The 105,142-nt window shown below is 36.7% G+C and overlaps 7 protein-coding genes and 1 non-coding gene across 12 annotated transcripts; 6 read left to right on the forward strand and 2 right to left on the reverse strand.

Annotated features, from left to right (window-relative positions):
* Positions 1 to 804: 804 nt before the first annotated feature.
* LOC148959257 (uncharacterized) lies at positions 805 to 2,798 on the reverse strand. The gene is made up of 4 exons (XM_089110858.1): positions 2,759 to 2,798; positions 2,382 to 2,459; positions 2,128 to 2,183; positions 805 to 1,737 (listed from the first exon to the last, which is right to left on the reverse strand). Exons 1-4 carry the CDS (start codon positions 2,796 to 2,798, stop codon positions 805 to 807), a joined length of 1,107 nt encoding a protein of 368 aa, XP_088966984.1.
* A 4,153-nt stretch (positions 2,799 to 6,951) lies between these two features.
* Positions 6,952 to 12,731, reverse strand: LOC148959258 (uncharacterized). Its single transcript, XM_089110772.1, has 3 exons — positions 12,420 to 12,731; positions 11,789 to 11,844; positions 6,952 to 8,180 (listed from the first exon to the last, which is right to left on the reverse strand). The coding sequence occupies exons 1-3, from the start codon at positions 12,457 to 12,459 to the stop codon at positions 7,248 to 7,250; spliced, it is 1,029 nt and encodes a 342-aa protein (XP_088966898.1). The 5' UTR covers positions 12,460 to 12,731; the 3' UTR covers positions 6,952 to 7,247.
* A 5,230-nt stretch (positions 12,732 to 17,961) lies between these two features.
* On the forward strand, positions 17,962 to 63,983 carry LOC135686624 (uncharacterized). 3 transcript variants are annotated; one of them, XM_065202896.2, is made up of 27 exons: positions 17,962 to 18,118; positions 18,476 to 18,862; positions 20,757 to 20,884; positions 21,095 to 21,161; positions 22,004 to 22,076; positions 22,670 to 22,880; positions 23,657 to 23,866; positions 25,455 to 25,935; positions 26,712 to 26,823; positions 44,422 to 44,509; positions 46,643 to 46,729; positions 47,826 to 47,883; positions 50,831 to 51,026; positions 51,480 to 51,555; positions 52,284 to 52,499; positions 53,433 to 53,856; positions 54,742 to 54,857; positions 55,231 to 55,296; positions 55,580 to 55,854; positions 56,343 to 56,485; positions 57,096 to 57,250; positions 57,630 to 57,828; positions 58,478 to 58,691; positions 59,446 to 59,762; positions 60,398 to 60,501; positions 60,894 to 61,116; positions 62,292 to 63,983. In XM_065202896.2, the coding sequence occupies exons 2-27, from the start codon at positions 18,481 to 18,483 to the stop codon at positions 62,948 to 62,950; spliced, it is 5,280 nt and encodes a 1,759-aa protein (XP_065058968.2). In that variant the 5' UTR covers positions 17,962 to 18,118; positions 18,476 to 18,480; the 3' UTR covers positions 62,951 to 63,983. The 3 variants fall into 3 exon arrangements, with proteins under 3 accessions (XP_065058968.2, XP_065058976.2, XP_065058983.2); XM_065202904.2 differs by having other exon boundaries at positions 57,099 to 57,250; XM_065202911.2 differs by having other exon boundaries at positions 52,287 to 52,499.
* LOC135686646 (interferon regulatory factor 2-binding protein-like A) lies at positions 32,807 to 38,499 on the forward strand. Its single transcript, XM_065202923.2, has one exon. It carries the CDS (start codon positions 33,919 to 33,921, stop codon positions 35,869 to 35,871), a length of 1,953 nt encoding a protein of 650 aa, XP_065058995.1. The 5' UTR covers positions 32,807 to 33,918; the 3' UTR covers positions 35,872 to 38,499.
* On the forward strand, positions 46,480 to 46,552 carry Trnat-ugu (transfer RNA threonine (anticodon UGU)). The gene has a single exon. It is a non-coding gene; the product is annotated as a tRNA-Thr (tRNA).
* A 134-nt stretch (positions 63,984 to 64,117) lies between the features above and the next one.
* On the forward strand, positions 64,118 to 73,751 carry LOC135686656 (uncharacterized protein C19orf47). The gene is made up of 8 exons (XM_065202935.2): positions 64,118 to 64,211; positions 66,027 to 66,087; positions 66,365 to 66,425; positions 66,792 to 66,872; positions 68,476 to 68,596; positions 69,513 to 69,797; positions 71,063 to 71,178; positions 72,508 to 73,751. Exons 1-8 carry the CDS (start codon positions 64,208 to 64,210, stop codon positions 72,847 to 72,849), a joined length of 1,071 nt encoding a protein of 356 aa, XP_065059007.2. The 5' UTR covers positions 64,118 to 64,207; the 3' UTR covers positions 72,850 to 73,751.
* Positions 73,752 to 75,537: 1,786 nt separating this feature from the next.
* On the forward strand, positions 75,538 to 85,655 carry LOC148959259 (uncharacterized). Its single transcript, XM_089110957.1, has 3 exons — positions 75,538 to 78,717; positions 80,755 to 80,941; positions 83,240 to 85,655. Exons 2-3 carry the CDS (start codon positions 80,761 to 80,763, stop codon positions 84,067 to 84,069), a joined length of 1,011 nt encoding a protein of 336 aa, XP_088967083.1. The 5' UTR covers positions 75,538 to 78,717; positions 80,755 to 80,760; the 3' UTR covers positions 84,070 to 85,655.
* A 1,126-nt stretch (positions 85,656 to 86,781) lies between these two features.
* Positions 86,782 to 95,986, forward strand: LOC135686586 (microfibril-associated glycoprotein 4-like). Of its 3 annotated transcripts, XR_010516082.2 has the most exons (6): positions 86,782 to 86,903; positions 87,325 to 87,665; positions 89,291 to 89,482; positions 90,363 to 90,930; positions 91,792 to 94,733; positions 95,795 to 95,986. XR_010516082.2 is itself a non-coding variant. In XM_065202858.2 (4 exons), the coding sequence occupies exons 1-4, from the start codon at positions 86,884 to 86,886 to the stop codon at positions 90,824 to 90,826; spliced, it is 1,017 nt and encodes a 338-aa protein (XP_065058930.2). In that variant the 5' UTR covers positions 86,782 to 86,883; the 3' UTR covers positions 90,827 to 91,016. The 3 variants fall into 3 exon arrangements, 2 of the variants coding, with proteins under 2 accessions (XP_065058930.2, XP_088967082.1); XM_065202858.2 differs by lacking the exons at positions 91,792 to 94,733; positions 95,795 to 95,986 and having other exon boundaries at positions 90,363 to 91,016; XM_089110956.1 differs by lacking the exons at positions 91,792 to 94,733; positions 95,795 to 95,986 and having other exon boundaries at positions 86,819 to 86,903; positions 87,330 to 87,665; positions 90,363 to 91,016.
* Positions 95,987 to 105,142: the final 9,156 nt, after the last annotated feature.

Raw genomic sequence — 105,142 nt, forward strand, 5'->3', positions numbered from 1 at the left:
AGAATTAATCACTTCTTCGATGCCATATTTATTGACGTATCGTGGTTTAAGCGCTTTACAGTGTTTCTCAGGACAAAATGTGAATTTAATTCTTATGTATAGCATCGAAATTCCTTCCTTATAGCTATCTAGAACAGCATTTGACTAATCAATCATATGAAAAAGCATTCGTTGCACACGAGAGTGTTGTTTAGCAGTACAAAAAGTACCAATGACTTTTTTCATGCAATCTTTAGTATGCCTTCTATACTTTCAACCATTTTTTTGTGAGGACCAGTTTTGGGTAATTCTCGTCCCGATAACCGGCCTCATTTGCAAAGACACCATTGTAAAGACACCTTTGTATCATCTTCGATCTGTTTATGATATTTCTACTCGGTGAAAAATTACCTTTGCAGATCAAATTAAAAAGTCATTTGAGATATCATTATTTTTATTCCTGAAACACATTGCTGATAGAATTGCAACAAAACTCGTGCAAGTTAAAACCTTTTTTGCGTGCAAAAAGATTACTTCGATACTCACAGACGACAGTAGGTTTGGTTTTGTATATATTCAACTTCTGTTTAAAACTTGTGTTTAAAAAAAAGCAATGAGAGGAAAATACGAAAAACGACAAAGATTTAAAGTTTTTCACACTTTTGATTCAGATCAACCTTATTGTACATCGCAGATGAATATTCTGTAACCAAGTAAACATTATGTTGTTTTGTATCACAGTGACAGATGTCCTGTATTAATAGAAGGTTGGAAGACGTAGCCAACCAAACCTGTAGTTAACTTGGATGCTAAAATCTAACTTAGTTAAGCAGTTTTGAAGCATTTAAATGCCGATATTTCCCTATATGCCCTCACATTGTCATCCTTCTCACTCAAAGGAATATTGACAACAATTCCATGCACAAAAACAGGAAACAAAAACTTGGCACCCAACCTAGCTCTTATAGTACAAATTCTTTTGGCAATGTGTGCCTTCTTGTCTGCATAATACTCAACCAAGTGGTATGCCACTGCCAATTCAGAGTTGCGTTCAACTTTAAGAGGGAAGATTTGCCCGTTAACGACCATTGGAATTTTGACTGTAGGATTGGGATCAAGTGGCCCAACGTCTACTGGTGTAAGATCTCCATCATCAAATAAGCTAGATTTGGCATAATCTGGGCCGTTGTTTTGTGGAAATCTAGGAAATTCCATTGACACTTTGAGATGTAATGGAAGATCATTTAATGTTGTGTTCTTAGCATAACTGTCCTTGCTTGGCAGTTCTTGTTGATCTTCTTCGTCTTCGTACATGCTTGTGCTTTCATCTTCTTCGGAACACGTGGACACCTCTCCGTGACACGTATCGTCTTGAGCTAAACATGACGACTCTGCGCTATACACTGAATCTTCATATCCTGAATCTTGTTGGTAGTAGGAGTCGAGCGGATCGTCATCCATGGCTGCAAATTTCTCAATCTTCTGGCGAAAATGTTCGATGACATTGAGCACGCTGTCAGGTGTGCTCTTTGGATACGACTGTGGATCTACGACGTTGCCACTGCAAGGGACAAGATAGGGTAAAGGGTGCCTCTTTGCACCATATGCGTGACTGGTTTGATTTTTTGCTGCCAATGAATTGATCCGGCTATATGCATGATGCATTTGCTGATTGGCTTTGAAATGGAAATTTCCACTTGAGTTTGTGGATTGTGGCAATTTTTCTCTTTTATTGTTGTCTTTAGCTCTGAAAATGACCTGCAGAATTAAGATATATCTTTTACTATTCGATATTTTCGTAAGATGCATGCTAAATGTGTGAAAAAAAAGTTTGATACTATTTCATCTTCACTTTTCAGCAAGTAACCAATTTATTGTATTGACGGAACCATCGAGAACTGCAGGCAAATGATTGCCCATTCCTTACATTGGCCACTAAATTCTACGTTTTTGTGAAAAATCATTTACCCCACAGTTCATTAAAAGTCTTGTTCTCGGACTATAAGGAAAACTGTCTTAGCTTGTTTCGGCCATTTTACAACAATATCTCATCTTCAATCAATATGGTCGATTTTGTAAAATTAATTGGAACCGAGTTGAGAACAGCAAACAAACGCAGATTACTTTATGCAGAACAGAATGACTCACCCTAGATGTGTTTCCTTTTAGAAGAGTTATCTGCTCGTCGATCGATGGAGACCGTTCTGAAATGAAAAGGGTAAATTTAGCAGTGTTGAATTGGTCTATCGAAGAACTGACTATGTATCAAAGATGTACATTAAAAAAAGATAGTCTCCATTTTAGTCATATTCGTACAATACGAATGGAACTTTGGTAGAATCACCCGCTTTAGCCGAGGAAAAAACCAGTTAAGTGACAAATGATATACTCATCCATCTCACCTTTTCGAATGGCTTTGATTCTTCGAAATATTTTGGATATTCTGTTAAGCGTCGACGACATTCGTTTGGTTGGTGAGGCTAAAAATGAGGACATAACTCTACTAACACCAGCATAAAGACGTAAATTTTTGATCAAATGTGATTGAAAGTTCTAATTTAAAAATTTCTATGTACATTGCATATAACACAAAAATAATTTTGTAAATAAAATGCATGTTTTTAGCAGCTCTATCCTTTGATTAGTGTAATATTTAACAGGAAGCACTTGATGTTTCACGCTTGTAAAGTAGTTTATGTTTGTCTGAGACAAGAATCATTCATTAAAGATATCTTGCATTGAGCCAGCATAAACTTAAATCACAATAAACGATACAAACCTTCATTAGGCCTCTGGAACTTCGAAAGACAGCAACCCATGCTGTGTTTGTTTCTTCTCTCGGAAAATATATCTCACTCTGAACGACGACTAAAAGTTTGAGATTTTCAACTCAACTTTAAAAAGAGTCAATGCAGTTACCGTAGCCACTGAACTGACGAATGCTCAGTTGATTGTTGCTCCTTTTATAGGCGTTAATCAATGTGACGTCACAATCAACATGATACTCTACGGCGAGATGAAACTGAGGCTCTTCATAACAATCAATTGACGTCATAAACAACAAGATGGTAGTCTGGATATAAAGCCTCAAAACGAGGCTCACCTTCTTGAAATGTTTATGATCCAGCACTATATTTTCCTTATTATGAGATAATCAGATAGTTCTATTGGTTATGTAGTGCTCGATAATTTGTTGCTTTGGTTTGTGTTTTCAAGCTGTGCTTCTTTCACTCATTTGTGTCAATGGTCTAGAAAAATCACTTCTTCGATGCCATATTTGATGACGTATCGTGGTTTAAGCGCTTTACAGTGTTTCTCAGGACAAAATGTGAATTTAATTCTTATGTATAGCATCGAAATTCCTTCCTTATAGCTATCTAGAACAGCATTTGACTAGTCAATCATATGAAAAAGCATTCGTTGCACACGAGTGTGTTGTTTAGCAGTACAAATAGTACCAATGACTTTTTTCATGCAATCTTTAGGATGCCTTCTATGCTTACATCAACTTTCTTGTGTGGAGTTTAGGGTAATGCTCGTCCCGATAACCGGCCTCATTTGCAAAGACACCATTGTAAAGACAGCTTTGTATCATCTTCGATCTGTTTATGATATTCCTACTCGGTGAAAAATTACCTTTGCAGATCAAATTAAAAAGCCATTTGAGATATCGTGATTTTTATTCCTGAAACACATTGCTGATAGAATTGCAACGAAGCTCGTGCAAGTTAAAACCTTTTTGCGTGCAAAAAGATTACTTCGATACTCACAGACGACAGTAGGTTTGGTTTTGTATATATTCAACTTCTGTTTAAAACTTGTGTTTAAAAAAAAGAAATGAGAGGTAAATACGAAAAACGACAATGATTTAAAGTTTTTCACACTTTTGATTCAGATCAACCTTATTGTACATCGCAGATGAATATTCTGTAACCAAGTAAACATTATGTTGTTTTGTATCACAGTGACAGATGTCCTGTATTGATAGAAGGTTGGAAGACGTAGCGAACCAAACCTGTAGTTAACTTGGATGCTAAAATCTAACTTAGTTAAGCAGTTTTGAAGCATTTAAATGCCGATATTTCCCTATATGCCCTCACATTGTCATCCTTCTCACTCAAAGGAATATTGACAACATTTCCATGCACAAAAACAGGAAACAAAAACTTGGCACCCAACCTAGCTCTGATAGTACAAATTCTTTTGGCAATGTGTGCCTTCTTGTCTGCATAATACTCAATCAAGTGGTATGCCACTGCCAATTCAGAGTTGCGTTCAACTTCAAGAGGGAAGATTTGCCCGTTAACGACCATTGGAATTTTGACTGTAGGATTGGGATCAAGTGGCCCAACGTCTACTGGTGTAAGATCTCCATCATCAAATAAGCTAGATTTGGCATAATCTGGGCCGTTGTTTTGTGGAAATCTAGGAAATTCCATTGACACTTTGAGATGTAATGGAAGATCATTTATTGTTGTGTTCTTAGCATAACTGTCCTTGCTTGGCAGTTCTTGTTGATCTTCTTCGTCTTCGTACATGCTTGTGCTTTCATCTTCTTCGGAACACGTGGACACCTCTCCATGACACGTATCGTCTTGAGCTAAACATGACGACTCTGCGCTATACACTGAATCTTCATATCCTGAATCTTGTTGGTAGTAGGAGTCGAGCAGATCGTCATCCATGGCTGCAAATTTCTCAATCTTCTGGCGAAAATGTTCGATGACATTGAGCAAGCTGTCAGGTGTGCTCTTTGGATACGACTGTGGATCAACGACGTTGCCACTGCAAGAGACAAGACAGGGTAAAGGGTGCCTCTTTGCACCATATGCGTGACTGGTTTGATCTCTTGCTGCCAATGAATTGATCCGGCTATATGCATGATGCATTTGCTGATTGGCTTTGAAATGGAAATTTCCACTTGAGTTTGTGGATTGTGGCAATTTTTCTCTTTTATTGTTGTCTTTAGCTCTGAAAATGACCTGCAGAATTAAGATATATCTTTTACTATTCGATGTGTGATGTCTAGCTAAATGTGTGAAAAGTAAGTTTGATACTATTTCATCTTCACTTTTCAGCAAGTGACCAATTTATTGTTACCACGAAACCAACGAGACCTGCAGGCAAATAATTGCCCATTCCTTACATTGGTCATTGAATTCTACGTTTTTGTGATAAATCATTTACCCCACAAATCATTAAAAGTCTTGTTCTCTGACTATAAGGAGAACTGACTTAGCTTTTTTCGGCCATTTCACAACAATATCTCATGTTCAATCAATATGGTCGATTTTGTAAAATTGTTTTGAACCGAGTTGAGAACAGCAAACAAACGCAGATTACTTTATGCAGAACAGAATGACTCACCCTAGATGTGTTTTCTTTTGGAAAAGTTATCTCATCGTCGATCGATGGAGACCCTTCTAAAATGAAAAGGGTAAATTTAGCAGTGTTCAATTGGTCTATCGAAGAACTGACTATATATCAAAGATGTACATTATAAAAGATAATTCCATTCTAGTCATGTTCGTACAATAAGAATGGAACTTTACCGAGAATCACCCGCTTTACGGAGAAAAAAACCAAATATGTGACAAATGATTTATTCATCCATCTGACCTTTTCGAATGGCTTTGATTCTTCGAAATATTTTGGATATTCTGTTAAGCGTGGACGACATTCGTTTGGTTGGTGAGGCTAAAAATGAGGACATAACTCTACTAACACCAGCATAAAGACGTAAATTTTTGATCAAATGTGATTGAAAGTTCTAATTTAAAAATTTCTATGTACATTGCATATAATACGAAAATAATTGTGTAAATAAGATGCATGTTTTTAGCAGCTCTATCCCTTGATTAGTGTAATATTAAACAGGAACCACTTGATGTTTCACGCTTGTAATGTAGTTTATGTTTGTCTGAGACAAGAATCATTAATAAAAGATATCTTGCTTTGAGCCAGGAATAAACTTAAATCACAATAAACGATACAAACCTTCATTAGGCCTCTGGAACTTCGAAAGACAGCAACCCATGCTGTGTTTGTTTCTTCTCTCGGAAAATATATCTCACTCTGAACGACGACTAAAAGTTTGAGATTTTCAACTCAACTTTAAAAAGAGTCAATGCAGTTACCGTAGCCACTGAACTGACGAATGCTCAGTTGATTGTTGCTCCTTTTATTGGCGTTAATCAATGTGACGTCACAATCAACTTGATACTCTACGGCGAGATGAAACTGAGGCTCTTCATAACAATCAATTGACGTCATAAACAACAAGATGGTAGTCTGGATATAAAGCCTCAAAACGAGGCTCACCTTCTTGAAATGTTTATGATCCAGCACTATATTTTCCTTATTATGAGATAATCAGATAGTTCTATTGGTTATGTAGTGCTCGATAATTTGTTGCTTTGGTTTGTGTTTTCAAGCTGTGTTTCTTCCACTCATTTGTATCAATGGTCTAGAATTAATCACTTCTTCGATGCCATATTTATTGACGTATCGTGGTTTAAGCGCTTTACAGTGTTTCTCAGGACAAAATGTGAATTTAATTCTTATGTATAGCATCGAAATTCCTTCCTTATAGCTATCTAGAACAGCATTTGACTAGTCAATCATATGAAAAAGCATTCGTTGCACACGAGAGTGTTGTTTAGCAGTACAAATAGTACCAATGACTTTTTTGATGCAATCTTTGGCATGCCTTCTATACTTACATCAATTTTTTTGTGAGGAGTTTAGGGTAATTCTCGTCCTGATAACCGGACTCATTTGCAAAGACACCATCGTAAAGATACCTTTGTATCATCTTCGATCTGTTTATGATATTCCTAATCGGTGAAAAATTACCTTTGCAGATCAAATTAAAAAGCCATTTGAGATATCATTATTTTTATTCCTGAAACACATTGCTGATAGAATTGCAACAAAACTCGTGCAAGTTAAAACCTTTTTGCGTGCAAAAAGATTACTTCGATACTCACAGACGACAGTAGGTTTGGTTTTGTATATATTCAACTTCTGTTTAAAACTTGTGTTTAAAAAAAAGCAATGAGAGGAAAATACGAAAAACGACAATGATTTAAAGTTTTTCACACTTTTGATTCAGATCAACCTTATTGTACATCGCAGATGAATATTCTGTAACCAAGTAAACATTATGTTGTTTTGTATCACAGTGACAGATGTCCTGTATTGATAGAAGGTTGGAAGACGTAGCCAACCAAACCTGTAGTTAACTTGGATGCTAAAATCTAACTTAGTTAAGCAGTTTTGAAGCATTTAAATGCCGATATTTCCCTATATGCCCTCACATTGTCATCCTTCTCACTCAAAGGAATATTGACAACAATTCCATGCACAAAAACAGGAAACAAAAACTTGGCACCCAACCTAGCTCTGATAGTACAAATTCTTTTGGCAATGTGTGCCTTCTTGTCTGCATAATACTCAATCAAGTGGTATGCCACTGCCAATTCAGAGTTGCGTTCAACTTTAAGAGGGAAGATTTGCCCGTTAACGACCATTGGAATTTTGACTGTAGGATTGGGATCAAGTGGCCCAACGTCTACTGGTGTAAGATCTCCATCATCAAATAAGCTAGATTTGGCATAATCTGGGCCGTTGTTTTGTGGAAATCTAGGAAATTCCATTGACACTTTGAGATGTAATGGAAGATCATTTATTGTTGTGTTCTTAGCATAACTGTCCTTGCTTGGCAGTTCTTGTTGATCTTCTTCGTCTTCGTACATGCTTGTGCTTTCATCTTCTTCGGAACACGTGGACACCTCTCCATGACACGTATCGTCTTGAGCTAAACATGACGACTCTGCGCTATACACTGAATCTTCATATCCTGAATCTTGTTGGTAGTAGGAGTCGAGCGGATCGTCATCCATGGCTGCAAATTTCTCAATCTTCTGGCGAAAATGTTCGATGACATTGAGCACGCTGTCAGGTGTGCTCTTTGGATACGACTGTGGATCTACGACGTTGCCACTGCAAGGGACAAGATAGGGTAAAGGGTGCCTCTTTGCACCATATGCGTGACTGGTTTGATCTCTTGCTGCCAATGAATTGATCCGGCTATATGCATGATGCATTTGCTGATTGGCTTTGAAATGGAAATTTCCACTTGAGTTTGTGGATTGTGGCAATTTTTCTCTTTTATTGTTGTCTTTAGCTCTGAAAATGACCTGCAGAATTAAGATATATCTTTTACTATTCGATGTGTGATGTTTAGCTAAATGTGTGAAAAGTAAGTTTGATACTATTTCATCTTCACTTTTCAGCAAGTGACCAATTTATTGTTACCACGAAACCAACGAGACCTGCAGGCAAATAATTGCCCATTCCTTACATTGGTCATTGAATTCTACGTTTTTGTGATAAATCATTTACCCCACAAATCATTAAAAGTCTTGTTCTCTGACTATAAGGAGAACTGACTTAGCTTGTTTCGGCCAATTCACAACAATATCTCATGTTCAATCAATATGGTCGATTTTGTAAAATTGTTTTGAACCGAGTTGAGAACAGCAAACAAACGCAGATTACTTTATGCAGAACAGAATGACTCACCCTAGATGTATTTTCTTTTGCAAGAGTTATCTGCTCGTCGATCGATGGAGACCCTTCTAAAATGAAAAGGGTAAATTTAGCAGTGTTCAATTGGTCTATCGAAGAACTGACTATATATCAAAGATGTACATTATAAAAGATAATTCCATTCTAGTCATGTTCGTACAATAAGAATGGAACTTTACCGAGAATCACCCGCTTTACGGAGAAAAAAACCAAATATGTGACAAATGATATACTCATCCATCTCACCTTTTCGAATGGCTTTGATTCTTCGAAATATTTTGGACATTCTGTTAAGCGTGGACGACATTCGTTTGGTTGGTGAGGCTAAAAATGAGGACATAACTCTACTAACACCAGCATAAAGACGTAAATTTTTGATCAAATGTGATTGAAAGTTCTAATTTAAAAATTTCTATGTACATTGCATATAATACGAAAATAATTGTGTAAATAAGATGCATGTTTTTAGCAGCTCTATCCCTTGATTAGGGTAATATTAAACAGGAACCACTTGATGTTTCACGCTTGTAATGTAGTTTATGTTTGTCTGAGACAAGAATCATTAATAAAATATATCTTGCTTTGAGCCAGGAATAAACTTAAATCACAATAAACGATACAAACCTTCATTAGGCCTCTGGAACTTCGAAAGACAGCAACCCATGCTGTGTTTGTTTCTTCTCTCGAAAAATATATCTCACTCTGAACGACGACTAAAAGTTTGAGATTTTCAACTCAACTTTAAAAAGAGTCAATGCAGTTACCGTAGCCACTGAACTGACGAATGCTCAGTTGATTGTTGCTCCTTTTATTGGCGTTAATCAATGTGACGTCACAATCAACTTGATACTCTACGGCGAGATGAAACTGAGGCTCTTCATAACAATCAATTGACGTCATAAACAACAAGATGGTAGTCTGGATATAAAGCCTCAAAACGAGGCTCACCTTCTTGAAATGTTTATGATCCAGCACTATATTTTCCTTATTATGAGATAATCAGATAGTTCTATTGGTTATGTAGTGCTCGATAATTTGTTGCTTTGGTTTGTGTTTTCAAGCTGTGCTTCTTTCACTCATTTGTGTCAATGGTCTAGAAAAATCACTTCTTCGATGCCATATTTGATGACGTATCGTGGTTTAAGCGCTTTACAGTGTTTCTCAGGACAAAATGTGAATTTAATTCTTATGTATAGCATCGAAATTCCTTCCTTATAGCTATCTAGAACAGCATTTGACTAGTCAATCATATGAAAAAGCATTCGTTGCACACGAGTGTGTTGTTTAGCAGTACAAATAGTACCAATGACTTTTTTCATGCAATCTTTAGGATGCCTTCTATGCTTACATCAACTTTCTTGTGTGGAGTTTAGGGTAATGCTCGTCCCGATAACCGGCCTCATTTGCAAAGACACCATTGTAAAGACAGCTTTGTATCATCTTCGATCTGTTTATGATATTCCTACTCGGTGAAAAATTACCTTTGCAGATCAAATTAAAATGCCATTTGAGATATCGTGATTTTTATTCCTGAAACACATTGCTGATAGAATTGCAACGAAGCTCGTGCAAGTTAAAACCTTTTTGCGTGCAAAAAGATTACTTCGATACTCACAGACGACAGTAGGTTTGGTTTTGTATATATTCAACTTCTGTTTAAAACTTGTGTTTAAAAAAAAGAAATGAGAGGTAAATACGAAAAACGACAATGATTTAAAGTTTTTCACACTTTTGATTCAGATCAATCTTATTGTACATCGCAGATGAATATTCTGTAACCAAGTAAACATTATGTTGTTTTGTATCACAGTGACAGATGTCCTGTATTGATAGAAGGTTGGAAGACGTAGCCAACCAAACCTGTAGTTAACTTGGATGCTAAGATCTAACTTAGTTAAGCAGTTTTGAAGCATTTAAATGCCGATATTTCCCTATATGCCCTCACATTGTCATCCTTCTCACTCAAAGGAATATTGACAACATTTCCATGCACAAAAACAGGAAACAAAAACTTGGCACCCAACCTAGCTCTGATAGTACAAATTATTTTGGCAATGTGTGCCTTCTTGTCTGCATAATACTCAATCAAGTGGTATGCCACTGCCAATTCAGAGTTGCGTTCAACTTCAAGAGGGAAGATTTGCCCGTTAACGACCATTGGAATTTTGACTGTAGGATTGGGATCAAGTGGCCCAACGTCTACTGGTGTAAGATCTCCATCATCAAATAAGCTAGATTTGGCATAATCTGGGCCGTTGTTTTGTGGAAATCTAGGAAATTCCATTGACACTTTGAGATGTAATGGAAGATAATTTAATGTTGTGTTCTTAGCATAACTGTCCTTGCTTGGCAGTTCTTGTTGATCTTCTTCGTCTTCGTACATGCTTGTGCTTTCATCTTCTTCGGAACACGTGGACACCTCTCCGTGACACGTATCGTCTTTAGCTAAACATGACGACTCTGCGCTATACACTGAATCTTCATATCCTGAATCTTGTTGGTAGTAGGAGTCGAGCGGATCGTCATCCATGGCTGTAAATTTCTCAATCTTCTGGCGAAAATATTCGATGACATTGAGCACGCTGTCAGGTGTGCTCTTTGGATACGACTGTGGATCTACGACGTTGCCACTGCAAGGGACAAGATAGGGTAAAGGGTGCCTCTTTGCACCATACGCGTGACTGGTTTGATCTTTTGCTGCCAATGAATTGATTCGGCTATGTGCATGATGCATTTGCTGATTGGCTTTAAAATGGAAATTTCCACTTAAATTTGTGGATTGTGGCAATTTTTCTCTTTTATTGTTGTCTTTAGCTCTGAAAATGAGCTGCAGAAACCAGATATATCTTTTATTATTCGAAATTTACGTAAGGTGCATGCTAAATGTGTGAAAAAAAAGTTTGATACTATTTCATCTTCACTTTTCAGCAAGTAACCAAGTTATTGTTACCAAGGAACCATCGAGAACTACAGGCAGATAATTGCCCATTCCTTACATTGGTCATTGAATTCTACGTTGTTGTGATAAATCATTTACCCCACAAATCATTAAAAGTCTTGTTCTCTGACTATAAGGAGAACTGACTTAGCTTGTTTCGGCCATTTCACAACAATATCTCATGTTCAATCAATATGGTCGATTTTGTAAAATTGTTTTGAACCGAGTTGAGAACAGCAAACAAACGCAGATTACTTTATGCAGAACAGAATGACTCACCCTAGATGTGTTTTCTTTTGGAAGAGTTATCTGATCGTCGATCGATGGAGACCCTTCTAAAATGAAAAGGGTAAATTTAGCAGTGTTCAATTGGTCTATCGAAGAACTGACTATATATCAAAGATGTACATTATAAAAGATAATTCCATTCTAGTCATGTTCGTACAATAAGAATGGAACTTTACCGAGAATCACCCGCTTTACGGAGAAAAAAACCAAATATGTGACAAATGATATATTCATCCATCTCACTTTTTTGAATGGCTTTGCTTCTTCGAAATTTTTTGGACATTCTGTTAAGCGTGGACGACATTCGTTTGGTTGGTGAGGCTAAAAATGAGGACATAACTCTACTAACACCAGCATAAAGACGTAAATTTTTGATCAAATCTGATTGAAAGTTCTAATTTAAAAATTTCTATGTACATTGCATATAATACGAAAATAATTGTGTAAATAAGATGCATGTTTTTAGCAGCTCTATTCCCTTGATTAGTGTAATATTAAACAGGAACCACTTGATGTTTCACGCTTGTAATGTAGTTTATGTTTGTCTGAGACAAGAATCATTAATAAAAGATATCTTGCTTTGAGCCAGGAATAAACTTAAATCACAATAAACGATACAAACCTTCATTAGGCCTCTGGAACTTCGAAAGACAGCAACCCATGCTGTGTTTGTTTCTTCTCTCGAAAAATATATCTCACTCTGAACGACGACTAAAAGTTTGAGATTTTCAACTCAACTTTAAAAAGAGTCAATGCAGTTACCGTAGCCACTGAACTGACGAATGCTCAGTTGATTGTTGCTCCTTTTATTGGCGTTAATCAATGTGACGTCACAATCAACTTGATACTCTACGGCGAGATGAAACTGAGGCTCTTCATAACAATCAATTGACGTCATAAACAACAAGATGGTAGTCTGGATATAAAGCCTCAAAACGAGGCTAACCTTCTTGAATTGTTTATGATCCAGCACTATATTTTCCTTATTATGAGATAATCAGATAGTTCTATTGGTTATGTAGTGCTCGATAATTTGTTGCTTTGGTTTGTGTTCTCAAGCTGTGCTTCTTTCACTCATTTGTATCAATGGTCTAGAAAAATCACTTCTTCGATGCCATATTTGATGACGTATCGTGGTTTAAGCGCTTTACAGTGTTTCTCAGGACAAAATGTGAATTTAATTCTTATGTATAGCATCGAAATTCCTTCCTTATAGCTATCTAGAACAGCATTTGACTAGTCAATCATATGAAAAAGCATTCGTTGCACACGAGAGTGTTGTTTAGCAGTACAAATAGTAGCAATGACTTTTTTCATGCAATCTTTAGTATGCCTTCTATACTTACATATACTTTCTCGTGTGGAGTTTAGAGTAATGCTCGTCCCGATAACCGGCCTCATTTGCAAAGACACCATTGTAAAGACAGCTTTGTATCATCTTCGATCTGTTTATGATATTCCTACTCGGTGAAAAATTACCTTTGCAGATCAAATTAAAATGCCATTTGAGATATCGTGATTTTTATTCCTGAAACACATTGCTGATAGAATTGCAACGAAGCTCGTGCAAGTTAAAACCTTTTTGCGTGCAAAAAGATTACTTCGATACTCACAGACGACAGTAGGTTTGGTTTTGTATATATTCAACTTCTGTTTAAAACTTGTGTTTAAAAAAAAGAAATGAGAGGTAAATACGAAAAACGACAATGATTTAAAGTTTTTCACACTTTTGATTCAGATCAATCTTATTGTACATCGCAGATGAATATTCTGTAACCAAGTAAACATTATGTTGTTTTGTATCACAGTGACAGATGTCCTGTATTGATAGAAGGTTGGAAGACGTAGCCAACCAAACCTGTAGTTAACTTGGATGCTAAGATCTAACTTAGTTAAGCAGTTTTGAAGCATTTAAATGCCGATATTTCCCTATATGCCCTCACATTGTCATCCTTCTCACTCAAAGGAATATTGACAACATTTCCATGCACAAAAACAGGAAACAAAAACTTGGCACCCAACCTAGCTCTGATAGTACAAATTATTTTGGCAATGTGTGCCTTCTTGTCTGCATAATACTCAATCAAGTGGTATGCCACTGCCAATTCAGAGTTGCGTTCAACTTCAAGAGGGAAGATTTGCCCGTTAACGACCATTGGAATTTTGACTGTAGGATTGGGATCAAGTGGCCCAACGTCTACTGGTGTAAGATCTCCATCATCAAATAAGCTAGATTTGGCATAATCTGGGCCGTTGTTTTGTGGAAATCTAGGAAATTCCATTGACACTTTGAGATGTAATGGAAGATAATTTAATGTTGTGTTCTTAGCATAACTGTCCTTGCTTGGCAGTTCTTGTTGATCTTCTTCGTCTTCGTACATGCTTGTGCTTTCATCTTCTTCGGAACACGTGGACACCTCTCCGTGACACGTATCGTCTTTAGCTAAACATGACGACTCTGCGCTATACACTGAATCTTCATATCCTGAATCTTGTTGGTAGTAGGAGTCGAGCGGATCGTCATCCATGGCTGTAAATTTCTCAATCTTCTGGCGAAAATATTCGATGACATTGAGCACGCTGTCAGGTGTGCTCTTTGGATACGACTGTGGATCTACGACGTTGCCACTGCAAGGGACAAGATAGGGTAAAGGGTGCCTCTTTGCACCATACGCGTGACTGGTTTGATCTTTTGCTGCCAATGAATTGATTCGGCTATGTGCATGATGCATTTGCTGATTGGCTTTAAAATGGAAATTTCCACTTAAATTTGTGGATTGTGGCAATTTTTCTCTTTTATTGTTGTCTTTAGCTCTGAAAATGACCTGCAGAATTAAGATATATCTTTTACTATTCGATGTGTGATGTTTAGCTAAATGTGTGAAAAGTAAGTTTGATACTATTTCATCTTCACTTTTCAGCAAGTGACCAATTTATTGTTACCACGAAACCAACGAGACCTGCAGGCAAATAATTGCCCATTCCTTACATTGGTCATTGAATTCTACGTTTTTGTGATAAATCATTTACCCCACAGTTCATTAAAAGTCTTGTTCTCTGACTATAAGGAGAACTGTCTTAGCTTGTTTCGGCCATTTCACAACAATATCTCATGTTCAATCAATATGGTCGATTTTGTAAAATTGTTTTGAACCGAGTTGAGAACAGCAAACAAACGCAGATTACTTTATGCAGAACAGAATGACTCACCCTAGATGTGTTTTCTTTTGGAAGAGTTATCTGATCGTCGATCGATGGAGACCCTTCTAAAATGAAAAGGGTAAATTTAGCAGTGTTCAATTGGTCTATCGAAGAACTGACTATATATCAAAGATGTACATTATAAAAGATAATTCCATTCTAGTCATGTTCGTACAATAAGAATGGAACTTTACCGAGAATCACCCGCTTTACGGAGAAAAAAACCAAATATGTGACAAATGATATATTCATCCATCTCACTTTTTTGAATGGCTTTGCTTCTTCGAAATTTTTTGGACATTCTGTTAAGCGTGGACGACATTCGTTTGGTTGGTGAGGCTAAAAATGAGGACATAACTCTACTAACACCAGCATAAAGACGTAAATTTTTGATCAAATCTGATTGAAAGTTCTAATTTAAAAATTTCTATGTACATTGCATATAATACGAAAATAATTGTGTAAATAAGATGCATGTTTTTAGCAGCTCTATTCCCTTGATTAGTGTAATATTAAACAGGAACCACTTGATGTTTCACGCTTGTAATGTAGTTTATGTTTGTCTGAGACAAGAATCATTAATAAAAGATATCTTGCTTTGAGCCAGGAATAAACTTAAATCACAATAAACGATACAAACCTTCATTAGGCCTCTGGAACTTCGAAAGACAGCAACCCATGCTGTGTTTGTTTCTTCTCTCGAAAAATATATCTCACTCTGAACGACGACTAAAAGTTTGAGATTTTCAACTCAACTTTAAAAAGAGTCAATGCAGTTACCGTAGCCACTGAACTGACGAATGCTCAGTTGATTGTTGCTCCTTTTATTGGCGTTAATCAATGTGACGTCACAATCAACTTGATACTCTACGGGGAGATGAAACTGAGGCTCTTGATAACAATCAATTGACGTCATAAACAACAAGATGGTAGTCTGGATATAAAGCCTCAAAACGAGGCTAACCTTCTTGAATTGTTTATGATCCAGCACTATATTTTCCTTATTATGAGATAATCAGATAGTTCTATTGGTTATGTAGTGCTCGATAATTTGTTGCTTTGGTTTGTGTTCTCAAGCTGTGCTTCTTTCACTCATTTGTATCAATGGTCTAGAAAAATCACTTCTTCGATGCCATATTTGATGACGTATCGTGGTTTAAGCGCTTTACAGTGTTTCTCAGGACAAAATGTGAATTTAATTCTTATGTATAGCATCGAAATTCCTTCCTTATAGCTATCTAGAACAGCATTTGACTAGTCAATCATATGAAAAAGCATTCGTTGCACACGAGAGTGTTGTTTAGCAGTACAAATACTACCAATAACTTTTTTCATGCAATCTTTAGTATGCCTTCTATACTTACATATACTTTCTCGTGTGGAGTTTAGAGTAATGCTCGTCCCGATAACCGGCCTCATTTGCAAAGACACCATTGTAAAGACAGCTTTGTATCATCTTCGATCTGTTTATGATATTCCTACTCGGTGAAAAATTACCTTTGCAGATCAAATTAAAAAGCCATTTGAGATATCATGATTTTTATTCTTGAAACACATTGCTGATAGAATTGCAACGAAGCTCGTGCAAGTTAAAACCTTTTTTGCGTGCAAAAAGATTACTTCGATACTCACAGACGACAGTAGGTTTGGTTTTGTATATATTCAACTTCTGTTTACAACTTGTGTTTAAAAAAAGAAATGAGAGGAAAATACGAAAAACGACAATGATTTAAAGCTTTTCACACTTTTGATTCAGATCAACCTTATTGTACATCGCAGATGAATATTCTGTAACCAAGTAAACATTATGTTGTTTTGTATCACAGTGACAGATGTCCTGTATTGATAGAAGGTTGGAAGACGTAGCCAACCAAACCTTGGATGCTAAGATCTAGCTTAATTAAACAGTTTTGAAGCATTTGAATACCGATATTTCCTTATATGCACTTACATTGTCATTCTTGTCTTTCAAAGGAATATCGATAACATTTCCATGCACAAAAACAGGAAACAGAAACTTGTCACCCAACCTAGCTCTTATAGTACAAATTTTTTTGGCGAACGACAACTAAAAGTTTGAGATTTTCAACTCAACTTTAAAAAGAGTCAATGCAGTTACCGTAGCCACTGAACTGACGAATGCTCAGTTAATTGTTGCTTTTTTTATAGGCGTTAATCAATATGACGTCACAATCAACTTGCTACTCTTCGGCAAGATGAATCTGAGGCTCTTCATAACAATCAATTGACGTCATAAACAGGAAGATTGTTTCCTGGTAATAACATTTTTTATAACAGTACAGACTTTGACCGAGTTTTCTCTTACCTTCAATCTTTGTTATGCTCTATACTTTCCTTTAATTTCCATAAAGTGAAGCAAATGAAAAATTTAGTCCCAATAGCCCAACACTCTTTCTAAGACACCTTGGTGGAAATTTATAGATTTCTTTATGATGCTTCCTCATCAGTTGTATCTAATTTTTGCTGATAGAGATTCGTGATCTATTGTTCCTGAAGCACATTGCTCATAGAATAGATACAATGCTTGTGCAAAATATTACCTTGAATTAGCATTACATTACCTTGATACTTATAGACTACTATGGTGTAAGTTTGAGATCGCTTGAACTTTCTTTTAAAAAATGAAATGAGAAGAAAATACGAAAAATGACATATGAACCTTAATTTTAAAAAAAACCTATAGATCCATTCACACCTAATCATGAAGTACCCTTAATATCTTCTACATTAGGAAAAAAGTATCCGCTCTCAACATAGATGCAGGAAAAACGATAAGAATTGCTTTACGGAGATAAAAAAGGCGCTTACGGAAAAAACGGTTGAATCCTTTTCACCTTTTTATATATGCCATCCAAAGAATGGATTGCCTGTGACATTTTGTAGCACTATTTTACATTGTCAAATGTATATTTTTTGTTTTAAAAAATTCTTTAGTGTTTTCTATCGCTGAAATTAAGGTTATCGTGCATTGAAAGTTGTTCGGAACAGGATCACTGTCTCTTGTTTACGTTCCAGCAAGCTGTTCTGCGAAATATACTGGACATTCCCGCTCTCCTGTGGCCCTTTTTCAAAATAGTGAAATGGAAACGTGAAGATGAGGCAAGTTTGAAAACTTTTTAATTTTGATTATTTTTGTCAACTGGATTAAGGATTGATTCAGTTAATTAACATTAAGCTTACCTGAATACAATTTCTCTCTTTATGGTGAACTCTATCGATTATTATGAGAAATTAAGCTGTATAGTTTAGGCTTAGGCCCAGTGCTTAGCCTTTCTTTCGTTATAGGAAACTAAAAGTTTAAATACCTTCAAACCGTTTTGTTTTGTTTTGAAAACATTCCGTGTTTTAGTTCTGTGTTCTTCATTTGTTAATTGTATAATAAAATAATGTATCATATCTAATGATAGACCCCATTAGTAGCTACAGTGTATGAATAGCTCTTAATCATTCTTGCAGTCATTATGGCATCCGGACAGAGGCTTCTATCAGATCTCCTTGGAATTACGAATGTAGCAACACAGTCTCTGTCAGTCACAAGAGTAGAGAACCAGATTGGCAGTAATGGTTATGGTTCAATTATGAATGACAAAGAAAGGAAAGAAGATTATAGGGTAAACTCAGAAGCCCCCAAAAGTGTAGAGGAAGAAAACCTAGTTACTATTGATCCATTTAATGATGGTAACAAATCCATGTCTGTAAGTGATGCATTTGATGAAAGCCGTTCTACTGATGTCAAAGTGCCAGTAAAGTTATTGAGGGAAATCAATCAAAATGCTTCTGTTTCATCAAGAGATGTGTCATCTAATGATTCTTCTGAAAGACTTCCAACTCCTGAAGCAAAAGGTGTCAACTTTTACTTTCTAAAAATACTCAATTTTTGGACTAAGTTGCTTTGTATAAACCAAATAACCATGCACCAATAAACCAATAAACCATATTTACAATGCATGGAAAGTAACTTTTTTTACTCAAAAAGGTATTCTTCTAGATGTGGCCTTTTAAGGAACAAGATATAAAATCTATTCATCAAAAGATTAGTGGTATAAACTCTTGTAAAAATCTTATAAACCAAAATATTTTGGTCATTTTAGAAAATTGTTTCAGCTTTATTAACATTATTTTCAAACAATATTTTGCTTCGGTGCAGTATCTTAGTTATCGTTACACATTTTCAGGTAGGGGTGTACCAGATCAGGATTTTCAGAATCCGGCCGGAACCGGATTTACCGGATTTCTTTGTGGAATATCCGGCCGGATTTTACCGGATAATCTGGCCATTTATGGATTTTTCAGTGATAAAAAGTTTTGAACCACTTTGCGAAAAATGTATAGCGAGAAGATCAAAGAGACCAATTCAAGGTTGCCAGATTGAATTTACAAACGAAGGCTAGACTGGTGAGCAATTTAAGCTAAAATGCTCACAAAGAGGCCAAATCAAAAATTTGTCAAGAATCCATTGTGCAGGCACTGGTTATATTTCTACGCTTGTGACGGTTAGATAATTTTTCAACTTAGATAAGAATCTTACTTTTTTCCAAAACCCTTTGCTAATATCAAGATAATATTTAGGTTAGGTGATGAAATTTGAAATTTGGTTACCACTTTGTAGTTAACTACTAATTATTCCATGAATGTAGTAATTACTCATTAATTTTAGACGTTCTGCTGAAAAGGCCAACAAGGTCAAATTTAAGAAGTAAGAAAAAAACAATTTTTCCAGGCAATCTAAATCTAAAAACCAAAAATGAAAAATTTGGCCGAAAAAGCCAATCTGGCAACCCTGGACCAAATTTGTGAATTATATCCAGTCTTCCTGTTTCGTGATGACGGGCACTTTCATTTCAAATCTGTTTTCAAGGCGCTTGTTTTATCGTCGATCTTGTTTAGTTCTGGAAAATCCATTTTTAATCATGTATGAAGAGAGTCTGACTTGATTTTCCAAATTTTCTTAGTTATGATTAAAATTCTGGAAAATCCGGCAACTGGCCGGATTTCGAAAACAAATCCGGCCGGAACCGGATTTTCAAAAAATCAGCGATCCGGCGCCGGATTATCCGGCCTACCGGATATCCGGTACATCCCTATTTTCAGGCGCACACAATCATCCTCCATTGCTATATTTAGGTGCACTTTAGGTGCTCTATTGAGCACCTTTCCGGGCAAGGCCTGTATAAATTACTATTAATCTAGTACAAAATTGACCATCATAGGTCCATTTTAGCACAACTTAGAGTAGTCACAGTAGAATTATTTGCTGTTGTATTTGGTATTATTTTTGCAGCAATGCACATTTAAACTCACTTCTTATTACAAGCTAAAGTAAACTTGACATTGGTTGGTCATCTTTGTCTGAACCAGCATTATGCCTTTGATTCCACTAAGAGGCATTCATAAATTAATTGGCCTATTTAATCTGATGAAAAATTGCAACCAGCATCACACTTCAACTTAGTATCCTATAACTGAAGCAATTTCAATTCAAATGAGTTTGTTTGCAGAAATAATATAAAAATTCATGCTATGCCCTTAAATTGTTCAGTGGATTAAACTATTAGGATGCCTCTGGAAGATTCATGTTTTTTCCATAAATATTCATGTTTAGTCACATAATTCTATAAATGACTAAATGCTGTTTTCATCACAATTTTGCAAAATTATATGCTATTACACTAACCTTGTCAATTTTTTACTGCAAAAATGCTTTTTTTCTTGAACGATCATGTTCTTTTTTCTGAAGATTTGTTGAAATATGGGGTATTTGTGTCATCTTCTGATTTGCAAATGGATGCATCTGCCCCACAAACCTTGGCTGACAACAAGAAACATCAAAATGACAGAGGGAACTTGCAAGAATACACAGTGAAGGTAAACACAATTTACCAATTGATCCCATAACAGAAAAACCTATACTAAAATCATTGTCTTTCATTTTTTTCTTCTTAATATTGATATTTCTGGTCTTTCAGAGTTTTCTCTTATTGAGTCATCATTCCTCTTTATTAGTTTGCAAATAAACAGTTGATTTATTTTTTGCGTTTTGTTCCAAATTTTTATAACAATTTATTGACATTTTAGGTGAGTGGTGGGCTGAAGCAAGGAACAGAGAAGCTGAATGCAAAGCAAGATACACCAGAACAAGCAGGTAAAGTCAGACTTTGATTATTTTCTTAACTTTTAAATCAAGAACAGGCTGCATGATTGTAATTGTATAAAAGTCTGTTGCTTCAAACTTAGACATTGTTTTTAGCAAAGTTGTATTTTAATTAGGTGGGAAACTCTTAATTTTCTATATCATAATAAATAATAATTAAAAAGTGTCCTGTTCTGAATTCCACAGCATGTACAGCTCTGCCTTTACAGCATGAAAGGCTATGTAACAGAGCAGGAAACAGTAATTCTATTCTAACTAAGAAAATATCCCAGTATTTTTGTTCGCAGTGTAAATTCACTATTTATCTTGGTTATTCAAATGTTTCCACACTTGCAGATACAAAATTAGACTTTATAGCATTGAAAGTGTTAAGCAAAATTCAAGAAATTTGCCCATTTAAAATATTTTAGCTTGCAAGTGTTTGTATACTCTTTGGCTTGGAAGTATGCTCTTTATATAGTCATATCAAATGCTGCTTGAAAAATGTTGACCTGTTAAGATATTGAAACTCTAAATGCTATGCTTTATTTAAATTGTAACTTAAGCATATTTAGCTGTACCCTGTAATATTGTACTATTTGCTATCCACATACCCCACAATGTTCAAGATGGGCCTATGGCTGGCCCTAATAAACCGATACCCTCAGTGAAAATTCCTGTCTATTGTGTGCCAGATGCCGATTATATAGGGCCTTGTTATGAGATTTACTTTTCTGTTAGTTCAGTTTAAATGAATAACAAATACCAATCATGCAAGTGTTCCAATCATGCTTGAATCATAACATGTTACGGAGATATATTTGCAGAAATTCAAAGTCTTTATTACTTTGTAGAGAAAGAGATTTTAGTGTTGCAGTTTCCACAAGGTCAGAAGAAGACTGTTCTGCAAGAGAAATTTAAGAACAGGTAAGCAGACTGACCGAATTGAGGTATTCTTGTATCAGATTCAAGAGACTGAATTTCATTGACTGCGCTGATTTATAGTGGTTATAACTAATAGTAATTATCTGTGTGAATTTCTCATTATCCCTCAGATATAACAAATACTTGTAATATCACCTACAACAAATGTAATATTATTAGTGTACCATATTAAGCTGGAGGATCTGAAGAAAGAAAATATAGAGTAACCCTCTCCAATTTGACTCGGTTTGCTTTGTTATTTTTTCAATAGCAGCGGTTTGAAAATGATTTGAAAGATGTGTTAATGAGGTTATTCTTTATAGGAAGAAACAAAGCATACTTCAGTACTTTACTTCGAGTATTAAGGTCCTATTATTGCCAGAGGAAAATTTTCTGTTTATCTTTAGTCAGAATCTGACGTTTGTACTCCAAGAAGGTTCAGACAATAATTAAAGTCTCAGACATAAAGTATGCCTGGTTTCCTCTTTTACTTGATATTTTAATCTTTTTTAGAAACTTACCAATTATTTGCTTTTTGTTCAGCATCTTTATGAAATAATTCCAAGATTTATATCAATGCCATATTATTCCTGTAGGATGCAGAATTCTGCCCCTGTTAAGAAGGCAGTGTTGCCTAAGATTGTTGCAAGTGAAAGAAGCGGAAATCAATATCCATTAAGAGACACCAAATTCGAAAGTCATCCACCCGCAAAGTCTGAAGGAGCTGCAATGCAACCAACTTCTGCTAACGATGCAGTATCTTTTGCAGCCATAGCCACATCAACAGCTATTACTCCATTTTTGCAAGTAAGACCTTCAGAAATGTTTTCCTTCTTTTCTGTAATGTTGCTTACGATGTATACATTTAAATATCCACTGTTCGATCTTGAGGCTATAATTATTTGAGCTGATACAAAAAAGATGATTGAATAAAATTAATAGCCATGAAGACTAAGATAAAACGTTTCAGGCCTAACCCTTCATCAGTGATGATTCGTATAGTTTAAAAAATCTGCATTCTGAATATCATTTAGGACCACCACCCTCAATAAAGCCCTTCGAATATGTTACCCTAGTATTCAGAATGTTACCCCAGTACTCAGAATCGTGCCCTCGTACCTAAGATAGAGCCCAGCGGTCCTTAAAGGAGATTCTGGTGTGCTGGATGCACATTCTCCTTTCCAAAGAAGCAGTTGCCTACAAACAGTTGTCTGGACTCGACAAATACGGAGAAATCAAGTTGTGCTTAACTAACTTTTTCTCAGAATACTTCACATGAAGTCAACACTGCTAGAATGGGTTGTTAATTGTCATTAATTGACTGAACAGTATTAAAAATGAACTTTGGTATTAAATTTGGTTTTTTGTCACTTTTAACGGCATTTAACCTGCACGAGAGAGAAACAATAGTTTGAAGTTTATCCAAAAAGTTTTTTGCAATGCGCAGAAATCGCAAAACTCGAATACGACTCGAATACGTGTACATTGCGCCTCTGTGTAAATTTTAAGTTATAGCGAAAAATAGACTTTGATTAACTTAAAGAAGGACATGAGCCTTTTTTATCTGCTCATTTTCCCTACAGATTCAAAATGCTCTTGAAAGTACGATTTCAAATCTGGTAAACACTATGGGAATGGCACATGAAGCTCAAGACAAATTCAAATCTAGGCTACACGAAAAACGCTACGAAGAACTTGAAAGCAAAATGATCGAAATTCTTGATAAACGATTTGCGAATTCTGGGAAAGAAGAGCACAGAGTGATTCAACGAAACCAAGAGGATAAAGACAAGGTGTGTAATCCTGTCTACATTGATGGCAAGTGTATAATAGCATTGTTGTTTCAGAATTAAAATATCTGCATTCCAATTCCTGTCAACATCGCCCCCTCAAATGTTTTGCGGTTATCGGCTTAGTTAATTTTTTGATCTAATGGATTTACAGCCCAAGTCAGCTCTTGACCTTGTTGCTTAGTGAAATTTTATTTTGCGGTTATTTTCTGCGCAATCAGTCTTTTTAAGTTTTTTCCGAAAAGTTCGCAAACATGAGTCAAAATTTGGTCATAATGTTCGCTTGAGGGAGCATTGTTGATACCTGACGTTGATGATAAATATGGTTTTTCTAATGTTTGTAATTTCTCGTGGGCTCTTTCTTTGGATACTTGCGTCATCTCGGCACTTCAATCTCCCGAAAATTCAAGTCAAATACTTTTATTCCTCTGTTGAAGAAAAATGTTGGTTTAAACTTTTAGTTTTTCAGTGGATTTTTAGTAAGACATAGTTCATTGTGCTTTCAGGGTTGCAGTGCTAGGGGAAAAAAGAGGCTTAAGTATAATATTTTTTTGAAAGCAATATGTAGCAGGATATAGAAAATGGGCTACTTTTCAGCATTTACAAGGTTGGCTCAGCCCCCTTATGCCCCTCATTCATGGTGATAATGACGTAGTTCTTCATTTATACGTCTAAATTCTTTTTGTTCTTAGATTTCGTTGATTGGCGGGAAAAAGCTTGCAAAAGGTTACTAACGCATAACATTAACTCATCAACATAAACGCTACATCTTTAACTTCAATTCGCCAACTAAATCGCATTTGTGCAGGCTTTCCGACAGCTTTTCTGTTGCCAGTGTCAAAAAATGTGGTCTATAATGGCGTCGTTAAATATGTTATTGCTTTTGTCAATGTTGGGAAGCCTTGGGAAGCCCATCAACATAATAACTTCAAATTGTTTGTGTCGATGGTTAAACGAAAAATAGCAGGTCTCTATCGTTTATTATTTAATGTAAAAATCTTGATATTACTTTTTGGGGCCCCTTGATATTAAATCCGGGACCTAGAACCATCTGCTTCTCCTGCTTCTCCTGCTCCCCGCTTGTCCAGCCTGCATTTGCACTCATCCTGCGTACATATGCTATCCACCTACGTATTTGGTTTTCTTTCGCTTGCTTGTGTTGGCTTTTCTTTGACGTGTGTGTCTTTCAAATTGTTTTCAATAGTCTAAAATGATATTCATTTTCGGCTGTACAGCAGATTTTTCAGCTTAACGATTCCAATCAAATTGCAGGTCGTTTTCGTACTATATTTCCACCCATATAAACAGCACTAATGGCGATTAATTTTTATCGGTGTTTTACAGAATAGAGAATATTTCGTTACATGTTGAAAGTCTCACTGAAAGTGTAAGTCAGTAATAGAATCATTTTGTATCATAAGATAAATACTTTTGTAACATCAGCACATATGGAATAAAATTGAATCTTCTTGTATATATAAAAAAGAACCATTTGCCAATGTTAGTGTAGTATTTTAAAAAACCTTTGAGTTTACAGTTTCGAGTTTGTATACCTGATATATCTGACAATTGCATTATCTGAATTTTGCAGATGACATCGATTCAAGGGCCGATTCCAACCAGTTACGTTGCCCCCATTTCTCAGCCACCGTTTGTTGCTCAGCCCCTTTTTAAGGCTTCATATCCAACATATGACAGCGAGCTACAGATGATTCCAACCCGAGACGTGGGTAATTCAAAGAAGACTTCTTCCCCTATTCTGCCGACTGGTATTCATCCAGGATTTCCAGTCAGTCTTTTGCCTCAACCTGTGCAAAAAGAGCCAGCATACATCCCTAGAAGCCGTCCAGTGCCTGCAAAAATTTTTGATAAATCAACCAGCCCTGATAGCGATATAATGCATTTGAAAAATGCGAAAACCCAGACCAGCTCATCGGATTCAAGCCTTTTGTCCGATAAGTCACTCCTAGAGACACCATTACCTCGAAGTAAAATTCCCGTCCCATTCTCAAGGAATACGCCCAAAAGTGCTGCTTTACGTAAACAAAAGGCAAAACGTTCTTCAGAACATCGTAAGTAATTTTTAAGTAATCTGCAGTTCCTTCAGTATGCTGCAAAGTAGCATCACGTCTTACTTTTTATTTGTCTAATTTATTGGGCTTTTACGTTTAACTATTTCATAGCAATTTATACGTTTTCCTTTGCATTTGTCTTTATATTTATGTTTGTATTTGAACAACCTGAGGGAAAATTTTCTTCTGTTAAGGACATCTGTTAGATAGCTAGTTGGGTATCTGTTAATGCCAGTTGGTTTTCTGATCTTAATCGTTCTATGGTTCTTTACAGTCTGGTTCACCAATATTGTATCTTAGACCTTCTTTGCACCAGTGAGAGATTCCTAGTTACGAAATGCTTAAAATACACTTTCGATTTTCAATGTATGTTACATTTTTCAATAGACGTCTTATTGTTTGATACTGAAGGGTAATTTCTGTCATCTGTTCTAAAATTGAGGCCCTTTCAAGATTTTGCACCCGCAGTGAAAAGTCCTTGAAAAATGTTTTGCACGGCAAGGCCTTCTCATATCCTTAAAACTGCCTTCTTACTAGGCAGTCGGTGACAGAAGTAATGCGGCAAATTTATAGTAGATCCGCTAAGATGCCTAAAATCCCTTTTTCGAGAGTTTGCTGCCTTGCCAAATTAAGATTCATATTAGATGGATCTTCGTAAAAAAGATGACGCGGTAAGCGAATAAAGCCTACACATCGTCAACATCTCTCTGCAGAAGCTTTAGTCTTTTTTAAACGATTGTCTTTATTTTAAGCATTCCTTGTCTTTCCTTCTTGAGGTAACGAACTGCTAAAGAGGATTTTAAAAGAAGACAGGCACGCAAAAGTGATCGACAAAGAAAACGCTAAGCCGACAGTTTCTAGTAACTGCCTAAAAAGAGAAGATACGAGGTTTGTTTTCAAATGTTATCGTTCAAATGGATCAGTTAACCTGCTTACTTTAATGAGCCAAGTGTTGAGTTTTTTTAAAAGAGTGGGGCATTTATTGAAAAAATGTTCTTTGCGAGGTTTTAAATTGTTTTAAAATGATTCTTTTCAAATCCCTCAATGCTAAAATGCATGCTTGGCCCTTACGCGCACTGTTGTTATCAATAAGGGCAGGACGAAAGTTGCTGATGAATTTCTCAAAAAGCCATTGATTACAGTTATTCGTGGTTTCCTTTTATGTTTTGTTGCTGCAAAAATCCGACTTATGCGAAAATCTGACTTATCATCAATACAGAGCCTTCAGTATTGAAGTAGTTGATTAAATCCGTAGAAGTATGCTTCTGCATAGGTTGTTGTAGTTTGGCTTCCCTTATTTGCATCAATTCCAATTGATAGACTCTCCTCTGCGTCCGAATCTGCCATTTCATAGGGATCTTCAAAGGAAAGGGGGAATTATTTTATGATGATATTTTTTTTGACATTGCTCTAAAAACGACATGAAACGCGAAATTGCTTGTTTTTGCACTTTGCCAAATAAGAGCCCAGGGCATTTATTTGAGGATAGGCTTTTGATTAATAAATTTGGTTAATAGGAGGCGTTTATTGGAGAGAGGTCGTTTAATAGATGAAATATGGTATTTCGGTTTTGAAAAGAATTATGGTATCGTGATCAATATCATATTGTTTTTTAAGGAACCACTTTATTTTTACAGTTTTAACTTTCATTTTCATCAGTAAGAGCACAAATAATTTAATTTGTATTGAATTGGTACAGTTTAGAATTTCTAGATTACCTGACAACAAACTTAATTCATTATTTATAATTTCCAATACACACATTGAATATTTGAGGGTCTGGAGTTATCTAAATTTATTCATCTTTTGAAGTTGATTTTTTTAATAATAATATAAAGTAAAACTGTTAATCCCTTGATCTTTTTCAAGGAGGGCCTGAAATTGGTAATTGTAATGTGGAACATTTTTGGTATTAAGGCGAAGTAGTTTTTTGCTTATTTTCATGCATAAAATCTTTTGCCGATCAAATTTCCATTAAAAAACATTGGTAAAAATTGACTCTGTCTGAATGAATTAATTGTATACCACAAATTACGATGTCTTAGGACTTTGAAAAGGTGTTTGCTCTTTGTCACAATTATAAGGACTGAGCAGGAGGATTCCCCATCGTTCTTCTTCACCTTTTGAAAGCGATAGTTTTGCCTATGAATTTGCTATTAGGAGGTTTGCCAATTTTTTACCTCAATTTTTTCACCCAACGTGTTTTTACCCTCGGTATATGGTAACACTCCACAAGTTGCAGCTAGAGCCACTCATTTAAGCACACGCAAGTAATTTCCATTCATATCATTTTTTCCTCAACTTATACTATATTCATACCGTCCAGTTTAGTACCGTCCTGTCCCACACATCAAAGCTTGTATAACCATTTTCATCATTTGATTTTAAATCTTTCTTTCCAATGACCGAATCTTTGATCTTAACATTGCAACTAGATGCCCGTACAAGTTGTTCTATTTCTATGTGTTCAAGGGCTTGAGTATAATGTCAAACTTAATCACACCCATAAAACATTTTGCTTCACTGTTTTTTGGGTAACATTTTTGGCACATTTGTCAGACGACAGTTGATCTGTTTTCTGGACTATTATAAAGCAGATCAGCTTCTAAAAAACTTTTTTGTCCAAATTTTCTATTTTTTGTCCAAATTTTCTATTTTTTGTCCAAATTACATATTTGTGTTACTCGGTATGTATAGGAAAGCAGTATTAGAAATGACTTGAATATCTCCCTGACTTGGAGAAGATTACCCTGGGTACCAGACTCAGTCGGGTATCATGGTAGTAGAAGATAACCTCGTAATCAACAAAGTCAAACTTGATAACCACTGATCTAACCAACGAAACCGCTTATGTAACTTGGTTTTTCTGAGTTGGTGTTACCTTGGTGATCATCAACAGGATGGCTGTTATTCAGACTCCGGGTATTGTTAACCACCGTAGTAGATATACTAAATACAAATACTTTTGTCCATGGCCCACGTTTCTTTATTTACCGCCCTACAGGATTATACGGCGTGGTGGTAAAGTCTATTTTTGTAATAAATAAACTTCAGGTGGGTATCCATATTTGGGTTTGTGGGTCACTTGCTAAATTCTAGAGATTTTTGTGAATGTCACACCCCATCCTGCTGGGTCATATAATAATTAAGCGAGCTAACATTTCCTGTTTCTGGAACCTTGTCCAATACCTATCAAATACGGAAAGGAAACCAAGGAAATTTGATAGGAAAGTTTCTATCAAATTTCATAGTACGTCGTATCCCTTCTTTAAGGTTTCACAGGCATATACTCTTTGAGGCAGGGGCTCCCCTTACCCCCAAGCACTTGGAGGATTTGTATTGTTTTTGGCTACTTCGTGAAAGTAGACCTCTAAAATCGAAATATAGACATTTTGGTTTCTATTTGGTTTGGTTTCTAGGTAAAAGAAACTTGAAGCCGAGTTATTCTTTGGGGCATCGCCAGCAGAAAGGATAGCTTATATAGCATGGACCCCCAGCTTGACTGTACGGATATAAATATAGATATAAATTTTATTTTTGGGGTCCCTTTTGTTAGGGGGCTCTTAGTTATCGAGCTAGGGCGCCCCGAATTGCGTTATGCCAATGGATCACGGAATATTGCGCATTTAGAAAGCTCAAAGAAGTGAAAGACAAAAATATAGCTGTGGAGGGTAAAAATGCTCTTGGGAATTTTAAGGGGCGAGGCTATTAAGTCCCTTGCAGAACCAGGACCTGCCTTTCGAAATTTCCTTCTTATCTTGCAACTCAACGGTAAGGCATTTGAAAATCAGTGCTAAGCGAAGATTATTGCAAAAAACTATTGATAATTAAATATTGTGTAGGGATCAGTGGGGAGGGAGGAAAACCGTGTAAACTTTAAACAGTACTAATATCAGCGTCCTGATAACGCGTGGGCGACCACGAGGCTATTCATGCGTTCGAGTCGTCTTAAAAAGAATGTAGTAAATTTCTATGTTTTGTCGAAGGGATAACCAGCATCGTTCATTTACCAAAGAGAAAATTTACTCATAATTTGTTCTACAATCATGGCCTATTTATTGATATCGGCCCTAAATCAATTGAACGGAATTGAAATGCTTGAAATATGCTAATTAAGCACGACCAGCAACTGGTGTCTAGATTTTATGCAAATTACGAAGATGCTCGTAGAAAACCCAGACCAGTAGCCGTGGGTGTACTTGCTAGCCCCGCTGCGAGCCGTACACCTGGCCTGTTGCAGGGGCCTAACAGTTTTGGGGCTAAAGGGGGACGGCCAATATAATCTGTAGATTTGTGAGAGTTTATTTTCAAACTACCCTGTGTATTTTGTGAGATAACCTGCAAAAATTTTTCCCCAAAAACCTTGTTTACCCCCCTCCAACTAATTTCCTCCAACTAACTGCCCTAAAAGTGGAAGTTTTCTTTATAAAAGATGTAAGACCAAATTTCGTTAAATAATGTACACTCTTTATTTGCGAAGGGCGAATCACTCCCAAAAAGGGGTACGAGATTTAGAGATTCGAAAAGTCTCGTGTTAAAGGAAGGGATTCGGAGAGTTTTCATTAGATTTTTGGATTTCGTAAAAATTTTTAAAGGTTTAAAACAGGACCATTTGTCATTTGGACGCAAATTCTGCAATTTTGGAAGTTTATTGTAACAACAGTGCTTTTAGGTGACATTTGCTCGGTTACAAGTTTGTTCTTTGTACAGGGCCTCCGACAAAGGGGGGGGGGGGCCATGGGGGCCATTGCCCCCTCACTTTTTTGCAAAACAATAGAGCTTTTTTGAAAACTTTTGTTATGATTGTTATATTTTCTCTTGGCCCTTCCACTTTCCAACCTGCATCGGAGCCCATGCTGTGCATTTTATTTTTCGGAGTTATTCACCCCTCGTTTATGAGAACAATTTTGTAAGAACTTGGACTCGAGAATAAACTAAGAACAAGCTTGGTTTCACTATGAGTTAACGTGAGATAATTCTGAGTTAAATTGAAAATTAACTCATTGTCTAAATTCAAGTTAAGTATGGAAATGCCAGAAATCACATTTTATTTGAGTCTTGCAGCTATGGCGGGCGTCTTATAAGAACAACTTAGTTTACTTCTGCTCTTAAGAATACGTAGAAGGAAAATATTTTTTTGCTGGAAGTACCGTTCGCGATCTGCGCCAAGGTTTTCGGTACAGAAAATCTGCCAAAAAAGATATGCGTTTGGTGAATACGACCACTTGGAACAGGAACTTCGAAATGAGAACATGCTTCTCTTATTTCACAATTGATTTTTTTTGAGGGTAAAGAAACTGTTTTCGTCATCTAAAGTAATGATCAGTGCAAGTGCGTTGCGTAAGAACAGCACTGCAAATGGTAGCACATTCCCCTCCCACGCATCGGCTTCTTTTGATAAGATGTTATTAACTCATGAGTTTGAAATAAAACAGTTTTGTTTCCAAGCTCATGAGATAACGTGAGTTAACATGACTTAATTTTCATGAGATAATTTTTAATTAGCGTTTCCACTATGAGATAATTTTTAAACCATGTCAGATCACAAAACTATCTCAAATTAACCCACGTTAACTCATAGTGGAAACCAAGCTTTGAAGAACGCAGAAACAGGATGGGGCGTGGGGTGACACCCCGTTGGAATAAAATTCTATTGCAAAATACAAGGAGATTTTTGCCATGTTGGGGTGCTTCGAGGGCTTATTTTATCGCCCTACCTGGGGTTTTGAACCCCCCCAACACCTTTAGGATCACCCCTGTGTCAAGGAGTCTTGAGCACAGGCTACTCCCCTGATGACGAGGATAGGCATAGGCCATCGAGAATGTAGACTGGTTCCGGTGCATCTATTTGCTCTCATTCCATGTTTCTTTTACATGCTGACGAGACCGCAGACGAGAGGTCATGTGTTAGCCGACTTTGATCACGAATAAAACGCTGATTCATTGGTTTGCAGCAGCTTTTGATTTGTCGATTCGGCTTGGTCCGTGATGTGCACTGCTGAACTTTGTATTGCACGTCATCTGTTATTTGTACTGTTCTGTATTTTTGCCACTCCTCTTTTTGCTTTGTTGTGAATGGGAGTACTCACTATTGTTAACGGAAAGCCACAATGTCCGGGTGTTACTCCAGTTGTTTAATGAAATCTGTCGTCATTTGTGTTTTATGACCACCTACTCTATTGTTTAGGCGCCCTTATTCTACACACTCAGCAGATCTGGTTCTGCCGGAGGTAAGCTAGAGTAATTTACCGTTTGTATGGTAGAGAAGAGTTAGGTGGCTGGAAAGTATTTTGAAGTATCCCTAATTAAAAATCTAAAACTAGCCTCATTCCTCGGAAAGAATGCGCAGTTAATATTCAGCATTGATAATCTAAGCTTCTGTGTTTTAACCAGAGCTACACTGTACTTCTTATTGTCGAACTTTCAATATAGCTTTGAGACCAGCCTGGCCTAGATACATACCTGGATTAAGACCACGGATCTATCGGTCCAGGGCTGTTTCACTTCTCCGCTTGAGCGTGGGGATTTGAAAAGGAAAAAAGGAACTGAATGCAAAGTGCTTTTGGAATGTTACAGGCACAATAAATTCATTCAGAATTTTTTGCAAGTTGAGTGCTAGGGACTTCGGAGTTTTCAATGACCGGAGATGCAAGTGCTGCGTCTGTGCAGTTGCGTGTCCCAACAAAGTATCAAAAATATTTGAAAATTGCCCCTATCTAAAGCAAGGACCGAGATACCGGGGGGCCGGGGCCCCCTAAAAACTCAAGTATTGCAAGCAAAATACTCCTATTTTGTAAAATATTGCTGTTTTTCACTTGTTTATGAGGGCTGCCTCCCCCCCCCCAAACAAAAAGTTGTATCTCGGTCTTTGATCTAAAGCGCGAAGCCGATCTTAACCCATGCTTAACTGCTTTTTCACATAACAACTGCAGGATACCGACGACGGAGGGTGCCATGTCTCACTTGTTTTCAAAGCAAAGTAGCTTTCTGCAATATATTTGGTTATGGGTCTCCCCCCCCCCCTCTACTGTCCAATTTGCATCGCAGCCTATGAAGGATACCGTATTATGGCAGTCAACAGTCATCAGACACGTTGAGAAGTATGTTTGGAAAACCCGTCATTTGGTGGCTGTTAAAACAATGTTTACAAGACGCCTATTATTCTAATGACGTCATGCAATACCCCCGTGAGGTTCATCTGATGCCCCGGCATGAATTAGGATTTCCCAGGCTAGCGACAGAGGAAAGTATTTTGTTGGCACAGTTGGAGATCTCAATTTGAAAACCTGTAATTTGAAGCTTATCGTCTGAATTCTCTCAGCCTGTTCCAGAAATTCGAGATTCACTAACTGCCGGGCGTTGGCAACCAAAATTCATTGAAAATATTGTTCATTAGAAAATGCCCCTTGTTATTCACAAAACATAGTCTATTCAAACCAAACGAGGAAAATTTAAATTCCTAATGTGATTGTGTCGTGTTTTATTTCGTTTAGCTGTCGACTTAGAGTAAAGACTTGCAATATTTTGATCCGGCCTAGATTGGCGATCAGCGAAGCGTGGGCGTGTTGTGTGACGTAATCTTATTGTGATTGGTCATGGGCAGGTGACGAATGTCGTATTGAAAACTTTGCGTCAGAGTTGTAGTATGTTGTACTTGCAGGATGAAATTACCTCGGACTTGTTTGGTGCAGATCGTCCCTTGAATTTGATTTTTCTCCAAACAAGACAACACCATTACAGACTACAGTAAGCCAACAGCTATCTTCGGCAAAGAGCAATTTAACATCGTTTTATTCTCGTCTACAGCCTATGTTGAGTGGTTGGAGTGATTTTCTTACGACCATCGCCGTGGCCTTTCCCTGCTTCTCTTTGGAATTCTTGAATATTCGCTGAACGAATCTTCTGTGAAATCGTTATTGTGGAGTTATTCGTTATTTCGCGACTGGAGTTTTATGTCTAGGAACTTTAAAGTTGCAAATATGGATGGAAGAAATGAGCAATAGCAGGATGCAACGAGTTCACTGTTATTTGTGCGATTTGCCGCGGACGCCATGGGCGATTTTGCATGAATTTACCGAACCTATCTGTCGAGGTTGCTGTAACTATGAAGGGCCCGATCGCATAGAGGAGGTTATTGAATATGCCAGGTATCTTCGCAAAGGATGGGACAATCAAATTCGTGCTATAAAATCCCAGTCAGTAACATCGAATGGGACGTCTGCAATTTCAAGCCCTAGCCCAGGAAGTCATTCGAGTAACAACGGCTCCGGAGTCGAGAATGGCCCTCCGAACCTAAATAATAACGGAATACCTCCTTCGAACAGTTATCATCACATGCATATGCATGCCAGAGGTTATCCCGGCAAAGTTAATGGAGGTGAAGAGGAGCATATTATTTTAAAGCATGAAAATGGAACGCCGGTCCCCGGTGACCCTTATTCTAAACGTTTTTTTCCAGGACATCCAGGTGATCATCAAATGTTTATTCCAGGCGAAGTAGACGACCCAGAAAAAAGGCCACCGAATTTTCCTGTCAGGCCAAAACATGATATGCCAATGCCTGTGCCAAGAAGGCATCCCGAAGTTAGTGAACTGCCACCTCATGTTGTAAAGAATTTGGACATATTAAATGGATGCGTACCGTTTGATGTACGATTTAAAAAGGACCATTCATTGATCGCTCGTGTCTTCTCTTTTGAAGTTGTTCATAGAGCGGGAGGCGGCGGTTCAGATTTTGAGGTGAAAATGTACATGGAATATCCGAGAAATTCGGGTATAATATATCAAAGTGCGTCTGCGGTTACTAAAGTCATGTACCAAGACTCTTCAAAGGAGGTAGGCAAAAATCTGTCATCAGGATTCAAATATCTTGAGTACGAAGTTCAGGGCAAAGAGAATGATTGGAGATTATTAGGAGATTTTCTACCGGAATCAGTTCGATTCTTGAAAGAGCCAGTCTCGTTAGATGCCCTGCCAGTGCGTTTGAGTGAGCAAGCATTCCCTTACTCAGCCAGTCTAAACAATGCATTCAAAGTGAGAAAAAGAAAAATCGAGGAACCCGACCCATTTCCGCCCCCACAACCAACTAGAGCACCAAGGCGCACTTATAAAGAGCGCGAAGATGAGCAAATCCAGAGGCACCTATGGATGCAGTCTCAGGTTGACGCTTTGAGGCTTTCAATGGCACAGTTAACCAACCCTTTGTCACATCCTGGTGTCCATGGCATATACAGGCCAGCATTAGGGGGTCCTCCTGTTGAACATGGGCGTCCACAAGCATCAGTGCCTCCAGTGGCAGCAGTATCAAGTGCTTCACCCACTCACATCCATCAACACCCACAGCATAATGGACCTATGCCACCAAGTCCCAGAGCTGCACCATGGGGTCTCCCATCTTCTATGGCGGCCTTGATTAGTGCTGCAGGTAGTGTGGAACCAACTAGTGCCAACTCTCAAGTTGTTCCTGGAAGTCAGTCTAATAGTAGCAGTAATAGTGCCAATCCACAAACATCAGAGGCTGCCCCTAAAAGTAAACCTGCTGAAAAAGAGCAAGAAGAGACTAGTACTCCCATTGAAGGAAAAGCTGAGACTTCTGAAAGCACCAATAGTCCACTTTCAGGGACACTTACAGCCAGCACAAAAGGAAGACAAGGTACCAAAAGTAACCATCTTAAGTGCAGTATTTGTGGTGATCTTCTGGAGGACACCCATTTTGTGCAATGCCCCTCTGTTGGAAATCACAAATTTTGCTTTCCTTGCTCAAAAGATAGTATCAAAAAGCAGGGCTCAGGAAGTGATGTTTTCTGTCCTAGTGGCAAACGCTGTCCTCTAGTTGGTAGTAATTTGCCATGGGCCTTTATGCAAAGTGAAATCCAGACAATACTGGCAACTGAAACCAAAGTCAAAGAAGAAAACAGAGAGAATGGTGAAACATGACAAGTTGTTGGCATCAACTGAAGCTTGTTTGCTTTTGGTATGGTATATATATACATATTACTAGATTCTTAAGTAGGCAGTATAAACTTTCATTTTTATCATTTACAGAAAAAGGTAACCATGTGAATATTAAATCTAAACTAGTTGAAAGTGCTCTTTGCCAGACAAATTAGCATAAAGAGACCTAGCTGTATCTGATATATGAAAGATGTAATGTAAATATTCCTTTGTTTCAAAAGGTGAATTAAGTAAACATTACAATAGCAGGTTGCTGAGCCAAAAGACAGCAAAAAACATTTTGTAGCAAAGAAAAATTATGAAACATTTGAAAACATTATTACCAATTAGATGTAGCACTTTAAACTATTTTGATTTGTGAAAGAGATAATCTTTCCTGTTTTCAAATCTCAAGGTGATATTGCATATATTAATGTTTGAATAGTTTAAGTATTTGAAAAGGCTTTTCAAAGCTACTGCTATAGTTAAGTTCTTGGCACTTTTTGTTGACAAGGTGCAAAATATTCTCATTGCAAATAGCTCTTATCAAGAATGTTTAAGGAAAGAATTCACAAAAATCAACCATTATAATGATTACATGTCATTCCCAGTAAAGCCTGCTACTGTTTAGTACATAACATTACTTGGATGACATCTCAAAGGCTAGGGAAATTATGGGACATCTAGGCAGAAATTTGTAAATTTGACGCTCCATGTTAGTCTCTGCAAATTGTATGGTTTTTTTTCCTCAGCAGTATAAAAAGACTTAAGTCCAGTAATTTTATGTGGAGTTGGGAATAAGCCATGACAGGGTGCATGGAGGAAAACCATTTTGCACCCTAAACCCATCCCTTAATTCTCAAAAGTTTGCTTCATTGACAAGACTAAAAAAAATTAAAATGTCATTGTGACTTTCAACCATAATTTATCTTTGTTTGTTATTTTGTCAAGAACTACAATTTTATTAAACTTCTCATTTATTAAACCCCCTCCCATAATTAAATTTTGACCTTGGATAAAATTCCTCAATTTATTCCCAGTCTCAGAGTTGTTATGATCTTTGTAAGAAGGTTGTGTTACTTTCCACCAGGGGCCATTTGCAACATAAGAAAAACTTTTTTGCAAGTGGAACAAAAAGTAACTGATTCAAAAGCTATTTATACCATACTTACAGGGCTAGCAACTACCATTGGAAATCAAGCTTTTTGTATTACAGTAAGAAAAAAAACTTGAAGGGCAAGGTCAATAAACCTTTTCTGTTGCACTTATTGATGGCTTCATTTTTCCATTTCCTTGATCAGAATATCTCACTACCTAGTTGAATCTGTTGATTCTTATTCAACCCTAATACCCTTTTATTTCCACAATGGAATGCAGTCACTTCAAATTGCAAGTGAATATCTGGGCAATTTTTACTATTACCTTAGCTTGACATCCTTTTTCTTTTGACAGCTAAATGGCATTGTGATAGAAAGCAATTTGCATAGGCTAGGAAAGACTGTAGGCTGAAAGGAATAAACTTTGCAATCAACTAAGGAGTGTAGCCTTTGAGCCTTGTAAATTTTTGGTGGGATACATTTTTGTTCCTTAGATGAAAACTTAGATGTCTTTCTAATGAAATTATCATTTATATCTGCCAATGCTTCATTGCAAAATCTTTAATAGCAACAGACCATCTTAGTTTTTATAACATTTATTATGCATTTATTTGCAAGAATTTCCAACAGTTTAGGAACTTAAAGGTTAAGAATTACTGAGTACCCAAGTCTAGAAAGTGTACATAAAATGGAAATGAATGGAATCTGTTTCATGTTGTTTTCTTTTGCGTTTCATGTGTATCATTTTGTTATAAGCAGGTTTTGTTTCGTATAAACTATTTGTACATGTAGCTTCAATGTCTGTCAGTGGTGCTTGGAAGTAACTTAGTCAAAAGTATATATCAAAGATTTTTGTTGAAATCTTTTCTAAAAGGTGATAGTAATGTTAAGCAGCTTTGGTACATTCAATATGCTGAGCCTTGATTCTCGATTCTGAGCTGTGATCAGCTTTTAAACCAAGGTTGCTGTACTAGTTCAATTAATCTACAACTGTATTAATTTGTAGCACATAGAGTAGGGGTAGCCTATGCCAAAAGCTTTGGTGGTTGATTTCTTTAGGGGCAACTTCTTTACATCCTTGATGAATTGTTTTAAGACCCAAGATAGGCCCAGAAATATTTCGTTCACATTCAAATCAGTCTCAGCCACTCTGTTTATGGTGCTAGGTAGTAAGTAACCATTTATCAAACAAGGAACATAGCAACCATACAACCAACCATTTTAGCACATTTGGGTCTTGCAAGGCCAAAATTTTGCATTTAAGTCATTGCTTTTTTCCTGAATATGTCAATATGGTAAAGGGCAAACCACCTGCCTATGCTTTTGGCTAGGGGCTGAATCTCTCTACGGTTTTATCTCTAGTACTGTTACTGAATAATTACTGGAGAACGGTGCTGATATGTTATTCCTTATTGGAAGTGTATATAAGTATGATTTTCTAAATCAATTAATCATCATTTTAACCATGTATTATCGTCGACAGTCTCGTTTTGGTTGTCGTAGGGTTCTAGATAACAAGGTGCATTTGTGACCATATCTGGTTTGTTTCTTGTCTTTTCACTTTTGTATTCGAGTAGGCCCCTTGGCGTTTTATCGGCTAAAACCAGGATAGCGGTAAATTTCCATAATTAGATTTATGTGGTTCTTGGTATTATTTCTTCAAGCTAGAAAGTGATTATTCACATGACAAAAGACTCAGTTTAATTTATTAATTCGCTCTAAATATTCTGCTGCCAGCTCTGTTGTACACTGTATTTTTATGAAAACCGTTGAATTTAAGTTCAGGCTGGTTGTTAATTTTTCAAAAACTTTGAGGCTGAAGTGCTCTTAAATTATTAGGGCGTAACAAATGCAATCGTAAGCTAATTTGCTTGAGAGAGTGAGCACACTTGAAACTTCACCGACAAAGCGAAGCACGTGCGCAATTTCTAGATGTAAAAAACCCATTGTTTTTGGGATGGAATTTTTAAGTGCTTAACAATTTTGTTCAAAATTACATCTTACATAACCTCAGCTCTACTTATTGTTAATACGCTTCTAACATTTGGCAAAATTTGAGACTCGTGTTTTAATGAAATTGTATTCATAAAAAAGTGTAGTGTATCACCAGTACATGAGGTTCATAGAAGTAGTAGGGCATTAACTACTACACAAGAAGAGGCTTAGATGATTGTACACTGCGTTTGAGAAGAGTGACGGGGTATGCTTTTGTTGAGGATTTGGGTTGACTTTTTTCCAGATCAGTTTTTACGGCCTAAAAAGAACCGTTTTTGGAGTATTCCACAAAGTGTGTGCAAGTTACAGTTTGAGATTAAAGATGACTTCAATATCGTTTGTGGCTTCTGGTTCAGCAGTGTGGTAATTTGATTCAAAGTAGCACCCAAATAATAATAGGCTCCTGTGCGTCAAGCTGATGTGCAAAATAAGGTACCAATTTCCTTTTTACAAACAGGGCCTGGCTTTTGAAATTTCGCATCGTGCCACATAAATCTATTGACGTCAAAATTTTTCAAAAATGTGCAAATCTGAGGGGCAATAGCTCTATTTGAGAATCTAACTGGGACAACAAACTTTCTGACCAAAAAAGGTTCCGTGGAGCGGGTTTGGTATATGCTTGACAAGAGTCTCTCTCACAGGGTCAACGGAATACCGTTGTTTTGGAAACAGGAGAAATAATCACAACGACTGAAAATACAGCAAAGCATCAAGGATAAAGTGTGATACAACTGGATCGTTTCGGTTGTCTAAGCCAGGGTTATAGCAGCTTAACCTTGGAATGGTTCATTGGTAATCTTCATAAGAAAAACAATGAAATGAAAATGGATTCAGTTGTTTTCAGTGAAATTCGAGTCTCTTTTGTTTCACGACGATTCCGGTGCATAGGGTATATAAGGCTTAATGACGTCACACAGAAGAGGTGTTTGTGGGTGATGGTCTCACAATGACAGCCCCTGGGAGCGTTTTGAATGAAGGACGGGTCACATCTTTTTTGTTCAGTTCTTTTATTCCAAGAGTTTGACGCTTTGAGGTAACAATCAGATCCACGAACTTAAGTTACGTTGCTCTGAATCCATCTTAAACTAGTTCTTGGATTACCGCGTTTTCTTTCGTGCTAGTGGTGGCCCGCTAATAGATTTCGACTTTTTGTCTCAATTGCGCACCTTTATCTTGTTGCATATCTTGCAAAAGTTTTTGGATAATTTGAACGTAATGTCTAGATGATGTAGAAATATTTGAGCTGTGAAGATAGGGGTGGAGAAGCGGAGGAGCCCGTTTCCCTTTCCGCATTCGTAAACCCACCCAACCAACCCTGCCTTCATAAAAGACCTGAATGGTTCCCGTTTTATGTTGATATATGTATGAATTATTTGATGAAATATTCACGGGAGGAGACCATCTCAAGTCTCAAAGACCTGTATTTCTGGGACCTCGCTAAAGGGGTACTGACGAAATCCAATGTTCACGCGGTGTTTAGGACAGCATCCACTATAGATTTGGCTTTACTGGCTTGCTTTGCCGTGACGTTTTTCAAAGCGAACTGTTATCAGGGTTGCCTAATGGCGGCGTTGATGAAGCCCTTCATCATAATGAAACCAAAAAAACGTTTGATTACGTTTGACATACGATTAATGTGTAAAAAAAGTTTGAGCTAAACCTAGATATGACGAAATTTTTCTTAAAAGCCGGATTCAATACTTCTTGAATGACATATGCTTACGTCACCTTGTTGTCCTACGATTTCTATTTCCAAAGGACTAGCCGCAAACTGCCCACAGCATCTCTTCCTATTGACAAAAGCTATCACGGGCGTACGTCGACTTTCAACCAGGGCTGGTATTGTCTCTGGGATAACTGATTGTAGAGAAGTTCAATTCATTACAGTTTTTTAACAAGAACAGTTTTGTAAAGACAAGAGCGTCAAAATAAGTCCAACGTTAAAACAAATTAAGAACAGACTGTTTCTTAGAAACTGTAAAATGTAAGATTTCAACAGACGATTTTGCGAAATCCTTTTTACAGATTCCTATTTCGTTCTAGCTCCAAAAACGCTTTTTAATAAGAGAAGACTTTAGAGGCTCAAATCTGCCTAAAAGAAATATAAATTAAGAATATTGATGAGGCTCAAACTTTTGTACAAAGTATTAATCTTAGCACCATTTTTTTCTCACAATTTTTAAAATTCAAAATGTAGAAACCGGTAGGAATATTATAATAAAGATTATCTCATGTTTTGAATGTATCTTAGCCATACTATACGGGAAGCTTTAGGGGTTACAGCATTTTTGTTATGAATCTTTAATTTGGCCTTGCCCCCCCCACTTTCTAACTCGGTTAGAGCCTCTAATAGGTGTTCTTAATTCTCGATTCGTGTGATATTTTACGTCTTGATCGCTGATCCACCATCAGTTGTAGGGGTCACTACTTGGTGACATGGACGTGATCAAGGTACCAAGAAAGCTTATGTTGTTGCATTTTGGTGCTTACATCGCAGTCATTATGCATTGCAAGTGCCTACTGCCTCTGGCGTTTGTTGTGCAACAGATATTTAGTGTCGGCAATAATGTTATTGTGCGGAGAGTTATCAGTTTGGTTGTTGAAAGATTGTTTTTTTCAGCAAATGTTTTTCAATGATGCTCAAGCTCTAACCGCTGACTCCAATAAATACCCACTAATACCTGGATGAATTTTTTAAAATCTCCCTTTTAAATAATAGCCGCATGGGCTAAGATGGAACATATATCATAACCTCCACAGACAGATTGATAAAATCTGTGACAACAGCCCTTTGTTTCTGAGAGTTTATTTTTCTGCAAAAACCTTCCTTTTGCTGCATTTCCCCGGCTTTAACATCCCTACCCAGGGCCGCAAAGAGCCACGCCGAGCCCAGGGGCAGCTCAATGCTTGCACCCCTCTCTACCCAAAGCAATAAACCCTAAATGCGTTAAATTACGATTTTAAATCCATATATTATTCTTTTTTGCTTTTTATTTTTATTTGTCAATCATTGTAACACTTTTATAGTACAGATATGATTTGTAGCTATCGTATCATTTAGAGCCATGCTTTCAGTAGAGACAATTGAAGTACCAGTGTGCCTTATTTTGCTTAAGGGTCCAGGAGCAATTGCCCCACTTGGCCCCCTCTCAGTGATCCTGTCTCTACCATCTTTGTCCCATCTCTCCAGTTTGAAGGCAAACAGTAAGAATTGCAAGACGTACGCTTCAGCTATAGAAAGGATCACAGGAATAGCAGAGCTATTGAATCGATCACGTGGTAAGCAGGCTGTAGCAAGGCTCAATAACATCTGCTTGTTGACTGTTTTCAAAGCAGACTAGTATATCACTGTCTTTGCATTGAGATCTAAGTACACTAAGTTTTTCCCTAACCTGCATGCAAGTCTCGACAGGACACCGTATCTTTTTTCTTAAGAATGTGGCATGACGGGAAGAATGTTATTGTCACATCCATCTTTTTTCCACTCGCATATTTTAAAAGATGACCCGCAATTTTTAGAAATCCACGTGATCTTTTCAAACATTACGAGGTTCAATCATCCTTCTGTTAGTATAATAGAGTTCCGAAGTGATGACATCATAATTATCTACTTTTTAACTTTTTATTTAGTTCACCTTGCCTGAAAAAGAGTCACGGAAAAGCTCTAAATATGCATAATTAGCCAAATGTGTATTTCCCCATCAGTACAGGCGCTTCCCCCTTCAAATCGCTGGTATTTGGCCTACGCCATGTGCTAAGAATAACAGCAATCCGTTAGCAAACTTAAAACCTTTCGTTGACGATACCCTACCCAATTATTAACATATGTATCTGGGTTCTGATGTCCAAATCTGTTCGATACATTATATACAGGATTAGAGATTCTTTTGTTCATTTATATCCTCCCCCATACTTTTTTCTAGTTGCTATCCAGACTAAAAAATTCCACTAATCTTTAGTTTCATAACAATTATGAAGTTGTTAATTCAATTGGCTTTTCTTTATCGGTTTTATCGCCATGGTTTGTCGGTAAGGTTGGTTATTAGCCAATGGTTGAGTTGTTTCCAAGTCAAGGCTGCTTCCAAGCACAGTTTCGTATTATTGAGTCTAAACGGAAAACTTTATCGTTGTTTATTTATCTTTTCAGTTCCATTAATTTTTGTTTCTTGCAATTACGTCACCAGCGTTGGAATTTGCTTATGATAGCTAATTTTTCCTCTGCCGATTATCGTAGCTGTTCAAGAGACTAATCATTAAGTATTTGCTATATGGGGATGGACGATTTTTGGATGGGTCATGAAAAAATGACAGGAGATAATACCTGGCTGGAGTTTTGCATCCGTTGAGAAGGCTCAAGTTTTTCGTGGTTTATCAAATTGATATTTTAGGATAAATGGACTGTTGTTTGTAAAGATAAGGCCTGCAATGCATTATGGGGTGTGCAAGCCTTTCAATTAACCTGCAATTGATCAGCTTTGATAGAAACGAATCACCAGGACATACTGTGTGGTTGTAATATGCCTGTGGAGTGTATGGTAGATAGGTTTTTCCAACCAGTCAGCGGGGGCTCTCTGTTGTTGAAAATATGTTTTTGAAATTTTTTTTTATCTTTTATGGTTACGACGAGCGGTTCTCCGTGGCCTAGAATTATGCAACATTCTTTTGTAGTCTATGACCTCACAGTAACGCACAACCTCGTTTAGCGCGACTGGAATGGACACGCGGCTGCCTGGAGTACATTATCTACTTTTTCATTTGTCGTGTGTGTGCTACATTTCAATATCATATGATTCATCACTGTCAAGTCTTTAAGACTTGTAAGACTTATGAGATGATAATCACACTTTTAACTCTTATAGCGATCTCATTCGATTACCAAGGTACAATTACAGATTTAAGCAAAATTGAGGCGTTTTCAAGTAATCATAAAACAATTAACGATCTGGATTTATTGGAGCTTCGAAAATTTGTATTCCAGACAGCTTAATGCAAGAATCTATTGCTAGAGGGCTTGAACGCATCATTAGATAGGAGAAAAAGCAACAAAGAACACAGTAATGTGCCGAGTGAGAAACTGAAAACAGCAATGTAAAATTACCCGGGTATTTGTGTGTTGACCTTGGGTTACCGCATTGTCTCCCGGCTACTCTGAAGGGGATGGGCTCATAGTGGTGCGGTTTGTTGGGAAGCCAGGTCATTGTGTGCCCTTGTTGGAAACCCGATCGGTCAACCAAACTGGCAACCGGGCAGCTGACAGTGCCAGATTGTCAACCGGCTACACAGATACACGGTTATTATCAACCGGCTCAGCAACAATGATGACCGACAATTTGCTCAACACGCCACATTGTACCATATTGATTTACTCCTCGAGATCCAAAAGAGGCCTAAAAGAAGAGAGCTACTATAAACATGTAGATCTTAATCGTGTGGCTTACGTTTTTCATTTGTTCTTTTTCAGCCCAACGCTAGTAAACGCTGGCGATCACAGGATGAAAGACCAAAAGGAAAACGACGGACTTCTGTACGGAGACAAGCCAATGAAAAAGGTATTACTAGGAGAGATACCATTGTTAAATAGGGATTTGGGGGGGGGTGTGGCCTTTCTTTTTGTATTTTGGAATAAATTCGCACAAAGAAGCGCCGAAATGCAGCAGGCTGTTACACCTCAAGAGTGTTTGTAAAATACAAGGGGATTGTTTGTACACAGTGTTTCTATTGACTGTAAAAGGGAAGATTCTTTAAAGGTGCTTATATAGAGATGTACTGTAAAAACACGCATGTAAGAAGGAGACTATAGCGGAATCAACGACATATCTGAGGAGAGATATCTGACACGCCGTTCTATTTTGAAGAAAAATATTTCGAAAGCAGTTTTCGTTTGCTTTAATCTTGTGAAGCTCGTCATAATGGCAAAGAGCATATTTGTCATTTCACTGGAATCCACTGTCATTTCGTGTCTTGAAAAGAGCGCCAAACTGCTTTTAGAAACAAAGCTGCCTGTTCGAAACGGAGGTTCCAGAGCGTACCGGATTCATGTGTTCACACGAGCTCAAGCCCAAAAGTGATCCGATATGGTTCCATTCCACATTCAAATCGAAATGGTTTGGTTCGGGAAAAACGTTACTGGGCGTATCGGGCTCAAGCCCCATCGTATGAACAGAATAGCCTGTGCTCCAGACCCCTTACTTGAAAGTTAGGGGTCTGGAACACTGCATAGAACAGAAGGGCTATCCGGTATGAAAAGCGATCCGATACGCAACGAATCCGGTATCTTGTGAACAGAGCCTAAAAAGGGATATTTTAGACCACTTTTATACGCACCTCGTTTATCCTAATTTTCAGAAGAAGATTCGTATTCAAAATGATTGAGAATGCTTTCATCTTCTATTTTCAGTTAAGGTATCAGTACAATGAAAAAAATGAAAAATTAGGAAAAAAGGTTTGAAGTTCCAATAAATGACACAAAATACAATTTTAAAGTGCGATGGGAAAGAATTGATTTTGTAAGAACCTAAACTAAATTTATAAAAGTTTCTCACTGACAGGACAAGAACTGAAAAAGTGTAGGTTCTTGAGGCTGATTTCCACGAGGCGAATTTCGCAGCGAATTCGCGGCGAAATCGCTGATGAAGGCATCAAGGCATGCGCAGTTTTGATTTTTGATTTCGCAGCGAATTCGCAAGAAAGTAGAAAAGAGTTCGACCTTTTCTCGGCGAAATATTTCGCAGCACTTAATAACCAGTTAAAGCATGGTAAATTTGCTTGATTTGTAAGAAAACAATCTTGGAACATTCGACATGCGTGCAGTTCTGAAAATGGCCGCCTTAAAGTTGAGTTTTGGCGGAAATTATTATATAATTTCGCAGCGAATTCGCAGTCTCGTGGAAATCAAAGACAATTTCGAAGCGAATTCAGTGCGAAATTCGCCTCGTGGAAATCAGCCTTTATACTGATTGGTTTATACTGTTTTTTTTAGAACGATAAAGCTGATAAAATTGACTTTGCTCCCGTTTGTTGCCAGTTTCTTTTAAAAAGATATTCCAGAAATCGGTAGGGTGTCAGAGGGGCAATTGACCTCGTGTTTAGAAACGAATAAGGTTTAATGGAAAATTTGCGAAAGAATTTTGCTCACGCCAACAATTCATTGTTTTCCGACGCTTATGCGAAAATTTGTCGAAAAGTTGGTCTTTTTGCTGCTTGATTTGGAATATTTTTGGCTAAAAAACTATTAAAAGCTAAATGCATTAAAGAAAGAATACCAATATAATTTGACGAATAAGTTTTCCAGGTTATAGAACTAAAATAACAAAAATTTAAAAAAGGTTGCTTGGCCCTATGTATGGAGGCTTTTTGAGCACACCTTGCCAGTTATTTAAATGGCTGCAATTAGAAAAATGAAGCTTGGAAAATACTGGTAGAAACTGTTTTTGACATTTTGTCTATTGTTCGTCAAGTAACTAATACTTCTTTCAATAGGAAGATCGACATAGTAAGATATCCCGCAGGTTGATAGCAAGCCTCTATAGCTCAGTGGTTAGAGCACTGGTCTTGTAAACCAGGGGTCCAGAGTTCGAGTCTCTGTAGGGGCTGAGATTTTTCTTTTTGTTCTTCCTGCAATTAGTAATGTTTCTTGTTAATTGCATCTTCATACGTAACCGTTATTGTTGTCTATTTTCCAGACAAAATTTGGAAAATATTCACAAATGAGTCCCGTTGAACTGACTGAAGAATACAGAAACGTGCCAGCTCCCATCGATCGATACTTGGTAAGGATGCCAATGAAAGGATAAATAACTTCTACAAATTTGCGAACGTTAATAACTGTTAGTTTTAATATATCATCTGTTCCATTTTTTTTAAAATAATCGTTACACCCTTTTTTATAAGAAAAATTTTATAAGAACACGAGCCTCCAAATTGGTCAAAGTTAAGAATAAATTAAGAACAAGCTGAAACTGAGCTACTCTAGAATGCAACTTTGAACAATGTTTGATCTCAATACGAGAATTTTTAGCCATTTTTGGATGCTTTTTCGGTAAATATTCAAACTTGTCGGCAAATGAAGGTTGTCTCAATCACTTTGTTGGCAAATGAGGCCTGAACACCTCCCTAGAGCGAAATAATTTGAGAGCAAAGTAAGAACAATCCAGCCTCAGATTTTCTAAAAAATTAAGAACAGTCAGCCTGAACTTAAATCTACTGGTTCTAATAAAAGAATAGTGTATTTGGTTTCCTATAATGTGTTGTCTTTTGATATTGTTTTTATGTTAAGACTGTAAGAATAATAGGGTCTTTTTTAACATACTAACTAAGGGGAAATCTCCCCTTCAGTCCTAGTGGCTCTTTATTGCTTTAAATAATCGGCTATTGTCCTCCTCTTTATATAAACAAATCCTGCCCCCCCCCAGCTGATTTCTATAAAGAAGCTATGAGGAATATCAGATGAAGTGCTTTCAATTTGCTAGTGCCATTTTCTGTATATTTCCAAACTTCAAGATCCTCTCAAATACTAATGCTGAAAATTTTGACCTAAATATTTATCAAGGAAAGGCAGCATGAGCAGACCTATTTTTAATCTTTATGGATTTTCGGTGGCTGCTTGAATTCCACCCCAAGACACTGTTCGACTTCTCTGACACCAGCTTTCGAACACAAAATACCCTCAATTCCTTAAAATCTGTAATGACCGACGCATGTGCAGTATCTTCTTCTTCTAAGCTAAAGTACTTGATCTTTCGTTGTCGCCCCCCCTATTTTGAAACAAACTATCGTTCATATGATTACCCTGGCCTTGTTACATTTAGTTTTTCTGTAGCAGGAGAATGACCTTATGCTTTCTCTAAGTTCATAATCTTATTTTAGGTTTATCCTCTTAGAGATGAAAACCAGCGGTTCAAAGACCAACCTCTCATACTTAAAGGTAAGTGGCATTCCTATTAGAAATGTAACTTTAAGATATTTTCAGAATAAATCTTTTGATCTTTGGATCTGGTATTTCCTGCGAGACGGCGGAGAGCTTTCCATTTGTTGTCGACAACACAATCATTTGACAAAGATATACCTTTGTAAACACATATGAGTCAGGATCAATCTCTAGACCCCATTTTTTGTGCACAACAATCGCACTTCCTGCCTCAGCAGTAAATAGTGATTATATTTACTAAATTGTAAGATACTTTTGCTTTGTACTGTAAGCCTATTTCGAATTCTTTATAAAAGGTCTTAAGTCTTTCAACTAAGTTAATATGAGATCGGTTTCTGTTATCGATGTTTTCACGATTGTAACTTCACTGGCTCAATGGATTGTTAACTCTGGCCTTGTCCGAAAGCTTTCTATATTAAGCGGGATGCCTTTGGTTGGAGTAGGACAATTATAGTAGCCCTATCAAGCTTAACATCTTTGTTTCAGCACTTCATTGAGTCACGATTTTCTAAACAGCAGTTCTTCGGTTAAACGAAAGTAGTATTGGTTCCCTGCCATCGAGACTGGCAATTTTCTTAATTTCATTATTTTTTGCCCCTCTTCTTGAACTTTGCATCCCTTGCCACCTTGATTGCAGGCTTCCCTGGTTCTAGGCAGAAACAAACAACTGGATATCTTCTATATAAAATTGAAGTTTGAAAACAAAATGGTAGTAAGCCAAAAATCACAGCTCCATTGCTTAGAGCGTGGATCAGCAAAACTGCTTTGCACTGCAGTACGTTCGATCGATCCCATTCACAAATCCTAGTCCTTCGGTTTTTTAAAAAAATAAATTCATTAGTTTTTTTAAACTTCGTGTATGTACCCGGGAATCCACCTCGCTATGGCAAAGCGATACCCAAGAAAATGTTTTGTGCACTGGATTTATTTGGTAGTCAATACAATGTATTGCGTACGACAGCCTTTCACAAGAAATATCAAGAGTCCACTAAAATACTGATACAGGCAATTTTTCCAAATGGGCTAAGGACATATCTTCTCATTGGCTTATTGACATGTTCTTCACTCATGCATTCATGCAGGAACCGTTTGTCATTAGCTCGGATAGATGGATGTCTTAGAACTATATACCATGTGTCTCTTGGTCGCCTCGCGTAAAGCTTTCGATCCGCTGCATGATTCAAATACATTGTCAAAAATCAATGCAATTCCAAATATATACTTCGAATTCGACCTCAATTTGAGGGAGCTTGTTCAGTGTAACCATGCGACAACACAATGTTACTGCAGATGTGGGCTTGTTAATCCAGAAACTGTACAAAGATGTGTAAATGACATTAAGAAGTATTATACAAATGATATGGTGCAATAATACGATAGGATGTGTCTTAAATTCCTTTATGAATTAACTGAAACTGTGGAAGCCCTTGATGCTCGGATCAAGCAAAGGTATATTTGCCCAGATGAATTTTTTGCTCATATCTGTACCAACGATTATTGCTGTAAATATTCTGTGAAAGAAGGCAGCAAATCAATATCGTGGGATGTGACCAAGGGCGTACAGTCCAGGAAAATTATATAGCAAATCTCACTGTACGAATTGCTTAGGACCGTACTTTTGTCAATAACTCAACAAATGACGAAGATTGAGGTTCATATTTCACCTGCATTTTAAGCATAATGTAAAGAAGTTGAAAGGATTAAGTCGGTTGTACAAAGATAAAGGAATAATCTAAGCGATTCACGTTGTTCATGAATAACACATATGTCATGATAGAGCAAAACTATTGTTTGGCTACATTTTTATATGGTTAGTGCAAGGCATAAAGTATATCACTGAGAGCTTTAAAAGTTGCTTGTTCAAAATTTTTATCTTGAGAAACTGTTCATTTAACTGCATTTAACTGTATCTTGAAGATAATAAAGATAAGATGCTGGCCACCTCTAATTACATCCTTGCTTTTAGATCAATTTTTAACGTTCCACTGCGTTTTTCGCTCCAACTAAGCCATTAATTGACAGCTGCATCGGTGTCGAGCAAAAACTTATGTATAGAGCAATTCAGGACAACAGGTGAAATTCAGAAAATTATTTTGATAATTGCAGAAAAACGCACTTCTGAAAGCTTTGGAGCCAGATATTGATGAAATAAAAGAAGGAGATATAAGAGAAATAGAGCCTTTGGAAGTAACTCATCAATCTTGAAAATGTCATCGTTGCCCTCGTCTTAGGAATCTTGTTTTTGGTTCATTTTTAAGGGTTAGAAATGAACGATTTCCAGTTTACTGAATGCAAGCAGCTCGTTAGTCAGACTGCAAAACATCTGGCTCACCATGAATCTTCTCTCAGGAATTTTCTCAGAAATGTTCTCAGAAATTTTCTCAGGAATTTTCTCAGAAATTTTCTCAGGAATTTTCTCAGGAATTTTCTCAGAAATTTTCTCAGAAATTTCTCAGGAATTTTTTGGATCGTTTTGTTTATTTTTGTTCCTGCTAAGGGCCCTGTGGTAGTTTTCAAAGACATTGCAAAGCTAGGCTTATAAAAACATGCCTGTTTCTTCCCTTTTTGCCTGACCAATCCCCGGATACTTACATTTATTATCTGAGTTTGTGACGGAACCATTGACACTCTCTTTCATAAGGAAACAATTTATCTGTAGAGAGTTCGTGAATATCCTCACTCTAAATGAAATTGTTTTCGATGTGAACAGGCGATGACGTCTAAAGGCATTAGGCCTTGCCAGTTAGGTATCTCAGCACCAAAGCTTGGAGAGTCACGTTATTATACAAGTTGTTTCTTGGGAGGGGGGGATAACTGCTTGAATCAGAGATGTATTGATTGTCCATTTCAATAAACGTTTTTATATTAATTTAGGAGGAAGATGCTCGTATCCAAAATATTATGCTATTTTCAATTTTCTAAGAGGATTTCGTCTTCAATTCAGATCCACCTGACGCCAAAAGGGGGCCGGCGACGGGTACTAGAGATGGGAAGAGCACAACAGAGGGCCACCACATTGCTGTCAATAAGGTACTGTCGGAGGTGCAGCAGCGTCGAGAACGACTAGAAAGTAACCTTGGCGCACTGATAAGGAGAAGAGATCAGCAAAGACTTTACGAATTAATTGATCGTGCGGAAAGGTGAATAGGCTATTAGAAAGCCACTTCAATCTTTATTGAGAGGTATTTAGGCCCAGGTAACAGGCTGCTTATCATAACATGTCACATTTGAACAATGCGGTTAATTAAGATGCTTATATGCAGTCAATGAAAGAAGAACGAGTAACTAGAAGACATTTGATGCTTAAGCTATTTGAAAACATGAACAAAAAAAACCTTCTCTAGGCCTACCATTTCTGCCCTAACTGTTTAAAAACCGTTCCCCCGATACCTGCTCCAGCAAAATGACATTCAAAGCTACTGTTGGATTTTCCTTATTGATAGCATTGATTCGAGCACAACATTTCTCATCCCTGTCCCTTTAACGCTGTGCTAAACAATTAGCGATGTTGCAATTCTAACATGTGAAATTCTGACCTTTCTTGAATCTTATGTTTCATATTAAAGCTTTGAAGATGACGTATGTCATTTTAGTGAAAGTGCAAATGATCTTCAACGCATTCGTTATGAAGTGAGCAAGAAAATTGATGAAATTTCAACCCAAATCAAGGTCAGTCTACTCTGTTTATTTTTGAAGACAGAATTTTGAAATTTCCTATTCGTGTATATTTAATTTTCCTATTTATGGAAAAATAACAGTGAATGATCTCATGATAAGTCTCTTGGATTGTTATTCCCTTTTAATTTAAACCAAAACTATACCGATTATGAATTTCATGAGTTGGAAAAATGCAACCGTACTGTAACAAAGTTAAACAGTTACCTTGTCACTGCTTGTTAGAATTGTTCCTTAAAACAGACGAAGTTACTTCACTGTCCTAATAAATACCTTTTCTCTTTTTGATAAAGGTTCTGTTAACATGGGCTTTTGATTTTAGAAAATCTGGACATTTGACTTTGTTTATGTTACCTATTGCCTGACTATAATTTCCTGGCCCTCTGTCAGCCAAGGAGTGAAAGGCTTGCACAGCTTTATTCAAGATGAAACGGCTTTCTTTGCAAAAACTTATTATGGTATTAAATGTTTTGTCTTGACAAAGAGGTAATGAATTTTGCCAAAAAAGTAAATTCAACGACGTGCCCATAGTTACATCTTTGTCACGCTGCCTCCTCAGGCAATCATTTTCTCATTTTATTGAGACACTTTTTGAATTTTGCATAGATCAAGTCATCTTTCTATCCACTTCTGTAGTCAATGTGGTAGGCTGATAAGATCATAAAAAGATAAGAGACAAAAGGTGCTTAGAAATGTTTCGTACATGCGTTTTTTTATTTTAGAAGGAAACCAACGAACCTAAAATGCCAGCAATATCTGCTGCATCTACAGAGGAAAAACAGAAGAAGAATATCCATAGGTCAAAACAAAGGTCTGTTACTGTGGGTACAAAACAGAAGGCGAAGGAAAGTTCCCAGGTGAAGTCTTCAAAATCAAGAAAATTACCTGAACAGAAGGATAAGCCAAAGAGAAAAGCTGTCGTGAAATCAGAACCAACAGTAAGTGTTACTGAGAATACAGTTTTTATTTCGCAGGTACCTTCTGCTCAAATTCTCACGAAATAGCGCGTGATTAAATTTTCGTTAATTTTAGAAAAACACCTACGCAGAACGCAGATGAAAGTTCAAATTCTTTAAGTAGAGACATAAAAAAGCTGCGACAGCAAAAAGAAACATTTGTTCTCTTGTTGCTCTCTTGTTTCAGTTACATACAGCTGCTAGATGCATTTATATTTATTATTTCTGTAGACGAGGTGATCTGTGAGATGGTGGACAAGAAAGCAATGAAAGCTGTCAAGAATCTGTTTTCTTAATCGAAATTGTTGTGAACTCTTTTCTACCATGAATACATTTTTTCTCTTCGAGTTCAACAGAAAGTCTCCTTGACTTCTTTTTTTATAAACAAAACACAGACTGATTACATGTTCATTCGCGATTTTTACAAGTAGACAAAACTACGCCTTCCTCCCTTCCTCGTTCTTATCAACTTTGAACTTTCGGAATACGTGCTCCAGTATAATTCGGGACCTGAGGCGAGGTCTCTAACAAAAATTTTCGAGAAATCCATATTCACGGTGAAACAATTCCGTAATTACAATTATTTTTTTCCTACAATCAGATGTATTTATTTTTGTAATTAATCGAGACCATCCTAAAGCGCAACCTGAATTCTAGAATTGATTACGCAAGAGCACTGAAATCCCTAAAATGCAAATGGCACCGGCTTTGGTATTTTTATAGAGAAGTGAGTATCGCATTAAATGAGCGAGCGTAGATTTATACATGAGCATAATAATTATATTTTCATTAAGCCAAGAAATTATTCGTCTTTAAATGATTATTGAGTCAGGAGCTGCGAAAATATCACTCAAAGCTTGTCTGTAAACAGAGATAATTTTCCTTTTCACTTTGTTTGACTCCTCTGACTTTCAGAATGCTCAAGCGGTCGTCAAACCACCCTTTTACGATGCTGATCTTCTGGCTGCCGTATTGGGTGAACGTGTCTATCAAGCACATCGCTCCACAGTTCGTCCACCCCATATCCAGTTCCATTCGCCAGCTAAACCTCCTACAGGAACCAATGGCCTCGGAGTGAAACCCCAAGTTTCTCGTGAACACGAAGCTTCAAGAAAAGCTACTAAACAGATAGGTGAAATCGATGATACAGAAAAAGATACAAGCAAACCCAAGTATTATTTTCAGCCTACAGAACCGGATTTCTACAACATAGAACGTTTCCAGTATCCTTCATCCGGCGAGCATGTCCCTGTTGCCAGGTCACTTGGAAAACCGCGCCAGGATGAGAAATTGAGACTTCCTATTCCGTCTGAAGATGCTCGTTTGCCAGTCAGTAGTAGTAAGTGAACATTCTTATAGAACGAATCATGTCACCTGGTCAAAGTTTGGAAGGTCTGACATTGTTAAGATTTCTTGTTCTACATTGCAATCACAAATGGAATGAATCTACTCAAAATTACTGTTTACCGGTCTGTCATGAAGTGCTCGATACCGTATATTAGGCAGTGCTGTACAAGCTATTTGATGTATAGAACAGGGTGGTTCTGAGTTGCTCCTCCGAGTTTCACGCTTAATGCGATTATCAGGCAACTCTTCTGTTCAGAACATAAACAAATTAAATATTTCCTCAACCGTTTTTATTAGAAGTAGGAAGTTGAGTATATAAAGGTTAAAAAAGGTTAAATATAAAGCAAAACTGATTAAGAGTGGTCATTAGAATAATTTGCTGAAGGGGTATCTCTTTTGTTTTGTTTTTTTTATACATGAAAGAGCACCCTTTGAAGGCATAGAATGATTTTTGCTCAAACCTTAGGTGGAAAATTAAATGACGATGGTCATGTTCGTGATAAACAAACTGGGTTATGCTAATTTTGAAATCTTATAAACACGAGTTTAACTCAATTTAGTTAATTGTTCATTAATGTAAACATTTCTAACTGTTTCGATAGGATTTCAAAAATTAAACCTCATGATACAGTTTGTCTTAAGGCGGAGATTCTCACGATTTCCTTGCCATATATCTTTTGTATTGTCTGCTCGCCTGCGATAATTTATTTTCTCCAAGCAGGATGCTGGCAATTTTATCTATGCATTTGGACTCAAATTTAATTTTTGCCCTTCCCTGAAATTGTTTTATCGAGCTTTGTTTTAATGTGAGTCTTTGAAAAATGGTTTTCAGATGTCAGAAAGCATTTTTTAAAATGCTGTTTGACCTTATCTTAAGCACCTGTAGCACAGCGCCTGGTAAACCAGTCCAATGTCGCAGTTATTGAAATAAACGATGCTACGTCGCCAAAAGATATCGAAGACAAGAAAAAGCAGACAAAACTCGTTATACAGGTATGTCGTTTATCTAGAATCTTTTGCTACAAAATTTTTATGTATGCGACTGGTATGTAAGCGATGTTTTTGCTTTTGTTTTTCATCTGATTTCGCAACAGTATATGCTAATGGTGATGTTTGCTTTATAAACTTTATCGCTAAAAGTGCTGCATTTCAGGATTTCTAACGTAAAGGCAAAGATATACTGTTGATAAATCCTTTTATTAACGTTTTGTTGTCCAAAATTTGTATTTGAAATTCCTAATATGTTTCTTGTATATCAAGTTTCACCAATATTTGAGCGCTTTCTTGGTTCATTTCGAAAGATACACTATAACTACCTATTTTGAGTGCAGAAAATGATTTCAAAAATGTTTTTTTTCCTTTCCAGAATCTACCAAACCTTGTCATCGAAAATACACAAGACACGCTAGAAAATGAAGGGGCCAGTAGAGAGGTTTAGCAATCTTTTCTTTATTATGTTCAGCTGTATTTTACAAAGTCTTAGATTACTCTTAAATGATTGTTATCTTATATTAAGGCAAAGGCAAGGAGTGGTCAAGTCATAGACTACCGTAAGGTCGAGCCATCATTAACTCCGAGAAAAATTTCGGAAGAAGGAGGAAATTTTCTTCTTAACAGCCATTAATTTCTCTAAATATTTAAGTATGTAGAGTTACCTTTTGCTGTTATATTGAATGTCTGGACAATGAGAATAAGTCATTTTCGCACTTACATAGGTTGCAGATAGTACTGTGATAACAACTCCCCCAAAACCTGACGAGTATACTGACTTTCAAAGCTACATCGCTTGCACTGACGTCACAGATAATGAAGCCAACGACAAAGAGTCACAGGAGAAAGAGAAATCTTTGCATTTTGAAGGGTCTGTCAAAGATGAGCAGCGAGAGTATAATGAGCCTCGATTCCCACCAGAACGTCCTTATTGCGAGACCAACTCAAAAGGAGTAGAGATTCAGTACAAGACAACTTTAGAGGATAAAGCACAAGAATGGTATGTGGTTATTGTTTAAATGACGAAATTGATCAGCTATCTCTGTGGTTGATTCATTTTTTAACTGATGCAAGCTGTGCGCACTGTCACATTGTTGAAAACTGGATCAATAACAGATGGTTTTTCATACATTATGGTTATCAATATCAAGTCAAGAAAGTGATTTAATTCGCTTTCTCGGTAGAAAGTTTCCTAGGCTTATTCTGTCACAAATTAAGAAAGATGAACATGTTCTCGGATGCCATTTTGAATAAGCGTTTGTACATAGATGTTAATTTTTTTGGCCGCTTTGTTGGATAGCAGCTAACTTCTTGTGTCTCTTCCAGTACAAATATATTCAGTTGTATTCTGCCTGGAAGGAAAGATACCATGTTATTTAAAGGTTCATCTCTTGTTGTTTAAATCATTTTATTGCAGTTGGGGTAAAAACAATAAGTTTGTTGCATAACCCAATGTACGTCTAAACTCAATGCATAACCTAATTGCAGGATTGAATACGAGTTGCTTGCACGAATCGTCAGTCAAATGAATCTACCTGAGGACCCAACAGCAATCCAACAATATCATGATTATGAAAGTGAAGAGTTATCTGCGTCAGAGGAAGAGGAGGAGGAAGAAGCCGACTGGATCCGTGAGTTTGGTATTATGTGATATTGTAAATCTTTGCAGAAGACACATTTCTTTCGGCAATTTTTTGAAATTCTGCACACAAGTCGATATTGAGACCATCATTACAAGCCATGTTATGGGAACAATTACAAGCCATGTTATGGGAACGCTTTGTTTAGAGGGAAAGGGGAGCTGCATTATAAGGAGCCTTCTTCAGAAAGAGCTATTTTAATCAGTTTTAACAAGATATGCTCATAGCTACGCGTTTTGATTTTTTTTTCATACATACGCTTTTTGCCAAGTGAAAGTTTCGAAAAATGGCTTGCATTACTATTTGATGATATTTTATGATCTTAGTTGAAAACAAAGTGCAAAAAAACATTGCGAGTACCAAAGGAACGTTGAAGGAAAATAAGTAAAGGTTGTAAAACCAAGTCGTACTCTCTTTTCTTTGCTTACCTAAAATTCTTTCTTAAGGTTTTCTATATTCACTTGGTAATTGACCAACAATGGGAGAACTCTTGCTAGACACTGGAAGAGAATCGTCCACAGATCTATGCTAATAATTTAGTGAGAATATATCCGAAACAATGTTTATGCCAGTTGTCAATCAACTCTTACATTTTTTGCAGAAGAAATTCTAGGTCCGGGTGGTCTCCAGCTTCTCATTGATGCGGGGATTCCCTTGAACAAAGAGTTGTTAGAAGATCTAGTCAAAGATGTCGTAGCAGAAAAGATCGCGTCACTCCTAGGGTATCCAAAGGCTGCAAGAACGCCTGCGAGAAAGGTATGTCACCTTTTCCTTTCATTTAGCTTTAAAAAGGAATCACTGTTATGTGAACTTTTTATAGCAGCTATCAGTTTCCGTAAATTTCTTTTGTGTTTTGAACCACCTATTACTGTTGCTTTATATTTATTGTGGATGTTAATAAAGATAATTGAAACTAAAGTTTCTTGTTAGTACAGCGTTAACAACGTGGAATTTTGATATACAGTATCAATTTCTTCACAGAACATTCGGTAATCTAGGAAAAATATTGTTTATTGTATTGCCGAATCGATCTTCAACTGATATTTTGATTATTATCTCCTTGAATAGACTAACTTCCGTCAGTTATCTCAGTATTATCTCATAATTTTACATAACTTTTGCACCATACCCATAGAGTATTATAGAAGAAGAATTGGTCTCCGATGCCCTCCCGAATGTTCTTACCCCGTTAGCCACCCCAGATTACACGCCAGTCCAGTCTGAGGCAGCCGAAGTACATACACCAATGCTGTCTAGCTTTACAGAAGACTCAAGCCGAGACGACTTGTCTGCATTGGACGAAGAAGTGAAAGAAGATACAGTTATCCAAAAAGGTAATGTCTTGAAGGTTTATCTTTGGCGCGCCATTTTTGGTTGGCTTTGCCAAGTGGCTAGATATGATAAGCCGTTTTGCTCTTTAACAATATTTGCCATTCTTGCAGGGGTGGAAAAGGTATTAGACCACAGGAGAATCGGTCCCAGAAAATATTTTGGGTCCAAAAAATGCTCAAAAGACATAACTTATGTATGGAAATTGTCTATACTGCTAGCTTTGGCACAGAAGTATCTTGTTAACTGCGGTTCAAGCAAGAACAATTTTTCCACCCTTTTATACTTGGATCCACAGCTCTTTCTTGGAGTTTGTCGTTTCTGTTGTGCGTCTTAAGGTAACGCGAAATATTCTCCGCAATCGCTGTTGATTGAAATTGTGCAGCGTTTGGGCAATTCTTACTCACAATCCTAATAAATTTCTGATCTTTTTCTTGTTTACAATATAATAACACAGGAGCTAACTGTAATTGTAAAATGTTGTGAAACTAATTGTGAAATGTTCTTTAGTTTAGATGTACTTTAGTGTTTTGCGAAACCATTTGATGCATGCTTAGTGGAATGTTTCTTTGCTGCTAGGATATCAATACACCCTAGGGAAATTATTAGATGGACATTCTTTGTTTCAAAAGCAAACTATTTTGTTTTTTTCAGACGACAGCAGCTTGCCAGCTGAAAACTTTGTCAAAATTTCAACCCCTCCAAAGACGCCCCCAGTTTCTGAAAGTCTTGTAGAACAAAATTTGAATGTGGAAACCCCAGTCTCGTCACTGAGAGAAGATCCGGTACCAACAAGTGTGCCAGATGTGCAAACTCCCGAGTTGTCGAAAGCAGAGTTGACGCCTCCAGCTCTAGGAGATTTCGAAAGGTAATCGCTCTGTTAATAAACACTTGCAGAACCCGTTTCAGCCCATCATGTAGTCTTCATGTACCCAGACTAGGGGTTTATGAACAAATTATAGATACTGACAGCTAACCATCGGTACGTTGTCGGTAAATGTCAATAGAAGTTATTTTTACTTGAGAAAATCTCTTGTTAGTATTTTGCGTCCACTTTTCAGTCGAAACTTGTCCCTTAAGTCAAGAGTATTAAATGCGAAATTTTTGCGATTTTAAACCCACGGAACTAAAAACATTTTTTGCCATCAAAGAGGCTATTTTATCAAAATCAGTTATGGCTGACCAAGTTTCTGTCACCTCTCTGTTTACCAGATATATCCTTAAAACAGGATGCACGTTAAGTCCACGTTAGCAAAAAAGTGTCTTAACAGACGAAGAAATCTAATATAATATTTTGTATTTGTTGATGTGTTTTTGTGTTGCATTATTACTCTGGCAACTAATCTGAAAATTCTTGTCTAAGACCAGAGGGTTGAAGAAGAATCCTGTCAAAATTCAGAAACATCACGATTCACAAAATTTTAACTTTATCCTCTTGAGATCTTTTACATCTTGATGGTCCCTTCTCTCCTCTGATTTCATTATGCTTGTGATATGCAGTGACACTTAAGTTACTCTGAAAATATTGGGATGGTTGTCTCTTTGAGTTGCTATCCTTCATGATCACTTATTATTGGTGAAACATCTTTACTGCACCGCTTATTATCATATGTTTTATACAGTACCCAAAGCTTGACTGATGATATCCAAAACGAAGAGGGTTCCTCCCTGTCACAGGAACAGTCGCAACATGCACCATCTCCTCGAATTCTGCCACCCCCGCCGCAGATTGTTCAAGTGATAACAAAGCCAGTCTCTGTTCAAAACAGCAGCTTCACCGTTTCTTCATCAACGGCTGTCGGTACCAGCATGTTTGATGGTATATCTGAAGGAGAACGGCTTTGGTCAGATGACGTCATTCCTGGTCTGTATAGTGATGGAGAATTTCCTCTTTCAGAGGGTCAAGCATTGGACTTTTTGCTGGAAGAGGGTGATGGAGGTAGTTTTTCACATTTAAGTCCCTTGAATGTTTCAGATTCTATTCCGATCACCTCTCCAGAAATTATTGCATTGATTTCATTTCTATATCATATATTATCAAATATTAATAAATGTCTTTTCGTTGATCCTTCCCACGCTGGTCTGTTTCGAAGCCTCTCTTTTTCCCGTTAATCCCTTATCTCTTCACGTATCCTCATCACATATGAGCTCAGGTTTTAAGATTGTTCACAGCGCCTGCTATCTATAACTGTTTTGTTATAAATTATTAAAGATATGTTCACATGTAATACACTTTCTGGCTCCACGCACGCTGTTTTATTAAAAGATATGCAGTTATGTTTCTTAGATTGTTAGACCAACTCTATCATTTATCTTGAGCCAAATATCTGAAGCCAAATTTCGTGTCAAAATTTCCCACCAAGGAGAATTTAGCTTAACGTTTCCAGCTACAGTTTCTCATCGTTTTTCCATGACTTTTTCGCTATGAAGCGGAATGAAAAAACGTGTTTATTTTTCTCTTGAGGTCAGGTAACATCAAATTGTATTAAAATATATTTCTCAAGCAAAGATTTATCAAATTTTTATACAATTTATCTAAAAAGGATCTTCATGGATAGTTTTTAACATTTGTAGATGCGGGAACAAATTTCAAAGATCTGTTGCAAAATTTAATCGGGCGAAAACAGGATCATGTTGATGACAGTGCAACTTTGAAAGACACCGAGGACCTAAATGAGGTAGGCCTAAGGAAGACTTACGTTGCTGATATTGATTTGTACAGTATTTTGCTTTCATGGGCTTCCTTTGCACGAATCAAATGCGTGTCTTTGTATTTGTTGGATATTCCTATGGCAATCCGATGCCGGCGTAGGGTGATAGGTTGGTCTCTCTCATGGCCCTGTGGGGCGTCTTACCATTGACTGATGAAAGGGGATAGGTAATTAACACTGAAAAATACCGAACGTTCGAAATTTAGTACTTCGTGTGGAACTTCTCTTCAGTAATCAAGAATGTTTTAAGAAAAACCCAAGGAAAGTTGCTATTCTCTTTTGGCTCGGTCGTCCGTTCAAGCCAGTCAGGAAAATACAGTTTAACCTTGCAATGTTCTCAATATTTTGTTTATTGACAGGATACCCTTGAAGAAGTGAGCATTAGCGAAGGTGAGTTTCTGGCCAACGATGATTACAATGACCCTATGGTTAAACTACTGAACCAAATCCGAAGCCCTTCAAATGGTGGATCCCCAAAGGACAGATTGGCAAGTGAGGGCGAAGTGAGCAGAGGAGAAGATATGGAAGGTATAAATCAGGATCCGGTTTTGGTAAGAGGCGAAGCAATGCTCCCAACTCAAGGCAAGCCCTGTACATGCATGTTTTTAATACATAGATTTTTCCTTGCGAGAGATTTTTAATTGATTTTCATCTTGTTAATCAGTTAAATTTCAAATGTGTTCTGTGACCAAAAGCGCTAAAAGCATGAAAGCACCTGCTGTTCCTGATCGCTTTCAACAGGAGCCAGTGGGACCCAGATAAATGTAAACACATGAAGAACACGATCTTGTTTGGATATTCAACGTGAAATACTCAAACGTTTCTACATAGAAACTGTTATCACCGCCCTAGCAGGTTTCTATTGGCCCAAGAGCTGTTTGTTGGTTTACTACTAGTGGTTTTATCATTAACACATTCATCCCATTTTCAAATTAAAGACAATCAATCATCTTATTTATTTTTTAAGATTTTCACCATTTGTACGTCTATTGATATTCGATAAATAGGCAGTAAAGTAACAAACCAAGGTAGAAGATTGCAGGGCGTCCATTTTTTCTCTGAATTGCACATTTTTACCTTGATTTGAAATCCAATCTTTTTCCTGGATTTGGATTATTGCTGCATTTTTTCTAAGATCCTGTTACATCAGTGAAAATGTTCTGTTTGATGAAAAACTAGCTTGAAATATTTCCAGGAACATTTCACATGCATTTTTTTGCGATTAGGAATTCTCACCCTGGCTTTGATTTTGAACTTTAGGTGATTGGAAGTTTCAAATGGATTTCGTCTCTGACTGTAATAACCTAGCTAGAATAGAATAAATTTTTCCTTTATATTATAGAGTTTAGCTGAAATCCAATATTTTGCTAATGTGTGTATAAATATATTCTATAATTTTACCTCTTTGCAGCATCTGGAAATTGATTTTTGATTTATGTGAACGGTCGTGCTAAAAGAGCTTTAAAAGGCTCTAACCAAAAATATTACGTCATAATCGCTTTTCAAAGATTACGTCATAATCAAAAATTGGACATGGTGGATAACTAAGTCTCGAAATTCAAGAAGCTTCATGCCATGTACAATGGTTATACAGCAATATAATTATTTAGTTAGTTACTTTCTTAAACAAAAGTAGGAAATCTTCATGTTAACAATACTGCAAAGTGGTGATTATCTATTCTTAACTTAGGTCGATTTGTAGATTTTGCTGGTTGAGTATTTTTATTTTGAACATTTTAGCGTTCTTATTTTTACAGGTCTCCGGAAGAGGGTGTTGTCTGCAGGCGAGATGGCAGCCAGTAACAGCAATATTTCACACCCTCAAAGTTACTCGATTGGAGAAGTGAGAAATTTGCCGTTTAATAATGGAAACTCACCTTCTACCAATGAGATGCCTAATAGATTCAGGAAAGATATGCCTGATAACGAAGCAATTCGTAGAACTAATTCTCAAGGGCTGGTCGCAGACACGCAGAGAGCAATGAGGAATTTTGATACAAGTGAGGAACTGAAAAGTGTCGATCGTAGCCCTGAAATTGAAGGCAACCAACATGAGCAAAGTGAGGATGCTGAAAATGGCCTCGAGAGGCCTAGAACGATTCTTGTACAGTCTGGAAATTTCGATACAATGTCTTCGTTTAACTTTACTGATTCACTGAATGAACAAAGGCTCGATTCCTTTAATGGACAAGGTACCGTGGGTGAAGCGGAAGAGCGCTCTCCTGATGCTAACCAACCAGCAAAGGAAGTAAGAGATTTTGTCGACATGTCAACTAAGAATCAAGTTGACAACCGTCCACCTACTAAGATTACATTGACGATTCCATCAGTGGCAGATGAGGATAGTTCAGATGAACTGACATTAGAAGGCGATGATATATACAGTCATGATGACGTATCGAACATATCACTATGATGATGACTCCCTCCTGTCAATGATCCAACAAATTGAAAATCTTCCTTTAAAGAACAGAAAAACAATGCTTGAAACGATTGAAGAACTGGAAATTTCTAATGTTTTCAATCATCTTCAACGGCTGCCACTGGTTGTTGACTCTGTTTATTCTATAAACAGTTTGCTTGATCTTTACTTCTAGTTCTGGAAATTTCTACGTATTTTTGGTACATTGTAGATAATGTTGACTAGTTTACAAAGAAAGAAAAGAAAAATATTAAATTTATTATGATTTTTGCATGGTGCAACATTGCTAATATCCAACGAATCACTTGTTTTTTACTAACTTTCTTGAGTGATGAAAGTAGCAGTTCATTTCAGATGAACGATGCTCAGTTATTTGGTCTCAAGTTCTCAAATTATGAAAAGGCTTCTTGAGAAAGATATTGTTGCTAACGGCTAATAAAGATATTACGCAAATAAACCTTTCGTACTGTACGTATTCAGTTTTCCTATCCACCGTCTATCGATTATCCTCTTCGATTGTCCGGACTTCAAATATCTGGGCTTGGATTATCCGGACTTTCCGGTCTGTAGGGAATGTGAAAAAGCTTTAGGCGTTTTTGATAATGCATCGGGGGCGTTTTTCTTGCTTTCCTTTTAAAATGGGATAAGCAGAAAGAATTAAAGGCCACAGTGGCAGACCAGTTGCTGGAAATGGCCACCAGAAAGCGTGAGGCATCGCGCATTCAATTAAAGATTCGCATCTATTTTAGGAGTATTAAGTGTATTAGTCAGTAAAAATGTTTAAACGTAAAAAACAGTAGCTGTAGTTTAAACGTAAAAAAGATATGGATACGGTAGACAATTACAATGTGACAAACTTCACATGCACTCGTGTATATTTTTTTATTTGCATAAAATGTTTTTCGAAATTGAATTTTATAATATATTTATAAAAAAATTCTTGAAAGCGGGAGGTGAGATTTGAAATCGGGAAAACAGGAGATGAACTCCCAAATCGGAAGACTTCTTAGCAGGATATATAAGGAAAGTGCTAACTTAGTAAGACTATCGAAAATCCTAAATAAATCGTTTGCAGGACTTCGCTGCATTGATTACAAACCATGTTCCGATCGTTTTGCTTTGTTTCCAACGAGTTTCCAACATACTTCCTTTGAGACAATGGAATACTTTAGCCTCGTTTCAGCAACGCTGGTTTAGGCCACAGAATAGGCCAAGGCCAAGTCACTGACAGTTTGGAAGCATTTTAGCAACATGGGTAAGTAAAGATATGTTTAATTGGTTTTATAAAACAGGGAATTGATTATATGATCTTAAAAATTGCCTTCATATTGCAATCGTAAGCAATTTATTCGAATGGTAAGGTACGCATATTCGAATGGAGTTTTTAGGGCCCCAAAGAGGGGAATTTTTACTCAAAATTCCATAGCAGTTTCTCAACTTTTTTCTTCTTATTTTTTTTAATAAAACTAGAAACAATTAAATATAGTATTATAAAGATGTCAGAAGACTAGTAAAGATAAAATGTTAAAGGATTTTCAATAGATTTTGTTTGCACATGTTAAGGGATCAATTTGTCAAAATGCAATTTGTCAGTTTTCAGAATAGTACTTGCTGTAGATCTGGCACAAAATGGGTCTCAAATGCAGACTGTTCAACAGTGCTGTTTCTATGGCTTGAGTGTTTGATAGGGAAAAGCAGTCTAAAAAGTATATAATATACATGTCCCCACTTGTGAATTATGACAAGTATGGTTGCTGGCTCTATAAGGGAGTTTTAGACTGAAAAATCTTATGATACTTGTATTTTCTTTATTATCAGGTTTTTCAATTGTTCAGAAACCTGAACTGGCTGTTTTGATTGATAGTAGGATTCTGATTTTTGTTAGAAATTTAGCAGATATTTTGTTAGTGTGATATTTTGCTGCCCAATAGGCATAGAGGAGTTTTATAGCCTGCAAATGATTGTAATTTTAGCTTGAATCCATAAAATTAGATATAAATTAGACAGGAGTTGACAAAAAAAAAGTGAGGCTGCTGATAGCTTAATAAGTCAATGTGTGGCTCTGAATGAAATTGAATATTTGCATTCTATGCTCAGAACAAGTTTTTAACCCATGCTTTGCTCAACTAATCACTGAACTTATGCTCTTTGGGTATTTCAAACTTTATTGCTAGGCATTCTACACAGCTGTTTACCACATTATCCAAAATGACAGGAGTTTTTGTCCAATCTTTGACAAAAAGTAGACATTGTCAAGTCACTCTGCCAAAATTCACACTACCTTTCACAGTCACATAAAATTTAGACCCAAATATGCCAAACTATTCAATCAAGCTCTGTTTACAGTCACACTCTGCTTACTGTCAATGCTTTCTAAGCTACATTCAGTGTGACTAACAGCAGTCTACTGTATCAAACATTTGAATGCATATATTTTGGGAAATCTGAATAGCAAACATTTGTGGGAAATTCTTGATAATCCTGTATATGTCATAGAAAATATATTTAAAAATGTATTTATTCCAAAAGCAAGGTTTTCATTTGTAAAAAATATAGACCATGCCTAATAAAGAAGGGCTGTAAAACAAGAAGCAAGTTGCTATAAAATAATTGCAGGAAAGATGGTTATATTTTCATAAAATTACTAAAGGAAGATAATTGCAGACACACAACAGCTTTGAGAAATAAAAGCTGTTGTGAAGAAACTTCCTAGGAGTGGTTATGTTGCAAAGAAACCAAGAAGTGGACAACCAAAAACAATGTTTGTTAAAAGGGAGAGAACTCATCTGGGTTGAACTTTGTATCTTATATTGTTTGGGCATTATTAGATAAAATGCTCTCTGAGCAATTTTTTCAATTGGAAATTGCTTGAAGACAAAAGGGCTATAAACAAACACAAAATGAAAAATTACCTGTTTCAAAAGATGATTACCTTGCTTGATGTTTGTTGTTGCCTGTATGATTTTACTTCATGTTTATCAATAGACATTTTTTATTATAATAAAATTTGACATCTTTCTTCCATTTTATCCATCAGTTACCTTTATAATTGCTTCAGTTTTTTCCACAGCCATTGCAAGATGGGAGACATTCTTCAAAAAGGCAGGAATTCCTAATGGGCCAGCCTCTAAGTAAGAATAAAAATGGCTCTTTGATGTCATTTTTGTGGCTTTGGCTTTAAAGATGCCATCAATATTTTGCTGCACTTGTTATATGATATATAATAATTTGTATCATGAATTTGACCCAAAAGATTTTGTCTTGAGTTTCTGGTTATCAATTTTTCATTTACACAAACAAGAAAGCAAAATTTTTTTTCTTGATTAAAAGGAAAATCTGTGTTCCTTAATAATGTTTTTTCTGTACATATCATCAAATTTTTTGATTAATTTTTAAATGTTCTTTTAGATATGCAGAAATTTTCACAGACAATCGGATGAGAATGGACATGTTGAATGAGCTGAGTAAGGTTAGGGAAAATAACCAATATTGAATTTTATCTTATATTTTTTACTGCCCTGAAAGAGGCACTATATTATAAATGGTTTGCTTGATTTCTTTACATTGGTTTAACAATAGGAAAGACTGATATGTAATCAAACTATACTCTGAAAATAGGCTCGGACTAGAATGTCTTTAATTTTTATTATTTCAGTTCTATTTTGAGTATCAGCCTGCTTGTATATTGCAACAGTTCAAACCATATTAAAGAAGCTGAAATTAAGCAGTTTTCATATTATGCTTTCAATACATTGTGTTAGTATTTAGTACTGATATTTTTGACATTACTTATAACTAAGATAACAAACTGAAACTCACTCTCCTTTTTTCCAAGGAAATTTTGGGAGATTTGGGGATAAATGTGATGGGTGATGTTATTGCTATTTTGAGACACAGCAAAAACGTGTATGCAGAGGTAATATTTCTATTATGATAAGTATAATAGGATAACAATGATTTCATTTATTAAAGATATTCTGTATTTGCTGTCAGAAGCAAAACACTGATATTATATATATTTAAGTAAAGCAAATTATTTAAGGTTTAAGTTTAACTAAGAAGCACTATTGTCCTCCTTGAATTAAATTACCTTGCCTTTTTATCACTATTAGGGCTGAAGCAAATGGGTAAATCGCATTAGGTAGCCAAAGTAAATTTCTGTGCAATTTCTTCCGACCAATTGTCTCTTTACTTATGATTTGATTTGGCTAAGATTTGCCCAATTGTTTTGCAAGGAATATTTTGTATTGCCTAAGATAGTTTTACCTACTCTTAGGTCCCGAATAAGTGGGAGCAGGGCGGTTGGAAATTTCTTCAAAACAAATAAGCGGGGGCACTTATTCGGGACCTAAGAGTACCTAAGAGTACATTTTAGTTAACATATACATTTATAATCTCAAATACGTATAGTAGAAGATAGGCTAGAAATGAGACATGTTCTCTGTTACTCCGAGTTTCGTGCTTGCGCACTCATCAACCTTCCTCAAGCTCATACACAAACACTTTCCCAAGGATCACAAATTCCATCAGGTCTTCAACAAGAACAACATGAGAGTAAGTTGCAGCTATATGGAAAACATGCAAACCGTCATTAGCAAACACAACAAGAAAATCATCAACAGCAATCCCATCACTACCAAGGAGAAAACATGCAACTGCCAAAAAAGACCAATGCCCACTAGGTAACAACTGCCTCTCTTCCAGCATCATCTACAGCGCACAAATCACAACAGCCGAAGACACTGTCAGCAAAAATTGCATTGGCCTAACAAAAAGGATCCTTCAAACAATGATTTACCCAACACCAACTCTCATTCCGCAATCTAAAATACGCCAACAGCACCGAACTATCAAAATACATCTGGAAACTCACTACAAAAAGGCGCGACCTATTCATATCAGAAAAACTACACATCATCAAAGCTAATAACAACACCCTCCTAAACAAACGATCCGAATTAATCTCCAAATGCCGACACAAAAAAAAGTTTTATCTCATGAACAATAGAACTCTACCTAACTAATTAACCTCTATCTAATAACATTTCCTTTGTCAAATTTTATCACACCTTTTGTACATTTAAACCGCGGTAGCAGGAATATTTTCATTATAGTCTGTCTGAAGAGTGCGCAAGCACGAAACTCGGAGTAACAGAGAACATGTCTCATTTCTAGCATATCTTCGACTATATCTATTGCTCTGTGGTTTTGCACATGGAGCACTGTTAAGTCAGAACAGACGAACGCAATCGGGAATAATCTCAAATGCATAATTATTTTTTCGCACGTCTGTATTTTCACATACATTTGTATTTTTGCATACATCTATGTTTGAAATCGATTACACATGTCGATTATCTTGCCCTTATGCTTCCCTGTTACAGATGCATAGATTATAAACACTCTTTTTGATTTTATGTTATCAAGTTATCATACTAGGCCGAAAAAAGTATTGTTTCGTTTTCCTTCGAACGTTTTCTTTTATAGTTGTTTTTGTATCTGAATTATCTTTTTAACAGATCAGCAGATCGACAGCTAATGAATTCAACGTGGATGGGGCCAAGGGAACTGCAGCAAAGAAAAAGAAAAGATTTTACCCACCAAAAAGTCCAGCCCAGGCAAGAATAAGCCCTCCAACAGGTCAGATATGATGCCAATCTTATTTCTAATTTTTTTAGCTTCGGAAGATATAATACTATTCATAATTTAAAAATGGCTTTGAAAAACATTTTGAAATATTTTACTAGATCTTTTCGTTTGATACTCTTCGTCTGAAAATGAGTATAAAACGTCAGAACATAGATCGAAAACTCACGCTAGGAAATAACTATACTCAGCTGTGGATCGAAAACTATGTTCGGACGTTTTATACTCTGAAGAGTGTCAGACAAAAATTTTTTGTAACATGTTTCAAAATGTTTGCTTTTTCAAAGCAATTTTTAAATTCTGTACCACAAAAAGATTGTTCGCAAATTTATAATTTATTAAGTGAACCCAAATTTTTTTAGTTGAATATTTTTAATTAGTCAAATACAGTAGGTATGTCGTAACCTAGAAGCCTTTTGTTGTATTTCATAATCCAAGCATGACAATTCTGCTGTTTTAAAGCACGTATTCTCAAGAGTAGAGCATGGAGCCTAGTTGAGTCTGGTGGCAACCTTTGGTGTTTTGTTTGATGCCTTGTCAATATTCTGTGATGCTTGCCAAAAGTTTCTTGGAGCATTCAAGCAGTTTCAGTCAATTCTTGTCCACTTTCAGTTCACTCATAAGGAAATAGCGGAGTTGCCCTCTTGCGAACAAAAATATTGGGGAAAAATTCACCTCTGTCATCCTAGTTTCTAAAATGTAGGTTACGTTTGAAGAGTATATTTCTATAGAGAATATTCCAATATCCTTTGCAAAAGAAGCAGAGAAACTGCTGATTTGAATGAAGAAAATGCTTATGGCGTTGCCGAGTTTTGGCAGGCATTCTGCAGACCAATTTTTTTCAACTATGTTTGGTTTCGTTTTGTCGAATTTACCTTCTTACCTATTTCGTGTATTTACCTCTAAATAGCATCTGTCAGAGATAAGAGCAGATCTCCGATTGGCATTCCCGTTGCTAAATCATCACAAGATAGAGATGGAAAGGCGACTAGTTCAGCGGTAGCTCCAAAATTCGGAACGAACTGGAATAAGAAACGAAATGAAAAAACGTTGTCTTCGAGATTCAGTGAATTCAATTCAACACCTGCCAAGAAAAGCAGAGAGTCGAACGAAGTTATAACTATTAGCGTACCTATCGACAAACCCCCAACGACAAGAAAAATTCCTGATAGGAGCAGGTCCTCGGAATCTAAAGGTTTGATTTTTCATTTATGAGGCCTTTTAAGAAGAGTGAAAACTAGAATATCTGTTTATTAACTTTATTATCTTTATATACTTGTTCATATCTTAAGCAGATATATCAACGAGACTGCAATAAAAGTGAGTCTTATTTATCGCCATCACCTGCTATGATTTTTCAAAGCATTTTCGTGGGTTCTTTTATACGGCAACAATGACTCCTGTGCTAGTCTTGATTAACATCCTAGAAGTAGAACATTTCACCCCTACTTTTTGATGTTTTGCCATACTTTTCTGTTTATTTTCTCCAAGCCTAGTAACAAATTGTAGCATTGACCAATTGATAGCTGATTGATAGCTGATAGATAGCTGATTGATAACTGATTGATTACTGATTTATTGCTGATTGATCACTGGTTGATTACTGACTGATTGCTGATTGATCACTGATTGATAGCTGATTAATAGCTGATTGATTACTGACTGATTGCTGATTGATAGTCATGTTTAGCCATCGATATATTCTTATCATTGTGATTACTTCCGGCCTTTTTTCCAATTCGGCTTCTATTTGTAACAAACTTTTTACTTTTCATTATGCTCAGTAATGATTATCCGCAGTTTAGATATACCCTCACAGTAGTAAGAATGCCTTACGGATTTAACAAAAAGGTAGCCATGATAATGTAATGATGATATGATAATGTCACGCTTTTTCCTATATTTTCCTATATTTCTTTCTATATTTTCAAGATGTCGAATGTTGAACATATTTGAAAAAACTTAATGAATAAAACGATAGTCTTTATTTTGAAAGACATGTTAAATCATTCTTAGCTCATCAACATCTTGCTGAATTGAAAGTAGATTCAAAATTCAATTTTTTGGCAGCAGTCATTATTGTAATCATAACAAATCGAAACAGTCATTCTCTTTTATCTTAATGAATATATACAGTCTTTCTATTTCTTCGATTATCCTTGTTTTCTATATTTTTGTTCTTAAATGCTTAAAACTCTGTAAATTCTTGAAGTTCTATAAACTGATGCTATTAACTGAAACATCTTTTGTTCGTATAATCATTTGCAAAAAAACATTCTGAAGGGAATGTATTATAAGCATCTATTAATTTGTTTTTAAAAACTTTACTTTTTGTTGCATTTCATAAATTTCCATCCCATTGTCCATTTCATGGGTCCGTCTCTTAATTTGATAATTACTTTACTTTGACTTATTGTAGTTGTCTTGTTTAAATTAATTTTTTGTCTTTATTATACCTAGAAGCTACCATATCGGTAAAAAAAACGGTTTTCGACCGACTTGGATCGATATCATTGGAAATTGTTTCCAAGGATGGTAAAACGTCAACTAGTTCAACGCAATCCCAAACAAATTCGGTTTGTTGTTGTTTTTTCACTGCAATATTAATAGCTCGTAGAAACTTGAATTAGAAGGGCCTAAATTTGAAGTCCATCATAGTTTTATTCGTTGGACAACCATTCAAAGGCATTGAATCGTGATAAAAGGATAGGGTATACCCAAACGTACCCAAGTCCGCTAAGTCATTATTTTTGTGCTGCTATGCTATTGGTTGACCTGTAACTGGTCACATGAACTTACCTCGTATTGATTAACAAGACAGCTTCCACCAATAGGAGATTATCAACATTGGATGCTGTAATCACATGAAACTGCAGCGATCATGCCGAAACCAATTGGTGCCTTTAATGGTGTCCTGTTCTATGGACTTCCACAGTCTATTTAGGCTTTCCACATTCATAAGTGATATAACAGCTCACCTTAAGACAAAGCTACTTAAGCTAGGTCATTCATAGAGAGAAAGTCCACAGTCTATTTAGGCTTTCCACATTCATAAGTGATATAACAGCTCACCTTAAGACAAAGCTACTTAAGCTAGGTCATTCATAGAGAGAAAGTCAGCCAGGTTTGGATTTGTTCAAACGAAAGCAGGAACCTTAGACAGGAAACACAAAATGGTAAAATAGTCATCACTTTGACAAAGCCTGGCGTTGGAATGTTTTTGCTGTAGCAATAAGACACGAGAAGTTTATTTGGTTTAAATTGTTCTGTTTGTTGTTATTGTAATCATAATGCTGTAAAATAGTTTTCGTTTGGCTGTGCATTTTCAAGGTAAATCGTGTCTTGCATAGCCTACAACAGTTTTCCCAGTTTTGTTTTACTGCTCTTCGTGAGAGAAACATTCTTGAATTCTCTGACCAGTTTCTCAATTCTGAGCCTCACAGCAAGAAATCCTTACACTATAGATCCTTACAGTATATGCAGAACACAAGACTTAGAGTCAATTGGACGCTTCAATATGTTTCTTAATGCTCTATATATTGTTTCTGTGAATAATTGAGGTTGTGAGGGTCAGGTTTAAGATCCACTTTAATAAAAGATCCAACTTTCGCACTTCTTCACAAAGCTTTTCGTTTTAATCTTTACGAGACCGTGTCGGATTAGGTACCCTTCCTACGTTACATATGGCTCATATTTTACTAACTCTTTTAAGTTTATATTTAGGCGAAAAAAGTACAAAATAGTTTTAGGCAATAACCCAAAACCACAAGCTTTTTGTCTCCTTCATATCAAGGTCCTGTACAATACAAATTCGAGGACTGGCATCTATTCAAAATTTCAGTTGAGTTCTAAAATTTTAGACACATAATGACGTTTCACAACTGCACGCCTGTTTATATTTTCAGGAAATGAATACAAGTTCTGTGTTTAGTCGTCTTGGTGAAAGCAATTTGCTGGTGAACCGCAGCAGACCTTTGAGATCACATGCTAGAGGATTTTCAGAACCTTCGTTGGCTGTTTCGATGGATGTAGATGATTTCCCAAGTGTTTTGCGCAACACACACCGCACAGCTAGGCCCGTTGAACATGTGCGACCATTTCCACGGAAGCCACTTGCAATGGACTTGGAAGAAAGTAGCCGGATGAATAAACCCAAGCGAAAAATGTCTACCGATGAAAAGGGACGTAGTTCGCAAACGACTCAAGGACCTGAAAAGTCAGTATTTTCTAGATTAGGATCTCGGTGAAAGAATCATTGTGGCTTCTTAACAGAGTAGAAGTCGTTGTTTATATGTTAGTTTTCTGGTTTTAGGTAGCTTTATTTTGCAAAAGGTAGCTGCACTTTCTTGAAAAATGAAGATTTTTATCTCCTAGCTACAAAGATGACGTGAATGGATTGCAGTTACTTGAGGACCGTTCCTCCAAAGGGTATATTAGTCGGGGTTGGTATAGTTTTTCTGTTGAACAGTAAGGAGAAAAACTGGCAATTTTTTCTGTTTTTCCATGTTACAAAGCTTGGCCAATTACTGGCCACCTGTTAGCACGTGATAACAGTCCACAACCATCATGATGGAACTTGACTGCCAGCATCTGTCTCACCTATTCTAACTTAGATCTTCTTCGTCCCCAACTAAGTCGTGCAAACAAACCAGGCATTGGTGTATTCATCTGAAATTCATTTCTTGCAAATTCGATAAAAAAATACTGTACCATTTTTCTTCTTTTACCATTAATCTGTAGCTTTTCATTGATAATGACGTCATTTGAACGTTTAAAAGTTTCCAAAGTGATAACTAGTTTGCGAAAGGAGAGTCACGTTTAACAGAGTATTAAAAAGTTATATGTTTTCTTGGGTGACAATGGCATCATTTGCATTATCTAAAGCCAAAACGTCCCCATTTTAAGTTTCATTTCCTCTAGTAAGCCTTTGGCTGCTTTACTATTTCAAAGAAGGGGAGTAAAGAACACAGCCATATTAACTCGTTTCTCGCCATAATCTTTTATCCTGTGAGACACCAGCTAAGATTTCTATATAATTTAGCCTTCTCGACATTTTTTCTTTAATAAAATATTGTTCTGTTGCATAAATTTTGCTTTATGTTCATATATTCGTTTAGATACTTGGCTCTATTTAATAATGTCTTTGTAATTGCGGATTTTTGTTCTCTTTGAGCCCTAATGACCGTTTTTCCACTTTTTTCCATGAAAGCCTCTTCCAAAAAGAGCGTGAAAATACAAAGATGTTGAATTTAAAACATTGTGTAAAACCAATGATTTAGATTTTTTAAAAATCTTCGTAAAAATATATTATTACACCTTCAAGCAAAAACGAGAAAAGTTCTTGAAAATTGAGCAAAATACGGCTTTTTCGAAGCACTTCTCGACGCCCATTTTCTTAAGAGGAGGAACTTTTCTACCCCAATAGCAGGGGGCTCCATCAATTGATTATTGTTAGTTTTATAGAGATATTTCGTCTAAGTTGTATTTCGTCTTTGTCTGACACCATCGCAGCACAAAAATCAATTTCATTGCAAAAAGCGAATTTATTTGAATCATATTTTAATCATATACCAATAATGTTAGATCAGATATTCTCGGAACATATGCCCTAAAGGGAATATCTGTCGGATATTTTGCAGTGTAACGTGTCCTGAGGATATTCCGCAAAATAAAAAAACCAATTAGCGATAAAGAAAGATATCCTATCTTTCTTGGAATGAAAACAAATCGATTTAATTTTATTTTGAATATCTGCATGGCAGGAATACAGACATCAGAGATGCCGAGTGTCTTGTGACGTCATGACGTAACTGTCTTCCAAGCTTCTGGGCAACCTTTTGTTGTTTTCACGAAGAAGGAAGGACTCAGTGGCGTAGCGTCTATGTATGCTACGCTTGCGGCGCAAGCGTAAAAATTTATAGACAAATTCTAAAATTCTTGCAACACTTTCAATGCATAACAATTTCCGCAATAAACGGCTTCTCTTTCTTGTCATGAGCAGCATGCAGTGAACTCTAGCGCCAACAGGCCAATTGGCCCCAAATTGGCTATTTTTCCAAGTAAACAGATCGCTAAAAATTATGAAATTCGAAAAATCTGAAAACTGAAGCCCCTCCACATCACTCTTTTCGCCTGTCCAAAATAAGAGAAACATGTGATGCTCCAGTGCAGCTTCAGTGCAACTCGAGAGAAGCTTCTGAGAGAAGTGAGAATTTTCCGGACTGGAGCTTGCGGTCGGCCTGAGCGCAAGCCTTCCCAAATATTTGATAATCCACAACATTTTTCTACCTATAAGCTGCTTTTTGCGAATAATCTTTGCGTGATACATCATTTCAAATCCAATTATTTTCCTTTCTTTACTTTGTGACTGTTGAAAAGAGAAAAAGTTTCGTCAAAGTGGGGTCAGAGTCTATTTGTCATGATCCGCATTCCGTAATTCAAGTCAAAAGGCTTGCCAGTATAGTCAGAATTTACGGACCAGGGCATGCGGTAGACCTGAGCGCAAGCCTTGCTAAATACATGATGATTTGCCGGGACTAACTTTCTGAAACTTTACACATGGAAGCATCTTCAATTCTAACAACTCTCACAGCTCACTATTTTCATCTTAGTTAACTATGAGAGTAAAAAATGAGCAGAAACTGTTGCTCCTGTTCGCTTAGGCTCTGCAGTGTGTTAACAATTTCGCAATGTGGAGAGCTCCTTCTTGCGGGAATCCCCAGCTTCATTATAGCATAAAAAATTCTTACATTAGGTGGGCATTAGGTGATGCCTTTTCTTGAGGAATATGAATAAGAATAAAATCTTTTGCAAAGCATTTTTAGCACTAGGAGTTATTCTGAAAAGTTTTGCTAAACAATTGAGCTTTTTTCAAAAACTTTCGCATGGGTGATAATTTTTCCCTTTGCCCCTCTTCACTTGCCAACCTCTGTCGGAGCCTCTGATGCTAAGAATAGACACCTTGATTGATTAGAATTAGAGTACAAATGATTTGTTACTTTGAAAATCAAAATTTGCTATCACGATTATCATTAATTACCGCTTGTATTTTTTAGAAACTGAAATTACCATTACATTTATTCAACATAGCCGTATATTTTATGTTACCGCATGCCTAAGTTCTGCGCTCACGCTACGCCACTGAGGAAGGTGTATTGATTTGGAATAAACCAAAAATGAACATGCGCATCACGTTCACGAAAACAGTCTTTTCACCATACTTTCCTGTTCCTTTTTGCATTATTTTTTACAGATTTTACACGAGGGAGGGTGTAGCAATTATAGAGCATCTTCTTTTTCTTCAATGTTGTCCATGTCCTCGTTCATGTTTAGGCCAACCTGTTTGAAATGGCGCGCGCTTTTTTAAGGACGAATGAGTAAAGATTATCTCCACTAAAGCCTGGTTTCCATATGATCGCAAGGATCGCCAGCGACGCAAGGGTCGCACAAATTAGGTCATGTGGTTTCCATTTATCGCAACGGCCGCACATACTTCAAGCGTTGGCGCCAAATTTCGAAATGGTGGGAGCAGATGACAATGAAGTGGAAAGATTTTTGTTGCAGGCTAACTGTTTTTTAATAATGGCGCTGCTGAAGAGAGTTAAAGTTGAAGCTATTTCAATTATTCAATTTTCCCTCGCACCATAAAGGACTGGAACGTTCTCCCAAACCATGTTGTGAAAGCATCACCCATGGACTCATTTAAGACACTCTTGTCAACAGTATAGTAATATTTTAAACTAATTCCTTGATTAATCACCTTCTACTGATTAATCACCTAGGAAAAAGAACGGTGAAGCAGCAAATGGGAACAGCTTTTTGAATTCTAGTTGATCTCAGAACCTTTTTGATACCGTTTGGTTATATTTAGGAAAGCTTGTAATCGTTCCTTATCTACGGTTTCATGCGGATGAATGTAGTGCACTTACGTCTGTAGTAGTTTTCACATTATTAAAGTCTGCTGAAATAATACTTGAATAGAAATGGACTATTCCTTGGAAAGGATTTGCAGAAAATTGGAATTTTATAAATATTTGAGCACATCATCTCTACGAACAAGAATGCTTATGAAATTGATGTTTAACACCCAGCTCTAGCCTTTAGTACCTCCACTCGTATATGTAGATCAATTTCGTTATGTGATGTAGCTCGGTCATTGAGACTAGGTCAAAATACATTGAATAGTGACAGGAGTATGTAACAGGAGTATATGACAGGAGTATATGACGAAATATATAGAGTATGTAAAAATAGCATGCAACAGGTGTTTGCACGGCACGTTGCTATGAACTCTTTTTTTAATAAGAGTTAATCTTCAAACCAGAAACTAGAATTGCGAAATTCAGCAAAGTTGTAGCGTGTGCAGAACAAAACAAGTTCTTTTCCCTGTAAACCAGTTTTTGAAAAGAGGCAGCCTCGCAGAACTCATCTCAAATGTCATGATGCTCGAGGGCTCAGTCATGCAACAGATTGCGCAATCGAGATTTGTGGGATTTGAGCAAGAAAGTACCTCAAATCGGCTAAACCAAAGCCAATTAACAAACAAGAGGTTTCAGATTTGTTCGCAACTTCACACAGATTGCCGCGTTATAAACACCATGTTCCAATGATTGATGATTCAAATCCTAACCCTAACGTTGGTCGGAAAATTTCAAGATCGTCACATGTTTTTCAAAAACTTTGAGAAATAATTTCCATCATGGCAGCATTGGTTAGGATGTTTGGGGGATCTTTACGGTAAAGGGTCGTCTCCAAGCATGAAAGGAGATCTTTATCGAGGACATTTTCAACACTGTATCGTTTCTCAATAAGTATTCAGAAATATATTTCACAAGGTGGGTCGCCCTATGCATTTAAATTGAAACATTATATAAAAAAAGAGGACTTTAAGAGCGGGGTTAAAATTCTAGAATGAAGGGGGAACTTTCTGCAATTCAGCTGTATTCTGATACTTTTCACTAAACTCTGACTAAATGGATACTTTCTCACGAAAGAAGCGCTAAAATGCGGCGCTTTTGAGATCGATGAAAAAGGAATTAAAATTCCAGGAGTAATCCACGTGAACCAATCTCTTTGAACGGCGCATCCTTGTGTTTGAATAACACAAGTACTGCCGCCCAAAAATAGTTGTTGTCAGTGGTGTCGTGGAGGGGGGCTCAGTCTGCCTTATTAAAATCAAGAGAGATTTTGGGAGGGCCCAGCCCCCCTTTAACAAACCATTGTATGTTTGGCTCGGCAAATTCTTTATTTGAAAATGTAAATTCAAACTTTATTATGCTACTGATTTTCCGTCAATGAGGAATTTTCTATCAATCTTTGTTTGTGTCCGTGAAGCTTAAATTATTTCAAACACCCAACAGATAACCTTCAGAGCACAAGCATATACACTCTTTTTTATAAGAACCAGTAAATTTGAGTTCAGGCTGATTGTTCTTAATTTTTCCGAAAATTTGAGGCTGGATTGTTCTCAATTTGTTCCTAAATTTATAGGGTATAAGCAGTGCGATTTCTAGTTTTTCATTCTGGGGAGGTGTTCAGGCCTCTTTTGCCAACAAAGTGCATAGAGACAAACTTAATTTGCCGCCATGTTTTAATATTCACCGAAAAAGCACCCACACATGGCTGAAAATCCTCGTTTTTGAGATAAAACGTTGTTCAAAATTTCATTTTACAGTAGCTCAGCCTCAGCTTGTTCTAAATTTGTTCTTAAATTTTGACCCATTTTGAGGCTCGTGTTCTTATAAAATTGTTCTCATAAAGAAAAGAGTGTTGGGTGTGACCATGGATGTGGTCCTGGGAGTTCTCTACAGCACAACCCCCCCCTTCCTAGCCTTTTAGAGCGGCACATTTGGTTGTTGTATCAAAGATGATTCTATTATCAAAGATATGCCTCCTTCTGCGTTTGAAGAAGCTCTTTGGGAAACATGACATATGTTCAGACCAAATCACTGAAGCGTGATCAGGGTCAGGAATTTGTCACTTCGGACAGAAAGGAATGTAGTTGTGTCAGAGAAAGACCACTGAGGACAGACCACTGCAAGACTTGTAATGGCCTCTGCCAAATTTTCTTTAAATGAACGATAATTTCAACTAATACAAATTCCAAAGAAATTCAGGTACGTCATGTCTGTTTTATAAAGTAATAAACCTCACCGCCCCTTTTTGCCGGCCTAAATGTAACTTTTCAAAGAGCAGTGATGTGGAAAGAATTAATTAGCTCGAGAAATCTGGAAATATGCTTATGTAGTGCTGTCACGCAACAGTAAGATTCAATATAGTATATAATTCCCAGCGTTTCAGCAATTTTATAAAGATAACATATTTTTCATGCGTGGATTATCTAGCATAATCACCCAGGGCCTGTCTTCACCACCTTCTAAAACCGAAATGGATCAAAGGTTTAATCTCATAGCATGTTAACAAAATGGGATTTCAAATGAAAAAGAAACACTGATATTTTGAACAAGCAGCAGAGTAGGATCTAAAGATTATGTTATGAATAGATCCACGGAGAAACTCGACTCCCAGACCAATAGTCTTCGCCGCTGTTAGTTTCTTTTCAGTTGAGTTAATTTGTGTCAATATTTTTTTGACCCGTATCGGTTTTGTTCTTTTTCACTTAACAACGGATTAAAAATAGTCACCTCTCTGTGTCCTTTGTGTTCTTTTTAGCCCTTTATAATCCAAAAAATAAAGGAGAAATTGATAACTTGTGTTTATTGAAGAATCTGAAGTAAAATATTGTTATGAACTTACCACAACATCTTATCTTCAACTATATAAAATATAATCGTGGAAAATTATACTTTTTTGCTCCATGAAAACACACATTCTATAAATTGATCAAACTAGCCAGACTTAAGAAAACCTACATTATAAAGTCTTTTAGTCTTATAAAGATTAGTTAATATTGCAGTGTGTCCATTTTCCATTCCTAAAGTTAAAAAGATTATTTAAAATTTGGTTCTGTTGTGTTACTCTTTTACCCTAAATAACCCTCCTGCTTAATTTTTTACGAAAAATTAAGAACTTACATAAGAACCTACTGCTTATTATCTCCTTTCTTTTCTCCTAGAAAAACCTAGAGAAAAAATCATTTATATATCTTACTTACACCATTATCCTTGACACATTATAACTCTTTTGTCTTGCTGTCTGCAGGTTTGAATTTGGAAGATGCTGTTTTTTTGTATTTTTAAACTGTAATTCTAACAAAATTTTAAACTGAGAAACACACATGAAAACAATGAATTGACAAACACAGTAGCACCAGTTTGCATTGTCCATATACCATTCCATGCCTTTATCTTGTGATATATTACTGACCAGATATTGCAAGAATTTGAAATGTAGTTTCCTATTTACAGGCCTTTTATCAGTTTTTCTGCACTATACACATCATTTGCTTTTATACTTCCAGCCCCCCTGTTTATTGCATTTGGGTAATCTTTCAAACCCCTCTGCCTATTGAGACTCTCCATCTATTTGAGACAGAACAGTATATAAACAGAGAATGCTATATAGTTATATTTCAAGCCAGCTGCTTCTCCAAAAACCGAAACAAGATCATTTTTATATATATTTCAGTTGTTTAAACTAAATGTTAGAAAGTAGCAGGAGAAGGTAGCCTCCAGAAAAATGTTCCTTTCCCGCATCCTTTTCCTCAGCAATTTCCCACTTTAGGTAAGCATCAGTTAAAGACATCTTTCTATCTATAGCTTAAGCTTAGCCTAGCTAAAAAGTAGGATTTGGAAAAAGCTGAAGAATCTAAATAAACTAAGAATTAATTGCAGATTGCATGAAAATTCTGCTTTTTGTGTGCGAGCATGTCTCATGCAAAATGAAACTTCTAGCATCTAACAAATGTACAATGAATTCTGCATCTAACAAAATGTGTGATAAATTAAATATCTAACAAAAACCTTAAGAGACTGCACTTGTAATAATGTTAGTTCCTTGAGAATTTAATGACCCGGGATATAAAAAAGTCTGATAAGATCACCACCTTGCATTCTTAAATTCAAGAATTCCTTTTGGCTCCAGGTGATGAAGTAATTAGGGTGTGTTTCTTTGATAAAGATCTCTTGATACAGTGTAATTTGCACATAGCCATTTATATCATTCCAAAAAAGGTATTTTTTTTATTTAACTAGTGCAAGATGTTATTCACTGAGAACTACTTGAACTATGTAAAGGAAGTGCCCTCAGACAGTTGGATGGATTATGAGGTTCTGTCAATTGATGATCTTGCTCTTCTCCCAAGAAAGCTGTCATTCTCCGAAACTAGTTCAAATGGTATTGCAAGTCACGATTCTGGTCATGATAGCTACCTGGACGATGGTAAATGATTTTGTGATATTTTGTTTAATGTGAAATTTAGGTCATAAGGATATTGGCAATATGAATACATTAAATAGGCCTCCAGAGAGAAGAATTTTCATGAACCTTTTACATGTAGGGTAGCAGTTATGATTTGCAGCAATAATAGTGTCTGTTTGGTAGTTCTTTTAATCCTTCACAAAGCTAAACTTTGGCAGTTTCAATTCTGGCAAAGATTAGGAGCTCTAGTTTTAGATTGTCATTTGATTGCAGTTTTTATATGTATGAGTTATGTGATGACGTATGTTATTGATTTTAAAGAGGCAAATTGAATTGCTTTCTATTTGATAAATGTTTTTTTACATAGATGTTGGTTATTACCTTGTCAAGTTTTTTAATAAAACATTATTATCCATCCAATCTATTTGTTTGCTTTTGCTCACTCAAGTTTGAGCTCCTTATAGTTGAAATAATAATTAATTCAATTATTATTGTTTTTCTGCTGAAAGCCTATTTCAAGTATGGGCATACTCTTTCATTAAAGCAATGTGTACTTTAGTTATTGCCTTTAGAAAAAGTTCCCTTAATTGAAAAACTTTATTTTTGTCAAGAATGAGGTGTATTTGCATGCTTGAATTTCATGTACTTCAGAGTCAATAAATATATAATATATCAAGCAATGGCATTCTTATTCCAGACCCACTATTTATTACTTTAGGCCTCGTTTATTGAGAAACTGCAAGGTGTATGCAGCAAAGCCTATTGAAGTGTCATGTTAAAACATTGTTTGGAATGAATATTTTCTAATCTGCTTAGAAAATATAAATTGTCCCAAAAGTATAGCTGAATTTGCATTTTATGGAACTCAGTAGAAGTAAGGCTGATAAAGCCAGATCTGTTAAAATTACACTTTTAACATAAATATAAAAAGAAACAAAGACTACATACCAGCTAAAGGCCGCTCAAAACATATAGAAAAATTGAACAGATATAAAATTGATTATTTTTGGAAGATTGCCTCAGTAGATTCTCTCATGGTTATTGCTTATAGTCTTGCTAAGTCCCTACATTTTTTATTTAATCATAGTTATCTACTTATTTTCTTGTTTATTTTATGATTACTTACTGCTTAAGAGTTTAATTGTTTTTTTTACAAAAGTGCTTGGAGAATTTGTCTTTGCGGTGGAAATAGATGTGCTGCTCCAAAGTTTAACTGTAAAAGTGCTAGAATGAACATTACTCTGTTAAGAGCAACACTGTCTAGCAGTGTCATTTTCTAGACATAGGAAGCATTGATAATTCTCATGAGGTCATATATATTTGCTTTTAATGAAAATATGCTGCATAAGGTTATGAAACATGACCATTTGAAGTATGTGTACAGTAGCAGGTTGAGGCAATAGTTTTTTATCACGAGGTTAAATAAACAAAGCAAGATTAGTGCTTGGTCTGATTGGGATATTTAACTTATTCTGTGACCTAGGTTATGCTCACAAAGATGGGGTTATAAAATTCAGGTGTAACTACTGCATATGCTATAGAGGTTAACGTGCTGCTAGGCTTCATTAAATATAATAAGATTGTTTATTAGTGATGTATTTATATGTATTTGTAAGTATTTCTAAGGCAGACTATGATATTTAAACTTTAAACGATATAAAGAATATAAAGTGTATTGATTTCGGTAAGACATGGTAAAACCATCCTTTCACTGTAAAATGTAAAATGGTTCAGTTTCCATCTATGAATAGGTAGGCATTCCTTGATCGAAGTATTCTGTGAAGTAGCTAATTTAAATTATCTAATACCAACAATGATATTTCACCTCAATTGATTGTTATTCACGAGTGAACCTAATTTCAAGTCTGTATTTTAAGTTTGCTGTGCCTACACAACAGAGCGGTGTATCTCATGCAACTAAATCTCCTTAAACTAATTTTTATTTCACAGAAAATCAATTCTAGGATGATTTAGAATATTGACCAAATTATTTTTTACTCACCTCATCCAACTGTGCAATATTATGAAATTATATGATTAAAAAATTTATAAATTTTTTACCATGTATTCAGGTTTGTTTTCAAAAGAAATGGTATTTCTGCGTATATTTATTAGGTCTTTGTGGATTTTTATCCAATTGTGAGTTTCAAGCTGATAAGATACAAATAAGGTAAAGGGGTTTCAGGAATTAATGAAAATTGATAACAAAATTTCACACAGGATCTCGAATCTCTAAGAGGGAGTGTGGCCTATAAAATGTCCCTTCATGATCGTTCTATAAATGGTTTTCTATTGACTAAAGAACTTAACATTTTTTAGGGACTGGGTACTCCGGAGATGACGAGGAATCTGTGAAATGTGACCTGTGCCTAAATGGCCAAGGGAAGGTTAGTCAGTTCAGTGACGGAAATGTTCGAAAGTCAAAGCGACATCGACGTAGTAGAAAAAATCGGAATAAACGCAGAGCAAAGAAATCGAATAAGGAAAAGGATGTTATTGTTTTGAGGGAACTTCCGAGAAATGATAATTTTGAGTTTGAAGGAGAGAAAAAAGTGGAAATGAAGTGGACACTAGAATGTTTTATGGATGTCAGTTTAATGCCAAAGTTAAAACGTGTTATCATTGATCGAGGGAGGCCTGAAGACTTAGGAGTGGACAATTTGCTGGTTTTTGACGAATCCTCTGGGTATTGCAAAATTCAGGACTGGAGGCAGAACATGCTACAGCAACTGGGTGCACGCAATGAGCAGCAAGTGAAAGCATTCAATCTGCTACCCAGCTATACATCATGTGATTCTTGTGCTGAACAAAGACAGAAAGAAATACAGGATGCCTTAGGCCATGATCGCGGTTTTTGTATTGTCGGGGAGACGGGTTCTGCTACGCTTTTAGAAGCACAGAAGATATCAAATGGCAATGACACGAAGCAGTACTGGAGGAGAAGAATAATTAATGACTTAAAACTAAATAATTGTCGTGCACAGGCGTGTATGCGGGCGGTAAAAAGGGACAGGATCTTAACAACGTCATACCCATTTACCAGTCGGAGGCGAAGAAATCCTAAGTTAGAGAAAGTCGACGAAGAGGATTGGGAAGTATACGAAATTATTTCTGACGATGAATTTTTGGATATGAACAATTTTATATAGATTCACTTTGAATGGGTATATTATTATTTATTTTCGTTTCTCAAGTATTTGTTTCAGATAGGTACCAATGGCTTTTGCTGCACCCAGTTTAAAAGCGTGCTTTGAGTATAGGCCACGCAAGCTAAAAACCTCTACAGAGCAGCTTTTCTTTTGTAACAGGTAATTTAAGAGGATTTCATAGACGTTTTTTGCCTAGGACACATTTATAAAGCTCCTCATTTGTAGACTTCTTCAATTTACCGTTACAATAAGCAGTACTTTTGAAATATTTTTCGCTGAATAACCGCCCCCGAGACATGTGTCTTCAGCCGTGAATTTTGTGGGAGAGATGAAAAATTTGATGCAAATCCAGGCACTGTTCTCGAGCGAGTGTAACAATTTTGTCTTTTACATTGTCTCATCTTCAATCTCAAACAAAATCAAATGTTGTATCCAAGAAGCCAGACTGATTGTCGAAGGTCGAAAGCTTCTTAACTGTTGCTGACCAGAGAATGGTGCTCGAGGAATCAAAGAATACATCGACTGCCTTTCAAGGCTACCTACGTTATGACTGATGGCGGCAGGAACTGCCATCCTTTACCAACAGGGAGACCTTAAGGTGATTCAAAATGTGTAATCTGGAGAATGATGCCCGTTCTACTTTCGCGATATCTCCGTTGTACATGTCCACATTCCCTTTTATGCAGTTATATGAAATGTTCCTTAACATTATCTAGTAAATACTGAAAAGTGCTAATAAAAAATGGAAAGTATAATAAAGTATCCCCTGCCTTGCCCTGCCGATTCAATTTTAGGCCTGTTTTGGTAGTTTATTGTGCGTTATATGGATTCTTCGGTGTGATGCTGGCATTTCACCATTTCTTATCCTAATTCCGACGTACATTGTCATCTGGCCTATCCACAAACACGTGACAAAACCAGCAACGAGTGCTATTGCTTTTTTTGCAAATTTTTTTGGAATCGATACATGAATGCGATTGTTGGCAAGCAGCATCCTTGAAGGAATATCAGCATAGTCATGGGTCAAATTATTTGAATTTGGATCTAGGTAGAAATACAAACAAGAGTGTTGTGGCGAAGTCTTGTCAGTCTGCTCCGTTCCTTCCCCAAAAACCCGAATGGCTATGTGCCCATGTAGCAAAAATCTGCGCCCGCATACTTATGGATTCCCTGTCACAATCGACTGCCTGGGTCATTGTGTTCGTTATGGATAAGGCTTTATGTGAATGGTATACTTTGCCAATGAACCTTTAACGAATGTTATAATCTTCGTAACTAACCTGGGACTGTTTGAAAGCAGGCCTAAGAATGGCGATCGAATTTTCTCTTAATGTCACCTATTATTTGTTTGGTTGCTTATGTTTTAGTGCTTGACATTAGTATTAAATAGCGCAATGCCAGGCTTCCTAGCTGTGCCAATAATAACAAATTGTTAATTTTGTAAATATTGATTTTAAGTATCTCTTAAAAGTATGTTTTGTGCTTTGAAAAGAATTATTACTACTAACCCTTACCGATAAACACAAACGCCTGTATTTTGTTTTCCTTTTTATTTTAAATAACCTAATTTTGAAGACTTCAGCAAATCATGTCGTGGTTTTCTCGCTACTTTTTCATACTGCTGGTAGATCCTTTAACCAGTGTCTTAAACAAAATCTTGTTGCCCTCATTTAACAACTTTCCTACCCCTGCAGCAATGTTGGTTCTTTTGAAAATACCCAAGTAACAGCAATCGAAAAAGTAGAAATAAGCGTATCAACATTGATTGTGGGGGGCGGGGAGAGTATTTTTCCAAAAATGCTACAATTTGGCAGTCAATCCAATAACTTTTGGCCAGAATTGTAGATATTAATCCAAAATTGTGCATATGATGCTTTCAGTGAAACCATTCAAAAAGATCTGTTAGATTATAAAGGAGTGAGTATAGTGGTCATTTGTGCTGGCTAAAAAGTTTGGAAGTAGCGATTTCGTTTGTTTCTTATATAGCTAGTTTGATGGATGATGAATACAAATTTTAGAAATGTTTGAGAAACGTTTGTTGATCAATGGGACTAATGCAACCAAAGGCAAGTTAAAATCTAATAAATGGAACCGACAAAATGAAGCTGCTTATAAAAAGTAATCCTTGAGACTTGATATCGGAGATCTTGTAAATTGTGTTTTTTTTAATTTGCCAGCTGGCTTAAAAAAAAATATTTGTGTTGGAGGTCAAAGTTAAAATTTGGAATTGGTGCTCCGTAGATAAACCATTTCTTCACATACCAGGTTGAGGTGAACGTCTATGATTGGCTCTGATGGACGCAGAATCAGAGCAACTTGTCACCTGTTTGCAAAGTTTCAAGAGCTGTCCAAACAGCAACTGCTTTCTGCATTGACAATGGCTAAATCATTTGTCACTACCAACCTTCATTCATCCAGTCAAACCGCTGGAAATGAGACAAAAGAGTCTGTTTCAATTGTTTTTAGTCGTGTAGGTTTTAGCTAAGGGTAGGAAAGGGGGCTTATTTAGAGGATAAGAATTGTGAGGGGGTAACCCTGCACTAACCAGATTAAAACAGCGTCAAAGAACAATTCTTGCCATGAACTTTAAAAGAAAGACACTCCAGAAAAACGATGCTGCGAATCGATTTGATGTTTACTTCACGTGACCAGAAAGCAGATGACGAAAAGAATGCCGATTACTTTCCAATCAACTGAATATCTTGGCATAGCAAGGCCATAATCAAAGGATAATTTTGAAAGGTCACCTGTTCAATTAAGCTTTTTCGCAGTGCCTCTAGTCCTGGACGGATGTTTGGCCAAGAGCTTTAGAACATGAGTCTTCATTTATATGCGTACGTACCTACCCTTTTGAATCTTTTGCACTTCAATCTTGTTTTTGAATCTTGTTCGCCCATAAATCGACAAGATTATATTCGTCCTGAAAGAAAAACGTTACCTATGCTTGATAAGTGTATCAAATTTAGTGCTTGATGTAGGAAGACAAAACTATTCCACAGAAATCTAGTTCACTGGCACTTTCCAAGGAGCAATAATCCTCTTCAAAGAAAGATACCTCTGAAGGAAAGATATGTAGCATCCCACTTCGTAGAAATTTGATATTTTTGTCATCATGTTTAATGATGTTAGTAAAGTTACGGACTTTTCTTGAATGCTAGAAATAGAAGATATCTAACTATTTGAGCGTGGCAATGGAATTCTTTGCAAACAACACGATGGAATTTCTTGATCTGTCTGATAATACTTTTTCTATAGATCAGAAGAGAACTTGAATTCGTTGGACGCATTTAGCAATAAAAGCGCAATGAAAAGAACTGGTTTTGTCATTGTGCGATACCTAATTTCTGGCATCATCTTCAGTTGGCATTCCTATCTCGATGCCGCGGGGCAAGAAAAAATGTCATCCTTTCTCCGAGTCGATAACAGCTCCATTTCTTTGTACCCTGCAGAAGTGACAGAAACCTGGCACGAATGTAGTATTGATTCCAAATGTAATTTTCTGGTTAAGCAACAGGAGAAATCGAAAGTTGAAAAGAGAGAGTCGATCATTGCAGTAACCGATTACTTTGCCGTGTGGAAGAAGATCCCCTTTCCTTGTAAGTCGCCTAATACTTTTTCAGACCGTAATACACTACTTTAAGTGAACTACAGTAGACGGATTTAAACATTAAAGCTCGTATAATTTGTTACAGAATTTAGCTGGTACACAATCATATAAACGAAGCCCCTATAACTCATTTCTTCTTGCTTTCAAAGTTAGAAATCTACTATCCTTGCCAAACATTGCGAAAACGTCGAAATATTCAAGTTCATAAAGTTGACAACCCCAGAGTCTGACTGCCTCTCTAAGTTATCAATTATATAAATGTTATATGTAGGTGCTCCACCGAATATAACATTGTCGTTTCATGTTTGAGAAGGCATATTCCATTAAAAACCCTCGTTCTCGTTATCGTTTTCTTCTGATGTTCCTGACTGACTCTCCTCTTCACAGAATAACCAAAAATTGCTGTAGCTCGTAAGGTGCTTTGTTAAAATTTCTAAGGCTTTCTCCTGTTTGAAAAAGTTTCTAAAAACTGATTGATAGTTTCTGGTGTTGTAGAAGTGTTTTTTTGAAGGACTTGATTAGGAGACAATAACCCTAAGCGCCTCTCGGGTGGGAGACAAGCAGTCATTAGCACCTTTTGTTTTACTTTTTTCCATCAAAAGTTTTCCAAACTTTTGTTGTTTCGAGACATGTGATTCACAAATGCGTGTTTGTTTACGTGTTTATGCCACTCCTCTGCGGATACGTATGTAAAATAGCCACCTGTTCTTTGAGTGCGTCAATCGCTGACGCCAAAATTGTACATGCTGCAGCTCACATAACTTCCCTTCAATTACTTTTCTATTTTCAATTGGATAGATGCATTTTACGCACAGGTCAGATCGGGTGGGACCAAGGACCAGATTAGCGTGGGTGCAATTGGTGCTGCAGCATTAAGCCCATTCCTGAAAAATACCCAGATAAAAACAGACGAGAATTGATCTGAAACTGAAAAGGCCTTTTTTGTGCCACAGCATCATTCCCTATTTGGGCTTCATCCGGCATTGTTGGGACCATAATTATGTTATGGAATTAGTCGACATTTGACTCATGCTTCAGGGCTTCCGACGAAGGGGGGCGGTGGCTTTGCCCCCCCTCCACTTTTTTGCAAAGCAATAGAGCTATTTTCAAGATCTTTTGTTATAGCTGTTTAATTTTGCCTTGCCCCCCTTTCCAACCTGTGTCGGAGCCCATGTGCTTATGTCAAACTGCATCGACATAAATGTTAATCCTAACGGCTTATAGGTTGCTCTTTGGGTTCTTTTTTCGCAGCGCTCTTAGTTATTGCAGTAACCATCCAGTCCCTTTTAATCAAAATTAGGAAGGTAATGTTTTTGATACTTCATCAAGGTAATAAAAATTCGACTTATTGAAACAGACTTTATTAAAGAGATTTTTGCTACAACACAACCGATCCAAGCGACGCCAACTTTCTCGAGATTTCCTGCAACGTTAAATTAATACTAAAATGTATATTGCCGATCTCGAGACTTTGCGGTTTCAATTCAGTATGAAAGCAAGTTTGCTTTTTGCGCGTATTGTCTTTGATATTATAAACGTATATCAAGTTACGTTATCATTAAACAATTTTAAGGCAATGTGGTTACTTACAAGTTGTTTCCGTTTCTTTAACAGCTTACAGAAGCTGCAAAAATGCATATTCTTCAGGGACCAAGGAAAGTGGAACGATCCAGCTACTTTTGCCTACTCTTCCGTTGATTAGCACCTTCTGTGATATGACAACCAAAGGAGGTGGCTGGACTATTATTCAAAGAAGAGTTAATAACGACTTTGACTTTCACAGGAACTGGAATGACTATAAGACAGGTAAAATTGCTTAATTACCCTTCTGCCTGGCTTTTTTTACAAACCCACTCATAACAACAGGGGTTAAAAAGAAAAGCTTTTCGTTCCAGTAAGTCGTTGTGATTTGTGAACAACTTTTTTTAGATAAATGTAATACTTTTACTTTTCTGTCTGCATCTAGCTTTAAATTTTCTACTTATATGATCTCAGTACTCATTTCTGTCATTTTATGCTCTCCCTGGTAGCCTGTTTTCCTGACCCCATGCTTGGAGGTAGAGCTCTACTCTGGGTCAGATTAAGATAGGTGCTATTGGTGTTGCAGCATTAAGCCTATTCCTGAAATAGGCCCAGATGAAAACAGACGGCGGTTTTCCTGAAGCTGCCCTTCTCCCCACTTTTAAAATGCTTCCTACATCTACGATCGAGGGGCAAATCACTCCAAGAAAATCTCGTACACTTTTTGGGAAAATCCTATTGTTTTATCTGAAAACCCCTGGAAATCCTTTTGTTTTAGGGAAAATCTCGTACGCTATTTGCAACAGTGAATAACCCCTCGTCTATGGTTAGTTACTTGGGGCAAGGCTACTTCCACCTAGCTCTCTCCTGTTGTTAAAGAAACTGCTATTTCCCTGTTGATCAACTCGATGGCTGTTTTACTTGGGGTAAATCTTGTTTAGATTTACATCTTTGTAGAAGAGCTTTTCTACGGTCTTTCTGCAGCAAACGTTTTTAGTCAGCAAACGGGAAACCGGGCATTAAAGAGCCTGTGGTATTCAGTAATATGCTAAATGTGCTCCTTCTCCTTTAAACAATGGTTCGTATTTCGAAGATCCATAAATGGCAAAGATAAGCCTAGAGGCCCATAAACATGCAGTTTCTTCAACTGGATATTTCATTATAGGGTTTGGCAACGCACTTGGGAATTTCTGGTTGGGTCTCGAAGCTATACACCAGTTTACAAAGGATGGAGTAGTAACTCTACGGGTGGAACTGAAACGAGATGATGGCAAGAGTGGATATGCTGAATACCGGGGCTTTAAGATTGGCGACGAGTCTTCAAAATACAGGCTGACTTTGGGCAATTTTAGCGATAACGGTGTAGGTAACGCGATGGCTGACAATGACGGAATGAAGTTCTCTACTAAAGACCAGGACAATGATGTAGTCTCGTTTAGCTGTGCACAGGATTGGGAAGGAGGTTGGTGGTACCATAGCTGTTTCAGAGCAAATCTCAATAATGGCTTTTATAGTAGCGTTAAAGGCCACCCTGATTTTGAAATGCCTAAGCGAATGAGTTGGAAAACATGGAGTGGCAATTTCGGTGATATAACTTTTTCTGAAATGAAGCTGAAGACGGTTGACTAAAAGTTCATTTCAAAGTTGCGCTGATCAATCAGCTGCTATGCAGTACCAACTGTGGAAAACGTTTTCTCCAAAAAGTATGCAACAAGAACTAAAAAATTTTAAATGTAAGAGCAAAGAAGTTGAAATGTAAAAGAAGTCTGATCTTTGTTTGTATATATAAATATGTATAGCATAGTACCATTTTACATAATGTGGGATGAATTGATAATTAGCACTTTCCAGAAAACTGTTCCATTCTAAATCTGCATGCGTTCAAGTAGAACGATCTTTATAATTGGAAACATCCCTTGGCATCATTTTTTGTCAATTAGCTTTCATGTAGCAAAAAAGGTTGGGAAGGGTGTTTACGAAAACATCGAATGTTGTAGGACAGGGAAGTGTACGATGTTCCATGGTTTTCAACGAAATGCTGGTGGCGATTTGAAAACTACAATTGGCAGCTACGTTAATCACTGCACTTTGCTTTTTTCCAGGGACACCGAAGAGGGGAATGCTGGTGTGGGAGGTGCCATGCCAGAGTGGGGGACGTGAAGTGGCTCTTTCTATCTGGGCTGCCCTCTTTGCTCTTTAGTCGTTCTGGCGCCCCTGATGTTTTTGTGCATTACTTAGTACAACTTTTTTGCTTTTATTCTTTGAAAATTAAAATAGATCTTTCTTTTTATTGTTCTTGAATTGTGACCATTCAATGTGATACAAAAATCATGCACAGGTCATCATGGAAAAATGACAGTTGAACTAAAGTTTGCGAAAAGCTTGGCCACTGGCTTGCTGCCTTTCGAGTCCCTACAATTTGTTCATGGGCCTCTTTGTTCAAGCCAAAAACTCTAAGACATCCAGTTTTGCCCATATTTTTTTGGTGATGTTTGTAAACGAAGACGACAACGACTCAACAACGAAATAAGTAGAAACATTCCTTCTTGATTTCCTTCTTCTCCAGAAAAAGAACTTTAGAATTTTTCTTTTAGTTACAAATGCCAAATTGCTTAGACAGAGAACCCTGCACACGGAAGAAACTCACTTAAGCAAAGTAAGTGCAATGATAACACTTTACTTTAATAACGTTCTCTCTTGTGCGCCTAGCATAGAGCCATGGCAATAACGGTTTGTCTTCTTAGCATGTCCTTGAAAACGTCAATCCATTTATATTCCATGCACGATCTATAAAGTTTTGAATGAAAAACGTGGACACTTTTTTTTAGTATTGGCTTAAAAGTAAACTGGTGTTGAAAATATAATGATTTCAGTTAAAAATCCAAAAGTGTGTAAAACTTCGAAGTATATAGCAACTGAAAATGTCATTATTGAGAATTTAATCACTTACTTAGTTATATCGTATTTATTTGCTGCGCGTAGTTATTACTGATTTGATTTCGTTGTAACGCTTTTTCTTACCTTCCATAGCTTAAGAGTAACAAAATATCTGCCAACTTTACACAGTTCCTAGATATTCCCAATTTTGGATATTTCCCAAAGTGCTATGGACTCATCTCGTATAACACCTGCAATTCTCAAAAGAAGTATCATAGCATTAGCAGTGACGTCATCAGTTGCCAATCTTTTTCAATGTCTATCTTATTCAGTATTAATTATTCAAAGTTCACAATGAACTCAGTTAGTGCAGAGCAGCTTATTAATGAATGTGCTTTGAAAGAGTAACCAAGTCTTTTCAACGTTTGTTTATTAAGGTAAATACACCCAGGTTTTATTAAACTAAATCATATTCTTCTCTAGACGTCTACTCTAGAAGCCTTTGCCTGAGAGGATCAGAGGTTGACAAGGATGAGAATTTGTTTCCGCTTTCCTCATTTAATATTCAACTTCTATATTATGCCTTTTTAATAACTACAAATTCCAATTAATGGTAGACGTTAATATTCAAATGTTATAAATTGAAAATCTGTTCACAAATGATGCTTTGTTACAGCAGCTGTACAACAAGGATGTGTTTTGTCATAACAGCTTTTTAGAATTTTTACTGATTGGTGTTACAATGTGCTCATGGTAGGAAGTACATGGGTATCACTCTCAAAATAATGTTGCTTCAGTTTGGCTGATGAATTGTAGCATAATTAAAACCTTATTGCTTAAGTCAGTCACTAGTAAGAAGAACTTTAATCAAATGCTTCATAAAAAATACATTTAATATTATCACTGTTTCTAAACATCTGTGCAATCGCGCATGAAAAGATTCTTTACATCTTTTATGACAGTATGTGTTTATCCTTCATGATTCTGTTCCTGCAATGTTTCCAGGAAAGAGCGTTCTTCAACCTAACTTTAGTGAAGATGCCTCTGGTTTTTTAGAAAGATATTTAACGATAACGTGCCATTCTTTGTCCAGTGTTAAATTGCTTAGTAAGAAAGTGCAGGAGTCAGTAATTTTGATCATTCGTTTTCATTGAAGAAACTCTTTTCTAGTCTGAACTATTTGTTGGTTAAGTTCTATGGCCCAGGCAACGTTTGGATTGCACCCGCATCCGGTCTCCGATTTCCGAACGATGAACGTTTTTCGGTTTCTTTTCACACTTCCACGACGTTCGAGCGAATCCTTGGTGACAATTTTAGCGCGCTTTTCGGTTGGTTATTCATGAGAACAAATAATGGCTGATTTCAATCGACAAAGATTGTTGCTTTTGATGCGGCTTAGAGAAGGCAGTTGAGAGCAAAAGGCATACCTTAGAAACGTTTGGGTACGACCAAACCTTTAAAGAGAGAAACAGCAAGGGTGGGGGAAAGGGGGGGGCTATTTCAACTTGGTGAAGGAAATTCAATTGGCAGATCACGGGAACTTTAAATATTGCTGGATATTCTCAGCCAAGCAGTCTCTTGTGCCTTCTTGTTTCTATATATTGGATTTCCCGTGTTTCAAACGATTTCATTTTCGTGCACTTGTTCGATAAACGCACCAACTGAATCGTTATTTCAATCAGTTTTTGAGTCGCTGTAGATTTGCATTTGGCCATCTTTGAATCACAGAATACAGACCTCTTTTCTTATTCTGTGTTTCTGTGTTTGATGGTCGTCTATTAATGCATTGTTCTGATTGCCTAGCGAGCGCGTCAAATTCGGATGCGAACGTTCTGATTCTTTTGGTTTTTTTACAAATCTTTTAGTTCTAACTGGAAAGTCGGCCGGTATCTGGAGCCATAAAATGTTAAGAAGTTCATTGAACTTTGCCAATTGGAACTTTTGAAGGTTTCATAAAAAACAAAGCACCTGCCATTTGGCGATTCAAAGTTAGAAGACTCTTTAAGAACAATCTTGTAATTCACAGGATTACCAAGTGCAATGGTTATCAAGTTTACTTTTCTTATTACGTCATCAACGTAAGCACGAGTAGACTGTTACATTAGAAGTATACGATTCAAAGTCCAAGATCAGAAAATACAACAAATGTATTGCTCGAATGAACCATTTCTGTTGAATCTCAACAGTATGCAGACGATATCAATAGTGACGTCATCTTATTATCTAATACCCGTATCTCATTTGTCTTGACAGTTTCAATAGAGCAGCCAGGACGTTTATCTTCTTAAAATAGCAGCTGCTTTTATAAGATAAACTTTCCACTCGCTTGCGGGGAGAATTTGCATGCTGCAAACCAACGGTCACAGTATGGCAAAAGCAAGTTGCGTTAACCTCAAAACAGTATTGTTTGGGTTTGGTATTGGCTGGCTGTGCCTGCTTGTCAACTCTTCGCAATCGCTGTTTGAGAGAATAGACAATAATTCAGATTTTGAGCAAGACACGTCTTCTGTGATAATCGGACAGATATGGCATCAGTGCAGTTTGGATGAGAACAGCAACTTTGTTGCTAAACGGAGCAGTGGCTCAATGTTTGAAAAGAAACAATCAATTAATGCAGTGGGCAGCTATTTTGCTGTGTGGAGGAAAGTTCCAGTAACTTGTAATTTTTTTTTAATTATAATCACCTTCTATGCATAATACTTTTTTGAAAAAAGATTTGAAATTGGACACTTCGGACACCATACAGATTGTTCAAAATTTTTTCAAATTATTTGTTATAAATTTTTTTCTTTTTAACCCCAGCCACTAAATTTTAACATCTTCAAAAGAGATTTTTCAATTTCTAGTCATATGTCAGTGCTTGCACTCAATGAATTTACAAGAAGGTCTAGAATTGTTTCGAATTTTTCTATTTCCATACAATTATTTCGCTTAAAGCCAAATATTGCACATTCATTGTAACTAGAGGAACAAGTCTTGCATTGGTTACCCTTGGTTTTGTGTTCGTGTTATCATTAACTTAAATCTGACTGTCATGCACAATAGACTAAAAGTTTTTAAATCAAGATTACAAAAACACCCCAAAGAAAACACCAAAACACCACATTGATGATTTAAATCATTTAATGGAGGACGACTCTTAATGCACATGGGTACAAACTGAAAAAGGCAAAGATAATTTTCTTGTTCGAGGCCCTTAACAAACAATATTTTCTTTAAGAATGGAGATTTCTATTCACCGAGATTGCGTCATGAAAGAGCATCATGAAAGACCTCAAACTGTTCAAAGTCAGTTGAACGTGATATGAACCAGCTGAGATATGATCACATGAGCACAGGCTCGTTCCCCATCAAACCCCTGTTTATAATTCTATTAATAGAGCAAAAATAATACTTATCATATAGCAAACTTCAAATATTTCGAATCAATCGCTCAGAAAATCGTTGTTGATTATAGTTCAGAGTTCAAACATTTAAGAGCAGATTTTTATACGTCTCCCTTAAGAACACTATTGCCTAATAATCGTATTAAGCGTGAAACTTGGAGTAGCGTCTTTAATTATTGTCTTGTTCCATGCACTGAAAGCGTGTACAGCTCTGCCTACATGGCATCGTGCACTTTAAGACGGACTTATGAACAATAATTTTATGAAACCTTAACTAAAATGCATATCAAGGGTTGAGATTAACTTTAGATGATTTTTCAATGTTTTTTAACAGCATTCAGCAGCTGCAAAGACGCATATGCTTCAGGTATAAAGGAGAATGGTCTTGTTTCCCTTAGCTTGCCTGGACTCGGTCTTTTGAATTCGTATTGTGACATGAAAACAAGTGGTGGTGGCTGGACTGTTTTCCAAAGAAGGGTTGATGACACTGTTGATTTCGATAGAAATTGGGATGAGTATAAAAGGGGTAAGTAAGCTGAATGCTTTTCTTATTTCAGAAAAAATGATATTAAAAGCTTCATCACTTTAGATATATTTTTCGCTGTTCAAGAAACATTGCAGATATTTTGAGCAGCAGTACTGTAGAACAGATAGAGTTATTGAAAAGACACAATTGTTTGATATAAGATGAAGAGCAATAGGAACAAAATTGATTTCTCATTGGAAACAAAGGATTTTATAATATTTTCAGGTGCATTAGCTATAATAGTAGCTACAGGATTGTTTGCAGAAATAAGAAACTGATAGCAGAAATTATTTTGATTGGCTTCCTTAACAATTGATTCAATCTGTTGCAACGAATCAAAAATGTATAGAAGAATGTGCGATTCACTTTTTTGGACTCTTTACAGTCAACTCCTGCTCTGTATGTAGGGATGCCCTTCAACTGTCTTCCTGGAAATTCAATTTGGGCAATACCTTTGTCAGAAGCTAGCTATCATCAGTGGCGGCCTAGCAGGGGTTGGGCGGGGGGCAGAGCCAAGTGCGAGCCTTCAGCTATTTGATATCAGGCACCAGGATTAATTTGCAACAGTCATAAGATTAGCCATAAGTCAAAAAAACTAATATGGTTAGTCAGAAGTCATTGGTTTCACAAAATTATTAGTCATCAGTCAATTGGCAAATAGTTTGCTAGTTAGCTTGTGAAAATCCCTACTACCCCCTCAACAGAAATCGAATTAATTCAAATATTGTGCACTTGCTTGAAAAATTGCAAGCCACCCAAAATTACAAGACGTTTTATACTCTGAGGAGTTTCAGACAAAAAAGCTTCTAGTTTGTTTAAAATATTTTCATTTTTCAAAGTCATTTTCAAAGCAAAATGTGTTCCTTACAAGGTTTTCAGAAAATCTTGCAGAATTTGCAGATCAATCTTAATATTGCCCAACTTGAAAAAGTGAAGCTAAACTTTTTAAGGAAACGTATAGTACTTTGGACAATTGATGATTGTAATCAATTTTAGTGCTCTGCAAAGTTGCCTTTTCATGTTTTTGAAAAAAATAACTTGGGGTAGAGGGCGCACCGGGAAATTTCCCGGTGTCCAGGTGGGCCAGTCCGCTTCTGAAGATGATAAATCTGCACCAAACTCTGTATCAGTTGCAAAGAAATTTTTGAAGCTTCTTCAATACCGTTTATTAAGTTCTTGCCTTCAAATACACTCTTTTTTTATAAGAACAATTTTATAAGAACATGAGCCTCAAAAAGGGTCAAAATTTAAGAACAAATTAAGAACAAGCTGAAGCTGAGCTACTGTAAAATGAAATTTTGAACAACGTTTTATCTCAAAAACGAGGATTTTCAGCCATGTGTGGGTGCTTTTTCGGTGAATATTAAAACATGGCGGCAAATTAAGTTTGTCTCTACGCACTTTGTTGGCAAAAGAGGCCTGAACACCTCCCCAGAACGAAAAGCTAGAAATCGCACTGCTTATACCCTATAAATTTAAGAACAAATTCAGAACAATCCAGCCTTAGATTTTCGGAAAAATTAAGAACAATTAGCCTGAACTCAAATTTACTGGTTCTTTTAAAAAAAGAGTGTAACAAGCAACGAGCCCTTTCAGTTGGGAAGCCGGCCTTATGTAAAACGACTGAAGTTTTACCAGTAGAAACCAGATAAATAAAAGAGGACAATTTTCTGGTATTATTATTGTTCTTTATCGTCACGTCCGTACGTAAGGATTATACAGATACCCTAACCAATTCCTAAGCAAATTCCACGCAAATTACGGCAGACCCAAAACTCGACACGACTTAGGCCCCGTTTACACGAGAGAAAAAGGAACGGATCCAAAAGATCCGGACCTTTTAGGTACGATATGGGTTCGATCCACAAGCGTTTACACGAGATCGGATCCTAAACTATAAAGCGTTTACACGGGAACGGACCAAAATCGAATCGCTTTTTTTAAGCATGCGCAATGACAAGGTAATTGTTAATTTTGGCGGGAAAACTAAGATGGCGTCATTTGCAAGCAACGATAAGCGTTCATTTTTACATTGACAGACGAGGAGGCAGCTTTGTTGATGAAAGTAGTTATGGATTACAATGCTGCTAAAATGCAAAATGGACAATACTGGGGGACTGTTATGTCGAAATACGAAGACATTCTACTAAAATTTATCGACGCCTATCCAGAAACAGCAATTTAGGACTTTCAAAATAGCTAGGCAGAGGCGGATCTAGGGGGGTGCTATGGGTGCTTGAGCACCGGTCAGAATTTTCGGAGATATAACATTCAAATTTCTCTAATCTCTGAAAAAAATTTTGAATCCTTTTAGATGATGTAAATGCATTTTCCAGTAAACATAATGTAACATACGGTCATGCGTTAGTTAGCATAACCTGTATCTGCTTTAAACTATAAATAGCTAGAAATTTCATGTTGAGCTGCCCTGGAACTAATTTTTTTACTTGTCCATCAAACCACACTCTCGGCCAATGAGCTACTTCAATTCTACGGGTGCTTGAGCACCCCTATCAATCAACCTCTAAGGTCAAAGTTGCAACTGAGCCAATCACATCACGCTCTGATATGTTTTTCTGCAATGTCGAGCACCCCTATCAATCAAAACAAGGCTTCAACCAATCCGTTTGCCAAATTTCGGCTCATCTGAGCACCCCTATCAATCATTTAATAAACACTGGTGCATACCGTCACTGAAACGACTAAACCTGTTCGTGTAGCAGCAATGGCGGACATAAAGTCGTTGCTGTTGTAGGTCTTCTCGATTATTGTTTGCCAGTCGACTGAAGAAATTGAAACGGAAAACGAGCTTTTGAGTATTCAGTCAATCGTGAGAGAGGTTTTTGATAAGAGCGTGGTGGATGGTGTCGTGACTTGTGGAAATACACAGATCGATGAGTTCGCTGAACTGCAAATGCCAAAGGTTCAAGTACTGTCCCGTGGAAGTTCTGACCTTCGGCCTTTCAGGTTGGTAGTTTCCTTTACCAGGCTTTAAATGCACAACGTTTTAACAGAATATTTCTTGGATTAATTCAACAAAAATATCGAATTTTACAGAGAAAAATGCGCACCCCCAAAAAAGTGGTGCCAAGGATTTTTGGTTGTTGGGGTGGTATGGTAATTACTACCAGAATGAATTCGATACAAATTTCTTGCCAAATGCAGATGACCCTAAAAACGTACTACTTCAACAAGGTACTTAGTAAAACAATCAATTTTTATCAACAAATTCTTACAAGTATTGAGTCATGGTAAATAGGCCTTCTCTATAGGGGTCATTTGGAATCGGCGTGATCGCTGCTGTTTCATGCGATACTTGCATCCGTTGTTGACAACTTGCTATTGATGGAAATTGTTTTGTCAATCAGTACGAGGTTAGTTATGAAAATCACGACTCGATAATATTTAAGTCAATTTTCGTATAGTAATGGTCAGTTAACGTATCAATGATTCATTTTGCTTTTTTTGTTTGAAACATTTTAGCTGCCTTTTTACAAAAATGAACCAGCGCCTTAATATTGCAGAGCAATCAAATATTGACTAGCGACCTAAAATGTCATTCATTGATTAATGTGATGTACAAACTGCGAAGGTAGCAGTGTTATTTTTAACTAGCATTGCTAGAAAATAGGCTTCCTACAAAAGAGATAATTTTCTATATAGTTATGCTTTAATACCTGAATTTAAAAAAGATTAATTTATCAAGATGGGTGTTGCCTTCATTTAACCGTAAAGAAAAGTAGGGTGTGGCATTATTATGGCTATTAAGGCAACGCCCTTAAGCACCCCTCAGATTTTCCGCTGGATCCGCCTCTGCTAGGATAAAGAAAAAATTAAAAAAAGGTGAAAAGAAAATAAACAAGATGAAGACAGGGTTCAGAAAGGCTGTCGACTGTGGAAAAGAGTGGGGGTGGGAGAGTAGTTTCTTTGTTATATGATGAGTGCTGCGTACAATTGAAATAGCCTCCATTGACCCCAGCAGCAGTCTCGTTTTACTGCAGTGCTTTTGCGGATCCGTTTCTTCCCGTTTACACGGCGCCGATGAAGGTACGGATCCAAATGGATTTGTTTCGAATCGTACCCAGAAAGATACGGATCTCTCCCAGAAAAGATACGGATCCTACCGTGCCCGTGTAAACGCAAGGCCTATTGTAGCCAGTTTGGGTACGGATCTATGCGGATCCGTTCCCGTGTAAACGGGGCCTTAAAGGCATTGAGTCATGGTAAATAGGCCTTCTCTTTAGGGGGTCATTTGGTTTCGGCGTGATCGCTGCTGTTTCATGTGATACTTGCATCCGTTGTTGACAACTTGCTATTGATGAAAATTTCTTTGTCAATCAGTACGAGGTGAGTTCATGTGACCAGTTCCAGGTCAACCAATAGCATCGCAGTCATGAAAATCACGACTCAGCGGATTTTGGCACTTAGGGTATACCCAATCCATTTTATCATGACTCAATGCCTTTAACTTCACGGCTTCACATTAAGACTGAATTCACAAACAAAACAAGGGCACAGCATGAAAATCATATGAAGACACACCTTAATTACGATAATAAAATAATTACTTCAAACAACAAAGGACTGATGACAATAATAGTGGCGATGGGATGATGCAATAACACGGAATGTTGATGGCAAGGTGACAAACAACGGAGCTATCAAGAACATCAAAAGAACACGCAACTGAACATCACAAAACAAATAAAACATAAAACTAGTTGCATAACACTTAACTCGACATTGCCCGCCAGGAGGGCGTATTCCCTCCATACTTTGTTCGTCGGCACATAAGTTTTTCTCTCTCTGTAGAATAATTATAATCTTTATGTAACAGTTTTAACTTGCTAAGGTTTTTTGTAGCAGCTTAGCTTTCAAAGTATTGCACTAGAAGTGCTTCAAACTAAAATTTCAAAATTTTGAATTTTCAAATAGAAAGATGTAAGAACTGAGAAACCCTTCTTTGGGAAGAAACGTGCTGCCTTATTTTTCCCATTCAAAGGGGGTTCATGATCAGATAGCACGCTGTTAACAGGGTTATGGATGTTGACAGTCTGGTTTGAAGACCTGCAAGGGGGGCAGATCCAGTTGAAACTAGCCATCATCTGGTTACTTTCATATTGCTTGACAGTAACATTTCCACACGTTGAGCGAATATGGCACCATTTATCACAGTTGTCACGCAATAGAGCTTTTTCATTATTCCTCACAGCCTTGTGACATGATGAACAGGGATACGTAACCGGACCAGGATTCAAACTCAAACTCAAACTCAAAACTTTTCATTCAGCAACAAACGTACAAGTTTTAAAGGTATACAATTTCTAAGATTATAATAGATGTACAAAAAATTATATAACAATGGTAGGATAGTCAATTAAACGTTGGTAGGATTCATCTCAATATCACCAGAGATAATCAAGAATGTGGAGGCATGTTTGAGAAGTTGAAACGTTTGAGAACCTTTGCCAGCATAGTAAGCAATTCGACTTTGTTGAACTTGACCTTTGACCCAGAGTTAGGCCTTTGACATTTCAGCGTGTTGTTTAGGCCCATCCATCCTGTGTAAACAGGTTCATTCGTAATGGATATATCAGCTAGGCAAAAGAGTCGAGAAACATTTGGAGATGATCCCTTAATGACTGAAGTGTGAATCGTGAATACATTTATCAATAAGAGACTGATTAGAATCGAATAACGAGACTTTACTGAAGTAGGACAGAACCTCCTCTGACTGTACGCCATATTGCATTGAATAGTGATCATGCTTATTTATGACTATCAGGTCGAGCAGTATGGAAACTAGACAATTCTCAGTGGCCAGGGCAAATAGATGAGAGGGAGGTCAACTTTTATTATTTAATAAGAATGCCTATATTTTCTTTATCAAAAGTGCAAAAAGTTTGCCAGGAACAGGATGGCCGGAATAAACGCAAGCGTTTATCCGCATCAGCTCGGACCAAAACATTGATGAATCTTTCGAATTGTAAATACTATCTTCAGACAAGCATCTTTCGTTTACCATTCCTTGGTAGATCTTCATAGCTTTATACTTGAGGTACTTTCAGTTTGACTTCTGATGTAGACGCCTGTCACACTAGAGGCGGTGTTGTAGGTGGCGGTGAAACTGGTCTCTGAAAATCCGTTTTGTTCCAGATTTCCATGTGTTTAAACTATATATATATATATATATATATTGTAAAATATATATATATATTTTACAATAAGGCTTGTAGGCCGAAATGGCCCTTCGCAAACACAATTACTATACTTACAAGTTAACATGTTTACAAATTAACAATAAATCTTAGAAAACAGCAAACAGCTAATACAAAGATAAACAGATGAAAAAATGATTATAAGCTAGAAAGTTTACGTTACGAGGATATTCCCAAAATAATTGCTCATAATTGGCGGGAAATGTCACTGCGCACATTGTTCGCGCTTAGACCTTATATATTTGCAAACAAATTCAGACCTTATATATTTGCAAAAGAAATTCAGACCTTATATATCTGAAATTTCCGACAACAATTTATAAATGTCAAGTGGACACGCATTAAGTTAGAGGAAATAAAGTCGATATGAATTGTACAACAGATTTATAATAGATTTAAACAATATATTTACAATGACATCCTATATTTTGTATAATAGACTTTTGTCCCATATGGCGGGGCATACAGTTTGCCCACTTGCAGAATATGTAGGCATCCCCCCATCTTTCTGTAACGTTTGAGCCGTGTTGAGCGGCAGTACTAATCAACCCCCATCTGAGCGGTAGTCAACTCGGTTGTTCATTGGTTGTCAACAAAATTTGTATGCATCCCCCCAGGTTGGCTGTGATTTCTGATGATTTGATTGGATTAGGCAGACTGACTACTGCTCTGTGCAGCTCGAATCCGCTCTACACCGACTCAACCCCCCTAGCTAGCAAGCCATGATTTCATCACCTTTTATTGCAAACATGTGCCTCAGCCAATTGGCACGCAATTTCCATAGCGATAAGGATTAAAAAGTATTTCTGTCTCTATGGAAATTTCAGGCATGTTTCTAGGAAGGAATGCTTGGTTTGCAGCGCGATGAAATATTTTCAATTTTTAAATTTGGTTTAATTAAAGTAGTAGGATAAACATGAAAATGATCCTTGTTTCTATAATTTTGTGAATAATCTGACTACCGCTCGAGCGGTTATGGCGGTAGTCTGGATCCGCCACTGGACCCCTCTTTGATATAGACCCCTCTTTGATATAGACCCCTCTTTGATATAGACCCCTCTTTGATACAGACCCCTCTTTGATATAGACCCCTCTTTGATATAGACCCCTCTTTGATATAGACCCTTATTTGATAGGGACCCCTCTTTGCTAAGGAATTTTCAATAAAAGAATCCCTAGGCCATTGAGTAACTGTTAACAAAACGAATACTGAGTTGAGTACAGAAAAGCTAATGTATAGGGCTGCGTTTGACAGTAATAAACTAGCAGTTCACAGCCTCCTTAGCGGAAGCCTATTAACAATTTGCTGTGTTTCTTGAAATAACAGAAGATTCTTATTCAAAAATTCGCATTCAGTTATTTCACTTTCGACTGACATATCTCATCTCCTTTTATCATTTTATTCGAATTTTCTTCAAATATTCGTTTTTTTTAACTGACAGAAGACATTGTTTCGAAGCACTAGTCAATGTTTGTGTTAACGAAGGTTTACAGGTTTCCGAACACGGAATGTTGTCCGGGTTCCCATAAACAAATATAGTAATAGGTCGTTATTTAATATGTCGGAGCAAGTTTCCCCGGCAACTTACTACAAAAAATGGAATCTCGTTTAGCCGGGCAAATGATCACCGACCATTTTGAACGATTAGGAGCATCATCATCATAAACAATTGGAATAGGTTTGTGTAAGTTCAAAGGAATTTATAACCCCCTTTTGCTGGGCAAAGCTGTTCATACACTCTTCTTTCTATACGAATCTTTTTCCAGCCTCGATATTTTAAAAAAAATTCCGTTTTGGTTTCAATATATTCTTAAAGTATTCTAAGTTTTTCAAATCTTATATTTTCTTAGGGGAACATCACTCGCTCTAGAATAACAGTAGCTAGGGCCAACATTACATGAGCAATAATCTTATAATATTTGCAATATATTGATGATTTTTATTCCGAATTTTCTAATATCTTCAATATTCTTACAAAAAAGAGTGTATTGGAAAATATGACTTCGTCTATGTAGAATCCTACTAGTACTGAAGAGAGATTTCGGCTAGCCGGGAAAATGTCTTCTCATTTGACTCATATGATAGCTTGTGCTATTTTGTATAATTAAGCTACATAAGGTTGGATCATGGCTGAACAGGATTCCTTCTTCAACAGAAAAATGCCGGGGAAACTTTCTGCAGTTGAACAGGCTCTGAATACGTTAAGTTTAAACAAGTTTCTAAATATTTGAAAGTCATTTTTAGCGCATTCATCGGGACTTATCTGGCCTTATAGGTTGCTAGGTTACACACTGTGTCTAACTGTATCCATAACGTCCTGTAAAGATTATTTCTTTTAATATCGTTCTTTAATGTGTATTTTTACTGTGATAAAATTATCATCTAATTATGTTTAAAATTTAGGCTTAAATCATCATCATGCTTGAAAGCCTTTATGCAATTTCTGGGCATTAGATTTTTTCAAACCCTGTTTTATCTTATCCCTAACCTTTTTTATAAATATAGTATAAATTTGGTCCTCCTCGAAAAATTTTTTGTTTTGAACCTGAAGAGAAAGGGAGTGTAAGGCTTCTCGATTTTTTATAATCTAAGGGTTTGATTTCCTACAGACGGTATCTGATCAAACAAAATGAGCGCAAATAGCACATTCCAAAGCAAAAGCAACGAAAAAGCCTAGTTAATCGAATTTGATCAAATTTTGGTCAAAGTTCGTCTAATCGAGCAATGCCGACATCATAGAGAATATGGGCAATCACAGAAGATTTTAACCTCGTTGTCCTGATATTTCAGTACACTTGTCGTGTAAACTCGCTATGAGAAACGAATACTGGAGTGGAGGATTAGAAAAAATTAAGAGACTTCAGAACTCAAAATAAGTAATTCAGAAACAGTTTTGAAAAATTTAAAAGAGTTTTGAAAAGGCTAGAACCCTGAAAT

This window comes from Rhopilema esculentum, chromosome 10, assembly GCF_057945365.1.
Source record: "Rhopilema esculentum isolate cy_ngs chromosome 10, ASM5794536v1, whole genome shotgun sequence".
NCBI classification, from domain to species: domain Eukaryota; kingdom Metazoa; phylum Cnidaria; class Scyphozoa; order Rhizostomeae; family Rhizostomatidae; genus Rhopilema; species Rhopilema esculentum.

Bases quoted from the DNA above. Each gene is read 5' to 3' on its own strand.
- LOC148959257 (XM_089110858.1), bottom strand. From the start codon at position 2,798: ATGGGTTGCTGTCTTTCGAAGTTCCAGAGGCCTAATGAAG. The intron at 2,460-2,758 runs GTTTGTATCGTT...CCTCATTTTTAG, and splicing joins GTTCCAGAGGCCTAATGAAG to CCTCACCAACCAAACGAATG. The intron at 2,184-2,381 runs GTGAGATGGATG...TTTTCATTTCAG, and splicing joins AATCAAAGCCATTCGAAAAG to AACGGTCTCCATCGATCGAC.
- LOC148959258 (XM_089110772.1), bottom strand. From the start codon at position 12,459: ATGGGTTGCTGTCTTTCGAAGTTCCAGAGGCCTAATGAAG. The intron at 11,845-12,419 runs GTTTGTATCGTT...TTTTCATTTTAG, and splicing joins GTTCCAGAGGCCTAATGAAG to AAGGGTCTCCATCGATCGAC. The intron at 8,181-11,788 runs GTGAGTCATTCT...TTAATTCTGCAG, and splicing joins CAAAAGAAAACACATCTAGG to GTCATTTTCAGAGCTAAAGA.
- LOC135686624 (XM_065202896.2), top strand. From the start codon at position 18,481: ATGGCATCCGGACAGAGGCTTCTATCAGATCTCCTTGGAATTACGAAT. The intron at 51,027-51,479 runs GTGAATAGGCTA...ATGTCATTTTAG, and splicing joins TTAATTGATCGTGCGGAAAG to TGAAAGTGCAAATGATCTTC. The intron at 51,556-52,283 runs GTCAGTCTACTC...TTTTTATTTTAG, and splicing joins AAATTTCAACCCAAATCAAG to AAGGAAACCAACGAACCTAA.
- LOC135686646 (XM_065202923.2), top strand. From the start codon at position 33,919: ATGGAAGAAATGAGCAATAGCAGGATGCAACGAGTTCACTGTTATTTG.
- LOC135686656 (XM_065202935.2), top strand. The intron at 68,597-69,512 runs GTCAGATATGAT...ACCTCTAAATAG, and splicing joins AAGAATAAGCCCTCCAACAG to CATCTGTCAGAGATAAGAGC. The intron at 71,179-72,507 runs GTTTGTTGTTGT...TTATATTTTCAG, and splicing joins CGCAATCCCAAACAAATTCG to GAAATGAATACAAGTTCTGT.
- LOC148959259 (XM_089110957.1), top strand. From the start codon at position 80,761: ATGTTATTCACTGAGAACTACTTGAACTATGTAAAGGAAGTGCCCTCA. The intron at 80,942-83,239 runs GTAAATGATTTT...AACATTTTTTAG, and splicing joins TGATAGCTACCTGGACGATG to GGACTGGGTACTCCGGAGAT.
- LOC135686586 (XM_065202858.2), top strand. From the start codon at position 86,884: ATGAGTCTTCATTTATATGC. The intron at 87,666-89,290 runs GTAAGTCGCCTA...TTTCTTTAACAG, and splicing joins GAAGAAGATCCCCTTTCCTT to CTTACAGAAGCTGCAAAAAT. The intron at 89,483-90,362 runs GTAAAATTGCTT...ATTTCATTATAG, and splicing joins CTGGAATGACTATAAGACAG to GGTTTGGCAACGCACTTGGG.